The sequence below is a fragment of the Vigna angularis genome, chromosome 3 (assembly GCF_016808095.1).
Source record: "Vigna angularis cultivar LongXiaoDou No.4 chromosome 3, ASM1680809v1, whole genome shotgun sequence".
In the NCBI taxonomy this organism is placed as follows: Eukaryota; Viridiplantae; Streptophyta; class Magnoliopsida; order Fabales; family Fabaceae; genus Vigna; species Vigna angularis.
In genome coordinates, this window is record NC_068972.1 from 37,299,422 (window position 1) to 37,443,600 (window position 144,179).

The following is a 144,179-nucleotide window of genomic DNA, read 5'->3' on the forward strand; positions in this document are numbered from 1 at the left end:
TACTACAATAACTATAATAGTTTTTATAATACTCCGTAGAAAATGACATTAGTAAAAAAATTTAAAATCAATAAAAAAGAATATTCATATCTTCAACAAAAAAATTTGAAAAAAAAATTATTTAAATTCTAAAATTGTATTTGAGTGTCATTAATTTCTAAAGTCAGAAACAAAATCACAAGTTAAAAGAAAACTAAAGTTTTTTTAATCTTAAATTTATTTATTTTAATTTTTGTTTCAAATTTGACTTTTTAACTAAATTATATGGAAATAAATATTGTGCAATTTAAAATTTGAAATTTTATTACATTTTATTTTTAAAAGACATTTGTAAAAGTCAAAGAAATATATATATATATATATATATATATATATATATATATATATATATATATATATATATATATATATATATATATATATATATATATATATATATATATATATATACTCCTCTTTGTATGAGAATAATTCTTACGATAATATAACATATATGTAGGGATCAGAATAGGAAAAAAAAAGTTTAAGATCTTAAACAAAATCATAAAAAATAAAATAGAGATTTGTTTATTTGCATAGTGCAAGGCAAGATCTTCACTGAATCCATGCATGCATGCATGCTTAATGTTGATATTAATTATTTGGATTATATTTTGACCATGAAAGAAACCGTTGATCGAAGTTCACATGAAAATATGAATGAAACTATTGTTCTTACAATGTTGACAAAGACTTAACTCATGAACATTGTCAAATACTAGAATCATCAATCATATCTACACTTTTTATTCCACTCGTGATCAAATCAACTTACCTTTGTACTTGGCAATTGCAAGTCAACTGTATCTTAAACAATTAACTTTCCATATTATAATCTTGATAATTTCTTTTGGTGGGTGAGTTTGCTACTTTTAAAATGTTTATAGATCAAAACTATTTCAAACTTTCGTAAATAAATTACATTTTAAAAATATAATGTAAATTTACTATTTTATTTTTGTAAGTATAAGTATATAGTAATATGGAACAACTATAACATTTTATTTTAATAATAAGAAACTACAAAAATAACACATAATTAATATTCAAGAAATAAATCATTTATAATATAAATATATTAGTAGAGTCATTCAAAAGATAGGATTATAACAATATAACATTATACAACTCAAACCATTGTAGCGTGGTTCTAAAATAAAATTATTCATCAATATAGTCTAACCATTTATAACATCTCACACGATTGACTCATATATCCCAAAGTGAAACTCTAAACTTGTATTACATGCTCACACCAAAAAGGTCATCATTGAAAAAAAAAACAAATACAAGGAAAACCACAACACAAGAGAAGGTAAGCTAATTCACCAAAAGATGCATCATATATCAAATAAACATGTTGTAAAACATACAAAGTAATTTCAAACAATTGTTGTTTATCTCTAGTCGATGTGGGGCTTCTAACACACCTCCCTCACGGTGGACTTTAAGCCTAACTCAACTCCACAAAATTGGCTTGTAAGGTGAGGTTTGCACTCACTTATATATTATAAATTGACATTATCTCTAGTCGATGTGGGACTTTCAACAGTTGTAGAGACATAAACCACACAATTGAAGACTCTTCTATACTCAATATTTGGATTTATATACATTGACTTGGGCACAATAAATCTTGCACCTATCACAAAACCTCTTAATAGATTGAAGCAACAACTTTGGCTCCACTTGAGCTAACAAATCAATTGAATTCTACCAAACAAGGGGTCTCACTCCTAATCCTGTCATAAGACAAAGACTTATTGAATAATAAGTCAATTGTTTATTGTTACGTGGTTGTGAAAATAATTGAAGAGAGTTTTTCAATATTTGCACTTTTTCTCTTTAGACTTAGTTGTTTAGTTTATTAAGTCCTCTTGTAAATAATTATTATTATGGTTAGTTGGATGATTTAGAGGACGAAAAACCATAGTTGATTTCAAGTTCAATTACTTTTACTTTTGTTGTTTTTTAAATTAAGAAGTTGGTTTGTATGGTTAGGAATATATCTAAGAAACATATGAGTAATACTATCTTTGATTTTTTTTGTGCTAAAATTTTTTAATATTCATACTAGGGAGGGTAAATTTGTTTCATTTACGAATGTTATATGACAAATTCCGTTTGTTAATTGACTTAAGGTTAATATTCATGGTGCAATTAGGGATTGTCCTAGTTTAGCTACATGTATTGGTATTTTTAGAGGGAGTCAATGTGAATATATGCATAGTTTTTTAGCCTTTTTAAGGGTGTAAACTTTTATTTATCTAGAGTTTATGAGAGTCATTCATGTTTTGGAGTACGCTTGGAGGGAAGAATTTCGAAAGTTTTGGTTAGAGAGTGATTCTACTTTAATTTACCATAGTTTCTTAGATTACTAAGTGGTTCCTTATAGCCTTAGAGGAAAATAACGCTAGTGCTTTCATTTTTGTAAAGATATGTAATTCAAACTTTTTCATATTGTTTTGCTTATAAATTGACATGTATATCAATTTATAGACTTTGAAGTGTGATGTTAAAGTGATATAATGTTTTACCTTCAAATGTTTATTTAAATTAATTTATATATTTATTTTTTTATTATGAGTTTAGTATGATCCTATACGTGTTTTGTATTTAATTTTTTTTCTTTTTTTAGTAAATATTTATGTGATAACAAATTATTGATAAATTTTGGAGTGTGATGTCAAATTTCATATTAATATCTAATAAGAACTTATTTTGAATAATAAGTTAATTAAATAATATGTATTAAGTTATGAAATATGTATTCAATAATGTGAGTAATTTTGTGACAATAACTAAGCGTTTGAATGTTTTGTATTTTTTTTTTGTTACAAAACTTCACTTAATACAAGACGACAACTTGTATATTATTTATTTTTGACGAATTGTCTACCAATTAATTTCCACTAGAATATGATAGTTTGGTCATAATTTTTACGGCTCAACTAGTACTTTTTGTGAGTTTTAGTATTCAATTTTTTCGTAATTTACTATTGTATTTTGTGTATTTTTTTTCATAGTTTTTAACTTTTAATGTTACATGTCAGTATGGTTACGTATTAATATATAGGTAAAAAACTAAAAAAATAAAAATTATGTTATGATACGTGAAAAAAAAAACTTAATAAAACTCATGAAATAGTAAAAGTTGAATCATAAAATATATTTATATAAAGCAACAAAAATTGGCGTTACTAATTTGAGATTAGGAAACAATATTATTATTATTCATTCTATGTTTTGTTTTTCTTATTTGCTCCATAATGTATGGTGAATCGAGACAGCACCAAATGTAGGGTGTTACTCCCTACACCACCACACATTGCTTCTTGTATCATCACACTTTTTTTAAATTCCAAAATTATCCTTTATATCTTAAAATCTCCTATACCCCTCCTTTTTTCTTGAACGGACGTCGACATCCGTTGAAGAAAAAATTCTTCAACGGATGTGGGACATCCGCACATCCGTTTAGTTTTTTTTTTTTTAAATTTTTAGATTTTTTAAGTTTTTAAATTAATATATAAATATTATTTAATTTTTTTAAAAATTATTACTTAAATATTTATAAATTAATTTTATTTTATTTAATAAAATAATTATTATAATTTAATTTATATATTATTATTTTAAATAATAATTAAAATACTTTTAAAATTTTATTAAAATGGATACGGATGTTACATCCGTAAAATTTTTTTCTTTTTAAAGTTTTTAGTTTTTTATTATATTATATTTTAAATTAATATATAAATATTATTTAACTTTTTTAAAATTATTATTTAATTAATTATAAATTAATTTTATTTTATTTAATAAAATAATTATTATTAATTTAATTTATGTATTATTATTTAAATAATAAAATAGTTTTTAAAAATTTATTAAATTGGATGTGGGCAATTCATGAAGTTTTTTCTTTTTAAATTTTTAGTTTTTAATTTATTATATTTTAAATTAATATATAAATATTATTTAATTAATTTAAAATTATTACTTAATTATTTATAAATTAATTTTATTTTATTTAATAAAATAATTATTATTAATTTAATTTATATATTATTATTTACATAATAATCAAAATACTTTTAAAAATTTTTATTGAAACGGATGTGGCAATCCATTAATGGATCTCGCCACATCCGTTGAAGATTTTTTTTTTTTAAGTTTTTAGTTTTTTTAAGTTTTTAAATTAATATATAAATATTATTTAATTAATTTAAAATTATTACTTAATATTTTATGAATTAATTTTATTTTATTTAATAAAATAATTATTATTAATTTAATTTATATATTATTATTTAAATAATAATCAAAATACTTTTAAAATTTTTTATTAAAACGGATGTGGCAATCCGTTAACGGATCTCGCCACATCCGTTGAAGATTATTATTATTTTTTTAAATAAAAATAATAAATTAAAATATAAAATATGTGAATAGACGGATGTCAACATCCGTTGAAGGTGAAATGGATGTTGACATTCCTTTTAGAGAAAGGTAAAATTGGTATGGGGTGGTGTAAAGAGCATTCGGTGGTGGTGGAGGGAGTAACTGTCCCAAGTGTAACCGTCTGATCCAAATGCATCATTGTAAGTATGACTCGTGGAAGTTACTGTTAGCACCTCGTTGTGTGATAATCACACCTCCCATTATTTAACACAGCCTCTAAAAATTGCTGTTTCATCTTTTACCCTTTTAAGTTTCCAACCATTAAAAATGATAGGGTGTGGGAAAAATAGTAGAATGATTAAATATATTTTTAATTTCTAAATTTAGTTGCAAAATTATAATTTATTTTTATTTTAAATTTTGATATATTTTGGTTTTCAAACTTAAAAAATAGATTAAGATAATTAATTTGATCTAACAAGGTTAATTTTTTTTACATGTTAACAATATTTCCTAATAATATTTGAGTTCAAATATGTTAAATGGTATAAATAATTTAAATATCACTCTAAAATACTATTTAATATATTAAACAAATTTCACATAATTGAATTAAGATAAACTAATTTGTTCATTTTTAAAGTTTGAAAAAAAAATTATATCAAATTTTATGACAATGATGAATTCCAAGCATCCAAATGTATATATTAAAATCATATTTAATCCGTATTATTATAATACATATGTCCTTGTCCTAATTTAATGAAAAAATATATATTTTCATGAGTCACAATAATAAATATATATATATATATATATATATATATATATAGTTAAACTTATATTTTATATTATAAAATGATAATTCGGTGAATTAATATTATTACATAAAAATTGAATCAAATTATGTAATAATTCAGATCAATCCAAATTAATTCAATTAGATTGAATTAAATTTCATTTATGATAAGATGAAATCCGACTTCATCTAAACTAACATGTTTTATAAATTTGATGAGCTTAGTATGCATGATTCCAAACATAACCCAAAAGATACTTTTCATATCTTAAATTAATATAGATAAATTTGTTATTAATTGTCTTATTTGAAGTATAGAATTAATTTGAATAAAGATTATGTTATTTTTAATTAGGTTGATTTTTAAAAGTTAAAACTTAATAAAAAAATATTTTTTTTTCTAACTACACATCCTTCCCTTTCATGATGTAACTAGTACTCTTTTTACATCACAACCTACTCACACTTTCTCCTTAAATCAACTGCCACATTCTTCAAATAAGGTTTCATATTATTGTTTCTACTTTTTTTTTTTAAACGATTGAAGATTAATCTATATTATATTAGATATAAAACTAATTTATAGTACTTAATCTACAATTCTCATTTTTATTAAATGATTTTGTAAGATTAAATTAAAGTTAAATTTTACTATCATATTTTAATAATTTAAAATCTATTTCAACTAAACTCATCAGAAAATGTGGTTCATTTGTTGTTGGGTACAGCGTAAGTGTTTGTTACCAGCATGTTGTAAATTGTGAGACCACAAAATAAATCATGCATAGTTTATACTAATAACAATATTCATATTTCACAATTTTATTCTATTTTCAATTATATTTAAGAAAAAATTATCTTAATATTAAAAAAGAAAAAAAGCTTTCCAAGAACTCAACAAAGTTCTCTCATATTTTCAATGTCACAATATATTAATAAATTATTCATTATATTTTATGTAATCATTATTTTTACTTTAAATAAAAAGATACACACTATCTCTCAATAATGATGATATATAATGAGATACCCATATTTTATATATATATATATATATATATATATATATATATATATATATATATATATATATAATAGAAGATATACTTAAAATAATCACACAACCACTATTTCATAATATAGTTATAGATTTTTTATTTCCTTTTTTTATGATAATATTAAATCTATAATGTCTTCCTATCACTGTTTCCATTTAAATTATAAATTATAATAAATACAATACAGATATTCATACTTAAGTAAATATACAAAATAAAAATGAATATAAATATTAAACTTTAATTTAATGCTTTTGTATTCTTCGAGTAGACATATGGAAAATGATAATTACAAAATACCAATATTGTGGACCCCATATATCTTGAAACTGAGTCAAGAAAATCTGACACTACCAACCTGATTTCCTATAATACATTTGGTTTTTGGATATTTTTCGTTATATCGTACTCGTTTTTATTTAATATAAAACTTTCCCTCTACATTTAAATTTTTCACATAAAAAGTTATAAATTTTAACTTTCATTGATGTCAAACTTCTAAATTCACATTTAAATTTTTCATGCGTAAAAGTTAAATTTTAACCTATTAGAATACAGTAATAAAATAGAACTACTCTACTTGAAATGACTATCAATTAAACAAATGATAAATGTTAACAAATTAGAATTCTCTAATTTAAGAGTTTTTCTTCTATGTATTTATACTCTTATTCGAATCTAAGAAAAAGATGAAAACAACTAAGATAAGACACATTAGAATTGATCTTTTGCGACAAGTTTTTTAATTTGGAGTGATCAGTTTCTTTCTTCATGAAAGTTGAGTTTAAACTCTTTTCTTAGTTTTTTTCTGTTATTTGTTACATATCAGTCTTCTTTCACCATGCATGATTTTAGTCATTTATATGAGTCTATAATGATCGATGATCATAACAGTATGTTCTAATTGTTTTTATGTTGTTCTAGGTATAGATTGAGCATCTTATGAGCTTGAAGGGATTTGAGATTCCTTAAAGCAAGTTTACTCGTCTCTCAGGTTAGGAAAACTAATTACACAGTTTTTGTGTAATTGATATGTTGTAATTGTTAATCGTATGATTGTATTATAAATTGCCTACTTGACTGAGTTGTGTGATGAAATATGATAGCTTGAACTAAGATTAGGATTGTGTTTTGTGTGAATTGATTGAATGTTGAAACTTGAAAATGTTGTCTGATTTGTGTTGCAAATGAAATTGAGTTAGTGAATGTGACGTAATTTAAATTTTAGTATGTTTTGACATTTGTGATAGTTGTTAGACTGAGTTGTAGGGTTAGAATAGCATAAATCTGCAGAATTATGACTCAATGGGCGAAGCCAAAGTTAGAGAGTTATTGACATGATTGTAATTGGACGATAATATACTTACTAAGTAAAGTCAAAGTCGGAAAGCTACTGACTTGGTGATACTAAGCAAGAATATACTCACTGGGCGAAACCAAAGTCAAAAAGTTCACTGACTTGGCAATAGTTGGACGAGACAAGTCTCGTTGGGTGACTTTTATAAGAATTTAAGCTTGTGAGATCAGTGATAATCTCGTTGGTTAAGTTATGTGGTCATTGGATGAGTGTGTTTTCAGTCACTACTCGCTGAACAAAATTAACAGTCTAACTCTATTATATGTTCTAATCTTGTATACTTAATGTGTTATTTTGTAAATGTTAAAATGATGGTTAGTTTATGATGTTTACCTGAAAATGGTTGACAAATTTCTGGATAACTATGTATGGGTTTAATGATGTATGAAATTGTGATGATGATGAGTTTATTAATGATGATGAGTAGTATTGTACAGGTGTTTAGCATAATTCGATGGATCTCATGTCATTAGTGTAAGCATTGATGTGAGAGTCCAAACATTAAAAGTTATCTTATCGCTCTAATAACTATTCTTCGGTCTCAAGTATAATAAAATAGAAAATGTAGTGAGAATATAATAGAATATGTATAATATCTCTAAGTTGTTTTATAAAATCTCTATTGTAGAATAGCTTACATTATGGTTGCTTTTAGTGTTTTTTTTGTGTATTTATTTGTTATTTTTTTTTATGCACCCATTAATGTGGATAGATGAAAAGTATTGAAACATCTTTGATGGAATAAAGAGTTTCATTCCTTAAAATAAAGTAATTTTTCTTTACTTGCTTTAGATATATTTTACTATTATAATATTTTTATTTAATTATATTAATGCTATATAATTATATATTGAGACAATAATTTATAAAATTTTATTTTATCAGTTATAAACGTTAAAATTAAAATATTACTATATATATATATATTTTGGGTAAACCTTGGTATTTTTATATTTTAATATTATTCCTACAAAATTATATATACTTTTACAGATATGAGATTTAATTATAATAATAATAATATTTTAATTTTTCATATTTGAATCAAAAAAGTAGTTTGACTCACCAATCATGCATAATAATTTTGTTTTTAGCAGTCAATTAAATTACATTATGTAGTTATATTTTAATAGTTTTTTCCAAGTGCTTAAAATGTTAATACCATTCCATGTCAGTAAGTAACCTTTCTTTCATAATATTGTTTGCATTTACTTAACTAAATAAATCTGTTTGAAAAATATCTTGACCAAATCTTTTTTAATAGTTTTAAGAAAACCTAAAATATGCTAATGACTGTCTGACTTATACTTATGCTCACAATACTTTTGCTTCGTAAAATATTTTTATTTAAATTTTGATAAATTTATTAATTAATACAATACTTTAATATTGTTTTTTATCCAATTATGAATTTAATTTTTGATAAAGTTCTTATTTTTTAGAATGAGATAATAAGTATTTTCCTTCAACGTCCAGATTTTTCATAGCTTAAATTCAGCAAGGGGAGATAGGGATAATTGTCCATGGTCATATTTCACCTAATAAAATTCTTGGACACTTTCCATCCAGAATGAAAGAAAGATGTGAAAGAATTTTATGATGCAGGAAACAAAACCATTTGTCCATTAGCAGCTAGGAAGACAAAGCTATGAATGAGACATCCAGGGCTTGTTTTTAGTGGTTTACCTTTTGAGCTGGTGTGGGCCTCAAGTTGGGCTTCCACAAGAATAATAATAATTAATAATAGAGGCATAGGGCATCTTCATGTCATGAGGCTCAGAAATCCTGTATTTCATTTTTCATTTTCATTCTTTTGGTACTATCTTCCTTCCATGGAGACCAACCAACCTCCTACTCATACAAAAGATTGGTTGAGGTCTTCATTTAAATCCAAGTTATACATACAAGCAAAAATCTGTACAGTGTTTACAATAAAACAGCAGCAGATTACTATGATCCATCCTGTAATAAAATTTGTGGTGTGATGATAATTAGCATAGGAGTGTATCTAACCGTCAATCAAGAAAATATGCTGCTGCGTCATCTACTGATTCTGCGGCAAGAGCTGCTTCGGCTATTCTAATTAACATTGTGGCCTTGTAGGTGGCCAAATCTGCATTCTGAGCAAGAGATTGAGCCCTTCTGCGTTTGTGTATGGCTAATTCCATAGACATGTTTGCATTGGCTTTCGCTTCTTCAATCCTCAGCATTGCATTCTCTTCCATCGCATCTTGTTCAGCTGCAAATGCTGAAAACGAATACAACATCAGACAAACAATTACAACATTCATCCGTATACACAAGTAGACACCTGCGATTTAAAAACCCCGTCAACAAATAAAATCCAACATGACTTCAACAAAAGTCCAACACGACTTTAACAAAAGATTAATGAACAACTCATCGTTCTACCCTCACCAAAAAACATCCCAACCAAAACTAACAGTAGTCCATATTAGCAACGGAAGAAGCTTTATGAAATCAATGTAACGAGCAAGGGAAATGTTCAAAGCATTTGTGTTCAATAATCAGCCCCCAGACAAAATCATTGGACAAACAGCTCAAACACTAGTGTTTCTGTTGCATAAGATGAACAGCAAGAGTCTACTACAGAGACCAGAAAGGGTCATGGAAAATCCACTACTGGAAAATTCAATACTCTTGGCATTTTGTTGAAGAATTACCTTTCAAAACACTTGGTTGATTGCTTCTACCCAACTGACTGGGTTGTCTCTTAAACGACCTCCTTTTTCGTAGCAAGGGCTTAGGGATAAGTGGAGCTCTCTTTGATTGATGACCCTGACACAATTAAATTAACTAAGTCAACTACATAATGGGGTTGACCTACTGAAATTTAAAACAATGCCACTACCCAAGACATGCCCCAAACAAAGTACCAAACAAACATTAGGAAAAGAAAGAAGAACGCGTTAAAAGCTATAAGAAGAGATTATCAAGGCAACATAGGTATAAAAAATTCACATACAAAGACAAAATATCTCAAACAATTAGGAAAATCCCTGCTTATGCCACTGGTTATAAAAAGACAAAATATCTCAAACAAATAGGAAAATCCCTGCTCATGCCACTGGTTATAAAATCCACTGCATTTTCTGATTAACTAAGTTCATGTAATGTGCTGAGAAATACATAAGAATGTGGGATTAGATGCATAAATTTTTAGTACTAAGGAAACAGGTAGTGTGCATAGACAGCATTTAACATACACCATATAACTAGCAATCTACAATTAACATACCCTCAAATCATGATTGAAATTTTACCTGGAAAACCCTAATCAACAAAGATCGTTTTTGCTTCCGTTTTCTCATCCAATAGTTATATACAGCTTCTACCACTTCCTTGCTACCAAGGTTCTGACAACAACAAGTTGCAGATTTTTCATCAAACGGATCATCTGGATTGCAATAATAAACCTTCTCCAGAGTATCAATAATTAACTCAAAATTATCATCTGACACAGGATTTTGACACTCGGCGTTGAAATTTTTCAGCCACTCCTCGTCTTCAGAATCCATGTCATAATTTGCAGTTGTCCTAGCCATTGCTCTAGTTAACTCATCACCAAAGACAGATATGTATGTATCTGGTCTGTGAAAGGGGAAACTGTTACTTTCTGCATATGAAGAGACCTCACGCACACCTGGAACTGGTATAAATTTGGCAGCAGTAGAAGGGATATTACGATCGGAACACTTCTTATAAAGGTCTTTAAAGACATTCCAGTCTTGACGATTGGTAAACTCCAGTTTCCACCCATTGTCCAAAGAATACATGATTGCATGAGTGAATCGATTGGATGAGCAGGGCCGCATCACTTTTTCTGCTTTGAATGTACTTCTTGTTAATCCATCTTTCTTTACAGTGAGAAGCCATTCTTTTGAAGCAGACATCTCTAAAGTAACAATTGCTCCCTCTACCCTTTGGCATTGGTGTATCTCTGATACCAGTAAGTTTGCAGAACATGAAGATAAACCCAGTGTTTCTTTTGAATCGACTATAGCTGAACTAGCTTGTTTGAGGCTACTAGTGGTGCTACCATTCGCCAAACTTCTAAGTTTCTTGCTAGAGGTCACAACAGAAAACTGGCTATTACTTCTCCTACCACCTGTTAGCTCAGAAGCAACTGCTCCATTTCTCCGTAAACTCCCCATAGAAGGATTACGCGCTTTCCTTTTCCTTAGTGAACTTCTCCTCTTCTGAATGCCTCTAGAGTTCAGCATGTTCCTATACTGTCCATTTCGACCAGCTGCTCTGGTGGTGGACTTGACAGAAGAATGTAAGGATAAAACATCATTGTTTTCAATAACATCAGATGTAACAGTTCCAGTCTCAGACGGTTCCCTTTTGAAGGTATCACTAGAAATCTGCTTTTCATTCTGGTATTCCAATAAATCCTCGTCTGATTCAATATCATCAACATCACTATGCACATTTATTGGATTACATACAAGAAAAAATGACCTATGCATAGATCTAAAGAACATCGCAGAATGCAGATACTCAAAACAAGAAGGAACAGCAGAAAAGTCCACAGAAAACAGTGGTACAAACTTTGTGACCCCAAAGAATTGGCATATTCCAGAGTTAACAGCAGGAGGACCCTGAAAGATGAAAAGATGCAGAAACATTTTTACATCAGTGAGAAAAATAAGAACCGGAAACCAACAAGAAAACGAGGATTCATTTCTTATCACTTCAAAACACTCCATAAAATCACCTAGGAGCTTTTATTCAACTTTTTTATTAGTATCAGAAATTTCACTTGCCCCATCAAATCCACCAATTCAGTTTCCGACAATTTAGACCGTGAAATATTACCCACTCCTCTAAATAGTCCTTAAACAAATGAGAATATACAAGTAATCCCCCTAAAGGATAAATTAATTGCAATAGTTTAAGCAAAGTCTTGTGAACCAAATTGATGGTTTAATCCAGACAAATATAAAGAAGAACCGATTTTACCTTCACGAATTGCATCCCCTCCAAAGCAAAAACACCATTAACAGTCCCCGACATTAAAAAACCCGAAAGTTTCCTCATCGAAATCCGAACCCTCTTGGCATACCTCACAACCGAAGCCAACAGTCTCAAAAACAGAGCACTCTTCCCGGCAGTGCGACTCACAACAACCGAAAGCACACAAAGCGAAACCTCCACGCTCCTTTTAGAGCCTTCCTTCTTTAACCCCTTCCGCCTCCTCACATACACAATGCCAAATCTCCTATCAATAGTCTTGTCAGGTGCATCAACCACCGGTTCTTCGCGCCTCCCCTTCACAGTGCCACGTGGCGTCACGACAGTGTCAAGTTTCGTCACCTTGGACGGCGTCACCGCCCAATCGTCACCATCGTTGGATCGTTTAGTCTTCACCTCACCCGAATCCGGCCACAGCCGTCGCCCAGAGCGCAAAACTCGGGCCGAGTCGGCTCCTTTCATGCCGAACACTCTCGTCGTGCGGCGCATCCCAGCCGCCGGCATTTCCGTAAGGTAAACCTCGGTAAAAACCGAACCGAACTGGTTTTTTCTTCTGCCTTCAAGATGACAGTCTCACATGATATTTCCAGTACTACGGAAAAAGAAAAAACGCCATGGCTATACAAAATCGAACAAGGATCATGTCCGATTATAAATTAATCATAAAAAGAGGAAAAACCAAGAAAAGAGGATTATGGGAAAAAAAGAAAAAAAAAATAGAGAAATTTTAAAGGCGGATCTTTGAGACCGAGATCTGCGTACATGAGAAGAGAACAGAAGAAGATAACAGAGAGCGTCGCAGAGAAGAACAGAGAGAGTGAGGTTCACTGTTTCGGCTAGGGTTTATGATTAAAACCGCTGTGAGGGAAGGAAGAGAAAAAAAAAGGAAAGAGAGAGAGTTTTGACGAATGATGAGAGGCGTTAGATTGGAAGGATGGAGGGTGGAGATTGGTTTGGCTCACAGACCGATGCAGCTCCCTCCAAAGAGCATTTTCTTGTTTCACAAGACTGGAAGGAGAGAGAAAGAAGAGGGTGGATATTTTAAAGACACGTAAGAGTTGTCAGTGATGGTGAAATGACAGTTTACAAACACAAGGCCTCCAACTTTTTTTACATTTGTACCTCAAATTATAATTATTTCTAATATATTAAACTTTGTAAATTAATTAATACCATACAAATATTAAATTATTTACATCTAGTTTAATTTTTTATTAGTTTTAGATGTAAGTTAGTTGTTATCCTTTCAAAAGTATTTTTAAAATGTTTAAAATTAATTTCATTAATTTCTAGGTATTAAAAGTTGTAAACAACTATAAAAACTGAATTAGACACGGTTCATTTCCCATGGTTCACTTCTTGGCACTTCTTTCTATTACAGTGTACTGTCTTACACGTTTAAATCCAATAGTTTTGTTTAAAATTTAGATAGAAAATTAAAACTGAATTAAAAATAATAAGTTGTACTTAAATATAATATTATATATATATTTCAAGTTCATAATACTTTCTTTTTATAAAGTTATTTATTTATTTATATTGTTTAAGGGTGTTTTAAAAAATAATGAATTTGAATTTGTAATTGATTTATAAAAATAATGTAAAGTTGGAATTATGGATATGACAATTTTTGTAAAAAGTTATCGCAATTTTTATTTAAGAAATCATAAATTTTGAAAAACTGCTTTTATAGTACCAAATTTATTCAAACTGAATGGTAGGATATTGATTGAAATTTTAGATTAAAATGAATGAAAGTGGATCATGTTTAATACTTTATTTAGTTAGGATAATTATTTATTAGAAACTAGCTACATATATCCTCCATTACTTTTTCTATTTCTAGTTTAGTATAAGTCTTTCCTTTTCTCACTACTTCACCCAACATTTCTTTTTCCTTTTCTTTTTCCATTACTCCACATTTCCTCTACTGACCTATTTCATCGTTTTCTTCTCTCACCTATAAATGGTAAATGGGATTAACTTTATAAATTTTAATTCATAAAATTTCATTTTAATTCATTAGCTTTTACAAATTCAATCTAATTCATTCATTAATAACTTATTTATGAAGAGATATGTCATTGTGACATCCCAAAAATACAGTATAAACTATATAATAGAATAATTACATCTAATAATAATTCAGATCAGTCTTACACTAAGAAGAACGTACGGTTATGGCCGAACGGCCTAAAGATGAGCAGAAATTTAAACCTAACGCCTTAAGTAATTCAGACCGAACGGTTTACAAAAACCTATACCGAACGGTCAAACAAAAACAGAAGGAGAAGGTGATCGAACGACCACCTTACTATAACTAGACTACTGGCCGAACGTCCTACTCTTCGGTCTTAACTTCAATCTCCACTAGATTTTCTTCTTCTAACGCCTCTTCCAGCAGTTCGTCTCCTTCTGCTCACATCCACAACGGATGATCATTGCAATGACAAAGACGGACGTACAAAACAAGACATGACAGGAAACACAGAGTAAGCTTATGTAATTTAATTCATGTATAAACATACATTTCACTCAATCAAACACACAAGATATATTTCATCATACGTTTCATATAAATCATAATACTAGACTGACTGTCCGGACTGTATGAAATCTGTGTAGCTACAGGCGTTCCTGCACCCGGGTGATGTAGTAACTGGGATGCCCTCAACAGCTGCCACCCAAGGTTAGTCCTATCTGTCCAAAGTACCCCTAAGGACTAGAACCGCCAGCTTAGCATGCCCACAGTCATACTTTACCAATTCAATAATCATCCATGAGTCGTCCGCCCTGGAATGCTCGTTCAAATCCACAACATTCCATTCATCTCATATTTTCTTCATCTTTCAGTATCAATCTTCTCAAATTCATCTTTCATTACCAATCAGTTAAATTCCATCTTTGTTCAAGGATTCTTAAGGACACCCGATACCGAACGTTCAATCCTCACTCAAAACGAGGACAACACTTGGAACGAGACAAAGAAGTCTCCCGTTCCAGTATAGAATAAGACCGAGAGGGTTACTGTCAGGTTGAGAAAGAAACCGACTACAACTATATGTCACAAGAACGACTAGAACGAACGTTACTTACAAAATGAGTCAGTTGAATGAACTGACTCTCGTGAGCTCAAACCAAACACCTCAAAGAACATGTCAAGTACTAAGACTCTAGGCCAGAACCAATGAATGTAGACACGTCAAGACATTTAAAGAACCATACTTAGAAGAATTCACATAAAGAAACCTAATGTGAGTCAATGACCGAACACGGTAGAGGGAAAATTCTATTGAAGTTGGACGAACGCTATTTTCATCAAGATAAATCATACAAGAAACGAGTACGAGCGCTTGGTATAAAACCGAGCACTACTCATTACGAGCGCTTGGTGTGAGACCGAGCACTACTAAACTTATAATAGAAAGATTGATAAATATGATAAGATACTATTGGAATAGTGTTTAAGAATAACTAAAATATACAAATACATATATTTACAAAATTTAAGTTTATCACAGAATACTCAAATACAACTACGCTTGGCCGAACGCTCAAGCATAGTATTACCACACGAAGACGCTCGTCCTCAACTAGGGTTCTTTCCAAATGAAAGAATCCAATTTTAACCAAGGTTACTAGTATTACCGAACGGTCAATGACCGTTCAATGACGAACGTACATTATCATAGGGAAATTTCATATCCAGGACTCATTTATCTTCAACTCATTTCTCAATACATAATTTCATAACTTTATAAATTCATATCATAATAAATTTTCATGCTTCATACAATCCATATCATAGTAAATAATCATATTCCATATAAACAAGCATATCAGCATTCATACTTTATATACATTCAACCACTCAGCAACATGCATTCATTATCAACGAACGTACAAACGAACATACAATTAAATTAGATAAGCTTCCCTTACCTCTGAGCGTGAACGAACATCCTAGAGACAGAAGTACGGTTCGTCTGACTACAAATCCTTCTACTCTCAATGCTCAACAACTCTTTGAACTAAACCAAACAACAGAAAACCAACAATGGCTCAGACAAGATGACAGCATGAAACCAGAACTTGATTTGCATATACCAGAGAACGAACGGCTAAAGACAAGGAAACTTACCAGTTCAGAACTCGAAATTGTTCGGTTCAAAATGAAACTCAAGACGCCGAAATGCTTCTACGGTGCCTGAACGGTGATCGGAGAAGAGCAAAGGTAAGATTTCATACAGAGAAGGGAGAGCTTTTAGTGAGAAGGAGGAGAAAGGAGAAATATCAGAGTTTTGGAGAAGAAGATGCATGTAGAGAGTGTGACGTAAACTTTCAAAAACTCAGTTTTGTTTAAAACAGACGTCCGCTCCTCTACTGACACCTGCATTCCACTATCTGATTTCTGACTCCCCTCAGCTTAACACCTAGCGTCCGTTCAGAGGGTTTTTTTTTTGTGCGTTTTTAATGGTTCTGACAGTCATCCAATAAAAAAATTTAAAGTTATTTTTTAATTTGTATTTGAAAATTTTTTAAATTTTTAAAACAAATTTAGAAATATGTTTTATAAATTTTTAAAAAAGATCAATTTAAGAAATACATACTTAATAACTGTAAAAAATATTGTTTTTTAGATACAAATTATATATATATATATATATATATATATAACAAAAATATATTTTAATTACTTTTAATACATAAAAAAACTAAATCAACTTTTTAGAAAGATAGGAGTTGATATTGACTATAAGTGAAAAGATATTTTTTAAACATTATTTTGAAAATAGTGGAACTTTTTACTAAATAGAATTATTTGATTTAAATTTTAGATTGTAAATTTTAATTCATAATGTCATTAGTTATCATATTTAAATATATTATTATATATTTAAAGTTAATTAATACATTTTTATAAAAATAATAGATTTTGATTTATAATTGTTAAGATTGTTTTATGATCTGACACTAATTTATTTATAATTTATAAGTACTTATTAAAATAAAATAAATATATATATATATATATTATAATTTTCACCGTGATATAAATATAAGATAAAATTAAAATTATAAATGTAATAATAATTTATAAGATGCTTATTTATTTCAAAAATTCATAAAAGAATTGTAAAAAAAAATTACAATGATATAAAAGTATCTTTACAATAATAAAAAGGTTTAATCATTTTGGAGGTTCCTATTTATGCATATTCGTGTCAATTAGGTGTTCGTATTTTGAAAATGCTCAATTGAGTTCCTTTTTTGTAAAATTGAGTTAGTAATGCTCTTGTGTTTAATTGTTGTGGACAACGTTAATTTTCTTGCCTCGTGGCATGCTGAGGTATCATTTAATAACCACGTGACACGGTAAGAGGTCATGATGTAGATTTATTTGATTTTAAGTTTAAAAAAAGTTTAAAATAAAATAAGCTAGCAACCGCTCTCCCCTTTAACCCCGTCATCGTTCTCCTTCAAGAATTCCCTTCAACTTGCCCTCGGATTCCTCCCTGAGAAAGACAACATTTATATAAGATAGTGGACAAGGACCAATCCCAGAATGGGTGTATACAAACGCAACCAAACACGGTGAGTAACCAGATCTAACGGTTAATAACAATATACAAATGAAAAACCTTGCCGATCTGAACCGTAAATCATGTTATAGTGCTCATAGCAAGGGAGAAGAGAAGGTGTGTACCATGTAATTGGAAGAGAAGGGAGAACTGAGGATATAAGATGGTGTACTGTTGATTCCGATCTTGACCTTGCCTGATCCACGCAATTCATTAGAAAAGAAAAGGATAACGAAACAGAAAGAAGAAAAAGGTGAGAAACGGAAAAAAAGGTGAAAACGCAATTCATCAACAATGCTAGAACCTCATTCTTCGATACATCCTTCACACAATATCATCCAAAATCAATGAGTTTTAAGGGAAAATTATTGATTTTTAAAGTAATGAGATTCAAGGTATATTTGTTTGAACCCAAAAACATAATTTTTGAAATTAGGCAAAACCCAAGAATCAAAACCGAAACTTTTGAGCACCCATCTGCACATACCTCCATCATGGTATGGACCCATATACGACGATTGATTGCATTAACACCAGGGTAAATATGTTTGCATATTTAACACCCCTTTAACTCGTGGCGGCACACCGTTCATCTCGATATGCGCGAACTTCTCGAGTAAGCGGTCGAAGCCTGAGCCGAGGAGGAACTCCGACATGGTGGGCGAGAGCGGACATAGGCTAGTGCTATCACCGTCGTCTGAAAGAGCTCAAAGGTGTTGGAGCCTTCGTATTCGGCGGTGGAGTCATCACCGGGTCCCTGGAGAACGATGACGGGGTTAAAAGGGGAGCGGTTGCCAGCTTATTTTATTTTAGACTTTTTTAAAACTTAAAATCAAATAAATCCACATCATGACCTCTTATTGTGCCACGTGGTTATTAAATTATACTTCAGCATGCCACCAAGCAAGAAAGTTAATGTCGTCCACAACAATTAACGACAAAGGCATTATTGACTAAGTTTTACAAAAAAAATAACCCAATTGAACACTTTCAAAATACGAGGACCTAATTGACATGAATCTGCAGAAATAGAAACCTCCGAAATGATTAAACCATAATAAAAGTGTACAAAATATCATTCAAACCGAAGAGTGATTTGAAGTTTATAAATGAATGATTGACTTAAATATATTTTTAGTGTATAATTTCGTTTCTATTTTAATTGGATACATTGTGAGTATTAAACTTAAAAATAAGGGTTAAATATGTTTTTAGTCCCTAAACTATCAAGTGAATTTGTTTTTAGTCCCTCTTGCAAAGTAAGGTACATTTTAGTCCTCCTCCTTAAGGAAACCTTAATTTTTGGTCCTAAAAAACTAACACCGCTAAAAACCAGCTGAGCTGGCTGACGGTGTAATGCCACATAATTTTTTTTTTCTGACATCACTCCTGCCATGAGCCACCTCTGTCATTTCCCTCCCTGCTTCTACACCCACCCCGTGATTAATCACCTGCTTCAATTTTTATTCTATGTTATTTTTAAACCTTTTTTCTTAAAGCAAAAATATACATAATTCATCATAACCACACATCCTCTACACTTGGAAAAACCCAAACGATCTGCACGCTTCGTCGATTTCCTGCACAATCTGAGCTCTCTTTTCACAACCCAAATTGATTTTCCTTTTCACTACAGATCTCGTATCAAACTCAGATTCTAACTTTAGTCATCAAAATTGAGATTGAAATTTAGAAACCGTGAAATAGAGAGAAATTGAAATAAACAAAGACAGTGAACACACCAGATGCGTCCTTTCTTCTCTAATCTATCTTCAAATTTCAAACGGGTAAGTAAAACACCAAAATCTCTACCTTTTCCCAAATTTGTATTTTTATAGAATTAAGGATCGAGTATATATGAAATTTCCAATTAAAAATTAAAACACCCTTTTGATATTTTATTCAATTTTCCTCAGAGCAATGAGGAACATCTCACAGTAAAATGAATAAATGGAAAAAAACATAAGTACAGAATTAGCCAAAACATACATGATTAACTAACCCTAATGAGATCAACAGTTGAATGGCAATAACTGTCCATGACCAAAAGCGTGTAAGTTAAAACTCTGATTTTTTCCAAGCCTTTTTCTGGTTTCTCCTCTACAACCAGGTAGAACAAAAAACTTGGTAAACGAAAGTTTAGAGAGAGAAAGAGAGAGAGAGTAAAGCAGGAAAGGGAGGGCGTGGGGTTGACGACGAGGATTCTGATGTCCTTGGGTTTGACGCGGGTGTTGGCGAAGAGGTTATCAAGGGCGCCGAACATGACCTGCTCGGCCTCTTCCCTAGCGTGGTGTGGTGGGAGGAAGTCGCCGATAAGGGTGGAGTGGTGGATGAACTTTTGGAAGTGGACGATGAGGTGATTTGGAGGACGGTAGCAGGAGAAGTCGAGGAGGTAGATGGAGGTAGACGGCCTCTTCTCTATCATTTCCCTCACTGCTTCTACACCCATGAACACACGTGGCACACCGTCACCCAACTCAGCTGGTTTTTAACGGTGTTAGTTTTTGAGGACCAAAAATTAAGGTTTTCTTAAGGAGGAGGACTAAAATGTACCTTACTTTGAAAGAGGGACTAAAAACAAATTCGCTTGATAGTTTAGGGACTAAAAACATATTTAACCCTAAAAAAATATAATAATTTTAATTTAATGATATGAATTTTTTTAATTTATTAAATAATATTTTAGATTAATATTTGAATAATAACGTGTTTTATAGGTTTAAATAATTTATTTATCAATTTAAAATTTATTTTACATGTAAAAAAATTAACATAATTAAATTATAAGAATTATATTTATTTAATTTTAAAATTTAAAATTATATTTATTTAATTTTAGAATTTAAAATTAAATTATATCAAAAACAAAAGCAAGTTTTAATTTTAAATCAAAATTCATGAAAAAAATATATTTAATACATTAAAGTTTTATTGAATTTACGTGTAATAAAAGATTGAGTGAAAAAGAAACAAAGACCCCGTAAGTCTTTTTCTTTTTTCTCTTTCCACTATTTCACTTTACCTTCTCTCCTTTTCAACACCTCTCACTCCATACTCAGTGTACTCAACCTGTTAACCTGTTTCATTTTTACTTCTCTCACCTAATAATGATAAACTATAATAATTTATTAACCTGATAAATTTTGCATTATAATGTATTGGATTGAAAAAAATTCACTTATTCATCTCAATTCATTCATTTACAGCTTCTTTTCTTTATGTATAGAGATATCAAGTCAAATTATAAAATTAGTTTAAAAATAAAATTAATTTTTAAAATATATTTGAAAAATAAATAAAATTGCAAAACAAACAGTGTATCTAATTTTAACATTTAAAACATGTCATTTAAGAAAGTCATAATAAAAAAAAAATGGTTGAATTAATTTACACGTGTTAAGGATTAATAAATCATTTAAATGTATAGAAAATGGATCATTCTCATAATACTGAATAATTTTACACCAACACAAAGGAGATAGGTATTTTTTCTAATCAAGATTGATACGAAGGTTAACATAGTTAACACAAAATATTCACTTATTATAAATACTTTTAAGAATAATATATTAATTTAATATATCTTAAATTATTTTACAATTATCCAACATATATTAAAATTTGTTTGTTTTGGAATATAAGGTCGAGATCAACGGTCTAAAGTCTAATGAGTTATCTAAAGTTCGAAGGTTGTCATGAAGTCCAAGTTTTTGGTCTAATTACTCATCCAAACCACTAGAATATGTGCATAAGGCATCCTGATGTCAAAGCCAGCTTAATCTTGGTAATTTAAGAAAGCAATGACACAATAAATGCATAACAACTACCTCCTTACCTTAATCCTATGTTTAAATGTTTTGAAGTGGACTTTTGATTAACATTAGCCTAATCATGACCCAATTGTGAGTAATCACATTTTACCTCTAATTTAATCAACATTAAGGTTAATCATGCTAACTCATGGTTGACTGGTCTCCCTGGTGCCTCATTGGATGGTTTGAGTAATGGTTAACTATCCAGTTTGTGGTTGACCAGACGATTATATGTTACACAGACCCTCAAGCCCAAGTCTAAAATGATTCGCAAAGGGGTTTGAAGTTGGATAAATAGTTATCACCATCCATGTAGACCAGGTGCGTTATATTCATTAGGAAGACAATTGCCTTCGCAAGGGCCACGACCACGTTGGGGGAAAATTGGTTAGATCAGGTGGTTAAGATCTTTCAATCGTTCATTTAGGAAACATTTAGACTGTTTGGCATATTGGTCTAATACCTTTCAAAGTATTAAAAACTATGACTGTTGGGGGAAAGTGTGTCACGATTCGAATCTTGCGCTTATCAAATTTCGAAGAGTTAGATGTTCTGAGCTGTTGGATTTGGCTTGATCTAACAGGTAAGAGTGGCTGGCAGATGACGTCTACGAGGTTATAAATAGGGGCGAGCCTCCATCCTTCATTTTCAAATTTACTTTTGTTCTTTCTACTTCAGATCGATTGCTTTTCATATACAAGTAATAATGTCGATCGTCTAGTTATCTTTGTTTAAGGAGTCTTTGGGAGGGAGTGGTTGAGGGTATGTACACGATGCTTCTTCGTTGTCGATGTCATTATCAATCACTTCGCCTGTTTTAAGATCAACTAAGCGGGGTGAGGATTTGGTCAGTAGTGTCGCCATTATAGATACAAATAAGGCCACCAACTTTGATGACAATAAGGTTAGTGTTGTGTTGGACATCAACACAACCAACAAGGGGGATGAGTTGAACTTGTCGATTGTCCCTGACTATGATTTGGCATCTCGAGATGTAAATGAATATGTTACACGTTTTTGTTGGGGACAAAAGCTTATGGATTAGGTCGGGCAAACATACCTTGTAGAGGCTTACCAGAGCGCCAAGATGTTCAGCCTGATCGTTTGCAAGGGGAACGAACGATTATTTCATGGGAATGAGAGTTGTCCTATGGACTTCTTCTACATGTATGCTTGTCTCTCTCAAGATTTGCTTGTTTCTCTTCCCTTTGACGAATTTCAAATGGGCATATTGCGGAAACTAAACCTGACACTCACTTAACTTCACCTAAACAGCTAGGCTTGGGTGTAGGCCTTTAAATTGATATGCCCAACCCTGAACATCACTCTAACTCCCCCATCTTTTTACATTACATTTATGCCCACCCGAACGCCAAAGGGTTGGGCCTCCCTCATATCCGAGAATAGGAGGTGCCTATTTTGTTTATACGCACGTCCTTTAAGGGGTTCAAGACTGAATGTTTTAAAGGGGGAATAATAGAGACCGATCGGCCTAAGACTTTTTATGAGGCCGATCAGACCAAATTTTCTTTATATTAGACTCAAAGTCCTAGATAAATAATCTTGTGACACAAGTCCACAATGACTCCAAACGAAGTGGTCAAGGTGGAGAAGATCGATAAGCTCCTTTGGCACCTCCCCTCTCAAAGACTTGTCATATGACACAGGTTTGCAAACCTCTGTGATGATGTGTTTAGTAAGATGTCTTGTTTATCAATGGTTGATGACCAATCAACGTTAACTTAATAATTTTTTTCTTATTTTTTAGAAATAATGGCTTCCCAAAATCCAAAACAAAAAAATCGGTTCAAGAATATCTCTGCCCGGTAGGGGGCTTACGGTAGTGGGGCAGTTGACGCCAGATCTTCAGGCACTCCAACACTGAGTCGCCCTACTACTATGGAAGGGACTCAGCATTCGTCTACCAGTTGTCCTACATATGGACATCCACGCACGCAACCTCCACTCACTCGAGCAACTTATGTCTTTCAGCCAACACTAATTATTTTTGTCCACCTTGAACCGCAAGTGGGTTGGGAGGCAGAGAAAGGAGCAAGAAAGTCTCACCGTCAAGGTAAGAAGTCATTCTCTTCTCACAAGAAAAGTCATAAGGATAACAGCTCCTCAAGGACCTTGAGTGGGGGCATCTTTAGCACTAAGTTTCAACTTGGTTCTAAGGTAGTTTTAAAGTTGGTTGAGGCAAGAAGTAATTGTCTATGTGGTGGTGAAAGATCTTGTCCATCAGTCGTTAGTACGTGGCCTCACCATTCTTAAGGCTAAACGACATAACCTTATAGCAATAATTAATCTGCTCACTAATAAAGGTTGTGTTGTCCTTGTTTGGATGGTAAATGGGTATCTGATTATACCTATCTAAAGTACATATCCAAGAAACTAAGAATTTGATGACCTGACGTGTCATCCATTAATCCGTCATTACTGGAAGATGATAAGCATCCTTCGGGCAAACCTTGTTCAAGTTAGTGAAGTCATCCTATATTGACCGCTTGACTTTTAAATAATAACCACGTTCACCAACCACATAGTGTATGTAACCTCTTGAATGAAGTTGACTTCTTCTAGTTTCTTTACTTCGACCTCGATGTCCTTTTTCTTCTCCTTGCCCAGTTGGCGTTTCTTCTACACCACCAGGCGGGCTTCCTCGAATAGGACGAGCTTGTGGGACATCACATTAGGGTAAATGCCCAACATGTCCACAACAGTCCGTGTGAACAAGTCGTTGTTAGCTTTCAACACTCGTGCCACAACTTGTTCGTGATCTGGGCTTAGGTCGTTGCCCATGTTGATTTATATGCCTTCTTATTTTCCAGGCTTAATTATTTCATTTCGCCTTATGTCGTTATTCGGTCCTCCATATTGGTCTTGGGATCCAAGTCAACCATGGCCACTTCAGATCTTCTAGCCTTGCGTAGGGGAACGTACAACGTCACCTTAAGCCTTGTCACATAACATTCTCACACGATTTTCTGATTTGGGTGCATTGTGCAGATCGTTCCCCTATTGGATGGAAACTTCATCGTTAGGTGAGACGTGGAGACTATTACACCAAATTCATTCACGCTTTGTCACTTGATCAATACATTGTAAGAGGTGTTAGCCTTCACCAGGAGATACCTCACCTGAATCTCCTTGTTGTCTTAACTGGTCCCCAACCTTATCCTTAGGTGTACATAGCTACGGGTGTCCACCCTATCTCTCACAAAGTCAATAATCTTCTTATTGTACGACACAACGAGTTCTCAGAAATGTCCATCTTCAAGAAGGTATTCCAGTAGAGGATGTTGATCGAGTTCCTTTGGTCGATAAACACCTTGTTCACCCCATAATGGGCTATCTCAGTCGTGATGACTATAGGTCATCTTAATTAGGGCAAGGGTTTTGAAATCTTCATTTCTGAAGGTGATAAGCGACATGGACTTCGACTTCTTGTCCACAATATGGACCGTCTTTAAGGTTTAGATATGCCACTTGTACGTCGAGAATGAGGACAACCACACTTTATCTATAATTTGATCAACATTAAGATTAATTATACTAACTCATGATCAACCAATTTTACTAGTAACTCATTAAATAATTCAAGTAATAGTTCACAGTTCACTAACCATATATCACAAAATTTAAGATATGAAAAATATATGTTTAAATTTAAATTATTATTATTTTATGTCAATATAATAAAATTAAAAGATGAAACACCAATCTTAAACTTGGGTGGTTATCTCAACTTTGTTCTTCTATACTATCTTCCGCTTAACAATTTGCACAATAATCACAAGAAAGCACAAAAACAAAATTAAAAAAAAAAAGAAAAAAAGTCTACTTATAGATAACACAAAAGAAAAACATATTTCAAAGAGTATAATAACTCTTTTTATATAAAATAAAGATAACAAAATGTTATTGAGATAAACATCATCAATAAGTTTTCAAAAAGACATTTAATCTAATTAATCTTACACTACTAAAAACACTTTAATAAACCGTTTTATGAGCTCTTCCTACTTCCTAAGCCAATCATGATTTGAAAGTAAAAAAATTACAATATTATATAAAATATTTATTAAATTTCATAAGACTTTAACATAAAACACTTTTAAAATCCTGATCCAATACCCTTGTACAATATTTTATATGACAAATTAAGTGATGTTTATGTTATAACAGACAAAAAAAATTGTTTGAAAATTAAGATTAAGAATAATTCATAAATACTATTTTTTTAACTAATTAAAGTGAAAACATATATATATATATATATATATATAACTACAAAAGTGTGAATGCTCACAAAATTCACAGAAAAACAATACCTATCAGAAATTTAGAAAGCTTAATAATGTAGCAATCTTAGAACCAAAACATTGGTGATGAATCAGTGGTTCAAACCTTCCTACTCTTTCAATATTATTTGAGGATCAAAATCGATGATAGTTTATAACCTATCATCTCCCTTAACTCATGCATACATTGTTTATTACTAGAGAATCCAAAGAAATAATGTTGTATACACATTATTCTCTTTTAACCCACCATTAAGGATAAAGTCACAAACTTAACATTACAAAGTTTAGATTAATTAAAAAATGATATAATTATGTCACATTGAGCAGTAGGCTCAACCCCATATGGAGACCTAGGAAGGAATATTAATGGACTGACCTCTTAGTCAAAGAGACTAGAATATTCAATTAAGAATTGGGTGATATAGATTCATATAATGCACTAATAATACAATCTCAATTGACCTAGAGTGATAGCTTTAAACTATAGCTTTGAAATTATGATGGAGCCCTAGGGCATTTTATACTAACATGAAAATAAAAGAGGGAGAAAAAAATGCACTAATCTTTATTATTTCTGATTGAATCGTTTTAAATATCCCAGAATGTAAATATCCTAATGCCTGAGAATTAGTAAATAGAAAAGAAAACAACTAACAATGTTGAATTTGTTATATTAGACAGTATCCTCTTATTTTGGGACCAAATCATGGTCATTATTAGCAGCAAATCCTCATAAATAAGATCAAATAAATACTAAAGTTGGACTCTGATTCCAGCAAATTTACCTTATAACTCCAAAAGTGCTTCATCCAAGCAGTAATAAACATTTGATAAACAACGTTTCATGACAAATTAATTCAAATGATGCACAAACAAATCAGAACAATATAGAAAACATGTTCATTATGAAGTTAAAACATCCACAAGAAACGAGAAAAATACTTCAACTATACCCCACTTCCTCATGAATGTTTTCAAATCTTATTAACTGAAATCCTTAAGTCGCTTTTTGAGAACGTCCATTGATTTCTTCCTAGCACTTTGCTTTGCATTTTTATTAGCAAGGCTTCCAAAGATTCCATCTGGAGAATCCTTGAACTTATCAAGGATGGCAGCCACCTTCTTAATTTCAAGTGCATAATAGTTTTTCTCCCATATATCAGGATTCAGGAAGTTCTCTGGTTGACTACTTAGCAAAAGATTGACTAATTGACGTGCTTCTACCAAGCAGTTCTTAAAACTAACTTCATTGTACATTTCTCCCAAACCAGCAGAATAGAGCCTCTCCTCTGCAAAATTTTCTATGATCTGAAGATCATATTCAATATTTATAACTGCATTTACATTAAATCTTTTAACACTATCACTAGAGAAAGCTGCCACTATTGAATTTGAGATGTGCTCAAAAGCACCACTCCCAACTCTGTACACAGAATCCAAGGGTAGAATTTGTTGTGCTGGGGACATGAAAGAGTCAAGGTAAATGATCACTTCATGTATGTAGTCATTTCCATTCTCATTTGTCTCCTCGGGAGTCCAATTAACACTATCAGAAAGATTCATAAACTCGCTTATCTTTGTGTTCACCAGACTCTGTAGAGCAATGAAAGCTGCCTCCCTGGATGTCTTCAAGACCACCTTTGCAGTTAAAGTAGCTTGAGGCCTTCCAATTGATCGTACTGGGATGCCACACAGTTGGGCAGCATGTCGAAGGAAAAAATCACAGGCTCTTTCAAGAACAGTTATGTTTGCAGCAATCTGCATGAGTTGAGGTACAATGATATTGCCACTGTTGATTTTCTCAAGTAATGTTACATTTAGTACATCAATCAGGAACTTGTCTAAATACTTTTTCACAACTTCAAAGAAATTCACTTGTATGCCATAAGATAAGTAATCGACAGAGCCTTTGATGAATGATCTCACAATGCGACAAGTATCAGGTACCATGGAGGAGAATGGTGCAATGTATGGAAATTCTGGCATGATATCAGATGTTTGAAGATTAAATGACAGCACAATATTCTCATAGTCAGTTTCCTTTTTTATCTCCATTTGGTTATATGGATCATTACCAAAGACATCCACAGTTTGTAGCCGGCATTCTTCCAAAAGAAGCATGTGGTATTTGTCACAACTACTATCAAGAACATCAAGAAATGTGCTTATTTCATATCCATAATGTCTAAGAGTAGATCCAAACAGAGTGACATAATCCTTCACCAGGAGAAGATGGGGGGCAGATTCCATACAAGAAAACTGCTCCTCCAACAGTGAAGTCACTTTAGCCACAGCAGTCTGCCACATTGTTTCAGCCTGATCAGCTTCAAGGAGGCCCCCAGTCGTTCTAAGGACTCTATCCTCCACTATAAAGAATCCAGCAATTTGAGCAAAATATGTCTGGAATGATTCAACAAAAGGCTGTGCTGAAGTTATCTCAAGGTCTGCATTCAATTGTAACAACCTATTGGTATAGTAATATTCACGAAACTTGTTTAGGATACCCAGGCAATCATGAATATGATAAGAGCGATAAAGTGGTGTAAGATCAAACTGTAAAACTGAATCTTCTTCAACTTCTTCAGCATCTAAAGAATAACCTAGATCCCCTAGTCCTGAAATACTTTGCTCCTCAACCTTCCTCTGTTGTTCTAGCATTTCCTGATCCTTTTGACGAACTGTCACAGCTAGACCAATTGCTGTTTCCCCAATATTTTTAGCAGAACTCCTTATATCAACCATCCACTCATTAACTTGGATACACATTTTCTTCTCAATGTGCAACTTTATAACAGGAATTCTCTTCTCTATGACCTCTTTAAGAGTTTTTGCAGGAATATTCTGTGTGCAACTTTTCTCAATTAAATCCAAAGTTTTCAATGCAGAATAAAACTGACCTTCTGAAATATGGCTGTTACACTTTACACAAAGCTCCAGCACCTGTATACAGCTCTTCGACACTTCTATAGCTTCAGTGATATTTTTCCTAATAGAATACAACTCAAGAAGCCCTTCAAGCTTGGCAAGAAGGGTGCTGCCAACCTGCTGCAACTTAAAATTGTCACTTTGGAGCTCACTCTTCAGCTTCTCGGCATCAACTAACACACCACGAAGCTCGTCAACTGCAAGGATGAATTCATCATAGTGGGTCTTGCACATCTCCTCAATTTCTGCTTCCTTTTGCTTAACCACATATGTCAGTTGGTGAAGAAGCCCCTCAGGCCGCCCCATTTCAAAAGAGAGCCTCACAAGGGGACCAACATCATCTCCATTTGCAATCAAATTCGCCATAACCTTGTCCTCCCCTCCATTACCATTCTCAATAACACCTCTCCTCTTTGTTTTCACATCCATGATAACATGAATCCCTGGAATTTTGACAACACAATTCTCAATAGAAACCAAAGAAATACCAAGTTTATAACTATTCCAAATATTCACAACTTTTCCTACCACAAAACTCATATAACTTATCAAATATAAACAATCAATAACAATAGCAGTCAGTCACACACCACTGAGACCAGTAATTCACTCTGCAGGTTTACTTTGTACAAGTTGAGAAGAAAAAAAAGAAAACAATTAGGGTTTGTTTGATTCTCTTTCACATTTTAGTTTTAAAACTGTTTGCTAGAGTAATATTCCACACCACTCAGCCAGTAATCAATTTCTCATCCAAAATTTAGAAAGTTTTGAGAATTGTTTAAGAGTGAGATGTTTTCGTTTTGCTCAACCACTCACTCAATTTTCCACCCTCCCTATGCCTTGCACCATCCTCAGCCAGCTGTCTGAGCAACCTTGTGCAGTTGTGTTTCAAAAACTAAAAACAGTTTTGAAAATAAAAATAAACACACCCTAAATCAAGCTTGATAGAAAGCATAAACCAATTAATCCGGAGATCAACAAACAAACAAACAAATTATTTTACCTTTACAAAACATAAAACATAAAATCAAAGAAAATAGCAGACATCAGTAATTCACCAGAGCGCAGGTTACTATGCTTCCAATTATACTTCATAACAGTCAGTACAGAAGATACAAATGCCATAAACAAAATATCCAAAATAAACAAAACCCAGAAAAAAGCTAGAAGAACAGATTAACAACAGCACAAAGGGAACTTAAAGATAACATTTTTAGAAAGAAAAGACTTAAAGAAACATGATTTGTGAATAGATTTGAAGACCCAAATGAAAAATAAAAAATAAAAGATGTAAGGAAAGTAGAAAGAGAATCAAAGTAAGTAGGAAACGACCGTACCTGGTCAAGCTATGAAAAGGGTGCCTGTTAGCTTAGGAATGTGAAGCAAAAAATGGAAGTTAGAGAGTATTTTGTTTGTGTTGAAAAGGGGACGACAATTCCCAGGTAGCAGTGAAGCAGAGCCAGCGTGGTGACACCACTTCACCGCTTTGGCTACACTCGCCGTGAATCAAATTCGCCGGCACTTTTTTCTTTATGAAATAAAATGTCTTAAAATTATAAAAAAAAAGTACCAAAAAAGTTGACAGTAACAGGTAATTTTACGATATCACCCTTGTAAAAATCGTAAGCAAAACAATTTTGTCTCCACCTGTTTAATTTTGTGATTCAAATGGGTTGCTTAATTAGGATTAGGGTTATGGGATGTTGGCTTTTAAAGCTAAGGTCTATGATTTTAAAAAATTTGAAAATTATGGTATTTTATCATTATATTTAAAAACTAAAATTAATTTTATCTATATGACCTAAATTTAAACAAAAAAAAAAATAACCTTTTGAATTTAGGAATATCTTTTAATTTTCTTTTAAATAGTGAGCATGACGCCTGTTCTCTCAGCTCTACGAATACCATCTTTAATTTAATTTAATGTTGTTTGAAATTATTTGTTTTGATTGTATATTCTATAAAATCCGTAACTTTTTTTCTTCACAATTTTACTTCCTTAATTTTTAGTTATTATTAATCCTGATTTATTTAGGTAATTGTGACCCTTTAATTTTCAATCATCCGTAAATTTATTCAATTTTAATAGTACATTGAATGACTTTTAAATTAAATACTTATGATTAATGAACTAGATTGGTTCCAAAAATAATGAAAGACCAAAGTAAAGAAACTTGAACATTGGAAAAATATGAAGCAAAGTTCATACAATAAAAAGCAGGTAACAAACTTATTGTTGGCTAATTGTTTTCCCTTTAAGTTTACACAACTCAATTTGCATTATGTCTTGCAAATTAAACTTAAAGATGTAGTTTTCATGATCACCTATGGTGATTGTGATTTCCAATATATTCCAAATTAAATTATTTTTCTGGTACCTAAGGAAACAGTTGGGTCTGTTTTATTTTTGGTAAAAAAAAAATTCTTAATTTTTAGTTAAAATTAGAATTAATTTTTTTTTAAACTGTGATCTAATTTAATCTGATAACTTTAAAAATGTATGAATTTAATTCTTTTAACAAATTGTTAACTTTATTTATTGTTTTAAATTCATGATAACATTTAATTATTTACATAGTTTAATATAATGTTAATTGAGAAATATGATTAAAATGTAAAATAAATTTAACAAAAATTTAATTAAAAAAAATTAATACACTTTAAGAAATTTAATGAAAATTAGATCAAAATTTTGAAAATAGACTAATTTTAATTTTCATCAAAAATAAAAAAATAAAAATCATATTTAACTTTTTTTATCTTAAATATATTTTACTTTAACATTAGCAATAAATAAAATTCATTGTTTTCGTGGATAACAACACGTAATACAACTTTCCAAGATGCAAAACTTTGACCTGCAAGGTTGCCTTCAAGAAAAAGGGAAATGTTAATTTGTTTGGGAACTATGAACAGCAATGTCCATGAATCAGTGTGTTCCAACAATAATTATTAGTTTAAAAAATAGTTAATTTTAAAGAATATCAAATTAAAAATTAATTAAATTTAAAAAGTATCATTTAAAAAATAGTAAAATATTATTTTATAAAAAAAATTACTTATTAAAAATAAAGCAATTTTTTATATAATAACGTAGACAGTTTAAACTGTTTCTTACTTACAGATAAATATAAATTAATCTCCTCTATAACTGCCTACACATATGTAAAAGTTTGAGGGATTTTCTGTTTTAGTTTTTTTTTTTTTTTCATTTAACAAATTTGTTTTCTTTTAATACTCATTACTACTCATGCAGGATCGGTTCATATCTAAAAGTTTGCCGGTTGTCATGTTTTCTGTGTTTTTCACATGTTTATATTTTATATGTTTTTACAAATTTAATTTAATTTAATTTGAAATACGTTTATATTATTTTTTTAATTTTATTATATATTTTTTTAGGAATACTATAATGTGTAAGTTATATATAGTGTAGTTATTTTGTTAATACTAAATTTTAAAATATTTTAAAGTAATAAATTGATTTTATTAATCTAAGATATTACAGAAAGAAAAAAGAATTTATGAGGTGGTTAGGAGGTTAGGGAATGTTTGTAACCGTTAGCAGTTCTGTTAACTGTTAAAAAACAATAAGCGCAACCTTTTGAAATATTAAAAGATTAAGACAGTAAGAAGAGACCAAGAGAAAAACAAGTTCAAATTCTTAGTTATAACATCCTTGAAAAGTGTTTCATATGTGAAACTCAGGCCAAGAGTTATTGCAGATTATATATATCAGTAACATCACACAAAATATAACAGCTGATATGCAGAAAGCATGTAAAGTACCATTTGAAAACAGACCTACTTTCACACAGAAAACTAGAAGGACAAATGCCTTAGGCAGCAGTTTCAATAGCAGTTTCTGAAGTCTTGTTTTCAGGCTCAGCTGAGGCAACAGGTTCAGTTTCTGAAGGCTTGATTTCTGGGGCAACAGGTGCAGTTTCTGAAGGTTTGGTATCATTTTCAGCAGAGGCAACAGGTGCAGTTTCTGAAGGCTTGTTTTCAGCTGGTGCTTCATCCACCCAGAATGCAGTCTTCTTCCCAGTTTTGGAAACAGCTTGCAGAACTTCATCTGCTTGTACATTTCCCTTCACTGTCACCTTCTGCTCCTTCAGATCAATGTCAAATGACTCAACACCTATATAACATTGCAGAAATTTTGAAGGGTTAAAGGCCATTAACACAGCTAAAAGGAGGTCAATCTTGAGTGTTCACTGTTGTCCCCTTCGCTTGTTTCTGACTGTAAAGAAGAAGTAAAACCTCACATTTTCTCTTTATAAGAAATGAGTGAAAACGTGAACGTTAATTTTTCCTAGAAAAAGAAACACAATGTGAAGAGCTTAAATTAAGCTAAATGTGCACAAAGAAAAATTATTCCTCTCTTTTAGTCAAGTAACAAGACACTAGTAGCTTATTTCTATTAAAAAGAACCTTTGCAGACACGGCATATTATAATTCGAGGCAGCATATTTTCTTCTTCTTTAAACAAAAACCATAGAAGCAAGTTAACTATGAGACTTGTAGAACTTAATTATATAAACTTCAAGCCATAGTTTTCAATTTCCCATTCAATCAGAGGAAACTGCCACAACACTTATGGCTTGAGTAGGTGCTGATTTAGCAATATTAATGTGTCTCTTCGCCAGGAAAATGTTATATGTTTAGTTTAAATGTTATGCAATGTCAGAAATTACAAAGTTGATGCTTGTCATAGATGGCAATGACAATGTTAGCTATGAAATGTTCCAGGCTAAGAAATATCAGACCAGTATAGTAAAGGAACATTATCTTTTTATGGGAAAAATCAAAGTTTCATTGAATTGAATTGTGACCCATCAGAAAGAAACTTTCTTTTGAAGGTAAAGCATAATGGACATGGAATGGAACAAAACTTTTGCTTGTCATATCCATCTTACAATAATGTAAGTACCAAAAAGGGCTATTTCCATCACATTGAGTGTCACACGATAATTAGGAAAATAAAAAGCCTTTGAAACTCCATCAAACATGTCTCAAGCATCAATGTGATCATATTAGATATTAAAATACAGATAAGAAACTAATTCTCATGTACATGCAAAGAATATGAGTAAATTCAGAAAAACAATTGAAAATCCTAAAGTGGTTATTCACAATACCCACCAACAAAAGATCATGAATTTAAAGGGGAATGTTACACTAATACAACCAACCTAAGACTAACGTCTGAAATAACAGACCTAAAACTCCCAAATGAATAAAAGTAGAATTGTTAATCAACTAAGGATGGCTTTCATTGGATCTGGGTAGAAGCCACATCAAATTCAGACAACATTCTAATAACCTGTGCAAGATATTACTCATGGTGATGTCTCAGAGTCAATTGTGAACAGGAAAAGCACACAATCATATAATTACAGCCTAAAAGTGAAAGCCAAGAAGTTTAAGAAAGGAAGAACCAGAACTTCTGGTGCTTAACATTAAAAATGACATTACGCTCATTTGAAGTATTTTACAGAGGAAAGAAATGGAAAAGAACTTCTGAATTAAGAAAACAGCTGACAAACACTTAAAAACAAAATACTTATGGTAATTAGATTGTGAATCATGCAGGATACTTTGAATGAAAAATTGACAAGAGCACGCCCTTGCCATAAAAAATTGGCATGCAAGATATTACGTTGTTACAAATACTAGACCACTTTTATTTTGGATCAGATAGTAGCAAAAAAATTAGCAGGAATGAAAAATACCTTCCATTTTTCCCAAAACCCTATTCACTGCTCCAGCACACCCCTGACATGACATACCAACTTTGAGGACAACAGTCTGCAACCACAATGAGAAAATTTAGATTGGAAGAGTAGAGAAAAGAATAATTAGTCTCATCTTAACCACAACAATCATATATGAAAAAACAAACTCATAACTAAAATCAAATATGAACTTGAATCAATTTAAGAAAGGGAAAGAAATGGAACATGCAGAGGAATTGAGCATATAATGGCATCGAACACAAACGTAGGAACAAGAGATTAATATACTATAATTTGTGATGTGAAACAGAAAAGAATGATCCCTTTAACTGATGCTGTAAAAGTGAGATGCCAGTGACCTTATTACATCTGATCCGACGTAAAACTAGATTTTGAAGGTTCAGATATAATAATATAAACAACAGGAACTCGCAAAGTGGAGTCATATTCAAAACCAGTCAGAATCAACTAAAAGCCAGTCCTGTAGACTAAGCAAAAAACAAAATCACAGCTTTTAATCAGTTTATTTCACTAGACTTTTAATATAATGGGGCCAGAAACTAAGACTTTTAACAAACAAGAAAGGACCAACCATTGTTACTTTCTTACTATTAGATTTGAAGTTATATTTTAATCAGTTCGTTTGCAAGAAATAATGTTAGAATTTTATATCTAGCAATTATATTCTTTATTGGAGCAAATCATCGGGAAGAAAAATCATAAAAAGTGATAAGGACATCAGATATGTTAGATACAACCGTTGAGGACAAGTTCTGCAACTATTTGAAGAGAAATTGAAGATCCATGAAAACTAAATTAATATGAACAAAACAACGAAAACCACTTTCAACTTTAACCCTTCAGCACTGAAAGCATGTATCTGCAACTTGTCAGAAGGATTCTTATGAGCAGATGTTGAACCTTCTCTAAATTGAAACTCAAAATTGCAAACCCAATAAATTGCAATACTTATTAGGATTCTTGACCTGAAGGAAAAACAAAGCTTTGAAGTAAAATCGTATTTTTTTTAGAATTAAACTTCATGGGCAATCACATTTCAAACAAAAGATTCCACCTTTGCCTATATATAAAGCAATAAAATCACTTTTCCCACCCAATCCTTAAAGGTTGCTAAATTAGTAATCACTATAAACAAAAACAAAATGGTATCAACATAATCATGATCTCTCATCTCAAAACTCGTCAAGTTCAGCACAAACACCAAGAACAAAGAGCCATGCAAAGCAAAAATACGAAAAAAAGAAAAAAGACCCAGAATCACAATGATCAAGCACAAGAAAACTGAGAAAAGAGAAAAAGGACAAAAAATAAAAGAACAGGAAGTGGGTTGAGGACCTGAGAAGACATTGTTTTTCTATGCAAGAAAGTGAAGAACAGAGAAGGAATAATAATAGATTCAAAAACTGGGTGGTAATGGAATATAGAGGTTTGTGGAGAGTGGTGCCTTTATAGCCAAAAAACCAAATCCCCACGATGAGAGTGCGTGTAATGCAAGACATAACACTACCATCACGCATCAGAATTTGGTGGGCCATTGCAGTTTGCTACATGCATTACAAGAGTAATTACAAGTGTTTTAATCTTGTTTTTGGATAGTTTATTGTTTTTTTTATTAATATCTTTTAGTTGTTAAAAGAATATACGTTTCTAAAACAGAAAAGAACTTATTGTAATCACAGAAAACATTAAATTGTATATGTTTAATAGAAAAGTTTTATAAAACTCAACTTTCGAGTTTATAATTTTATATAAAGATGTTTTTTTTTCTTTTTTTTTTTGCAAAATATAATAGCTATAAATATATTACAAACATTTTTATTTATATTAAATGGTCATTAACCATTGTGCCAGAAACAGTTGTTCTAAAAGAGAGAATGAACTTACCAGTGAGAACTCCGACGCTGCCTGAATGATGATCGGAAGAAGAAAATGGTAAGATTTTGTAGAGAGAACAAGAAAATTGTAAAGAGAAGGAGGACAAAATAAAAACTTAGAAGGTTGAAGATGAAGGGTGCATGCAAAAAAAGTGGCACGAAGCTTGAAATTTTGCTTTAAATACTACCGTTACTAAACCGATCGGCCACTCAGTGTTGCACACCTGTCTTCCACTTGCGTTGCACACCTGTCTTCCACTTTTTGAATTCCAGAAACCTTCCATTTACACCTGTCTTCCACTACATAGATCCATTTTACGTTGCGTTCGGATGAGGCGATTTACTGTATAGGAGAATTTGCGAGGATGGATTTGCGTGGTAAACCGTGTTCGATTGGCGTGATTTAGTAAGACGGAAATGCATGTAAATGCAGCGATTTGCGATGATTTTCACTTTTTCAGCATCTCGCAGATGAGCAAAGATTTGCGCTGATTTGTAGTGAAAACTCGTATCTGCCCCTGTGCTTTTACAATAATTCAACGATAATTTAAAAAAGCGTGCATGAGATACGTACACATATCACGTGATTAGGTTTCATTTTTTTTACTCCTTTCAACCAAATGCATTGTGCCATCACAAGGGATAATATTGTGGCTTGGCATGTGAGGAGGTTCGACTGTGTGGAGGCACGCTTTTGCAGCATTGGATAGCAGCAAGATTCCCTGGTTGAGAGAACAATTCACTACAAATGAGAGATTCCTGTTTGAAATTTAAAAAGTTAGTATGACCAGTAACACCATTTATAAGAGGTCGTTGGTAGATAAGTTATTAATTGTGAGAGTGTGAGAGTGTCTATACTTAGCCCAGCTTTTGCGGCAGTGAGAGATCTTTATGTGTTGTTTGTGTGCTGAGAGTGTTTATCCGAGAGTGAGGTCCAGCAGGTGTGGAGAAGTTCAGGTGAGGAAATTTTTGCACTTCCGTAACAAATAAATTGATATCACTTCGTACTAAATTATATTACAAGCAAATACTACATTTTAAAATAATTTTTTTACTACATTATAACTTTTATAATTTTTCAGCATTAATTTTATAAAATATTCATAATTTTTTTCTCTTCATAAACATTTTTACAATTAAATATACAAAATAACATTTTATAATACTTTTATACCTAGGGGCATTTTGGTAATCTTTATTTTCTACCAATTAAACTAATTTCTAAAATCTATCACATCAATCAAATCCTACACTAATTATCACAAACTTTACTTCCAAATCCACTCTCAATTAACGACAAATCCACTTAAAAAACAACTAAAAAATTACCTTCAAATCCACTCAAATTCATTCAAATCATCTCCCCCAAATACATTCAAAAGAACACAAAAGGATCCTGACTTATATCATTATATCAATAGACTTGATGTTAAAACAAATAAAAAATAAACTCCTTAAAATTATTAACATAGTTATTCTAATTTATATAAAAAGAGAATTATGAATATCATTTGAATAAAAAAATTAATAAAGATGTTTATTCTCTGATACGATAGCAATGTTTTTGAGGCACAACTTTTGAGAGATAATGGTTTGATGAAAATACGAAAAACTATGGAAAAGAAAATGTTGTAGGCCTAATGGATAACGAAGGAAGTAACGTTAGATGCATAGGATTTGTTTGAAGAAGGTTGTCCATTAAGTAAAATTTTAGTGGTGCTAACAAAAATTGAATCCACAATCATAAAGCGAGAAAAAAGAGAGTTAATTCTAGATATTTGATTTCCAATCCTATATTTATTTAATGTCTATATTCTTTTATTAAATTTGTTATATTATTATTTTTATAGTTTTATACTTTATATAGATCAATTTAGAAAATACTCTTCTATAAGAACATAATTTGTTATATTAAAATATTGAAGAATGATCATGTTTTAAATTTATTGTAAATACGATATAATTTTTTTAAAATTAGGTCATAAAACATCAACTTTGACATCTCATTTATGTTGACATATAAAATTCATCAATCATTTATTATTATATAAAAATTTATAAATAAAATAAAAAATATAAGTCATGAGAGATGTCACGTCTCATTAAATACAGTGCTGAGTCACCAAGTTGTTTCCATAAATGCACCCACGCCACACGTTCAGTGCATTAAAAACCCACTCTGCACCTCATGCATGCACGCCACTTGTCAAAATGGAAGCTTCTGAAGTCAGTAGTGGGGTACAGGTGTCGACAGGAGGGACGTTCGTTAGTTTGAAAGTGGGATTTGAACAAAAGTGATTTTTCTGGAAAACGTCCCACTCTCCTGCGCGCACCTCCTCCCCTTCCAAACTCAGATTTTCCATTTCTCCTCCTTCTCTCTAGAACCCTTCTCCTTCTCTCTTCTGCAACTTACCATTCTCTTCTCCGATCACGTTTCAGAACCGTAGAAACGTTCCTTGCACCGTGAGCTCCATCTTGGACCGAACAACTTTCAATTCTGTAACCGGTAAGTTTTCCAACCTAGATGCTCGTTTCTGGATTTCCTGCAAACCCAGATTCAGCTGCATGCAAGGGTGTAAACTAAGTTCCTTCGTTTTCTTTTGGTTAATTTTAGTTGAAGAGTTTAAGAGAAAAGTTGAGAATAGAAAGCCACATTTGGACGAGTCAAGACCACTCACTCTTAGAACAATCACTACTGATCCGGGTAAGGGAAGCTTATTCAATTTAATTCGTATGATTGTATTGTATTGTATGAACGTGTTGTGTGTTGAATGAAGTATGATATGTATTAATTGATTTTTGTATATGAATATGATTATGATTTGATGCATGAGAAGTATGAAATGAACTATGATGTAAGTATTTGAAAGTATGAAAGTTATGCTGAAAAATGAGTAACTGGAATTGAATCTGAGAATATGAATTTCCTATAATATAATACGTTCGTCATCGAACGGTCTTTGACCGTTCGGTATTGTTATTAATCTCTCTTTGAAAAATGAGTTCTTTCATTTGGAAAGAATACTCGTTGAGAACGAACGCCCTCTTATATATTTGTTTTACGTTTGAGCATTCGGCCAAACGTAGACTTCATGAGTATTATGTGAGAAATTGAGAAGCTTGAAAATATATATTCTGACACTTAGTCAATTTGTTAAAAATATAACTTGGAACATCTCGTCTTATATAAATCCCAATTTCTAAGATTTAGAATCAGCTATGGGTCTCGTCCCAAAGCGTACGTTATAAGTAGCGCTCGGTCCTATACCGAACGCTCGTTCTTTCCGTAATTACCAACGAGCAGAAATAACGTTCGTCTTGAACTTTCATCGCGTTCGTCCAGAAACTTAAATAGCGTTCGTCCTAAATTTCAGTGAATTCACGTACCGCGTTTGGTCATTCACTGGCAGTCGGTTTACTCTAACTAAATTGTCCTTGGTACATTTAATACTCGTCTTTTGTATCTCCATCCAGTTGGATTTGACTCTGAATCTTGGTACTTAATTTATTCTAAGTATAAATCGAATCGTTCTAGAGTCAGTTCATATAACTGATTCAAATTGTAATGACGTTCGTCATGTAAAATGTGTCAGCTTTATTTTTTTTGAAAAGAGGACCTCTCGGTCACGCTTTTGACGTTCGTCCTCGTTATGAAGAGGATTGAACGCTCGTCCTTTTATGAAAGTGGAACAAAGAATGAAAATGTTATTAAGAGGAAAAATTATAATGTGCGAACAGTATGAGAGCTGAAATTATGATTGTGGATTTTGAACGAGCGTTCCAGGGAGGAACGACTCTTGAATGGAATTGAAATGGTAAAGTATGAATGTGGTAAGCTTAGATGGTAGTTCATCCTGATATTCCGTGAGTGCTCGTTCTCAAGTAGAGAGGAGTATGTCATGTGTGGGAATGGCAGGAGGTCTTAGTCCATAACTGTAACTTGGACAGAACGGACTAACCTCAGGTGGCGACTGATGAGTATTCCAGTTATCCCACCTGTGTGCACGAACGCCTTAGCTACACAGAATTCATACAGTCCGGACAGTCTGTCTTGTATCAGTAATTGGTTTGAGGGAATGAATTTATTTAAATACATGTTGTGATTTATTTGATTTGTTGATATGTTATGAAATGTTGATTTACTTGAATTAAATTCAATAAGCTTACCCTTCGTTCTCCATTGTGTTGTCTGTATCTGTATGTCCGTCTTGTTCTTGCAATGATCATCCGTGTGGATGTGAGCAGAGGGAGATGCATCTCTGGAAGAAACGCTTGAAGAAGGAATTCTGGCTGAAGAGAATTTAGTGGAGATTGAAGTGAAAGCCGAACAGTAGGACGTTCGGTTGTTTGAGTCTAGTTAGGATAGTGGGCCGTTTAGAAGCGAGTGCCCTTTTTGCTTTATATTGAATATTTGAACGTTCGGTATTTATTTTTGTAAACCATTCGTTTTTATTACTTAGTGAACGCTCGTAAAATTTTATGTATCTAGGTAAGGCCGTTCGGCCACCTGCGATCTTGATCTCTTAAACTGTAAGACTGTTTTGTTATATTAATACATGTGAATATTCTATTATATAGTTGATGACTGTATAATTTTGGGATGTTACAAGAGACCAGACAAAACTTGTTATACAAATTATACTTTACAAAATATAAACAAATTATACTTATTATAGAGCATAAATTTAAATAAATACATAAAAATTATCTACGAATCAAAAGCTAAATAAGTTATTTCATCCAATAATTATCAATATTAGTTAATTAATTGTTTTAAATAAATAAGTTAACTTTATAATTATATAAATAATAGTATACATTGCTTAATGATGTTATTTTTAAATGAGTTTGCTTGGCGGCCTTATAAATATTTGGTCACACTAAAAAATAATACAATAATAATGTAATTGAAAACCAATAATAAAAAATATGAATAAAATATTAGCAGATAATGACATTTTTATTATATTTTTTGTGACATTGTTGGGTTTATGATGCAATAAATAAAACCCAAAAAAAAATATTGATTATGATGACTGAGTTACTTTAACAAACAAACCACTCCTAACATAATTTATTTAAGTTTTGAATATGGTGAAAATAATTTTTAATTATATTAATTATGAGTATAATCTAAATCATAAAATCATTAGTTTAGATGATTTTATATTATCTATAAGTGTAAAATTGTAATATTTAGACATCATTCCCAAAGTATAAGTGTGTACCATTTAACATACATTAACAAACAACTTAAAACTATAATTTGTTACAAGTCTATCATATACTAAGTTATGTGAAGGATGCACTTAAAATCCTAAGCATTTCACAATTAATTACTATTAATACAAAAAATAATATTAAATGACATAAATTTGTGATATCTAACAAATATATATTTTACTTGAAACAAACTTTATTAGATGTATAAGATAAGTAATGAAGATTTATAGATTTATCTTTACTTTCACCTTTTAATTATGTCTAACATATGGTAGTACTTCATTATTATTTTGAGTTCCACTACAGTTTTATCTTTATAAAAGGGTCTTAGTGGAAGGAATGACGAGTATTTAAGTCGTACTTAATCTCGATTTCTAAGCAATTTGAAACTATTGAATAATATAAACATAAATCGTCAATGAATGTTTAAGGAGAATGAGGGAGGGTCATCTTCCATGAAAGGCTTAAGATAGGATGATTCATTTTAGAATTTCGTTATTAACCTCACGAACATTGTCAATTATCATACATTCAATGTATTGTTTGTTTTGAAAACTGAAATTTTATCATTTCCTTAAAAGATATTTTGAAAATAGGAGAAAAGTATTTAAACTCTATCAAACTTTGACTCCTAAAAGATGTGAGAATATTACGTGTAATATTATCTATTAAGTTTTAATTAACTAGAGCTTTTTAGTTGAATATATAAAGTTGTAAGAAGTGATTAGTGTAATCTAATTATTTTTTTTAGGTTTTTCAAAAAGTCTAATATTTAGTTTCTAATTTTAAATACTTTCTAAATCTAAACAAATATTATCGTATATTATTATTTCTTTAAATGATTATTCTTGACCAGTCAAAGGTTGATGAGGAGTGACATTAAAATCCATAATGTTAGATGAGTGAGTTGCAAGCACATCACAGCCAAAAGTAATCATAGTTGTTAACATCTCACATCTTTAATAGTCTTGTTTTCACAAACTTTCTTTTCATCTTTTCCTAAGAGTTGAATCTGACTCAATTTTTATTTTAAAAATATAACATGTTATTGAAGCAGACAACCAGACATAACTAGTGCTTAAAAATATAATACATGACAACACCTCTTTTATATGACAACAATTTTTTATTTTATATTATGTTAGTAGCTAAATTTCAATCCAAAAATTAACATTTATATAATTTATATGTGTGATCATAAATAATCTTTTAAAGAGAAAAAAAATTCTTATGGGATGTGTTTAATAGTATTAGTTAAGTTAGTTAAATTATTTATAGTCTTTCACTTATATTTAAATCTTATGAAAACAATTATTGGAAACGTTTGAGGATTCACGAGTTATTACAATTCCACCTTATTACGATCATTTACATTACATTTCGGTAAATTTCTCTCTCTCTCTCTCTCTCTTTTTCAATGTATTTGCTCAAATAATTTATTTTATTGCTTAATTTCATTTTCTTTTCCATCATTAGTTTCTTTTATTTTTCGTACTTTTTTATTATTTGCTTGTAAATGTAAATATATATTGTTCTATAAAATATTTTTATTTTTAACAATATCGGTAAAGTTCAAATTTATACAAAATCAACGTTTAAATATATGATGAATAATTTACCATAAAATGAGTTTTTGTTTTTTCTTTAAAAAAAAACTACTTCCCAAAATACTTATAAGATTATATTTGTATTGATGATTTAATTAAGTTTTAAATCTCTTAGAAATTTAAGTATTATTAATTGAGTCCTATTAATTTTTTTCTATTAAATACTCAAAACTTTATATTTTTTAATTACATTTCTGTCATTTAATTTTTTTATTATCTAAATAATTGTTATATTATCCTATCATTTTACTTTTTTTTTTAGGTATTAAAGAAGTATGATGTGGTGTGATTAATATAAAATTATATTTGTTTTTTTATTTAAATACATTTTAATTTTTTTGTAATTAAATTTTGTTCTAATTAAAATATTAAAATTGGCTATTAAATATTAAAATTTCCAAAGAAAAAAAGCATTAATTAAAATTTAAACGTAAGGAAAAGAATATTTTATTTTGGATGTAGTGGATGGAGCATAAAATAAAGCATTTGTGTAAGTTTGTTATTGAGTTGAATTCATTCCTTAAAGCAGAATTATGCCGTACAAGAAATGTGTTTGCAGTATCCAACACCAATGGATTGTACTTTTCTTTGCTTTCAAAAGCTGGGTTGTACTTGGCAATGGATTCCAAATGAAACAATGTAGTACAAAGTACCAATCCTTAGAACAGTACCAAGAAACAGAGAGAGAAAGTAGATGACCTAAAAATGTCCAATAACTAACCACTGCTTCCAACCAAATCAATTACCTTTCTTTCCACCAAATTATGTTTGAAATTCACAAATTATGTTTAGTGTGTGTGAAAGAGAGTAATTCTATTTAAATTAAACATGAGAATAATATTGGACTTATGATTAAACTGTACATAAATTCATTTGAAAACATATTAATATATATGTTTTTAGATTTTTAATTTGTGTATAAGTTAATTGTAGTTTACCAGATAAACCAATTTAATATTTCTTTTGCTTTTCCTTTTCTATAAATATAAATAAATATATAAACAGAATTTTTTACAAAACATTTTGACTCAACATTTGTATCATTTTCGTCTTAGTTCATTATTTATTTATTATTGTGTTAACACACTTTAAACCTAATGAGAAAATGACACGTGTACTATGTCAAAATGTTTTGAAAAAATTTGTATTAAGTAACATGAAAGATAATTCAAGTAAAAGTTTGTAATTTGGGTAAGAAGAGACCAAGACAACTCTCTCCTTTACAAGAAATATTGTTCAACTATTGTGTGGTCATTCCACAAGAATAATGATGGTGATATTGAGTCTATCAAGGAGGAGGTTCATTCGAGAAATACAATAGTAATGAGACCTAAATCTAACTATATAAAGAATTGACACTACTCTTTACTCAAAACTTTAAAGCAATGGATTAATGGATTTTCAATCTTAATGCTCTAGTTTCACATAATTATCCAAGATAGAACGTAGACTCACATTTGTGAAATTTCAATGGGTGATGCTTGGATTCTAAACTATTGCAACTATGTTATGACACTCAAGTAGTGGCATAGCCAATTATTAATAAAATGTGTTTTATGTACTGTAATTGTTGGAAGAGATCCAAGAGGCGTATCTCTTATGTACTCTGAGAATACTAAATCATGAAATGAGTATCTGAGAAGAAAGAGATATATAATAAAATATATTCTCTAGAGTTATCTTACTCAAGTCGTAATATTACTCAAATGAAGAAGATTTTATCAATTATGAAAAATAAGGTCAACAAAATGTTTAGTTGTGTGAATGATTATGTATCTTAGAAATTATTAATTAAAGAATTTGGAATATATGATGGATTTATGATACAGATATTAATGAAAATGATAAGATGAATAATTGATTTATATAATATATATATATACATATAATTAACATAATGAATGTTTATAATAAATACATACAGTACATAATTGAATGCTTGATAAAAAAACTTTAATATTAATTTTAATTTTTTAAAATATTGTTTAAGATAATTTTATATAAAATTAATTGTAAATTAGATCAAAACTGATAAATATATAAATTTAATATTTGCGTAGTCACGATTATTCATTTTATTTTAACTTTTTTATTTATTATTTAATGTTTGTTATCTAGTTTCAAATTGTGATACTTTAGTATGAATAATTTTCATCATAATTTGATTTAATTTAACATATCGTTTACCAATACATTTTATTTTTCATTTGCATTTACAGTAAAATACATACATAATAAGTTCAACTAAAAACATTAACCTTAATTTTTTTAATTAGGGAATAAAAGCTCCCTTTTAACCCATCCTACGATGGTGTAAGATTTCAACAATTATTTTCCTTTATTTTTTTTTTTTAAAAATAGCATTGTTCACGTAGAAATAAAAGACCAACTCTTTTGTATACGTAATAATTTCACCAAATTCTATTAATATATTCCGTTAGTTTAATTAATAGAAAGACTAAAATTAATCGTTTTAATAATTTAGAAAGACTAACTTTAAAAAAAATACATATTAAACTAAACATAAAACAAATAAAATGTAATCTAAAATTATATATAAATTTAGGTTGGTTCAGTTTACTAATGCTCAAATCAAATATCTCAATTGATGTTGAATCGTTTAGAGACCCTAATTTCATCTTTTACCTTCTAGTTGTAAGACTCAAATCCAATATCTCAATTAATGTCATTGGAACTGTAATTTTAAACTTTCCACTGATTCATATGAGATCATTGTGTTTATCCAATCCAGTGACCAACCAAGACCTTAGTTTCCACTTTAGAAAGGGTGATATAATACCACAAAAGGAGGGAACTGAGGGAAAAATGCGCCCATTACTGAATCTACTAGAAGGTTGAATTGAACACAAAACCTGAGAAATATTATTTCCACACACTTCAAGATTACCTAGTTAAACTCAGATTCTCGTTGTGTAGATACTACTGTGCTCGAAAACATACAATCAAGCTATTCAGGTCAATTGACCAAAACAACATCAAAATGGTGCAAACAAGTTTCAATGCGTCCTAAACTACCAAAACCACAAACAGCCTTCATGTTAAACTTTAGAACGCAGCATGTTATGGTTCTGTGATGAACACAGCATCTGACAAACTATATCACAGAACCCCGACGAGTTTGGTTTACATATTTTCTACACACGACCCTATCTGTAGAATACAAATAAAACAAAAAAGAGAAGAAAGAAAGAAACAAGGGAGCCTTAGAAGTAATAGAAAGCCTTAGAAGCCCCGTTTCAGAATTTATAGAACATTACAACATAAAAATGAATTTCATCTTTGTTCTTGAAGCTCGGCATCTTCTACTCTTTACAAATGATTGCATCTGGAAACACCTGGAGATATTACTTTCTGGACCTTTTTGGGTTACCTTTATTACGCCCTTCTGTACGATGTTTTCTCTTGGAAGAACCGCTGTGAGACACAGCATTAGGGGCAGACTGAGATGGCACATGATGCCCATGACCCACAGCAGGGAACCCAACAGCAGAGGTTCTGCAACATTAACATGAACAAAACCTTTAAAATGACATCCATTAACATAATCTGCATCAGTCATTTCATAATTCATTTCATAATTTATTAAATCAAAGAATCACTTCCAGTCTAGCAGCATGAATAAAAGTGAATCTTCTTGTTTGGTGAGTGGTAAGAATTTCCATGTTATAAATTTATTCTGATTTTGGCATAAGCAGAACATTTACGTTTTAGAAAAAGGAGGGATACTTTTGCTTGAAAAAGCCCAAAGACCGTTCAGTGATTTTTCAGTCTCTCATCTCATTTTTAGTAATATCTCTACATATACAATTTTTAATCTGTTTTAGTTCTCGCCATAGGGATTAAAAGAAATTAGAATGATGTTTAGGGGCTAAAGAAAGGAATTAAAACTTACATATCGCGAGACTAAAGGAATTAACTATAAAGACCTCATGAATAATTAAATATTTTAACATTTATATGACAGGATTAAACTAACCCTAATGACTTTTCAATTCAAACACAAACGGACTAAACATAGCACTACCTTACTTGGTACCAATAAAACACCTAAAGAAAATACGAAGGATCCGCCTCTCAAAATATTAAGACAACATAAAAGTTACAAGACTGACGAAAAAAATATAGTTTGCAGCTTAAAAAGGGCAGGCCTATTTATCCTTGGATGATTTAGATTCACAAATCAGCAAATTTGATGTAATGTTAGCATGGACTGTATATATGTTCACAAAAACTCTGGTCATCCAAGACATCGTTATATAACTTACCAATGCTTCGACGAAGCTAAAACACGAGCCGTTAGCATAAAATTCATTTATGAAAATCACGAGAGGAAGGCCATATCATGAAAGCAAAATAATCATGCAAAATTGCTATTGTCACCCAGATGAATGCCCAAAACAAAACAGCAATAGCAATAGAAGAATGGTAATTTGACTTGACATAGCAAGCCTTACCCAACAAGAGCACAGCAGACTCCTGCGAGGTCACGGAAACACCATATGCACCACGCGATTGCAAGCAAAGCCGCAAAGCATTGTTCTCAGCATAGCAGCACTGAAGCAAATGCCCCAGTCTTCTGCATTCCCCTTCTAAATACCTACTCTTCATCTCCAGGTCTTTCACATAAGCCTTCTTCCTCTCCCTCGATCTCACAGCAGCATCTCTATTCCTCAACTGCCTGAAAAACACACGTCGAACACAACTTTCAAGAACATAACAAACATCATAAAACACCCCATCAGTTTTTGTTTCCAGCGAAATCTAGTTGATTATGAACCAACAATCACGATACAACCATCAACGTCCAATTTCTCAAAACACAATTCCTTTCGCGCACATAAAATTCATAAATCCTTCGAATTTGACATTCATTATATTCCATCGATACAAAATTAGATAGCAAAGTGCAACATCCACCATAATCCAATCATGTAACCAACTACATCAAGCATAAGCTAATTTCAACTTACTAAAAAGTTAATTTCATGTTTTCCTTATGTATAAACTCATCCAATCCAAACACACCCTTTCATTATATTACAAACTGCCATACATGACTTTTTCAAATGACTAAAAAATTTACAATGTCCGCCAAAAAAAAAAGTCTCTTTTTACCTTTTTAACTTTTTGGAAGTGGGTTCATCGGAAACTGCATCACCGGTTCTGTCTTTTTCGGAGCCTTCCTCAGACTCTGCCTTGGAACGCTCACTTTCCGGTCCCTCATCGGGCTCCACTAGAATCTCCTCGAGAAGCCTGTAGAAGTCGGACTCAGACGACTCGGACAACGGCGTTTCGGTGGAGACGACGTCGTTTTCGGGGTGGCCCATTAGCATGTTCTCGATTTGGGACAAAACGGGATCGTTAGGGGAGGGATTGTCGCCGGCGACGCTAACAGGAGCGGTGTCATCCTGCAAAAAATCATGGGCGTCGAATTCAGGCACCTGGTCGAAGAACGAATCCCAATCAAATTGGGTGAGTAGGGTTTCTTCGGAAGTATCCATGGAAATTAAGAATTGAATTCCCAATGAGAGAAAAAAAAAATATTTATGGGGAACTTTTGTGTGTGCATTTGTAACTTGGCGACCAAGGAAGACAAGAACAGGAACCGCGTGGATTTATTGTGCCGTCACTCGACCAATAGAATCGCATATCGTGGCATGCCTTTTCCACGTGGCTCATGTGAACCATCAAGAGATGTTCTGTTTTTTATTTTTTACAGTTGCTTTTTTGGCTTTGTCATTTGAGGAAAGTGGGGGGAAACTTCATATTGGATTTTAAAATGAAAAAGTTTAGGATATGAAAAAGTCGGTAAAATTTAAAATGGGTTTTTAACAAAACGTGTAAAAAGAATTTAAAGTATCAAATATAGAATCCTAATTTATTTTATTATAACATTTATAAATTTGTAACACTCAAATTTTGAATTTATTTGGAGCATGTTTATATTTTGGCAGTAAAATATATTAAAGTGATATAATTAGTATAAATGTTGGCCTAATGAAATATATGTTATGAAAGACTAATTGTGTAGATATTATCAATAATATTTTTAATTTAATGAAGAATCAAATTAAACATATTAAAATTTTAAATGTAACAAAGGAAAAAATTTAAGGTATTCATACGAAGAAGATCACTTATTCATTACTAATATTTTCATCTTTATCGTTATTAATGACGAATTCAGATACTTCTTCATTCTATTTTCATTTTGAATTAAAAAATAGTTTATACAAATTAATATTTTATCACCCATTGCTAATCTTTTCACTCTTATTATGGTCAATGACTAATTCAAATACTTCCACATTCTATTTTCATCTTGAAATAAAAAAAAAGTTTATAAAATGTAATATTTTATTTAGATGTAATTTTGATTCCATATAAGAAACATATTTTGAAAATTTAAACTCAAAAATAGAATGATGAAATTAGAATCTATACCTATATTTTGAAAAGGCTCCATATATATATATATATATATTCTTTCAGTTTTACTATTTAAATAATGTTATTTTCATAACATTTCATTTTAATAGTGTAAAACTACTAAAATAAAAATGTATATACATAATAACATACAAGAAATCTGAGACTACTAGAGCAGAAGATTCTATCCTTGAAGACAAAACTCTCTATCTTGTTGCTTCTCTCTCAATCAACCGTTGAATCAACTAAAAAGATGTCTCCTTCCTAAGCTCACATCGGTTAAAGTGATCATTGTAAAAGAAAAAACAACACACACATACAAACATCAAAGCAAGGGTAAGCTAGTGATACAAAATGTTTTCATAATGCATAAAAAACATATTAAACATTTTACTTAATGATATATATCTCACACCAAATCAACCAAATACTTTATGCATGACAACCCTTTGACTTGACTATCCGGATTAGTATGAATATCAAGCTATGACAGTTCGTGCACTTGTTGTGGTGAAACAATTGGCTCAACCAAGCTATCACACAAGGTTAGTCTGTTATCACTCGTCTTAGGCCAAGGTAAAGCTCCTGGGCTAGGACCTCCTGTTATTCTCACAACATGACTCACCCCTCTTTACTTGAGAATGGATGACCATTAGAATGTCAAGATGAACTTCAAGACTGATATTCTCATATTCATAATTACAATACTTGAAACCACCACTAAGAAGTTCCTCCTTGGAACTCTCTTCCATACCTTTGAAACCATTGAGACCATTTAACGTTCACATAGTGTACCAATACATGAGACTACTAGTCATACATTAAAGAAATAGAAACACACATACAAGTCATTAGAAATCACACAATAACACAATTTCTTCATAGCAACTTGATACTCACACTTAGGCAAGGAAAACAACTCTGAAACCTTCACCAACAGCCCTTGAAGGGTCCAAAACCTTCAAAATGACCTAAAGAATGTCCAAAACTGATATCCAAAACCCTGAAAACCACCAAAAACTAGTACGACAGTAATCGATTGCCAAAAACTTTGAATAAAATACAACCCTCTGACTGGAATAGTCGATTATCAAGTAAGATAATCAATTATTCTTATTAGTTTTTGGCAACGACCTAATTTTTCTGGTTTTGGTGCATCTTAAACATATCCAAATGATCAATTTAGAAGTTTTAACACTAATATGAAATCATGCTTATAAATGAAAGTAAAGTATTACATTGCTCATTTGGATATAAATTATATGTACCAAACCAACTCAACAACTCAAAAGTGCCTAATCTCAATTTTATCTCTTGCAACACTCAATATCAGGACAAGTCTTAATACACTAGATAACATACCCAAATACCTCAGTTTCACTCGAGCTATCCTACTTTCAATTTCCAACACCTAAAACCTCTAAAATGGACTAGAAACTTAACTTATGAAGCCAATATCACTTCCATGACAAATTTTACTGATTTTAGTACCTAGACAAGTCCTAATAGGTATAATGACAGACCTCAAACCTTCTAAAACAATTTATACTCACTACTTCAAAATCTCACTACTCAAAATCCCTTTTTTACACCAAAACACTTGAAAACTTCAAATATAAACTCTCCCTTTGCTACATAACAGTTTTCCAACCAACTAGTATTCCTAACAAGTCCTAATTTACTTTATGACAACACCTAGACAATAACTTCCTCACGTTGGTCCCAAATTCTCAAACTCACATACAAACCCTCATTTTAGGCCTGAAACCAAAGAATTTTACCATTTCTCATCACAATCATTTTGAATTCGGTTTCAAACAACAACACAACTTCATCACACATATTCATAACAATATCAAACATCAAACTCACACAATTCCAAGTATACAAACATCATTCTAGCAAGTATCATTATCTCAACATCAAGAATATTATCACAATTACATTTAATTCATCACTATATATATATATTTATATATATATATATATACATACACACATATATACACACACACACATATATATATATATATATATACGCACACACACATATATATATATATATATACACACACACACACACTAATTTAACACCACAAACATCATCTAAAACAAAGTCTAGCTTCCTTTGCCTCACAATAAAGAGCCTAACTTAAAGAACCTTCCGCCGATTGCTTGAAACATAAGGAATCTTTAGACGAAACTACGAAACACCAAATTGGAAGCGGACAAAGTCCTTAAAACTCTATATCAGAGAGGAAAAATGAGTTGAAATTTACTTGCTCTATGATAAAAATTGATGGACAAAAATGTAGACTTCGTCGCCGTGATCATCTAGACACCTCTTGATAGTCAAATAAATGATTTATAAGTTAGAACTCCTAGAAAGAAAGTAAAAAACTTTAAAAAAATAATTTTTAGAAAAATGATATATTTTAATACAAATTTATAATAAAACCATTTAATATTAAAATAATTATATCTTCAGTTTTACTCATGACGGTTAATCTAATTTAATCATTTTATAAATTAAAATAATTATTTTACTATTTTATTCTTTTAATAATAAATTTTAAAATTTAAATAATTATTTATAATAAAAATTTTGATAATAAAAAATCATATAAATTATTTATTTTTATAATTATTTTATAATTTAATAATTTTCATTAAAAAAAGAAAAACACATAGAGCGATATTTAATAGTTTTTTTTTCACTATTACAATAATTTGTTCCATTTAATCTTATTTTTTAAATCCTTTTATTTCTATTTTTTAAAAGTCATTAATTATAATTCTTTTCATCAAATTAACGATGACACTATTCCTATAATGATGTGTGACACCTATTTTTGGTATTACATGCTAATTTTGTCAATCAGTAACTTGATGTTGTATTATTTATTATTTATCATACATGTTATTGTTACTTTTATTAATATTCTGTCATTATTACCGTTACTATACAATGACATTTCGAAAAAGTTATATTATTTTCCTTTCTAAAAAAATAAAACTAAATTAATTATGCTTGAACTTGTGAAATAAAATTGAAAAGATCATTATAATAATAAAATAAAAAAATTTATTAGACCGGTACACTAACATGCAAATTCTCTTTGAAAGAATTTTTTTAGATTAGTATATTATAAAAGTTGAAAATTAATGAATAATTGTTGAAAGAAAAAACTTGGATTAATATTGCAATAATTCCTTTAAAAAACAAACAAATAATAAACGACAGTCGAAGAATATTTGAAAAGTTTATTAATTTGAGAAACTACAAGTCCACTTTCCAGTGACCACAAAACAAGAGTCTGCACGTTGTTTCCATCACCACCATTCCTCAACTTTCTCACTCACTCATTTACTTCGTTCACTCGTTCTCGGCAAAATCCACCGCAAAATGTTCGCATCAGCTTCCTCCCAATTACTGTTTAGAGTTCAGTCACTGCACTCCACGGAGCCAATGGCGCACTCACTCACCCTCTCGCGCTTTCCCGCCACCATTTCCTCCTCCTTTCACCGCCACCACTACGCCGTTAAACCCCTAACTCTCCGCTCCGTTTCTCGCCGTTTTAAACCCGCACTCATCAGAGCCTGTGACCGATCGCAGCAGGTTCTCTCTTTCCATCGCCTGTGCTATCGGCTGAGAAATCATACATGAACAAAATTGTTAATTTGAACATGCATTAGTTCCCAAGTTTAGGGAAAAAAAATACGAATTCATTTTCTTTTCTTTTCTCAATGTAGTGAAAAAAGAATTTGTTTTTAGAATAAAGTTTATGTTGAACCCAATTGTTCTTGTGGAGTGGAGTAGCCTATGAGTGAGGTGGCTGACGCTTTGGAAAAGATTTTGGTATACTAAATGTGACCCTAAGTTGAATATTCTTTAGGCCAACATTTTCATTCACCATGTGTAATTTAATGTTGTTGGTGTGGTGTTGTAATGTTGAGTTTTTCTCAATTAATTTAATTTTGTAAATTCAGATCGGTGGCAATGGCAGTAAAGGGACGAAAGAATTGAGTTGGCTGGAACCAATTTTGAAATTTGCTAGGAGCAACGTTCTACCTTTAGGTGGCTCTCCTTTCTGTCATGTGCATTCAAGTTTCGTTGTTTTTTTTTTGATGATTTTGTTTATGGTTTACTTCATTTTGATTATGTTCTAATGGATAACAAATTTGGTTGTGTTTTTGAGGCAACGTGTAGCTCTGGTTAGTGCAGTGACATTAGGATTAACATATCCTAGTCTTGGTTGTGCTGCTGATAAATTTAATGTGTCAAAAGTTGGTCCATTTGGAATTTTTGTGATCTCAGGTTAGTTTTCGTGGATAGTCTTTTGCATCTATTTGTTATTTTTATTTTACAATACCCTTATCTCAAGGTGTTTTTATGGGTTATCGTATAGGATTGATGTTGCGTAGTGAAGAAATTGGTGCAGCTGTAGAAGCATGGCCTGTTGGACTCTTTGGGCTTGTATGAACATAACATTTTTATGAATGAATTTTACAGGCTGGTTCACCACAACCTGTTTCGACCGGTCATCCAATATTTGATTAAAATCTTATCCCATATTTGATTGGAGGGCCTTTTTCTGGGCTCACTTTTCCTAATTGGAATATAACTGATCATGCTGCAAATTTATTATGAAGTTGTATATAATATATAATATTGCAAATTTTGTAAGTTAATTTGTAGAATTTCTCTTATATTAACTTCTCCAAAATCTGATTTTTAACTTATGCATGGGATAATATCATCTTATTGGAGAAACTTATTTCATTTTTCCTTTTGTCTACTTCTCCTATAAGTGGTTTATATATGTGTGTATGTTTATACGAGACAAGATTTTTTGAACCTGTTGAAAACTATACTCAACATTATGTCCTTTTTCCTAGCAAGGAAAAAGAATGTAACATGGCTCAGTTTTCTATTTTCGTGGACAAGGATAAAAGTTTTAACTTGAAAAAGTAAATGTCATTTTGTTTGTACGATAGCATCAATTGAGCATATTGTTAGACGGGTTTGACTACATTGATCAATTGACACCATTGAACTCTATGAAAAATGAATGATCTCAACTTGTTCTAGTATGTCTGCATGTTTTAAAAACTAAATCTTTAAGGTTATTTTTTTATGTATTTTCCAATGTGTAATGTGTTTTGGTTCTTCTTTCAGGTGTCTATTTTATTTCTTACACCATACTTTTCCAGGATAATATTGCAAATTCAGCTCCAACCCCAGGAATTTGTTACAGGTTTAACATTTATTTTTATTCTACCTTAAGTATAATTCAGCCATTTCCAAGATACTTTTATAGTAGTTGTATTGTTTAAGCTAGGGTAACCACATTTGTATCTTGCTGACCTGAGATTTTGTCAAACCTTGAATAACTGCTAGTTAAATTTTGACTGCATTGTGTTACCTTATAGACTTCTTTTCGATACTTAAGAAACTCAAGTTTCTATGTTGAAGAACTACTTCATGTTTGCAGATATAATGTTTGGTAACTCAAATAATTCTGCATTATTGGAAAGATCGTGTTTTATGTGATATGCATTGATTCATTGAAACCTGTCTCTGCTTTAAGTTGATGATTAAATTTTAGGTGGTTTATTTTCCTTGAAGGGTGCTTCTTTGACCATTTGTTCAATGACTAGCTCTATTATTATTTTATCTAATTTCAGCACAATATATTGATATACTAATAGGCTTATGTCAGAACAAAAATGCGGACTTCTATAAAATATAGAACTTAGGCCTATGTCAGACTATAGTTTATGTAGGCATGCCCTTAGACTGTCAGTATAGACTTATTTACAGTGTATGTGATAACGAAACCAAAGTCTTGGCCAGATGTATTATGTAGGTAGAGTTTTGGTTCAACACTAGATATAATGCATCTAGTTAAATGACACCTTTCAAGGCATTGTATGGATGCAATCCACCCTTATTGTTGAAAGGGACAATCATTCCTTCAATAGTGGAAGAGGTCATCAGGTTGACTCAACAATGTGATGAGATGAATGATGACTTAAGGCAGGATCTTTTAAAAGCCTCGAATAGAATAAGAATATAATATAATAAGCATAGGAGAGGTGTGTATTATGTTGTGAAACATTAAGTTTTTCTTAAATTTTAACCCTAAAAGATGTGCTCATTGGCCGAAAGACCAAACAATTAGCTCATTCCTCATTTTTATGCCCCATATAGGTCAAATAACCCATAAGCTGGATTTAGCGGGGGATAGCAAGATCCACCCAGTTTTCATGGGTCCCCCTCAAGAAGGTAGTTAGTACACCACAATTTATTTGACCTCTAACCTTGGCCTTGGCAGATGACATAGAGCTCCAAGTTCAACCAGCAAAATGTGTTTAGATATCAAGTGGGGAGAATTAGATGATTTAGAAGGCAACATCTACTCTACAACAAGCCTTTCCTCATTCTCTCCCTATTCTTTGCCTAAGGAAATGGTGGATCTTTTGCTGGGGACAAGTGTTGTTAGTGTTAAAAAGAAGAGTTTAAGCCTAACTCAACCTCACAAAATTGGCTTGTGAGATGAGGTCTACACCCCATTTATATATTTTAATTTGATTTTATCTCTAGTTGGTGTTAGATCTCCAACACACTCTCTCATGTCAAAGATTGATCTCAAGCAGTAGAATAGATATTTGTGGGTGGTCTAATAGGAGTCCAATAGAGGAAGACATGATAGTCCCAACAAATTTTGCTAAGATAAACTTTCAAATAATATGCTTTGATAACATGATAGAAATGAAGGTTTAAGCCCACCTCAATTTCACAAAATCAGCTTATAAGATGAGATTCACACTTCACTTGTATATTAGTATTTGACTAATATCTAGTCAATGTGAGAATTTCAACTATTTGCAACATGGGGCCTACTAAAATGTACTATAGAAGGAATAAGAACATAATAGACCCAACCAACCCGGAAGTCAATTAGTTAGGAAACTACAGGGATAAGTCAGGAGTTAACAAGTATAAATAGCAATGTAATTATTGCAATACTCACTGTCCCTTCCTCCATGGCCTATTTTGTCACTAATTCTTTCCATAGTATCAAGAGTTTGATGAGAAAGTAGCTCAAATTTGTGCTTTCACTATAGAAACCACATGTTTTCTAGTTTTTTTTTCTCCTACCATCATTGTAGATATGATGTTTTGTGTTGCTATCACAGTTCATCCTATTTGTTGCTATCACTATTGTTCACTGTCGATGAGATTTTTGGTGAGCCTTTTTTGATGAGTTTTTTTTCCTGGTAGCGTTATTGTTTGCTTTTGGCATTTTTTGTAGAGAGTAGTATATTTTACCGCCAAAGTTTTTCGACAAGTATTGTTTACTGCTTATGTTTTTTGGTTAAGTACAACTTGTGGTGTTTTTCTAGTGAGTTTCTTATCAACTTGCGAAGGTGGTATGTAATTCCAGAACTTCTATTACGTAGATACCATAAATCATCTACTGAGATTAAACTATATGGAGACTAATACCTGAAACTATATGCTGCGACTTCATTGAAGTTGCCATGCTGGTGATTCTGAGAGCTCTTTGAGTGTTTTCCTTGTTGAAGATGAAAAACGTTTTTTGTAAAGAATATGCAAATGGATTTTTTACAAATGATAGAAAAAATTTGATTTTTAAATACTTATAATTTGGGAAACTGGCTTATGTACAACAATCAGAAAAAATAAAGAAAATGCTTGGGAACATAGTTGGATATATCTTGAATTTTGTCCAGTTGTTAAAGTTATGTTTCTGTTCCATATATTGAAAAGGCACCACTGGAAGGTGATATATTGAAGGAGCTACCTCTATTAGAGAAGGTGAATGCAACAAACCATCAAACGCCAAGCCTTGTTTTGAGCTTGACATATATCTAGACAATATAATAAGTCATACAAAACAAACTATATGTATTGCTTATCAAATGATCAATTTTTTGAACATTTGTTTAATTGGAAGATGGATGGACACATTGCTTACCAAATGATCAATTTTTTGAACATTTGTCTAATTTTTTTTTTTAGCCTTTTGGTTTCTTTATTTTCCAAATACTTTGTGATTGTGCTTTATAAAATGAATATGAAACTCTACCTTGTTTCTATTTGCTGATCAACACTTGCAGGTACATCACTCTTCCATTTTGGTATCATAAATTGCACATTTCCAACAATTGATTCTCAGTAATGTCTGTATTAGCTGTTGACGGTTGGCTTTCTTAGTCATCAATATTTTCAATTTGAGATATGAATTTCTGGGTCTCTACAGGGCTGGCTATATTTAGCTGTATGCCAACTACATTATCAAGTGGTGTCGCACTTACCCAGGTATGGTTATATTCTGTCTCCTTTCTTGCTGTCCTTTTGGCTTCTTTTCTTATACTTTTTATCTACTACCCGTAAACAAGTTGAATTTTGCTTGAGTTTTCTCACTTTGCTTCTGCAGCTTGCTGGGGGAAATTCTGCGCTTGCTCTTGCAATGACTGTAATATCCAACTTGTTAGGAATAATGATTGTGAGTCATGAAGAGTTACATATTTAACATTATCCTCAATTTAATCTCGTTTTTTCATTTTTTCTAAGTTTATTTCAGAATAATTATATGGCTGTATTGAAATTTAGGGATGGGTAACTCCTAAACTCTGTCTATTTGAATTTTTTAAGCAAAACATCTTTCTAAAATCTGAACAAACCCCTCCTGTTTTGTGAATATGCTGCATACAATTATACCCAAAATCTCTATTTTTGTATATAACTGGGAAAAATATCCTTATTATGGATTCTTTCTCATGATATAGACCCTCCTTTTATTTGTTAAAGATTGGATTTAACCTCTAGGTTAATACATTACAACCAAATCCCTCCATTATAGTAAACATTCGAAATTGCTGAACACTTTGACAAAAGTTTTAAAATAGCATTAAATAACATAAAAAATAGAGAAATACATTATCATTTCAGATTCAAATTAGAAAGATTATTTTAAATTTTTGTACTGAAAAATCTAATAAAAACATAATCACATGACTTATTAATAAGATTGAATAAAAATAATTCTTTTAGAATTGGATTTTTAAGAATTAAAACTGAAAAATGAAATTATTTTAATTTACTTTTTTATTAATATATCACTTGATTAAGTACCAATTTTTAATATGCAAATTCCTGATGACATTTTGTTGTATTTCCTTCATGCCATTCCATTATACACAATATATTCTGAAGGTCCTACAAGATTTTGTAAAGATATTATATGAATAGAGAGATGTGAAGATATCTTAACAAATTGAATACACTGAAGGAAATTGCATATTAAGCTAGAGTAACAAAATGTCATATTGAGAAGCATTGATTTTGATAATGGGGCCATCCTCCAGCCCTCCTCTATCTTAATCCTCTATTTTCTCACATTTAAAGTTTTGTTAGAATATTGGGATTCTTATACCCTTGGCCCACATATTATACTAGTAGTATTGGACGGGACTTGTACTGGTTGTATGAAATTAGCACTTAACATAAGTGGTAGAAAATATATATTTATACATGTGCTTATTAGGTATTTTTTGTATTAATGGGCTGGGTCTATCTTTCTTCTACCGATTTTTGTCAATATATATAGACAAAAGGCAGATTAACAACATGGAGTTTTTTTTTTTTTTTTTTCGTTTTCTCTTCTTGATTTTTTCTAACAATAACACTTAGCATTATGCATCAGCCTCATACATCACATCATCAACAATAATATTATTAATATTTTATCTCTTGTCGCTTTTCATCATATGAAGTCCATATTATTTCAGTATTTTTATTGTTACATCTACATTTTCTCCATCTAATTTAATTCTAGTTTTTGTTATATTTATGATAATATTTTATCTTTTAGATTCCACTTTCCATCACAAAATTTGTAGCTGCTGGAGTTGGAGTAACTCTACCTATCAAGCAGTTATTTAACAGTCTTGTTCTGACCATATTAATCCCCCTTATCTTGGGAAAGGTAATTGGGTTCCTTCATATACCTGATACTATAGATGCTGTTTGAATAATTCCAAGGTGATCTAATTCTGGACACCAAAAATGTATCTTCTCTGCGTGGGCTTACTTATGGGTTCTTTATGTTCAAAAGGCTGTGTAGTAAATATATTTGAATTTAGTTCTTTATGTACACCTTAGTGGCAGTATAATACATTTGTTTTGGCGTTTTCTATTTGGTCTTTGGAGCTGAATGCCCAAATTCTTATGTTACATCAGTTTCTTAAAAGTATTTTAATCTTCTTTGTTGCTTTGAATGGGCAGGTTCTACGTGAATCTTTTAAAGGTTTGTCCATCTGTTTATGCTTGTTCATGTAGCTTGTTTGTCACATGTTTTGATGGATAAAATAACTATTGTCATTATTAAATGAAATAATAACTGGCAATGAGAACGAAATTGTAATGCAGAGTTTCTTTGGAAGTCATAGTTGCAAAGTGGTATCTAATAGTTATAGGGAATATTTTATTAGATTATTTACTTGCATGTCATTTGTAATCATCTCCATACATTTGACTTTGCTTTATGTCAAGCAAAGGCTGGTCAACTTAATATTTTCAAAATGTTGTCTTACAGAAATCCACTATCATAAAATGTAAAGCCAAAACAAAGAGTAAAAAACAAACAAAAAACAAAATCAAAGTAGTAGCAATGGCTAATTCTTCAACAACTTTTAGATAAAGCCTGGTGCTTAAAAGGTTTTACAAAGTAAAGAAATGTGCCTAATCTTATCCTAAATTAAATATTAAGACGATGGAATCTTCCTCAAAAATTAGTGAGTGAGAAGAATTTTCAGGAGATACTCTTCATTAATATGCCAATGTCAATCTACTAGTTTACTCAAAACCCAATCCCTTAGTGAAAAGAGCCTAGATTTCCTTAATAGACTTCAATCCCTTGAAAATCCTAATAAGTAACTCCGCATTAAGAATTAAGATTTAAGACAACTAAAGGTCCAAGTTCTATTCCTAGACACAATTTCCTTTAGGTAGCTTATTCCAAGTCTAGGTTTATAAGATATTTTCCAATGTCAAACAAACCAAATATCAAGCTATGAGTGGCCAAAACATAACAAGCATTAGGTGCAGGACAAAACTACTAGTATTCAATGAAAGAGGCAATACATATATTCAAAACATCTTCATATTACATAAGAGTTTGGTGGTACATCTAACCCCAACAAGAATGAAGTTAGCTCTCCATTGTCATGGAGAGCTCAAGCTTACAATGGAAGAAATGGAAGAAAGTGGAGACCCAAGGAAGAAGAAAGGAGTGCTCCCACACACCAAAGCTAGCCTCCAAGCGCTCCAAGAGAGTATTTTTGTGTTAGCCGCCAAAAGATGATACTCCCTTCGCGTTTTAGCATTAAATAGGTCAAAAATGCCACATCAGCAAAAGTGACGCTCAACGCCTAAACAGAGGGGCGCCCAGGCTCCAACTTTGCGAATTGAATGGCGCTCAGTGTCCTGGATGGGGCGCCTAGGCGCGAGATTTGCGAAATAAGTGGCGCTCAGCGCCCAGAGATGGGGTGCCCAGGTGTGATTCTGAACTTCATGAGATCTTGCTTTTGATGTTCTTTGTGCTTTTCCTAGGTTTCAGCGTCTTGACTTGATTGAGGTTCTTCCAAAGCACAAAATTAGCCTACAAAACAAAGGGATTAATGATGATATCTACTAAGTGTAACCTAAACTACAATTATTTACAAAAGCAAGATAAAAGAGAGGATTAAGCAAGTTTCAAGTTAGAAAAGAGTTGATTTTACTAGGAAAATGAGGCTTAGATAAAGATAAGAATTAGTGTTATCAGCCCTTCGTAGGTGGCCCATTCCGAGGCTATGAGAACCAACTTTGATGTTCTCCAACTGAGGCAAGCTATGGATGGCTGCAATTAAAGTGACTTTCTGACAAAGTTATAATGATTTACCATGATAACTTCTTTACCATTCCATATATGCACGTACAGTTTACTTGTCTGTGTAACCTTTTCCAGGTGTAAGAGGGAAAGAATAATGAAAGAAAATGATTAAGGGAATGCTTGAATATGACAGATATAAGCTACATTGCAGCTTTGTTGAGTTTATTAATTTGATGAATTGTGTCAAGCAGAATTGGTGGGTCAGGTTTAGTTTCTTTGTTTTAATTTTAACTAGCGTCAGTTAGTTTCATGTTTCACTAAAGTGCGACTTGTAGTAACCCAAAGAGCAAATGAGAAATATTGTCTTTTAAGAGAAGTTGTCTTTGTGATTCTTGTGTTATAAGTATGCCTTTGTTGTCTGTCTGTCTTTTCTTTAGTGGATAAGAAGAAACATAGGAGAACTCTAGTAGGCATGCTTATTTGTGCTTCTTTTTATAATAAAAATTTTCTTTTATAAGTTAAATGACGTATTTGCAGAAATTTATAATAACTAAGCTTTTAAAAAAATAGAAATTAAAAAAGCTGTTTTAGTGCCTTTCTCTGAAGTCAAAACCCTATCTTATAATATTTTTTTCTTCTTATAATCACTTTCATATGCTCTATCTTAGTTTTATCCCTGGTTGCAATCATATCATAATTTTTTTTTCTTAAACAAGCAGGCCCTTAGTTGTTGCACATTTAAGGATATGTTATTCTCCCTTTGCATACTTTCTCCTTATTTTTTTTTTCACCATAACATTATCATATATTAAGAATTTTTTTATTTTTATATATACCTTACAGGTGTGGCTGACTTTGTCGACAAAAACCGCAAGCTTTTCTCATTGATCAGTGCGCTTTTCCTTAGCCTTGTAAGAACAATTCCTTTGTGGTGTTTCCCTGTTTCCTTTCTCTGAGTAGGTGGTTTTCCTTGCACCAAGTTGATGGAAAAGATTGCATATGTTTTGTCTTGTCTTTTGAACATGTTCAGAATATTAAGTTATAAGAATGAATGAAATGCATTATGCTGTTTCTTTTTATTGTTTATATTGTTGGACCAGAACAGTGGTGCACCTTATGTATTAGAATCAGCTCATTAAATTTTAACGTTAGCTTTAGAATGTCGTCATGGCTTCACATATCAATTGAGTTCTCTTCACTCCTTTGATAACATGTTTACATTTGTTGTGATGCATATATTCTTCCTTCCCTTCATCTTCTTCATCTTTGAAAACCAGTAGTCAGCAATCAACATTCCTTTTTATGGGAAAAAATATAATTTTTCCACTTTTCTAATTATATTCAATATGACCCAGACTAGGCGAGTTAATGACCACTGGACTATTGATTAATGACTAGTCCTTCTGGTAGTCTTGTCACAAAGTCAGCCATATATGATTCTACCGAGTTCAGTCCAAAAACGAGTTTGGTTCCGAGTTAACTCGAAAACCTTGACTAAGAACGTAAAGTCGAACGAGTTAACTCGCAAGTTTGACAACCATGGTCTTGTCCCCTTGTTTTTTCTCCCTGTGAATAAGAATAGTTTACTGGGAAAAACTGTTCTTTTGCTTCCCATTGAAGCCATTAAGTCAAGGGACATATTTTGTGCATTCAGGGCCAGAAAAATAATTGTGCTGATTAATCATTAATTACATTATGTTTGTGTTTGTGAAGTGTAATAATACCTGTAACTGAACAACTTTGATCAAAACTAAAATATTTCCAATTCTGCATCCAAATAACAAACGTTTGTCTTTGTTCATTACATTTTATTTTCATATGAATACTTTACATATACGGGCACTTATCCCACCAAACAAATCATGTATGAAGCTTTTGCCTAGAGATTTTTTTTTTTTCTGGAATTAATTTTTTTCTCTTGTATGAGATATTACATTTGGTTTGTTTTTTATTCATCAAGGTATTACAAGCCAATCATAGTCTAATAGAATATTGCCATGCAGGTACCTTGGATACAGGTGAGTAGGTCAAGGCCACTGCTGTTAAAGCTGAAGCCCGATGTTTTTCTCATAGCTATTGGACTGGGAACGTATGTATGGCACATGAGTTAGTTTACATTTGTGTGTTATCAAGACATAATTTGGAACCTGTTACCGGTAGTTTTCTATTTGCCAGTTTTTGTTTTGTAACATAAATATATAGTCAAAATTTAACATTTATTCGGTATTTCATTCTAAATACAAAGTTAAAATAAACAGTTTCTATGTCAAGAAGTTGTAGATATTTAGTATTGTATCCCTATGTGACAGGTTCTTTTAGCATTCACATACAACACTTTGTTTTGATTGCCCATATATCTTGATTCTGTTTTTAAGTCCGTATCTCATGGATAGCACCAGATCCATTGAATTGGAAAAAGCATATTTGTCATTAGAAAATTATATTATCGGTATCATGGTTTTACCTTTTAGAAAACATTGATTTAGTACCTAGGGAACAGATCATATATTGGCAACCTTTATTTACTTATGCATTATAGTCTTCTTCTGTTCATTTCAAGTCTTGTTCAACATAGAGATACTTCCTGGCACTCTCTTCGTATGAGCATCATTGTGCATTTAATAGGATTATTCACTATTAACATTTTCTTGGCATTGTGGTAACTAAAACTGTCCTTCATGATACATTGCAGACTTCTTCATCTGTCTTTATTGGTTTTCAATACCATTGCTGTCCGGAGTCTCTCAGTTATCTCTGGTGGTAGAAACTCAATTTTTTCTCGGGAAGAAAATGCTAGTGCACTCGTACTTGTCGCAAGCCAGGTAATAATAACTCCATCACTTTTTACTTTTTAAGATCTCCCATGCAAAGAGTATCAACTCGGAGGCACTTTCTCACAAGTTAGTATTCAAATAGTTATCATTTTGTTCTGCTCTCCAAACAAGTCTTCATTCCTTTTCAGAAAACATTACCAGTGATGGTAGCAGTGATAGAGCCACTTCAAGGTGCATTTGGAGAATCTGGATTACTTGTTCTTCCTTGTGTTGCAGCACACCTCAACCAGGTCACTTGATATTTTTATTTCTTTTTTCCAGTTTCTGATATCCCTTCCTCGTACTGATCTTTAAATCATTGTAGATTATTGTTGACTCTTTTATCGTCAACTTCTTGCGTTCCCGAGACAATTCCAACAATGTCAAGGTGGCTTAACTAGAGGAAATGGTCATCAAGCTGCACCTTCAGAAATATTGAGATAAAAGATGTTTACAAATTTGTTTGGTTTCATTTCCCATTGTACGACTCTCCAAAATATAATGTGTCCCTGTATGATTTTTATATTCTATTAGAAATATTATTTTTATTTCTAGTTAATTTATTATTAATTTTTATTTGTATTTTGAACTGAATCTATATTTTTTCTGTAATAAATAGAGATTCTATATGTATATTTAGCATAAAGAAATTAATTCCATATATACTTAAATTATATTAAACATATTTTATCATTGTTAATTCCTTAGATAAATAGTTCTGTACAATGTAAATTGTAGTCATTTCATATTCACTTGTTATTAAGGGTTCTTTAACCATAATTAGTTTTCCTTGTCGTCTATGCAGTTAATTCTACTGTTTTTGTATTAAGGTGATGTCCATATTTTTATTAACTTTCTTAGTGCATGAGAGATGCATAGAAAAATTGAATTATGTTTCGTTAATTTAGTTAACAAACTCCAACAAAATTATAGATGATTAAAATTGCAATAATTGTACAACGGAAGTGTAAAGCAGTATTTTTTTCCTCTGTAAAATTTTTCTTTTAATTTGAGGAAGTTAGATTTTTACCTCTTCATTATAGAACGTTTTCGCAAAACCCTTTGACCAAAATCCATCCAATAAACATTGTTTCTTATTAATTTTATTTTTCGAAACATAAATCAAACATAATTTCTTTCAACTTTAAATTTCAAGAAAATTAAAAATTTCCTTCCTCCCCTTTTATCTGTGAGATCCATTTTAATTTTGTTTCTATTTATTTAATGTTTTTAAAGATTAAAATAACATTAATTAGTTTAGATTATTTATGTAAGCTTTTTACTTATTTTTAATAAACTAAAAATTATGAATGTAATTCATAAAAAAGCATAAAGTTTAATACATAAAGAATTTGAGAAATTATTTATTATCTAAACAAATCTGACCCTCTTATGCATTATTTCTTTATTTTTTAGTATTTTAATAAGCATGTGATCAATATCCAGCCACGTTATCTGATATAACCTAACAACATTGAAAACAGAATGAATGTTATCTGGTAGAAACATTGAAAACATGATTCCGAATCATATAACACTTTATTAATGTCACCATAAATAAACAGTAAAAGCTCTCTCTTTAACTCTCCTTCTTTCTGGTTTGCTGCACTGAAAAATGCTGATAAAATTTGCAGCAGTGTTCTTCGTAACTCTTGTGGCCTTGGCATATCAGGCCATTCAGCCTCCGCCCCCAAGAACATGTGGTTCACCAAATGGGCCACCCATCACAGCTTCAAGGATTAAGCTCAGAGATGGAAGGCACTTAGCCTACAAGGAACATGGTGTGCCTCGAGAACTGGCCAAGAACAAGATTGTGTTCTTACATGGCTTTCGTTCCTCTCGACATGATGCTGTTATTGCAACAAACCATCCCAATGTATGTATATATATATATATGTTCATTATCTGCTATCAGAGTTAGATTTGTACAATCTTGGTTTTGTTGGAAATCCAAAGGGTTGCATTTGAATAATGGGAGAAGGGTTAAAGTTTCCTTTTATTATGACATTTGTGTTGTGTTCATCTGGGTTGATTATAGTGTGTTATAATGAATGATTATTAGGGACTTCTTGAGGAACTTGGAGTGTGTGTTGTGTCTTTTGATAGACCAGGGTATGGAGAAAGTGACCCACATCCAAATCGAACGATTAAAAGCTTGGCACTTGATGTTGAAGAGCTTGCAGATAAGTTAGAATTGGGAGATAAGTTCTATGTGGTCGGATTTTCCATGGGAGGACAAGCTGTATGGGGTTGCCTCAAGTTCATTCCTCATAGGTATCTAAGTACATCCTGTTTTCTTTTATCTTCTTTTAAGATTCTCTTTTAAATTTCTACTGCCAACTATTTTTCAAAATTTTCTTACCAATAGATTCTGTCATTGGCTGAAAAAGTTTTGACCAATCAGATGTCATAATAAAAGGAAACTCTTGTTATAACCAATTTATAACATCTTAGAACTCTTGTTTGTTGTTTGAAAGTTTTGTGCACACATGAACGTGTTTGGTATGGTTGTGAATGTAAGTACAGACTCGCTGGAGCAACACTGCTGACACCAGTGGTAAATTATTGGTGGCATAACCTTCCTTCCAACATCACCACAAAGTCCTTCTACGACCAACCCACACGAGATCAATGGGCTGTGCGAGTTGCTCACTACTTTCCATGGCTAACTTTCTGGTGGTTCACTCAGAAATGGTTTCCTTCATCAAGTGCTGTAAGTCCCACTCCTATTGTTCTCTCCCATCAAGATTTATCAATCCTTCCCAAAATCAACAGACAACATCTGGTACTTCTCCCATCCACCCTTCATCATCTTTTTTTTCTTTCTCAATATTTAATCATATTGGTTGATGATGATGATGATGCAGTCACAGGTGCAGCAACAAGGTGAAGCTGAATCAATTTGTCGTGACGCCAAAGTTGGGTTTGGGAGATGGGATTTTGATCCTCTTGATATTGATAACCCTTTTCCAGATAACACAGGCCATGTTCATCTATGGCAAGGTGATGACGATAAGCTCATCCCTGTTCCCCTCCAACGCTACATTGCTCAAAACATCCCTTGGATTCACTACCATGAAATCCATGGTTCTGGACACCTCTTTCCTTACCTCCATGAACTCACTGCCACCATCATCAAAACACAATTGCTCCATTGAAAATTAACTCAATCTTTTTTCTTTTGGAAGTTATTAGAAAAAAAAAATCATTCGAAAATTACTATATATTCCTAAATGTTTTTTTGATGATACTTTTGTTTTTCACATGTGAAAACTTCTGTCTTTTGGAATTTAGTTAAAATTACTGTTTGAATCTGTTGACAAAAGGTGTTCGGGATATAATTATTAACTATCCTTTTGCATTTACTAAATCAATCTATTACCTTTCAAGCTTTGCTACATCCAGAAAAACAAGAAAAAAGCACTAAAAACTAAGATCTTACACCCTACAAGTTCTTAGCTTTGCACCTTATGAAATTCTATAATAACAACTTGGTCATCCTGATCAAGCACACTCACATTACAAGAATTATAAAGAAGGAATGAAATCATCTGGAAAAGATTAAACACAACAATAAAAGAAATAATGAAAGATGATATGTATTAATGATTAAACACAACGACGATCTAGCCAAGAAAGATCCAAAAGTATTTTTCTTAGCTCAAACAAACATCCCTTTCAATTGCAAAAGTGTTCAATGGCTCTTTAGTCTTCTCCATGGTTTGCTTCTTATTGATTCTATCTTTATCAAAATCTTTCCTTTATTGATTCTATCTTTATCAAAATCTTTCCTTATCAAAAGTTTAACTTGATTAAGGAAGTCTTTTAATTCCTTTAGTTGCACAAAGTAACTCATCTATAAGTATGGTATATGTTTTTGGCATAGGATGTCAACAAATGGTTTCAACTTATGAGTTTTAGGTATATGAGTCTAAGTATACAAGAAATTGACATCATTTTTTAAGACAATGAGTTTATGAGTTTTTATCCTTATATGGTACTCCACTTTCTCATTTTTACTCAATATGAAACTTAAACTTACACTTAAATTTTTCACAACTATCTCGGTGTTGAAGTTTCATCTGTTCAATATTCTTCCTTTTGAGATTATTGAATTCCTTTCGAAGCTGTAATAGCAAAATTATTTCATTAACCTGATTCTCTTATATCTTCTTCTTGTTATTTATTGTTTATTGCATACCATGCAATCTTCTTAGAAAAATATCACTTTCATTCATGTTATATATCAAATATTCTTATATACCCGATGACAATGTTCATCCATCCTTATAAAACCTTAACTTTTCTTTACTTATAATTTGCTTGATGAAAATATTAACCTAAATATTCACTAACGTATAATCAAACATTAAGATCTTAACCAAATATTGATAATATCTTATTGATAATGTGATATATGTCAATTAAGTATTCATACATTTTATAAAAAAAACTTAATATTTTTATTGGTAAAATATATTTTAAGTGTACTTCAAATTTTAATTTATAATTTATAATTAATTAAAACTCTTATAATCTTTTCTTTGTAGTTAATTTATTTTTTCATTATATTTTTTTTTGTTTTCCAATAGTTGTTGTATATATATTTTAAATTCTATATTTATTATCAATTTTGTATTATATTTTATGCAAAGACCTAAAGATGATATTTTAGGATTCATAGTGATTTTATAACAATGAGACTAAATTCTTTTAATATTAAAAAATTTTAGTATAAATAATTTTGTTATAAATTGATCTTTATTATTTAAAAACTCAACATGTTTATATAAACCACCCTTCTTGAATATCTAATTAGATCATTAGAGTGATCCTCTTGACAAACTCTATCCATCTAAGCGATTAGTTTCTTAATTTGAGTGAATAGATTTTCTACTCTTTTCCTTATCAGGTTGTTCTTTTCTTTGCATGTGAGTTTTTCTTGTTTGGACGTAACTACAAAGTCTTCTATATGAGTCTTTGATGATCAATGATCATAATGATGTGGTATGATTATCCTTGTGATGCATCTATGTGTATATAGAGCATTATGCGGAGTTGACAACGTTGTAGTATCTAAAGCGGTTAGAACTGTTTTACTAGGTAAGGGGAGCTAATTTTTGATCTTATACACTTGTTTTCAACATATTTTTGTTTATAATATGAATTGGTACTGTTATGATTCAATCGACATGCTCGATAGCTTGTAGATGATTGAATTTAGTGTTTTAACTCAATTGTATGTTCATAAATGATTTAAAAGTTATGAGATGTCTATAACATGCATGGTTGAATATGGATTGAGGATGTAATTAGTATAATTTCACAATTTGGAGTTGGATTGAGTTGTTGAACATCAATTTGGTGTGTTTATGACTTGTATCAAATATGGAAATTCGTTATTGTATAGATGAAATTGTCATATTACATTTTTTTTTCATTTTTTGCATTATGCAGACTAGGTGGGTGAGGATGAGAATTGTTGGACGACGCTAGAGTGAGAAGCTCAAAGACTTGCTGGTCGTTGGGCATCATTTACCGCAACTAAGCAAAATATTTAAATGAAATACTAGGAGCTCTAAAGGTGCTCTCATTGGGGCCATACAAGGTTTGTTGGGTGATTAAATGTGAATTTTGTTCCAGTGCTAGAGTCACTAGGCAATACATCCAGTCATTGAGCGAAAGGTTATGCTAAGATTGCTCGCTAAGCGAATGTGTCTTCTCGTTGAGTGAGAATGCAAGTTATATTTTGGTTATGATTTTTTTATGAAAATCCTTAAGTTTATGATACAATTTTAATGATGCTATAAGTTAATAATGTAAGTGCTTGTGTCTTTTATCTGTTTGAGGTTAATGTGCACTAATTCCAAGGTGGAATAAACATGTGTTTCTTTGGGGCTATTCATTGAAGTAGAGATACAAAATGTTGACACTCTATTAATCATTCAAACTCACATGGAAGAGAATGGATTAGGTAATGAGAGTAGCAAGAATTTCTTGTCTGAAAACAATTTGGAGTTCTTAGGACAGGATAAAAGACTAACCTTTTGTGTGTGAAAGGGTGAAAACCTTTGATAGTGACTATGCAAAACAGTGTTAACCACTACAAGTGCAAGATTTTGAAAAAGTTTGACATCAATACATTTTATCCTAATAATTAAGTCTAGCTAAATGAAAATGTAAGTGTAAATATATCTTTTGAAGATGATGGACCCGTTGTTTCATAGGCTAGATATAGTAAAGTTTTTCTCATGTATAATTTTGGATAATAAAGATATTATAATATCATAGTAAGATTTGGAAATATATGTAATAATATATTTTAAATTTTAAATTGTAAATTATATTGAATATTAATTATGAAATGTCTTAATATAGTAATTTTTAACAATATGTGATGTTACAGATACTTTTATTCATATTTAAAATAAAATAGATATTAACATATTTAAAAAAAAAATGTAAATAGTAAATAAAAAATACTGTATAAAAATACCTATTGTAATATGAAAAATTAAAAAAAAAATCATTTTCTGTCAACATTAATTTTGAAAAATTTAGTTTATATTTGATTTAAATTGCGCAAAAGAAAAAGAAAATAATGATCATATTTATATATTACATGTAACATTAATATACACTACTTCTAAAAATATAAAGATATATTTTTGTGACTTAAAAAATATAATTCTTCATTAAGACCGTATAAACTAAATGATTTTCAATAATTAAAAAATTATAATATGAAAATAAATTAAAAATATCTAAATAAATTACAATTATTTTTAATAAAAAACATTAAAAAGAAATTATTGAATAAAAAAATACTATATAAAATTACTTACTTGAATTACATATACAAGAAAATATAATTACTTTAATTTAAAAAATATAATTTTAGTGTTTTATATTTTAATATGAAATTAAAATTTATAGTTTGATACTCTTGATTTTCAAACTTTAGAAATAAATTAATATAATATTTTTAATTCAATTACATTAAATTTTTTTAACTATCAAACTCGTTTTATATTAAACGTGATAAACAATTTAAATTTATGTTTTATATGTTAAATAATTTTAATATAATAAAATTAAAAACACTATATCAATTTATTTTTTAAAATTTAAAAACCAAAATATATTAAAATAATTCTCATATAAAATTAAAGGACTAAATATTATTTAATCCAGAAACAAGTTAGAACTCCATTGAAATTTAAATCAGACAAACATGTCTATAATGGCAAAGAAGGAAATAATATTAATAAAAATGAAAAATATATTTACATGAAAGTATATATATATATATATATATATATATATATATATATATATATATATATATATATATATATTTTGTAACATCCCAATATATAATGTAAATTATAATAAAGAGAATCAACATGCATGATAAAGTAGTACAGTTATCCATCTAAACTATAAAATGATCTCTTTACCGTCATCCAAAAACAACTATAAATTTAAAACTTTATATACAGCCTGAAAGCTATGCCAAAACTATACACAAGTCTATAAAGAACAAAAACCACTACTCAGCAGCAGCATCACCTCCATCCAATCCAATGCTTGTTCCAAGGAAACATCTTCTTCCGTTGCTCACATCCAAAGGATGGTCATCGCAGAAGAAGAACAGCAGAACATACAAAACATAAGCACACAACAGGGTAAGCTAGTTTAAACAAAGACTAATCATACCACAATCAATAAAATTCATACAAGTATATTATACCTTTACATCACTTAAACCCTTCACACATAACACACACTGACTCTGACTGTCCAAACTTAGAATGATTGTTGAGCTATGGCGGGTCATGCACTCGTGGTGGCTTCTACTGCTTTGCAAAGCCATTGCCAATGGGTTTCACCCTATCACACTCACGAGGTTAGTCCGTTATCACTTACCTTGGGCCATACTGGAAGCACCAAAGACTAGGACTTCCTGTTACTCCTCACGACATGGATCAATCCTCTCTACTTGAGAATGAAAGACCATTGGAGTTTCAGGATAACCCCCAAGACTGAACTCCTGCATCCATTCTAAACTTACTTGAATCTCAACTAGAGATTCCACTTTGAATCACAACATAGGGCACCACCATGTCTCCTCTCCTGAGGATCATGGAATTACGTCCATAAACCACACTTGAACTTTACCATTTTGATTACAACATACCACAATCACCACAGATATTACATGATACAACTTCAACTTACTCCATACAACACTTATTGATATATATCAAACAACATAAGAACACACAGGACTTGAACTAGAACGTACCTCTCGCACAGCGCACACCTTCGCATAGCGAGACCACAAGCTTCTCGCACAACGACCTAACTCGCCTTGCGAAAACCATAGACAGAGACCAACTACTCTGAATCTCTCGTATAGCGACTAAACTGGCTATGTGAATAAAATTGTAAAATGCAACAGACCCCAACCCCTCGCATAGCGACCCAATTCGCTACGCAAGTACCTCATCTAGAGACTTGACCCCCCAACCACTCGCAGAGCAAGACCCACTCGCTAATCGAATAAAATGAATAATAGTTCCAGACCCCAACCAGTCGCATAGCGATTAAACTCGCTATGTGGTTTGGCAAACAGAGAGCAACCCTCTCAAATCACTCGCATAGCGCATCCATCCGCTATGCGGGTACATTGGCAGAGAGCACCTCGCCAAGGGAACTCACTTTGCGAATCCATTCGCACCGCGAGTCTGCATAATCTGCAGAACGAAATTCTGCAGAATTACACAACTCAACTACTCCTTACCAATTCTACTCAACTTGGCCAACTTCTAACATTCCTAATTCGATGTATATACTAAATTAAACTTGACTAAAGGATTCTAAACATTCCTAACACCAATCTAAAGTGTTTATGCACCAATCTCTACTCTAAAACCTCCAATTCATCAACTTATAGACCCAAAATCAAATCTACCACTTGGAACCTATTTTTGACCATTGTGATGACTCAAACCAGTCCTATATGACTTATCTACACTATCCCAGCAGTCACCAACAACCCTTGCCCACTAATTCTCAAATTCACTACCTCACTTCCTCTAAAATACACTAAACCAGTCCAAACAGAGACCAACTACTCTGAATCTCTCGTATAGCAACTAAACTGGCTATGCGAATAAAATTGTAAAATGCAACAGACCCCAACCCCTCGCATAGCGACCCAATTCGCTACGCAAGTACCTCATCTAGAGACTTGACCCCCCAACCACTCGCAGAGCAAGACCCATTCGCTAATCGAATAAAATGAATAATAGTTCCAGACCCCAATCAGTCGCATAGCGCATCCATTCGCTATGCGGGTACATTGGCAGAGAGCACCTCGCCAAGGGAACTCGCTTTGCGAATCCATTCGCACCGCGAGTCTGCATAATCTGCAGAACGAAATTCTGCATAATTACACAACTCAACTACTCCTTACCAATTCTACTCAACTTGGCCAACTTCTAACATTCCTAATTCGATGTATATACTAAATTAAACTTGACTAAAGGATTCTAAACATTCCTAACACCAATCTAAAGTGTTTATGCACCAATCTCTACTCTAAAACCTCCAATTCATCAACTTATAGACCCAAAATCAAATCTACCACTTGGAACCTATTTTTGACCATTGTGATGACTCAAACTAGTCCTATATGACCTATCTACACTATCCCAGCAGTCACCAACAACCCTTGCCCACTAATTCTCAAATTCACTACCTCACTTCCTCTAAAATACACTAAACCAGTCCAAATCACTTTACTCTTTACTTCCTCATCACCACAACAGATCTCATACAACAACACATCTCAAATTTACACAATCACAGCACATAGATTCATCCAAACCAGTTCATCAACAACATCTCACAGTTTCATAGTATCATCCTTTCAACACATTCCATACACATTACTCTAGAACTACCAATTTCTTCTCAAACAGTCAAATACCATCAAATTCAACACATATACAGCTCATACAACAAATCAATACAGTGGCTAGCTCCCCTTACCTCAGAGATACACAGTCCCAATCACTGAAATGTTCTAGCAGTACCTTGCACAGCAAGGAATTTCAACAAAAACCTACAACTCACCAAAGGGTGATAGAGAACCACACTTAGAACTTAAATTGAGCTAGAAATGGAAGGGATAACTACTAATCACATGCAACCAGAATCGTTGCATGCTCACAGTTCAGCAAAGAACGGACAAAAAAAGGGAGACGACTTACCAGCTGAAGAAGAACGAGAAATTGATCGGTCCAAACTCAAGCCCTCAACGCCAGGATCGCCTAGGCACTTCCTGATCGTTGAACAAATAACTCAGCAAGAAGAAATTTTAGAGAGAACTCAGAGAACTTTGAGGAATAAAATTCTAGAGAGATGAAGTGTTCTTAGAATAATGAGAAGTGTTTATAAAATTTAGTTTTATATTATCAGATTATTTTAAAGTAAAATAATCGATCTCATTATTCTAATACACCAATCTGCTCTATAAGACTCTATTTTTCAGGTTTATATATATATATATATATATATATATATATATATATATATATATATATATATATATATATATATAAAAGTGTGAAAAATAATAATAAATTTTCCTGCAAATTAAAGTCTCTAGTCATTAAAAGTATTTTCTAACATATCCTTTAGTTAAAATCACATCCAAAATACTTGTATAAAAACATATTTACAAATAAACTTCAAATATATATTAATTTGTTTTTTCAGTTTTTTAAAATTAAATTAAACACAGTTCTATTGTAACGTTAGAAGTCTCTTTGCCGCCTTTATCCACTTTCAGTTTAATTTCAAATTAGCGAGAGCAGAGATCAGAGAAAAACCCCTTTCTTCTCCATTCTCCCTCTCTTTCCATGGCTCCTCACTTCGTCTTCCCTCGCACGCTGGAAGACCTGGAACAAGAAGGGCTCGAAGACGATAACAGTCTCCGCGTTCAGAACCCTGTCGATGTGGCTTCCTTCGTCTCCTCCAAACTCGAAGAGTTCGTCAAAGGTAAACCAATCTCACTCTTCCAACTCTTCTCCATCATTCTCAAATTTCAGCGTTTTCTTTCAGGTGTGTCGTTTGATCTCTCGGACAGGGAGATTCTGTGCATCGAGGAGCAGGACGTGTTCGACCGCGTCTACTCCTTGGTTCGCGCCTTCCCCATTCTTTCTCCTTCCTCCAAGCTCAGCCTCCTCGAAACTCTCCGCTCCAACCTCGCCGTCCTCCTCCCCAACGTCGATTCCCTCTCCAGAGCTTCCAACGACCACGTCCCCATGGCCTCGCACCGCAATGCTTTCAAAATATACTCCTTCTTCCTCCTCTCCATTCTTCTCGCTCTACACTCCAACACCTCCAAGGTTCGTTCCCTCTAATGTTTCAGATGCTCGATTTCGTTTCGCAGCAAGACGGACTAATGAATTATTGTTCCTTATCGGAAATTCCTCAATCGCGGAAATGACTCTTAGATTTAGAGTAAATTACGTCCGTCTCTCCTTCAGATGTAGGGTTTTCAAACAATTAAGGGGCTAATTGATGTATGTTTGAGAAGTCTTGAGGTGTTGTCTTTAAACAGCTAAGGGAGTTAGGGTAAGAATGGAAAACAGATGGAAATTGCATGCGAACTGAGAAAAACAGGGATGTCACTATAATTTACTCTTGAATATATATTTCATGGCTCAAAGTATGTATCCTTTAGGGACAACCTTGTATGTGTGTGTGTATGAAGGATTAGGGTGTGTTTTCGTAAATACTTGTAGAAGAGAAAAATAAGACTAAAATGAAATAAATTTTTTATAAACTAAAATTGGTCAATTTACAAGTTTAAAAATAAAGATGAGAGACTATATGATAGTTTTTCCAAGCATACCCTTGTTTGATTTTTTCCCAATTGTGCTGTATTGTTGTATCTGGTTTCAGGTTGTCGCTCCAAGTGCTAGGAAGAAACAAGCTGTGAATTCATGGAATTGGGAGGCACAGAGAGCTCGGATACTCAACCTCATTGCCAATTCGTTGGAGATAAACCTTGAATTGATTTTCAGTTCGCCGGACCTGGATGAAAACTACTTGTCTTTTATTACAAAGTGAGTAGTTTGTGTGTTTTTTCTCATTTTGTTAACCGTTGGGAATGCACAACCACTTGCTCTCTGGCAACGGGATTATCAAAGCCATCAAAATAATTTTTTAAAAGCAAGTGGGTGTATTAATATAAGCTGATCTTATTCTTAGAAGCAGTATTTTAACAAGCTTTCTGAACTGACGCTCTCTTGTTGTAGAAATGCTTTCTCTATGTTTGAGGATGCGTTGCTCTTAAAAGATTCCGATGTGAAAGAGGCCCTGTGCCGTATAATTGGAGCCTGCTCTACTAGGTATCATTACACCGCTCAGTCGTGTGCATCCATCGTGCACCTGGTTCACAAGTATGATTTTGTGGTCACGCACTTGGCTGATGCAGTTGCTGGTGCTGAGAAGAAGTATGGAGATGGAAGTCTCGCTGTGTCCCTTGTTAGGGAGATTGGAAGGACTAATCCCAAAGATTACCTGAAAGACACCGCTGGGGCTGAAAATGTGGGTCGTTTCCTGGTCGAGCTTGCTGACCGCTTGCCAAAGTTGATTTCGACTAACATTGGCATTCTTGTCCCTCACTTTGGTGGAGAGTCTTATAAGATCCGGAATGCACTCGTTGCGGTGCTGGGGAAGCTAATAGCCAAGGCATTTAAAGATGTTGATGTTGGCGAAGCAAGTTCAAAGTCCATTCGTTTGCGTACCAAGCAAGCTATGTTGGACATCTTGCTTGAGCGTTGTAGAGATGTTTCTGCCTATACCAGAAGTAGAGTTCTTCAGGTGTGGGCTGAGTTATGTGAGGAGCACTCTATTTCAATTGGCCTGTGGAATGAGGTTGCAGAAGTTGCTGCTGGAAGGTTGGAGGACAAGAGTGCAATGGTCAGAAAATCTGCTCTGAACCTGTTGATCATGATGTTGCAGCACAACCCTTTTGGTCCTCAGCTTCGAGTAGCCTCCTTTGAAGCAACCTTAGATCAGTACAAAATGAAGTTGAAAGAGCTTGAGCCTTCAGAAGGAGCAGAACCCTCCTCTGATGCTGATATTTTTAATGGTGATGGAGAAGTGGTAGAGTCAAATTGTGAAACTGTTGTGAAGGGGCAGCAACAAGACAGTTTAACTGATAGTTGCTTGTCCCAGTCGGAAGATGCAATCGCTTTGCAGAACAGTAGTGTGCCGGATGTTGGGAACTTGGAACAGACTAGGGCATTGATTGCATCTCTTGAGGCTGGATTGCGGTTCTCTAAATGCATAGGAGCCACAATGCCAACCCTTGTCCAATTGATGGCTTCATCTTCTGCCACTGACGTTGAGAACACAATTCTCTTATTGATGAGATGTAAGCAGTTTCAGATTGACAGCTCCGAGGAATGTCTCCGAAAGATGTTACCACTTGTAAGTCCTTGCTTCTTTTATTGTGCAATGTTGTGTCGCAATCACAGTCTCGTTGTGGTTGTTGAAATAAGGGGGAAAATCATAGGCAAATGCGATTGCAACTGCGGTTGCAGATCACAATCTCAAATATTGTGAAATAAGGATAGTTTTATTACTTTATTTCTTCAATGTGTTATGAGCCATGTACTTTTTTTATTGTATGAAACCCTTGATTTTTACAAAATTAATTCTTTATTTCTGTCATATGCTCTATTTGTAGATATTTTCTCAGGATAAAGCCATCTATGAAGCAGTGGAGAGCGCTTTCCATACAATATACATCAGGAAAAGTCCAACCGAGACTGCCAATAACCTTTTGAGTCTTGCCACTGATTCCAATATAGGAGATCTAGCAGCCCTTGAGTGCATCGTTGGCGCCCTAGTATCTAAGGGTGATATATCTTCCAGCACGGTATGTTTTCCTGTACCTTCTTGAGTAGTATGTTTGCTACATAAACTATTTGAATGCCTCCAGATTAGACTCCAGAACTATGTATTATTCCCCAAATATGGAATGAAGGCTTTCTTTTTCAGTTCATATATGTGTTCACAAATTTAAACATAATTTGGGACGATAATGAGTTTGACTTCATTTCAATGTTTGCATATTATTTGAAGATAACCACTGCTCTTAAATAAGTATAAATAAGTTTTGAAGTCGCAAGTAGGAGTGTATTGTAGTTTCTTTCTATTTCTCCCACCGGCAGGAATTATTGTTGCCTGTATACCAAATTTGGTTCTCACTATTGATTTGATTTCTTCATCTCGTCATTGCTACTATAGATATCGGCATTATGGGATTTCTTTTGCTTCAATATTGGTGGAACCACGGCCGAGCAGAGCCGTAGTGCTTTATCAGTCCTCTGCATGGTTGCACAGACGTCACCTGGTGTGCTTGGCTTACACTTACAGGACATAATAGATATTGGGTTCGGTCGTTGGTCCAAAGTTGATCCTTTGCTAGCAAGGACAGCTTGTCTTGCTATCCAAAGACTGTCTGAAGAGGACAAGAAAAAACTGTTGGCTAGTAGTAGTGTTCGAATATTTGGTATACTAGAAAGTTTAATAACTGGTTTTTGGCTTCCGGCAAATATTTGGTTTGCTGCTGCTGACAAAGCCATAGCTGCCATCTATGCCATTCACCCTACCCCAGAAACCATAGCTGTTGATATGATAAAAAAATCTCTCAGTTCTGTCTGTAATGATGGTGGTGTTAATGAGCAGAGTGATGTTGACACAGTTAGTGGCAGTGTGCCTCTCACAGTTGAAGTAGCAAAACTTAGCAGATGTTTATTTATAGTAAGTCATATTGCCATGAATCAACTGGTATATATAGAGTCCTGTGCCCGTAAAATTCAGAAGCAGAAACTTGCTAAAGAGAAAAAGGACAGTGAGAATCAGAACCTAGACTGTAATGACACAGTGTCAGCTGCTACACAGAAGGTGCAATCAATGTTTCTATCATACTTTCATGCCGTCCTTGATTGCTTCAACTATCAGTCATCAACTCATTTAAGTCTGGCTTGTTAATCTATTGCAGGATAATGATATAAATACAGAGTTAGGATTTACTGCCTCTGAGGATGCAGCACTTGATGCTTTGTTTGAAAAAGCAGAGAAAGAAATAATATCTAGTGGTTCAAATGAAAAGAATTTGATTGGTGTCTGTGCAACATTTTTGTCAAAGCTTTGTAGAAATTTTGGACTAATGCAGAAGGTGATTGCCTTAAGCTGTCTTTACATTTTCTAGTCATTATTTGGTAGCTTTTTTATATTCCACCAAATTAATGCCTATATATGGAAGCCAGCAGTTATGGTGGAAATGTGAAAATAGAATATAATTTAAAAATTATTTAATCCCGAGCCTTGAATAAAATTTTAAACATCATAAAGCAGATGCGTTGCTGACGAAACTTCCATTTATTCAGTATCCAGAATTACAGGCATCTGCAATGCTTGCTTTGTGTCGATTGATGATTATTGATGCAGATTTTTGGTGAGTCCCTTGTTAAATATTTACCTATTATCTCTCATACTTATTCCTGATTTTTTATGGAGTGAAAATAAAGTGAATTGTTTTCAGTGATGCAAATCTCCAACTCCTTTTTACGGTTGTGGAAAGCGCACATTCTGAAACTGTCCGTTCTAATTGCACAATTGCATTGGGAGATTTAGCAGTACGGTTTCCCAATCTTTTAGAACCATGGACAGAAAACATGTATTCCCGCCTAAAAGATCCCTGTATATCTGTTAGGAAGAATGCTGTATTGGTGCTTTCACATCTCATACTAAATGACATGATGAAGGTAAAAGTCACTCAAATTATTTCTTTTTTCAGTTTGTGCAGTGATTTAGATTAGACACTGATGCAATCATTTCTGGATCAGGTGAAAGGGTACATCAATGAAATGGCTGTAAGATTAGAAGATGAAGATGAGAGAATTTCAAACCTAGCTAAGCTATTTTTTATTGAACTTTCCAAGAAAGGTGTTGACTTGTATTATGATTTTGTCTTGTGTAGAAAAGTATCTACTATTATTTTCGATATTTGAATGTTTAAGGGTAGAAAGTTGTTTGATATTGTTTTCTGATTCTTCCAGGAAACAATCCAATATATAACTTACTTCCGGATATACTAAGCAAATTATCTCAGCAAAATCTGAGCAAAGATTCTTTTTGCAACATCATGCAATTTTTAATTACTTCCATAAAAAAGGTATGTGTTGTCATATGCTGAAATTGCTCTATATTTATTCTGATTGCTATGCTGACTTTGTTTTCATTAACTACTCCAGGATAGACAAATGGAAGCTCTTGTTGAAAAGCTATGCCATCGGTTTAGTGGTGTTACAGGTATATCTTCTTATTCGTTGAAATTTTTTAAATACTGAACACAACCAGTTCAGTAGTCTAATAGTTTCGCAAGTTTATGCCAAAAATTATCTAAATGAGTTCTTTATAGTGTATCCCTGACCCTGAGGGTATATTTTAATAAATAGTTATTACTTTTTTGCATCCAGAACCACTTCCTTTGGTCAGCTTGAAATTCTGATTACTCTTGTAGTTTGTCTGTTCTTTTAAACGATTACCGCTTGTTTGCTTTTACGTAGTGCGTTAATGATAAAAGCCAAGTGGAAACAAACTAAGCAGCAATTCTATCTTCTCTGCAAGGGGGATGCAATTTGACGTGATGGGATATCAAAAACCCACTAACATTGTGATTATCTTATAAATATTAATACGATTCAGACTATTCTGATAAAATGTTTTCCAATTTTATTTAGGATGCGCTAAACATTTCCTGATTTCACGTTTGATTAGCCAATGAGTTAGAACATGAGTTTTTTAAACTGCTCGCCCTTTCAATTTTATTCTTAATTGTGAAGGGTTTTGAATAAATTACAAAACCAAGAGAAGTTAGTTATCTGTAGTTTATTGCCGATTGTGATCGTGACTTTATTTCTCTGCAGATGTCCGACAATGGGAATATATATCATATTGTCTCTCTCAGTTATCGTTTACGGAAAAAGGGATGAAAAAACTCATAGATTTATTTAAGTCATATGAGCATGTCTTGTCAGAGGATTCTGTTATGGATCACTTCAGGAACATACTGAACAAGGTAAATATATTTTTGCTCGTGCTGTCATGCATACTTTATGTAAGAGTGGCTAAGGCTTTTTTGATATAATTTAATTGAGATCAGGGCAAGAAGTTTGCGAAGGTTGAACTTAAAGCTTGCATTGAAGAGTTTGAGGATAAACTCAATAAGTTTCACACGGATAGAAAGGAACAGGAAGTTACTGCTCGAAATGCCCAAATTCATCAAAGGAAGATTGACAGTATGGAGGGTTTTACTGTGAATTCTGAGGATTACTTGGAGTCTAATTCTGCTTCAGGTTAACTTTTAAATTAAAAAATGTCCTAGTGCTGTACTTTCTGTTGTTTTCCTTATGACGTCATATATTTATTGATGTACATTATGTGATAGTAATGAACTCTTCAAAGCCCATGAAGGCTCATTGTCAAATCTTGTCCTATTCCTACGCTGACATGATCAATCTTTACAGAATGAGGGTATGGAATGATGTATTAATAATATATTGCAAATGTCAATCCACTGACAAGTCGGCTAAAAGGATGAACATTTAAGCATTACTACGCCAAATGATTTTACTAGATAAACAATTGTCTGCTCTGGAAAAATTATGTTGTTTAAAAATTAACGTAGCTTCTTGGTTTGCATGAACTTCTCGTGAATGTTATGAGTATGATTTTTTTAATCGTGATTTTTTGTGCCAGATGAAACGGAAGGTGAAGTAATTGATGGTCGGGCGGAAGAGGCGACGTTGCCATCAAATGGGAAATCAGAATCTAAACATGTGCCAGAAGATCATTCTGGTGCTTCGAGTGAGTTGACAGAGTCGGATCAAGGGGATATTGAAATCCAATCTTCCCAGGTTAAGACGAGAGGTTAGTTTAAAAACAGCTTTTGCTAATCAGCTTGATTCTATTGTTATTGTTACAATTAACAAGAGGTTGCTGATTATAGGGGTTTGTCGGTCCAAAACTAGTAAAAGCAGTGTTAAAGATGAAAAAGGTGATGATATCTCTGTCACCAGAAGGAATACTCGGTCAAGGAGGTATATCTTATGCTTCTCTAGCTTGTATAACTTGAATTAAGTAAGAAAACAAAGAATTATTTTGTTGATATCAATCACATCAATTATATTTTTATCATCCCTGTTTAACCAAATCCTTTAAAAAAGGAAATAAAGATTTGCTGAAATGAATAGAAAAGTTCTATGGATATTTTTTTTCCTAATTACAATGGAATATTGGAAATATTTTTATCGTAATAACATGCTATTTACAACAATATATTTTTGTGATAAGATAACTGCTAGCATTTCTGATCTTGCATGTTGTTCATGTCCTGTAAATGGATTGAATTGGTTATTGACTCGGGACAGAGCATGAAGTGAAAATTTTGAAAACTCTACAGTTTAATGTTATGCTCATTTTTTGCTAATTTAGTTTTTAAAACCAAAAAAATGTTTGTGTGAATCCTGTTGATTATTTTTATTTAGCATAGTTATGCAAATAGATGCAGTGTTGATAGGATGTGGTGCGAATGTCACCTGTATGTTAATCGGTTGTCTTTGACCTCTATTGATCTACCTATTTATAGTAAAACTCCATAAAAGACCAGTTGAAATGTTTTTGCACGGCATCTAATTTGGTCGTTTCGCATTGTATTGTATAATTATTTACTTTAGTTGGTATGGTAAAACACATAACACTAATTGTGTTAAAATTGAATTCTAATATGAAATCTGAAACACAAATGTGACATCGACATCTAGCCTGTTTCTTCATTACTATTTCAGGCCACTTAGTCCTTTTGCTAGTATGTTGCCTTGTTGTTCCTTACTAACTTCAAGTTATTCGTTACCCATGTCTCTCCTTTTCCTCTATTCATAAAGAACTGGCAGTTACATATTTCATTCAAATCCATTCCGATTTTAGTTTTTCAATCGAGAGTTGCAGTTACTAACATCCATGATTTCTCAAGACAATGGACATCGATTTTTTTGCTTCCCTTATATACATATTAACAAAACATTCAGGAGGCACCGACATGTGATTGGATTGAGTAGCTCAGGTTCGGTTTCCTTAAGTAAGATTTCAGTAAATATGTGAATGATAAACGTCGTTGAGAGAGGACTCTTGTAAAGATGTTATAAATTGCACCAATGTCAATATTAGTGACAAAAACACTTCCGAGGCAAGCAACAAACCAGAAAAGTCGTTTTTCCTGAAAAGCCTTGGTAAAGATTGCATATTAGTGTTTTTTCACGATTTGCATAAGTGAGTCAAAGATGGTAACCTATTTGTTGACATTGATACCCATCAAATTTGAAGACCATTTTATAAGTTTTTCAAACTCGTCACCGCTGGCATAATTTTAGTGACTTTACTTCTTTATCTTCGTCATCTAATATAACCTTATTTCACGAGTTCAGCACATCTATAGATTTTGTTGGGAAACAGCGGTACTTGTTCCCTCCTCTGTGAACCCCAAAATGGACACTATGCGGAAGCGTAAATAATAAAAGCGTAGGGAAAGAGAAAATTAACACTGGAAATTTTAACGTGGAAAATCCTCTCGGAAAAAACCACGGGACCTAGTCCAGAAAATTATCTCCACTATGAAAGTAGGATTACAGTGTTTTCTCTCACTCTCTGAGGATCTCTCAATAAATATCTCACCCTCTCAGATGGTATACAAAACTCTCACTTTCCACTCACACTCACTATAACAGACTCTCTCTGTATAAATCTCTCACAACCATCTCTATTTTCTTCTTCCCCGTGGCTTTTCTTCTTCACGGTAGGTATTCTTCTTACTGGTTGTGTTGGTTTTTGCCTTACAACCACTTCTCCTTTTATAATTGAGTTTGTACACAAACAAACAAAAAACAAAAGGCTAGAAACATGGAACCATGTTTCCATGAAGTGGGAAAACATTGACCCTAGATTTAGGGTGTGGGTCCCATTCTTTGTTTTATTCCAACAAAACTCCCCCATAAAACAAAAATGGGTCTTCCATCCCTTCTTGACTTAATTTGAAGGTACCAAGATACCACCACCTTGGCAACAGTCTTCAACCTTCTTGGTTGGTATTGACTTAGTCATCATGTCAGACCAATTCAAGTCTGTATGGATTTTCTCTATCTTCAATTTCTTCTCATCCAGCGCTTCTCGTATCCAATGATACCGCACGTCGATGTGCTTCGAGCGTGAATGGAACATGGAGTTCTTGGTCAGATGAATGGTACTTTGATTATCACAATTCACCACATAATCATCTTGATCATGTCCTAATTCACTTAGGAAATTCTTCATCCATAGCATCTCTTTAGAGGCTTCAGTCATCGCTACATACTCTGCTTCAGCAGTTGACAATGTCACACATTTCTGTAGTTTTGACTGCCAAGAAACAACTCCCCCTGCAAAAGTAATCAGATAACCTGATGTTGACTTCCTTGAATCGACATCTCCAGCCATGTCAGAGTCGGAATATCCGATTAGCTTTAGATCTCCATTGCCAAAACACAAGCTTCTTTTGGCAGATCCTCTTAGATACCTTAGTATCCACTTAACAGCTTTCCAATGCTCTTTTCCTGGATTTGATAGGAATCTGCTCACAACTCCTACAGCATAGCCAATATCTGGCCTTGTACAAACCATTGCATACATAAGGCTACCCACGGCAGAAGAGTAGGGTACCTTGCTCATTTCTTCTTTTTCTTCTTCATTCTTTGGACATTGCGACTTGCTAAGTTTGAAATGTCCAACAATTGGAACACGAGCAGATTTGGCATTGTGCATGTTGAATCTTTTGAGAATCTTCTCAATGTAATCTTCTTGAGATACCCACAACATTCTTCTAGAACGATCTCTAGAGATTTTCATTCCAAGTATCTTCTTTACTGCACCCAAGTCTTTCATGGCAAAAGACTTGCTCAATGCCTTCTTGAGAGCAGCTATTTTAATTTTGTCCTTCCCTACAATCAACATATCATCAACATACAAGAGAAGTATGATGGACTCACCATTTTCATAATGCTTCACAAACACGCAGTGGTCTGCGGAGGTCTTCTTGAAATTATGTTGGATCATGAAGGAATCAAATTTCTTGTACCATTGTCTTGGAGCTTGCTTCAGACCATAGAGGCTTTTCTTCAGACGACATACCAAGTGTTCTTTGCCTGGTTCTTCAAAACCCTCTGGTTGCTTCATGTAAATTTCTTCCTCTAGGTCTCCATGTAAGAATGCTGTCTTGACGTCCAGTTGTTCAATCTCCAGGTCTAGTGTTGCTGCCAGACCGAGAATCGCTCTAATGGATGTCATCTTCACCACTGGAGAAAATATTTCGTCGAAGTCTATTCCTTTCTTCTGGTTGCACCCCTTCACGACAATTCGTGCTTTGTACCTTGGGCTTGGGTTGTTCTCTTTATTCTTGAGCTTGAACACCCATTTGTTCTGCAATGCTCTTCTTTCTTTTGGTAATTCTACCAAATCATAAGTCTGATTTTCCTTTAAGGATTGCATCTCCTCTTCCATGGCTTGCAACAATTTGCCTTTGTCTTTCATCTCCATTGCTTCTACAATGCTTTGAGGTTCACCTTCATCAGTAAAATTAACATATTCATCTGAAAAATACCTTCTTAACGGTTGTTTCTGCCTTGTTGATCGTCTCAATTGGGGTTCTTGCGGAGCATCCTCAATTGGTTGATCTTTTTCCGTCAGATTAGGTTGATCAGCTTCTTCAGCCATTTCATCAAGTTGTAACTCTGGTTCGGCTTGATGAGACTCTCCCCCTGAGTTGTTCATCACAATAGGGCTTTGATCACTTATCAGCTTAAGTGTTGGTTTCTCCACTTTCTTGATGTCTTGGATTGTCTGATCTTCAAAGAACACCACATCTCTGCTTCGAACAATCTTTCTGTTTGCAGGATCCCATAATCTGAAACCAAATTCATCTCTTGGAGAACCAAGGTATATGCACTCTTTCGCCTTAGCATCGAGCTTTGCTCTTTCATCTTTCGGAATGTGAACTGATGCCTTACATCCGAAGACTCTCAAGTTGCGATATGAGGCCTTTTTACCAAACCATACTTCTTCTGGTATCTTACCGTTTAATGGTCTTGATGGTGATAAGTTGATCAAGTGAGTTGTTGTTAACACGGCCTCCCCCCAGAATGACTTGGGAAGTTTTGCGTGAGACAACATGCTTCTGACCTTCTCGGCAATCGTTCTGTTGAATCTTTCAGCTACTCCATTCATCTGAGGTGTCTTGGGAGGTACTTTCTCATGTTTGATCCCATGAGTTTTGCAATAGTGCTCGAATGGACCTCTATACTCTCCACCATTATCGCTTCTCAAACATTTCAACTTTCTACCAGTTTCACGTTCAACTGAGGCGTGAAACTCCTTGAAGATTCGTAGAACTTCATCTTTTCTCTTCAATGGATAGACCCACAATTTTCTGGAGTGGTCATCAATGAAGGTAACAAAATATTGAGCACCACCAAGGGACTTTTCAGATGTTGAGCAAACATCTGAGTGTACAAGATCCAAAATTTGCTCTTTTCTTCTTCCATTTTCAGATCTACGGAAGGACACTCTACGCTGCTTACCTGCTAGGCAGTCTTCACATAATTCAAGTGGTTGTCCTTTTATACTTTGGAGATGATCAACATTCGTGAGCAACATTCGTCTCTCCTTTGTATATTTTTCCTTGCATGCAGTACAAGGAGCATTCCTTCTTGCCTCGAGCAACAATCATGCTTCCTTGGCTAAGTTTCCATTTTTCATCTCCAAACTGGTTGTTCATTCCAGCATCATCTAGCTTACCAACTGAGATAAGGTTTAGACGCATCTCTGGTACATGTCTTACCTCTTTTAGCACAAGTTTGTTTCCATTTTCTGTCGTCAAAGTCACTTCTCCTATGCCCACAATTTTGCTTGTGACATGATTTCCCATCTTCACTGTTCCAAAATCTCCTTTTTGATAGGATGAGAAGAATCCCTCATGAGGAGTAACATGGAAAGATGCTCCAGTATCTACTATCCAAGTGCAATCATCAAAAGCAATATTTAGATAGTTTACCTCAGTGATAAGGAACACATTATCATCATTTGATACCACCGCTGTTGTGGTCTTTTCCTCCAACTTCTTTTTGGGATCTACCATATCAGGGTGTACAGTTTCATTCTTTTGATCTCTCTTCAGGAATCTACATTCTGGCTTCTTGTGACCATCTTTTCCACAATAAAAGCATGTCAAACCTTTGGAACGAGACTTGAATCTTCCTCGTGACTTTTCACGTTTTCCTTTGCTTCTATTTTCACTCCTTCCTCTATTCTCAACAACATTGGTTTCTGAGTGACTACTTGATCCCCTTTCTTTCCTTTTGGATTCTTCATTCAGTAAACTGTTTGTGATGTTATCCAGACTGAGCTTTCCATCTGGTGCTGAGTTACTGAGAGTGACCACCAACGTGTCCCAGCTCTCAGGTAGAGAACTAAGGAGTAAAAGAGCCTGTAATTCATCATCAATTTTCATATCTGCTTTCATTAACTGGTTCACAATACCTTTGAAGGTGTTGAGATGCTCGATCATATTCTGGTCGTCAGAATACTCCAACTTTACGAGTCGTCTGACTAGGTGAGCTTTGTTCCTGGGAGTCTTCTTTTGAATCATTGATTCAAGCTTTGTCCATAACTCATACGCATTGGTATAAGTCGATACATGCTCAAAGAGACTTCTGTCGATGTATTTCCGAATCATAGCCACTGCTTTACGATTCAGAATCTCCCAGTCTTTTTCGGTCTTCCCTTCCGGAATTTCCAGATTTGTGATCGGCTCATACAAATCATTGCAGTATAGATGATCTTCCATCATCGGCTTCCAGTAGGAATAATTATCTGCAGTTAGCTTGAACATATCTCCTTCCATCTTGAGTTTTACAGGATTCTGACTTTTTAGAACCGGTAGCTCTGATACCACTGCTGCGAAACAGTGGTACTTGTTCCCTCCTCTGTGAACCCCAAAATGGGCACTATGCGGAAGCGTAAATAATGAAAGCGTAGGGAAAGAGAAAATTAACACTGGAAATTTTAACGTGGAAAATCCTCTCGGAAAAAACCACGGGACCTAGTCCAGAAAATTATCTCCACTATGAAAGTAGGATTACAGTGTTTTCTCTCACTCTCTGAGGATCTCTCAATAAATATCTCACCCTCTCGGATGGTATACAAAACTCTCACTTTCCACTCACACTCACTATAAGAGACTCTCTCTGTATAAATCTCTCACACAACCAACTCTATTTTCTTCTTCCCCGTGGCTTTTCTTCTTCACGGTAGGTATTCTTCTTACTGGTTGTATTGGTTTTTGCCTTACAACCACTTCTCCTTTTATAATTGAGTTTGTACACAAACAAACAAAAAACAAGAGGCTAGAAACATGGAACCATGTTTCCATGAAGTGGGAAAACATTGACCCTAGATTTAGGGTGTTGGTCCCATTCTTTGTTTTATTTCAACAGATTTATCTTAGTTCACGAGATATATAGTGAATTAATATAGCTTACCTGCACATTCTTGTTGGTCAACCATGTAGTTGAATGTATTTATGAAATTTTCCAGTTGTCTCATCTATATGATTTGGTGGAATAACCTTTTTATCAACTTAAGTGAACTCAGTGTACACGAGGCTCCTTTCATCTGCCACGAAAATGAGCTGAAGTTGCTCCGGTAATCTTAATAATTCTGGAGCTGGTGGTTTGAGTGGGCTCCTAACTTTGTCAATATTAGTAGAATAATGTACGTGTGAATAGCTTAATACACAAATAGTGCAAGTTTACTAAATTTTGAATATAACTCTAACTAAATGGCACAGTGAATCAGTTGTTTTATGGTATCGAGAGCAGAACGCTCAAATCTTGTTTATCCATTAACTTTGTCCCTGGCTGCAGGTAGAGATACTGAGGCACCTTTGGATGAGAAGATATACTTTTCAGTATTACGTGGGATTTGTAGTTATTGACAAATTGCTAACTTGATGTCAATGGAATCTGAAAGACCTACTCTGCGGCTGCCAATATATGACTGCATTTTCAAGGTTTGGATACATCATGCTTAACAGATTCTAGTAGATGCAACTATTGTTGCTATTGGCATATTTGTAGAATACCCAATAGAATGGCGTATTGTGTAATACTGTATTACGATATCAATTTAAAGTGTGGATTCTCCAGGGATTTTCTTCCTAAAATATATCATTTTAGGGAAGTGTAGTTTGTAAAACTGCAGATTTGTAACATATCAATTTATCCTAAGTCATGATGGGTTATATGCATTCCTGACCAGTTATATTATGATTAACAAAAAAAGTTCAAATTAGTAGCTACTTATTAGCTCCTTGATAAAAAAAATTATTCATTTTAATTATAAATGAGTCAATGAATTTTTTACTCAATTTTTTTCCCTTTTAAACATGAGTTATAGAAGCTCAATATTTTAATTTACTAATTTTATTATTATATTAACAATCATTACAAGGAACATGTTGACACTTAAAAGAACCGTTTTTTTTCGCCAAATCAAAATCTGTCTTTTCCCATTTATATATAAAATACTGCTTTACAGTACAAGCAAAATTATTTATCTGTTTAATTTGAGAACATAATTTTATATTTTATATTTTATATTTTATATTTGATTTAATATTCTTTCATATTTTAGAAAATAAATTTGTAAAATTGAATTTGTTTTTTTAAAATAAATTGAAAGTAAATACAATTCTTATTTACAAGATTTTAAAAGTTGAAGCATAATAATGCTTACAAGTGTTTATGAATGAATGCCTTCCTAATATTAAACTAATTGTATATATAATATTAAATTGGTATTTTATTCATAAAAGCTCACATTTTTTTCTAGGAGAAAAGTACTAACCCACTTGTAAATTGGTGAGTGTATAAGCATTTAATATAAAATGTTTAAAGAGCGTTGTATTTAATTAAATCTACCATCAATAAAATCTTCTCCTTCTGACTAGAAGTGGTCACGAACCATCACATTATATAAATATAAAGTCCCACCAATAAAAAATCTAACACCATACATGGGATATAATTGTTAAACTTAATTTAAGTGCTCAAGTAGTTACGTTACATAAAATTATGCCGTTTTCCTTTGCATATCCGGACAAATTTTGAACTTGATTAGCATATTAGACTATTCAGATTTTTTTTTTCTTTAAAAGGTCCATTTGTAATAAATTTGGGACCTTTAAAAAGTGAAAGGTGTCAAATATTTTGAGACATTGGTGACATGATAAATGCATTGGAATTAAAAGAAACTAATTAGGTAAAGGAAAACAATCACAAGGAAGATAGTCACCAAAAGCACCAACATCACAAAAAAAAAACAAAATCTAGGGTTTATATACCATGTTCTATAGAACTCAAGTGAATGAATTATGCAAATAAGGTATTTTTATAATACAATGTGTATTATAAAATTGCTTAGTCTAAACAAAAAGAGAAATTTCATTTTAGCCGTATTTTTTGTTTTCCAGAATTTTAGTAGAATTTTAAAATGGATAATTAACTCAAATTCCATCACTTCTCTGTTTGCTCATCATAGTTGAGCGCAGACATGCTGAGAACACTAGTTCTGAAGCGCACCGTCGCTCTCACTCGCCAACATTCGCACTCCGTGCTCCTCCGCCGATTTTCGGCGGCGCCGGAACCCGCCTCCTCCGCCGATGCAGAAACCCGCAAGTACGCGGGCTACGCGGCGCTGCTCCTCTTCTGCGGTGCCGCCACCTATTACAGCTTCCCCCTGCCGGACGATGCCAAGCACAAGAAGGCGCAGATCTTCCGGTACGCGCCGTTGCCGGAGGACCTGCACACGGTGTCGAACTGGAGCGGGACGCACGAGGTGCACACTCGCAACTTCTTCCAGCCGGAGAACGTGGAGCAGCTGGAGCGCGTGGTGAGGGAGGCGAACGAGAAGAGAGCCCGAATCCGTCCGGTCGGGTCGGGGCTGTCGCCGAACGGGATTGGGCTTTCGAGGGTCGGAATGGTGAACTTGGCGCTGATGGATGGGATATTGGAAGTGGACAAGCAGAGTAAGACTGTGAGGGTGCAGGCCGGGATCAGAGTGCAGCAGCTTGTGGATGGACTCAAGGACCACGGTCTTACCTTGCAGAATTTTGCTTCGATTAGGGAGCAACAAATTGGTGGCATCATTCAGGTTCTTCTTTTATTATGTTTAGCCACACTTCGGAGATCGGCTCTGACCAGTGATATGACCAAATTAGGAATATAAACTCAAATTGACTTATGCTTGAATTCAAATTGTAAGGCAGTATCATAGATAGGTTGTTGTTGGGCCTATCAAAGCAATTGCTATCATTAGCTTAAGGATGAAGTTCTGACATCAGCGTAATATGATTAAATTAAATACATCTGTTAGATCATTTTTATCTTACAATTAGTTTTAGAAAGTTGAGTTAGGACGAAAGTCAAATTGTGAGATGGTATCAGAACTTTATCCTATAAATTTCATACTCAGATATATAAAATGTTGGCAGTGAGGTGTATTAGAAACATCGATGCAGTAGTTTTATGGTCAAATTAACATACATAAATAGGAATAATCTTCACTTTATATGCCAATTTTGTTGAAGTGATTTAGATGCAAAACCATATTCCAAGATAACCAATATCAGATTTTCCTAAGAAAAATTATATGTGATTCTTAGGTATTTATCGTGCCATGTATTATGCAAGAAGTGATTAAAATGGGTATCAGAGTTTTCTTCCTGGTTGAATTTTTCTGTTTGGGGTCGTTTAATACTTGACCACCTTGTCATCTTTCATATAAAGTAAAAGGCTTTGCATTCATGTTCTAGGTTGGTGCACATGGCACCGGTGCAAAGTTGCCTCCTATTGATGAACAAGTGATTGCCATGAAATTGGTCACCCCTGCCAAAGGGACTATAGAAATATCGAAAGATAAAGATCCTGAGCTGTTTTATCTTGCTCGATGTGGTCTTGGAGGACTTGGAGTTGTGGCTGAAGTCACCCTTCAATGTGTTGATCGACAGGAGCTTGTGGAGCACACATTTGTCTCAACCATGAAGGAGATAAAGAGAAATCACAAGTAATTATTTTTGGTGTTTATTTTTTTTTTTCATTTGGTGCATCAATCAAGTAACAGATATGTTGAATTTTATCATTACCACGTTTGTTACACTATCTTTCTGTAACATGGAACTAAGATCTAAAAGTTACTTTACTCCCCAACAACTATAATAAAAATGACAATGAGAGAAAATCCCTCCTTGGTTTGTCCTCCATATATTACAGTGTCATCATATTAATTCTTTAAAGATTTTTGTCACTAAATTTGTCCCAGAAAAATTTAGAATGCTACACATAGTGGTGATATAAAAGGACAGATTTATAACTATTTGCAATCTTTGAAGGACTAGTTTAGTTGCACAAAATTCTCAGAATTATTGATGTGATGAAAGCTAATTTTGGATGACCAATGTAATGTTTATATTAATAAGAATAAAAGAGTGACTCGGTATTAAGGATCTGCCTCCAAAGATTTTGATTGTTAGCCCTTTTCTATCTTATGCAGGAAATTGTTGTCTGACAATAAGCATGTGAAGTACCTTTATATCCCTTACACCGACACTGTTGTGGTTGTGCGGTGCAATCCTGTTTCAAAGTGGAAAGGTCCTCCCAAGTTTAAACCACAGTATACTAAAGATGAAGCCATACAGCATGTGCGTGACCTTTACAGGGAGTCCCTCCAGAAATATGGGTACAATTACACCTTCACTGTTGATTGTAAGATTAATCAATTTATTTTGGTTTGTTAGATGTACTGGAGTAGCCATTGCAAGAAAGTGTTGCTGAGTCTTTTTCACCTAATAAAAGCCACTAGATGCTGTTACGTGACATTTCTTCTTTTTGTGTCTTGAATATGATTTAAATTTACATTCAGAGGTAGAAATAGAATATTGAAGGAATTACTAAAGATTTAGAACTGTTTCCATTTTGTAGGCCTGTGAATTTCCTACTAATTCGTGTAGTTTAGTAAGGCAGGGACTGATAAATGTTAATGTATTTTGCATATTGATCTGAGGTGTTGAAAAAGTGCTGTGATCTCATTGATATTCCTGTGATTTTGCTACCGTTTTAATCACTTTTTATATTAGTAGCTTGCTGCCAAACACTTCCGTTTTCATTTTATATTTCCCTTGTGAAATGTGCCATTCTTTAATTGGTGCCATACTATGAACTTTTCTATATCAAGATGTGCATAAGTTTTTGTTATTTTATACAGAGCAGGAGGATCTAGGGGTGAATCAGCAGAAGAACAAAAAATAGATGAACTTTCTTTCACAGAATTAAGAGATAAACTAATTGCCCTGGATCCTCTCAATAAAAAGCACATCATCAGCATTAATCAAGCTGAGGCCGAGTTCTGGCGGAAGTCAGAAGGTTACAGGGTTGGATGGAGTGATGAAATATTGGGCTTTGATTGTGGAGGCCAACAGTGGGTATCGGAGACATGTTTCCCAGCTGGAAAACTAGCTAATCCAAGCATGAAAGACCTTGAATACATTGAAGAGCTGAAGCAACTTATAGAGAATGAAGAGATACCTGCACCTGCTCCAATTGAGCAACGTTGGACAGCGAGCAGTAGGAGTCCCTTGAGTCCTGCTTCAAGCCCATCTGAGGATGATATATTTTCTTGGGTAATAAAACTCTTTCCTGGATAATTGTTTCATACAGATAGTTCCAAATTCTTTATTAAGCAAGGATGGGTGAACTTGTTTACTTGGTCATATGAAGTAAGCGTAGCTCCATGTTTATCACGATGATTCTACTTCCTTTTCTGTTCATATCTTGTATAATGAAACTTTTGGCGGTGTATTTGGGATTTTAATAATTTTAGCAACTTTTAGAGAAAAGATGAAATGAGGTTTTTTAATTGAAAAACTTCAGCAGCTTCTCTAGATATGCATTTTTTGTCTGGAGAAAGAGAATTTATTTTTTGAAAATATAATTTACTTGAGTTTAATTTTAGTCAACTGCCCACAGTAATGTCATTCATAATCTTTAATTTTAAGGTTTTGAATTTGTTAGATGCAAACTTCACCTTATTGAGTTAGTTTTATGAGATTGAGTTAGATTAAAATTTTACTTTCTTAAAATGATAACAAAGTCATTGAGATCCTATCCTAGTCAATCTTGTTGGGTCTTGTGTTATGTGTAATCAGGTTTTCTCTTGCTCTACACTCGAGATGCCTAGTTCTTGGCATAAGAGAGTGTGTTGAATATCCCACAATGACAAGAGATATAGTCAAATTATAATATATAGGATGATACAAACTTCACGTCACTAAATTTGTTTGGTGAAGTTGAGTTATGTTTAAATTTCACTTTCTTAATTAATTGTAATCTAACATAACTCATTGGCTCCTTCCATGAATTTCAATGTTGTTATGCTGTTCGAAAGATTGTATCGACTATTAATAGTTTTTATGTTGTTTCAGGTGGGTATAATCATGTACCTCCCTACCATGGATGCTCGGCAGAGGAAGGATATAACAGAAGAATTCTTTCATTACAGGCATCTGACTCAGGCGACATTATGGGATCGTTACTCTGCATTTGAACACTGGGCTAAGATTGAGGTAATCATCTAATTATCATAAATAATGAAAAATGGTCGAACATGGTATTTGGACATGATTACCCTAAATAATCTGATATTTGTTCTCAATCATTATCATTGAACCTAGGCTGAATGAAAGGGTTTAAACACTGAAGTTTACTTAATTTTTGTGCATATTATATCTAGGTTCCAAAGGATAAGAAGGAACTTGCAGCTCTCCAAGCAAGGCTAAGAAAGAGGTTTCCTGTGGATTCATACAATAAAGCAAGAAAGGACCTGGACCCCAATAGGATCCTTTCAAATAACATGTTGGAAAAGCTCTTCGCGCAATCACACACCATATAAATTCTGGGTTGGTTATTTGTCTAAATTGTCCATATTTTTCACGTCGATTACACATTCAACCTTGAGTTCTTGTCTGCAGTCACATACATGTTGGAACTTCGAGATGCAAAATATCTGGTGCACAATCTGGACTATTATGCATATTCAATTTTTCAGTTTATTGCCTGCCTGCCAGCCAGATGCATTGGACTCGGAAGCTTAAAGAATTGTGATGTATGTACATATAGAGGTGCTGAAAGAGGAAGCATAGAGAAAGGGTGCTGGGGGGAACTGGAGGAGAAAATATTTTGATATAGTTGTATGAATTGCTGCCTGATAAGCGTCAATCATGACCATCATACTTCATTTTTTTGCGTTCAATTGTTATTCCACAAGTTGTTTGAGATTTCTAAAACATTTTTCTTGTCATGATAAACATCGGATGCAAGACCTTTCGAAAGAAATAATGGGGATTACTCCAATTGGTATCTATATTTTTTTCCTCAAGATATTAGTACCTTGGGTATCAAACATATACCGTTTATTAACTTAGTGCTCTCAAACATATTTCTGTCACTCATCAAGTGTTATGGTATGTTTGAAAGGAGAAAGAGAACACAAAAACCAGAGGTTCTGTGCCAAGATTGAATTTTACTTTTTTGAGCTTCCTATATTTATTTCTACACCCAGTTGAAAGATCGGGTGAAGAAAGGGCTAAAGCCCAACAATCAACAAAAGAAGGGTTAAAAAGATGCTCAAACTGGAAGAGGATAAACCAGTGCACAAGATATAGAATAAAAAATATATTTGAAAATGGCAGAAAACAGATGAAAATGTTAGGTGTCATTGTTTATATTGACCAAAACTATTGGAACACAATATCATAAAGATCTTTCTTAAAATTTTAATAAAAAGTTCATGCTAGATGTTATAATATATCTTCATATCTCACTGATATCCGAAAATATAGCTAATATTTGTCATTATATAAAAAATATTATTAAAAAATGATTAAATAGTGTAAAAGAATCATTACACACCAAATTCATAAAAAAATACAAGACAAACTCCAAAACGAACTAAGTAAGATCTCTTTCTTAATTAAAACTTGTAATTTGTTAATAAACGATTTCAAGATAATCATGTTTGTCTAGATAAAAATTACAGCTTATACATGGGATATGTACTTGTTTATTATTATTAATCTTATTGAAATAAATAGATAGTTTGGGTATTATATTTTTGAAAGTAAAGTAAGTTGTTCAAATTTACGCAATATGTTAAACTTCACATATGTAACAAGGTAAAATTATTTATCGAAAAATTATTTTGAAATTTGAGCTGATTGACCCAAACAAAATTAGTTTTAGTATAAAAGAGTTTAAATATATTAAAAAAAATTTAAAATGGGAAAATTCATTATTTGGCCGAGATACTGTAATTATTGTTGCATTTACTTAGTAAATATTTGAATCTTTGTCCTATGAACTAAAAAATCGTATCTCTACTTCACTTGCTGGAGTTTATAAAATGATTTTAGTTATTAATACTAGTGCATATTTATGTATAAAAATTTAAATTTTCTTAAATTCTTCCTTCATTAATGTATCAGAAAATTAATTCTGTACTTCTATATCGAAGTCATATACACTAAACGTAGTGCATGGAAATTCTTCATTTAATAGTTGAATATGTAAATATTGGAGGTAGTATGAACAAGAGGGTTGCCTTAAAAAACGTAACGGTTTTTAATTAAATTCACTATTAATAATTTTAATCACTTGAAATATAAATTTTTTACTATTTATGTTATAAAATGCTTCATTTGTCAATACACATTTCTAATTTGAGTTATACCAACCAAAGTCTTAAAAGCATAAAATAATTTGCCTTACTTTTATTCTTGCCTTTACCGTATTTAAAAAGGTGAACTTTATTATATAACAGAAGCTAACTTTAAAGGGAAAAAAATAAAGAAGCTTTTTATGCATGAAAAAAGTATACGTTAAAAAGAGAAACTTATTGAATAAAAGTTTTATATTGTATAGTTCTTTCATTTAAAAACATTCATAAACCAACATTTATCTTATATTCTTAAAGCTTTAAAGTGCACCTTAAAAAATTATGGATTTGTAATTATGTTTTTTTTTCACCAATATTTATTTATTTTTATAAATTTTACTTCTCTTGTTTTTATTATCTTATCTTGAGTTATTTCTTTTTGTGCTCTTGTTAGTATCGTAAGTCTCAACATATTATTTTAAAATTTCTTGTAGTGTAGATAAATCCTTAAAAGTAATGTTCAACTTAAGATGCATTTTGCTTGTATTCTTAACCATATTTTACAGCAATTTAAAGATAACATGCATATCAATACCTTCCCCTACTCTTTTTCTATTATCTTAAAATTTTCTTTTATGTTTTTATTAGTTTTGTAAACCTCTAAAAGGATCAGTGCGGCATATGATAGGATATTTTTTTTAAAAAAAAAAAATACTCAATTACATCTCAAAACATATATAAGATAGTTCACTTAAAAAATAATGTCATAAATCACAACAAATATTTAAAGTGGGTTTTATATATATAAAGGGAGTGTAAAAATTTGTTGGATGATGTAAACAAAACTATAACCTAAATTTAAAATAATTAATTTTTAATGAATGTATTTAATGTGAAGGTGAATGAATTTTTAAAAGTGTAGATATGTAGGTTATAATTTTATCTTGAAAGTATGTGTGTGAAATAAGAAGAAAGATGTTTTTGTTTGGTTGTAGATGTTAGGTTCGAAAATGGTAGGTTTGTCCTTAGGAAGAAGTATTGAGATGTGAAATGGAGAAAGAAAGAATGAAAATGTTAATGTTAACCGTTTTGAGAGAGTGAAAAGGCTATTCTCAATAATGCTCTGTTTGGCTTAGCCTTTTTCCAAAATGTCACTTCAAACTTTCTCAAATCATTTCACATTCTCACTGCTGTAACTTGTAACTTCTTCTTACCACCAACCATCACTCACATCACAGATATTCAACAAAAATATTAAATATAAAATATTAAATATAAAATATTAAATAAAATGTATCAGAATTTTGCTTATTTGATGTTGATGGGGCTAGACAAGTTTTTAAATAACTTTGTAATTTGTGCTTCATTTTACTTCCTTTAACTAAATATTTAACTAATACTGTTGTTGTTCTTCTTTGTCAGCTCTGACTCATATAATGGCTACAAACCAAAACTATAAAAGAAAAATAAAACCATTCCAAAGAGAGATTCTTTGGGTAATCACAGACTTTACACCATCTCCATTACAAATTATTGAAAGTACAGTGGAATATAATTCAAAAAGCTTAAATTATTGATTTTTTTCCTGATATTTTAGTTAATGTGTATAAAAAGTGAAAAATTATTTAATATATATATATATAATATAACTTAACTAAATTTCAAGTCTTTATTAAATTTTTATAATTTCTTGAGTTTTCAAATTTTAAAATTTTTCATTCAAATAATTGTAATTAAGTTTTTCTGTTAATTATGTGATGTGACAATTATTTTATATTATCATCTCCTTAAATGTTGTCATATAATGGTAAAATATTATATGTTAACATTTTAAGATATTGAGAATGAAAAAAACTATCATGTGATATAGTTAATAAAAAAATATAATTACAAAACACAAGATCAGAACTCCAAAACTCAATTAAAAAATCTAGAAAAGAAGAATAAAAATCTTAATTAAAAAATAAACACTGAAATCCTCAATTCAGATCTCCAAAATCGTGAGATTAGAAACCCAATTAAAAAAGTCAGACCAAAGAAAAGGTAAAAGGAAACAGCGCTCCCCTGCTGTTTGGTATTATCTACCGTTAAAATTTATTAGTAATCACAACAATGCGTTAGTAAAATAAAATTGTTGTTTACATACTATAAAAGAATTATTCATAAATATTTAGCAATAAGTTTTATTCATTAATAAGAGAGTCCATTGGTAATTAACAATAACAAAAACTCTGTTGGTAAATATTTACCGGCAATTTTGGACAATTTCTTTTTTTTTTCAATTAAATTTATCAGTAAATAGAATGATTTGGTCTTTCTTTTAGTTTTCATTTCTTTTTTTCTTTTTTCTTTTTTCATTTTTTTTTCTGTTTTTCTTTTTTTCTCATTTTTATTCTCTTTTATTTTCATTCTCTTTTTCATTGTTATTGTTGTTATTGTCATTGTGTTTGTTCTCGCTCTCTCCTTATCTTTTCCTCTTTTTTTTCCTTTACTTTTTCTCATCTTCTTCTTCTTCTTTTTTCTCTTGTCTCTATTAAATTTATGATAAATATTTTACAAAAATCGAAATCATTTAACATAGAATTTATTAATAAAATTACTAATTAATTTTAAAAAATACAGTTACTTATGAATTTATCTACAAATTAATAATTTTGGTCGAACTATAAAAAAAAATTAAATATTAATAGATTTATGTATAACCGTATTTTACCGACATATAAAAAGATCTATAAAAAAATCAAATTTTACAATTATATGGTCAAAGCTAAAGTGCAAATTTTGACACGTAATTTACCACCATAATTTATCATAAAAGATATTGAATGATAATAAATTTTTTTAATAATTGACAAATTTTACGAATAAATTTATTATTCATCAATAAAAATCGTAAAATTCATCAATAAAATTTATTTATTGATGTATTTATTTTCTTTAGTAAAATTTGTCGATAAATATTATTTTATAGACATACTTTTTGATGTGAAATAAAACTTCATTGATAATATAATGTTTTGGTACAGTGAAAGTTAAGTTAAAAGAGAGACATAAATAGTATAAAAAAAATGTGTGAATAATCAAAATAGAAAGGTGAGTGAATGGTGACCCTGAAAAGGGACTAATGTTAAAAAATTTGCATAAATTATATATATAAAGTTTAAGATAATTTTCCGTATGAGTTGAGTTTTGTTATTGTGGTAAAGTGATATAGTTTGAAAATATAGAGTAAGATGATTAGAAATTAGGTAAGTGTAAGGGCAATAATTTAATGAAAGACTAAGAAAATTTGTGGGTATGTGAGGCAGGAAAATGAAATAGTCAAATCGTATTCCATTATGGATGATTTAAGCAAGTCAAAACTGGTTGACCAAATGAGAAATTGTGGTCCTCAAATCGAAAATGTGGGTATTTTTGTGAAAGAGATTGAGTAGTGGAATGTGATATTAATGAAAGAATTTGGTTAATGGGTCAATGTAAAAAGGTTATGAGTTGACTTTCCCTCTCCACCAAACTTTCATTCTCTTATGTGGATTTCCCATCGTTTCCCAATAACAACATAGTACATATCTACTCCTCTTCTACCAATGTTAATTTTTTTCATAACTTTAACGTTTGAGTTTATTCAGTTTGAGGAAGAAAAGACAATGGTTGTTGTTGTTAGTCATGGTCAAATGAACGCATCCAATTTGATTTGTCGATGAAAGGAGAAAGATTTTGGTTCTTCCATCTCAGTCAACTCGATTAGACATTGCCCAGTTTGAAAAGATGGCCAATTTGGCATCGACAAACAACACAAAACTGCCTCAACCTTACTTCTTCTTCCTTCAAATAATAATCATACCTACCTCTTTTTTTATGCACCTCCTCAACAACTCAAACATTACCTCAATTTTTTCATCACATTACATGGATTTCACTTACATCAAATTATACTTCAGTTTAAATAAATTTATTTAATTTCATTCATTTTTTAATTAGTCAAAACTTTTCTAACAAAACTTAATATTGATCTATTCAAATCAGGTTTGATTGGACCCATATGTTATAATAGGTCAAAATTTATAATTTGTTTGACCAATGTTACAAAATAGGATACATGGGTGGTCACTACAAAAATATTCATTAACAATGATTAATTTTAATGACAACAAATATGTTTAGAAACTAATTAAAACTTTAGTTTTTTAAATCGAGATCAATAACTTTATGGTCAAAACTTTAATAATTTGTGTTAATGACCAGAGACTAATTCATAATAGAAACTATTTTAGATATATTTTTAAAGATGAATTATAACTTTTTATTTATGATAGAAATTGTTTTAATTATTAATCATTTTTAGTTTATAAATTGGTATCTAAATTAGTAGTTATAGTGATTAATTATTTTTAGTCTTATTAATCAAAAAGTTTGTTATAGTGACTGAATTAGAATAAAATTATTTCAATAAATAAAAATATAAAATGTAATATTAAAAAAGCATAATATCATAATTTTTATTCTGTAAAAAAGTAAAACAGATTTATAGCTTCTATAATTTAAATGCATATAAAACTTTTTAAATAATTTTGTAAACTTAAATTGAAAAATCAATCACGTATAGATATTTATTCAGAATAAAAAAATTCTGTGCAAAATAAAAAAATATTAATATTTTGGGTTTTTTTATTTTTTTTAAACATTGTAGTTTATTATTATTTTTCTTTAAATTAATTTTTTAACGGTTTGATACCGGTTTTACTAATTCGGTATTGATTTTGTATCACTTAAAGAAATTTTAGGTCCAATCATATCAGTTTACTATAGTTTTTGATAAATTTGGTTTAATTTTAAATTTATTATTTGTTGTTACTTTATAACCCAGCTAGTCTGTTCATCTACATACGCGTGAGCTTTTAATTTTCTTTTAAATTATCTTGGCTTAATGTAATTGTTGGTCTCTATTTTTTTCATGAAACTCATTTTTTTAATGTTTAATATAGTTATTTATATCGTAATTTATGTTCAATTTGATCTTTTTTGCTGACGATATTTAAATCGTTAATAACATAGTATCTAGGTCAGCCATTAGTGAATGAGTTGTTAGTTTCTTTTATATACGTGGCAAATTAAAAGGAAATCTAGTATTTGAAAGTAATTTTGTTGGAGTCCACCTCCTCCGTCCACCTCCTTCCTTTCATCACGTAAGGAGATATTTTTCTCCTTTTTTTCTGTTGTGGGTTCGACTCATCAGGGAACCCTTCTTCCCTCTCTTCTTTCCTTGTTCTAGCTTGGGATTCTCGTAAGAAGGAAAGGCCAGGTTCGGTGGCTCCAGTGCGGTGTTTCCCTCATTTCAATAGGTGCCACTGCGACAGCGTCTCTACGGCGCGAAGACACATTCTCGTAGTGGTAGATTTTTCCCCTTTGAAGCAACCCGCGAAGGTGGACGCAATTTGGGTGCGAACAATGTCGCGGTGGCTGGCGTAGGTGATGCGTTGCGAGGGGTACCGATAACGACAATAGAGAGAATCGTGGTCCTAATCTTGTAATTTAGGGTTTCTAATATTGTTTTCTGATACATAAAATTTGGGTTCCTTTATGTTTTGGCGTTTCAGTTTAGGGTTTTGAATTGAAATTTGAAATTGGGTGTTGTTTTGAAAAGTCCTTGTGTTCTTGATATTATGGTTTGGGAATTTCATGTGTTCTTGATATTCATTTGCAGATTGTTGGTGCAATTTGGGGGTTTGAGTTTCGAATTTGACATTTGCGTTTTTGGGTTCTATTTCTCGCGATTTGGAGTTAGGGTTCCAACAAAACCACTCTCAAATACCATATTTCTTTTAATTTCTCACGTGTATAAAAAAAGCTAACAACACATTCATTGATGACTGACCTGGATATTGTGCCGTTAATGATTTAAACGTTGTCAGCAAAAAGGACTAAATTGAACATAAATTATGATATACGAGACTACATTGAACATTTGAAAATAATGAGTCTCACATCGAACAAAGTGAACAAAAATAGAAACCAACAATGATATTAAGCCATTTATCTTTTAATAATAATAAATTTAAAACATAATATATTAATATATTTTTGTATAAATAATTTTAATATTTGTAAGTTTGTTCAACAATTATCATGGTGATCTTGTGAGCTTAATCATCATGGTTATCTCATAAGCTTGGTCAACAGGTTTCTGTCAGTTCGGCTAGTCCATCAGTCTGGTCTATCTTAGCAATCATGTTAGTTCATCTTAGCCCACGTATCCCATCCATTCCATCAGTTTAGTCCTTCTGTCCATCTTATCCATCTCAACAAGCCCAACCAACTCGTCCATCCTAGTCGTCACATTAGTTTTTCTATCTAGTCCAACTTGAACATCCCGTCAGCCTAGTCAACACCTTTCTCCCGTCCATTCTGGTCATCTGTTAGTCCGATTCATCCTAACCATCTCGTCAGCCCGATTCATCTTAGTCACCTAGCCAACTTGTCCATCTTAGCTAGCCTGGTCCATCTCGACCATCAAGTCAACTTATTCATTTCGTCCAACTTGGCCATCTTGTTAGCCTGATCAACATGGTCATCTAGTCACCAGTACATCTCGTTTATCCTGTCACGTAGGTCCATCCTGTCAACTTTTCCATCTTGAACATCTCATTAGCTTGTTCATCATAGTCATCACATTGGCTTGTCCAATGTTCCTCTCGGTCATCCCGTAAACATAATCCATTTCATCAGGTTAGTATATCCCGACAATCCCGTCACCTCTTCCATCCTGGCCATCCCATCTATTCGTTTATCCTGGTCAGCCTAGTTATCCTGTTAACCTATCCATCTCATCCATCCTCCCAACTTAGTCTATCTTGGGCATCCCATCAGTTGGGTCTATCTAGGCCATCCTAATTATCCCGTTATCCCGTCCATTCCCATAAGCCTGACCATCTCGTCAATCTTGACAAGCTTGTCCATCTCAACCAGCCTCATCTATCCTGCTAGCTCGTCCATCCCATCCTACTCAGGGTCCATCTTGCTAGTGTTCAATTAAAATTTTAAAATATTGTCATAAAGCTCATCTCTACAATTTATATATGTAAATATCAGGCATCAAAACAAAAACCCTCAACAATAAGAAATAATTCACAAAATGAATCGAAACAAAAATATCCACAAAATGAATTGAAACAAAAATATCGACAAATGAATTGAATAAAAAAATACAGATAAGTCAAAACACACGCTCAATCAAACACCAAAAAGGATGTGACTAATATTTTCGTTCCCTTCATACAATAATTTCTTATCAACAAGCAAACAACAATTGTTGTTAAAGAATTTAGGTCATAAAGAAGCTTCACATATTTTTTGAATTTTGTAATTTCATAGACGCGACATGATCAGAGGCCATGGCCATGCTCATGCTCATAGATTTTAGAATCTAGTTTGTCTAGCCAACCAACGTAGCTTGCTCGTCCAACCTACCTAGTCAATTTTTTTTTTATATTATCCAAAATGAAATATTTTGATTTTTGACTTGTCATGGCTGGACTGTCGACTGATGCCAGACTTATGCATTCGGTCGAGGAATGAGATAATACTCACCTTAAGTAAAGTGAAATATTGTGTTGTAAGCACATTCTAATTTTCTTAATCATGTTTAGTTATACGAGAAAAAGATTGATATCAACCTATTTATTGTGGTGGTACACGTCAAACTGGTGAAGATAAAATGAAACAAGAAAAGAATAAAATGATGAAGAACTAAAATAAAATGTCAAATATTTGTTTTAATTTTTTAAACGAAATGAATGTTATTGTGTCAAATCGCGTTAAAGAATAAAATTGAAAATGGTATAAATTCAAATATAATAAAATTATTATTTTATAATTTTCTAGGATATTATTTTCCTAGTTAGATATAGTTTATTTTCAACTACAAGTTAATGTTCTCAAGGATTATGACTTTTGTCGTATTCATATTTTTGTCCTTGATAACATGTAGTGTTAGATTCTTATTGCTCATATGCGAATAAAAGTATTTTTGAGTCAATTAATTCATAATGTTAGTTTAATAAAATTTAGTCAAAGTTAAATAAAAATTTTAAATATTAATGAATTACTCATCTTAAATATTATTATTTTTTAAAAAATGTAAAAGGCAAGGCAAAAGGTGGTAAAATTATATGGTATGGAAGAATAGGAAAAGGTGTGAATGTGGGTTGGGAAGAGAGAAGGAAAGGAGGGAAAAGACAAGTCAAACGTCAAATCGAGGCTCTTCCAAATCATGAGACAGTCAGTGCCACTTGGATGTGCAGTCAATTCAAAGCATTTAATTTTACTAATTTTTTCTCTTTAGTAATTTTAATTTCCTTAATAAATATAATCTCATTTTATTTTTTCTCTTTAATAATTTTAATTTCCTTAATAAATATAATTTCGTTTTATTTATTTCACATACTTTATTTACTATTTTTATATGAATTTGATTATCGAATTTAACATTTATTTATTATTATTTTCACATAAATTGGTCAAATTCATTATTTAGATTTCAAAAGTGGCATTCTAATTTATTCTCTTAATTTTTTTCGGTTAAACTATTACACGTGTGACCATATTTCAAATAATAAGAAAGAGTTTTACTTATAGGTTTTCTTTTTCAATTTAAAGAAATATTTTAAACGAATATTTATGAATAAAAGTAATGATATTTTATGTAATAACATATATCTATAGTTTTCTTTTTTAAATATTCAATATATTATTAATTTAACGTAATATTTTATATATATATATATATATTAAATATTATATTTCTATTATTTCAAGACAGGTAATGTCATATTCACATCGTTAGTTTATTAGACTTTTTTTTAATATACTAAAAATATGATTTGTAATGTAAATATGAATAGAGTATCTATAATACCTAATACTTAAAATATATTATTATTTATCCTGTAACGTATAAATGTGAGCACAAATTATATTTATTAAATATATTTTAAATTTAAATTTATCATTACTAATTAATATATATATATATATATTATTTAATAAACATCACGTGGTGTGAAGTATATTAAATAAGAGGTTTGTTAACTTAATATCTAAAGTATACTAAATTTTAATTAAAAAAATATTTTCATATAATATGAATTTTATATTTTAAAGTTAAAGTATTTGAATAATTTTTAATTTTTTTTATTTTAAATTAAAATAAAATTTATTAAAATAAAAAATATTAAAATATTCATGTTTAAAGCATGTCTTTTTTATAAATGAAGATTTTTTTGTCAATAAAATTTGGTATACTTTTAAAGTTTATATAAATTAACAAACCCCAATAAATATAAATAATAAATTTTAGAAAATTTGTAACCATTATATATATATATAGTTTAAATAGATATTATTGAGAAATTTTATTAAATAAAATAAAGTTTATATCTAAGTATTATGATATGTTATTATATTTTGAATAAATAATTTATTTAGTATAATAAATTCTGATATATTTTATTAGTATAATACGAAAAAAAATTATATTTTTAGTAAAAAAAATTAATTCTTTTAATTGTGTTTGAATTATGTTGATATTTAAGGTAATTAAATATGTATTTACCTTTAGTAATTGTCACTTATATTTATTAAGAAGAAAATTAACGTTAATATGTAATAAAAAAATTTACCCGTAAATTTAAAATCATTAGTAATTTCTTCAAAGTTAATAATGTACTAGGGTACGTTTAACAATAACAAAATTACTGGAATTAAAGTTGTGGTACTAAAACAGTAATACTTTTCATTGTGTTAAAAAATTAAATAAACTAAATATATTTGTACCAATATTTTATAGTAGGTATTTATTTTTTATCTGAATTTACATTTTCAAAATTTATTTTTAAATAATATTATTTAAAGTTAAAAAATATTTGCAAATATTTGTGTATATAAAAATTTAAAAATATTTTTCTATGGATACCAAAAAGATAATGGAAACGCAAGTGTAGTATGTAGATACCCATAGCATGTCTTACTAAACTACTCACCCTTTTTTTTTTTTGAAGATTAAATATTCACACTAGGTTAAACAATTGAATGGCTAAAGTTCTAGCTAATAGATAAATCGTGCAAATGTTGTCTTCGTTCTTGAATTCTTAGGTAGATATTTATATATAGGGAAGATGAAAGTGACCTTTGTTAGAGCGGTGTATTCTTCTAGTTAGAGGACATATCAATGTTGGTAAATTAAACTAAACATTAATGTTTTTCACCAATTATTTAATAATGTGAACAAAGTGTTCATTCGAGAAGGAAGATGCCAATTTAACCTATGTTATAACTAGTACACCTTTTGATGAAGTAGGTATATTTAATAATGTCTAACTTTGTTAATATACACTTGTAAGCTCAGATCAGTCTACTTTTATATGTATATTTGATGTTTATTTTGTGAATTTGAATATTATATAAATATTTTTTTAACATCTTATTTTCAATTTTATAATAATAGTAATATAAATTTACTTTTCTATTTGTTCAATTGGTTCATTTTTATTTTTGTTGTTGTTATTGTTTAATTTAGTCTTTGTAATTTTTAGAACGATTTAATTTGGTATTTTTATTAAATTGACGTGAATGTTATGTTTTTAGATATTATGTGTGAATTCGTAAAATTTTATTTTTATTTTTATTTTATTTTTTTAACTTTTTTTATATATGTGTATATTTAATATGAGCCAAATTTGAAACTAATGAAAAAAATTATGATTTTTGAGTTGAAATGGATTTGTATTAAGTAAAATAAGTAGGTAATGTAGAATGATCAATTTAATATTTAGGATTGCAAGTCGGTTTAATCTATTGAAATATGGTCAAAAAATGTGGATTTGGTGGTGGTATTGCGAAATCTGAAATGAATTGGTTTGGCTAAAAATTGAGTTTATTTAAGTGTGAACAATTGTAACTAAATTGAATTTATTCCTTGGCATGCTATACTAAGTGTTGTGTTAGAAACTAAAATATACATTAATAATTTTATGGTTTAACATATATTGGTATGTGATTGAATATGTAATTCATAACTTGTGCAATAGGTCTCATTAGTATCAAGTAGAAAATGCTTTGAAAATAGTTTTTGAGTACAAATAACAGAAGGATACCAAATTGAGCAGTTGAACAAGTTAATATCATATTTTCATGAAACATTTGATGTGGCGTTGAACACCACAACTTAGAAATCCAAAGTCATTGGTAAACTTCGTGCCAAAGCGTTGAATAATGGTTTCTGCCGCTGATCGCACTCAAGTCAATGGCCTCCCATATCCTTGGCGATGAGCGCTGGTTTTCATCGCTTAACACTCTCAAGACAAAGAGTTTCAGGGATTGTTAGACATAACCGCCAAATTATGTCATTGAGTGCTCCTTTGACAATGGGTCTCTATGCACACTAATGTTGAGATGGCATGATACTGTGAGTGTCAGCTTGTTTTGTGTTATGATTCATGTTTTTCATCATCTGTGGTTAAGTGATTTTTTGACAATTAACTCACAAATCCTTATGTGTTCCTTAAGGTGGGATCTATCAATTTAAAGAGGTGTTGAAGAATAAAATTTCATTAATAGCACTTGGAACCTCAAAACTTTTGTTCACTAAAGAATAAGAAATGTTGCATAATGTAAAACTAAAAAGTAATGACCTTTTCAAAAAGAGTTCAAAGGATAAGTGCAAGTAAGATTAGCTACTTGTAGATGCTCTGCAAAATAAGAATTTATGAAAAAGAGTTTAACATCTCAAGATATTCAAAATATTCTCACAAAACTATTTACATTTAATATTCAAGTGAAAATTGTTCAATGGAAGAAATCATATTCGAAGAGTGGAGTTTAAATACCCTTTACAAATGGAAATAAAAGGAAACAACACATTCAAGTTTCTTTTCAAGTGCTTGAAAGTTTTCCTTTGATAAAGACACATAAAGAAAGTTACGACCATCACATATTCTTGAAAATGAAATAAAAGGAAACAACACATTTAAGTCCCTTTTCAAGTGTTTGGACGTTCGCCATTAAGAAAGACACATGAAAGTTATGACCATAAGATGTTCTCAAAAATGAATTATAAATGTATTTACAACCTTGAAACCTTCAAATGTGTTTGAAAGTGGCATATAAAGGTAATTAGACATATAAATGTACTTAATTACCTTAATAATATGTTAGTTAATATAATGCATGTGCCTTTTACTTTATTTCAATTTCAAATGTCCACTTTTTAATTTTCTAAAAGCTTCTAGAAAATTTAAGAATATTTTAATAATTTACAAATTTATTTGTTTCTTAATTTCTTCTTTAAGCACTTCTAATGTTTGTCCTTGTATTTTTCTTTATTTTCAAAATTATTTCATGCTCACATCAAATCTTCATGAGGATTTTGACACAATACACTGTACTCTTTTGAAATTGTATGATAAATTTGTTGTTGCTAGTACAAGAAAGAGATGTTCAAAGTGAAATGTTCTTTAGTCATAGCAAGTTGAGTGCAATATCGAATGATATTACTTAAAATGCTACCAACCTCAAGTACAATTTAGACACGTGGACAAAATATCTACATGTATTCCTCAATGATTTTATTCAAGATGCTTATAAAAGTAAATCCACACATAATCAACTAATGATTTCATATGAACTTAATGTGTTATGCTTATTGAATAACCTTCATTAAGTGAAATTTCTATACATCGTCTAATAAATGTAAAATAAAAGTATCTTCTTTGTAAACTTTTAACTTTTGTGAAATTCTCTTAGTAAGAAGTATTTATTTTTATATTCTTTCTTTGAGAGTTATCACTAGTGCAAAAAAGAAACTTCCATGAGATAAAATAATAACAGCTAAATAACAAACGTTGTCAAATGAATTGCGATGACATTTTTGAAATTCTGGCAAAGTTTTTAACAACAATTCCTAAACAACCATAGTTAAAAGGGGCGTAAACGACAACAATTGCTTTATACAACCGTCTTTAAAAGTGGCATAGTGGAGAAATGATGATGGTTCCCTATTATTACGTCATTAAAAATCCTACATCGACTTTTGATATTCCAATTTTTCTTTTCGCAACTACATGTGTTGTTTTTTTCTCTCGTTTTCATCTTCTTATCTCTCGTTCCTAACATTGTCTAGCCTCCTCAACATCCACATTATCACTGTCGCTCAGTCTAATGTCATATGCGATAGTCGCTTGTGTTGCCGTTTGGATTCGCATGCCCTACTACTACACATTGTAGGTTTACAACCACTATCACACGTTCTATTTGTGTCGCGATTCATTCATGTGCCTTGCCGCAACTACCATTAGCTCGCATCCACGCCGTACGAACAAAACCTCCCCACCCTGTGAAGCTTTGTCATACTTGAAGAAGCTCCACAACACCACATTGCACATTTGGTTCACTTGCAAGGCTCCATCGCACCATGCCACGAAACCTCTGCTACCTATAAAGATCTTCGCACCATGACGTGCATTGCTCAAAGCTCCTTCTCACTCCAATGCTATTGTCCCTCCAATTGTGGCATTTTGCAACGTCAAACCTTCGTAAATGACCTACATAAAATCTAGTTCATTCTTTGCGAATAGTCCACAAAAAACTGATGCAACCTTCACAAGCAAATCCTAAATTTTTAATGATAGTTATAATCTAGGATCGCCATCGTTTTTAAAATGTTTAAATAAGATTAAAATCATCGTGAATTATCCAAACTTTGAATTACGTCTAATATAACAATATTAATAATTTAAATGTCTTATTTAACTATTGTTAAAGTGTTTTCCACAATATTGTATCTTGAAAAATAAATTTTTCTATGATATAGTTATAAAATACTAGAGTTATCAAAACGGGTAACCCGACCCAACCCAACCCGACCCACCATAAGTTGGCTACTTAGTGAGTCAACCCAACCCGACTCATTTATTAACCAGCCGAAAAAATTTGAACCCGACCCAACCCATCACGGGTTGGTGGGTTAAACGGGTTGGCTCATTGGCTCACTTAACTTTTTTTCACCCTATTCTTTTAAGATTCTTATAACATGTTACTTTGATCGATCAAATTGAAACAATAATAATTGGACCAATTGATATAAAAGAAAATGAAACAAAAGAACTCTATTGTTATATATTCTAAGCTATCAAGCATAAAATTTTGCCAATTTAGTTTAATGAGACATAAACAACCGTTTGACCAAGAAACTAGATATTGCCGTTAACAAAGATATATAGCAGAGAGGAACTTTTGGATAGACAACAGAACAACGCAACACGAAAAACTCTACTGCGAAGTAAAGGTGGTGCGTTTTGAATAATTAATTTAAGTAATTTGATTTCAATAAAAAAAATAAGATTTGAATAATTAATTTAATTAATTTGATTTCAATACAAAAAATAGGTGGGTTGGTGAGCCAACCCGGCTCACCACGGGTTCAACTTGGATGAGTCAGGTTCTTAGCGAGCCGAGTCAAAATTGGCTCACATCAAAATTTTCACATTTTTTTTCAACCCAACTCGTTTCAAACCCGTAGTGAACCAAATTGACTCACGGATTTTAACCCATTTTGACGGCACTATATAAAATACCTGTAAAAACGAAAAGTGACTTCATTTCAAAACATGCTTGCCATAATTATCTTATTGTCATAATTATCTTATTAAAAAAAGTAAAATGTGCTAATCAATGTGTCCTTGTATACTCCAATTGCAAAAAAAAAGATTAAAATAATTGTGTAATTAATTTGGTTAACAAAACTTTTTAAAATTTGTTATGTTATTATTATTTAAAAATAAAAATTTGATCTTGAAATAATTTATATATTACATGTCTATGACTTTTTAGAAGCGTGATTTTCACCTTTTCAGTAGGTTCAAAATTAGATTAGTCTCAAGCTTTTACTTATTTTGTTGGTTTACATAATCAATTGATCTATTAATATTAAAAATAAAGTAAGCAATTCCTAAAGTGGGTTGACCGATTATAAATCAAGCTGGATAATTAAGAAAGTATATAAAGACTATAAATATTTGTCCCGAGACCATGTTTTTCTTTTCTTTCTACGCACCTGTTTGCTCTTTTGCCGTTATCTTACAAGTTTGAGCTTGGTTTTGGTGCTGTAAGATGCGTAAGCATATATTTGATAACCCTGAATACATTTATATAGTCAATAGGAGATGAAATGTTTTTTTTTTTAATTATCAAACTGAAGTAGTCAAAGATATGCTTTGTCGAGTTTTCTTTCTTAAACAGTGATAATTTATTTTCATTATTTTTAATCATTTAACCAGTATTGATAGTTTTTTTTCCCTATCACTTCATGTTAAGTATATCTTTTCCTCTTTAAGTCAAAATTGTTATTTTATATATAAATATGTAGCTCTCTAAGTATTGAGACATTTCGAATCCCTAAGTAACACTGTATGCAACTTGTGTAGTCCGTGTACGTATTTCCTTTAAGATGTACGTATACGGAACACGTAATAATACACATTAATTTATGTTTATTCATAGTACACATTCATGCACACAAGGAGGTAGCTAGATAGGCATATTATTAGATTAAAAAAAAAAGAAAGAAAGGAATTTAAATTTTGAATATTTATAGTTAAATTGAGAAGTGCTTTTTAAAACCCCAGCCGCCCATAACAGCCACCCAAATTGCTCTCTCTCTAAAAGGGAAATATCTATGAAAAATAGAGACACTCAACACAGGAGCAGAGAATCCCATAAAAACAACATCAACAACAACTGCAACAGTAGCATCATCGACCTCAACAAAAACAACACCAACATCAAACAAAACACCCCAACACCCTCACTCTCTTCTCTACTATTTCATCTCAATCACTCCTTCCCCTAACCCCTTTTCTCTCAGAAGTTCTTTTCATAGCCATAGATCATAGATAGGGACCAACCCTAAACTGTTGAAACACTACTCACTCACGCTGCTTACTGATAACACACTTACACGCGCACAGTACCATCAACACCATCATCATCATCATCATCATCACCACCATCGCCATGTCCCTCGAAGACTCCCTAAGATCTCTCTCTCTCGACTACCTCAACCTTCTCATCAATGGCCAAGCCTTCAGCGACGTCACTTTCCAAGTCGAGGGTCGTCTCGTCCACGCCCACCGCTGCATCTTGGCCGCGCGCAGCCTCTTCTTCCGCAAATTCTTCTGCGGCCCCGACCCTCCACCCGGCCTCGACCCCGCCGCCGCTTCGCGAGCCGGCGCCGCCTCCGCTGCGCGTCCCCCCGGCGTGATCCCGGTGAACTCGGTTGGGTACGAGGTTTTCCTGCTGCTGCTGCAGTTCCTGTACAGTGGACAAGTCTCCATCGTGCCGCAGAAGCACGAGGCCAGACCCAATTGCGGCGAGCGAGGGTGCTGGCACACGCATTGCACCTCCGCCGTTGATCTCGCCCTCGACACCCTCGCCGCCGCCAGATACTTCGGCGTTGAACAACTTGCATTGCTCACTCAGGTTTATTCATTTCTCTCACTCTCTCCCATCTCTGCTCCTGCGATTTAGGACATGTTTCACCCTAAACACTTCTATAGAGATAAAATAAAGCTTGTTTACCTCAGAAAAAATTTCTGTATAAACATTTTAGAAAAAAAAAATTATCTATAAATTAAAGTTTTTTCTTTCTTATTATTGCTTCTTTCCATAAACATGCTCATGTTTCCTTCCTTCTTTGATACCAGTCTTATGTTTTTCTCTTTCTGGGTTTTGGGAATTCGGACAGTTACTGCGTCTGCTCTTTGGAAACTGGGAAGGGGTGTTTTGTTATATTTTATTCGATTATTTGATTTTTCTGCTTTATTTTATTTTATTCACACTAATTTTAACATTCCCTTTCGATGATTCTACAAGACTGTTACCTTATGATGAATGATTGATGGAGAGAGTGAAGTTTTTTGAGTCAGATTTGTGCTTTTTATTTTTATATGATCTCATGATAGCATCCCTCTCTGAAATGTGACGACTTCAGCTTTGAGTTCCACTGCATAGCTATCGATTATTCTCGTGCTTGCTTGTTCCTGTGACTGTGTTTCTTCGAAGGTTAATTCATTGCATGGTGTTTTTTGTTTGGGTTTTGTTTGAGGATGCGAAAATATTTTGGGAAAACTAAGGTAAAAACATGGGTTTATGTATGGTTATATTTACGAGTTGATGTCTTGACACTCTTGATTTCATGTAGTATATTTGAGAAACATTCTTGACCCTTTATGATGCATTTCCCAAATCAAGATAATAAATAAATATACATCAATCTTGTCTTCCCCATAGCGAGCACTCCAAATCATTTCCTTTCCTCATTTGGGTGAAAAGAGAACAAGCTAATTAAAACTTAAAAGAATTTGCTGCTCCTACATTACTTTAGCAAAATATCTATTATTAGATTTTCTCTTCCCTCTATTTTTTCATTTTGCAGCAAAAACAATCTTAAAATTTCCAAAACTCTTCATAGAAAACTCACCAACCCGCTGTTTTCTCTGATAAACTGGCAGTTTGCATGGCATTATAAATAGATTGAGTTTCCTGATCCTTTTCTGCCTGAAACATTACTTGTTCGAATGCATATTTTCTTACTTTAAGAACCAACTTACATAATGTTTCAACAAGTTAAACCTCTTTCTAAACCAAAAATAAATTATATGATTTCCTCATTTTCTTTGACACTCGTTTCTTCAGTTTTTCACTGCCAACCATTTTAAGGGCAAATTTAATAATCAGATAAAGTTTACATATAATTTAATAAATATTTTTCATATTGTTATGTAATTAAAGCTATAACTTCAAGGATAATTTGTATGATAAAACTTAACATTAATTATATGCTTGATTTAGAGGAAAGATAAAGGACGAAATAAGTTGAGAAAACAAAAAATAGATAGAAAAAATAAAGATTAAATTAAATAAGAGAAGGCATCCAGCCATTTTTCTCCTCCTCTTCTTCCTGAGAGACAAACAACAAAAAGTAATTATTTCTCATCCTCTCCACTCTACCAAACATTGGTTAATGTTAGCATAATATATTTTCTGAAATTCTAAATAAACACTTTTAGATTAAAAGATAGCAAGAAAATTTTAAATTGATCTATTCAGAAGTAGGAATTAACTTATTCACAAAGTTAATGTGTTGAAATGAAATTCATCGTACAATTTCTCTATTATTTCTTTTAAACTTAAATAGGCTAATTTCAACGGGTAGGGTAGTTAATTTTATTTAATTTTTCTTGTTTCTCTCCTCTAAAAATGGTTAAGGAAATAAACTTTTGCATTACCATAATAATAGGAGAGTAGAATTTTTGTTAAAAAACTTTTGAAAAATAAAGAGTTAAATTTTGCATTTGAACTATGGTATAAAAACTCTTACTTTGAACTCGTTGATGGACAGAAACAACTTGCGAGCATGGTGGAGAAAGCTTCAATCGACGATGTGATGAAAGTGTTGATAGCATCTCGAAAGCAGGAAATGCAGCAGCTGTGGAGCACGTGCTCCCACCTGGTGGCAAAGTCAGGACTTCCGCCGGAGGTGCTGGCCAAGCACCTCCCCATCGACGTGGTGGCCAAGATCGAGGAGCTCCGCCTCAAATCCTCCCTCGCGCGCCGCTCCATGCTGCCGCTCCGCCACCCGCACCCCGACCTCGGGGCCGCCGACATGGAGGATCAGAAAATCCGGCGGATGCGGCGCGCGCTCGACTCCTCCGACGTGGAACTCGTTAAACTCATGGTGATGGGGGAGGGCCTGAACCTGGACGAGGCGCTGGCGTTGCACTACGCCGTGGAGAGTTGCAGCAGGGAGGTGGTGAAGGCGCTGCTGGAGCTGGGCGCGGCGGACGTGAATTTCCCGGCCGGGCCGGCCGGGAAGACTCCTCTTCACGTGGCGGCGGAGATGGTATCCCCAGAGATGGTGGCGGTGTTGCTGGATCACCACGCTGACCCGAACGTGCGAACCGTGGATGGCGTGACCCCGTTGGACATCCTGAGAACCCTAACCTCGGACTTCCTCTTCAAAGGGGCGGTCCCCGGACTGACCCACATTGAACCCAACAAGCTGAGGCTCTGCTTGGAGCTGGTGCAATCTGCAGCTCTCGTTTTGTCTCGTGAAGAAGGGAACAACCACAACAACAACGCTAACAACAGCAGCAACGACAACACTAACAACCCCAACACTTCTGCTTCTGCAACTGCTATCTATCCACCAATGAGTGAAGCGCACACCAGCAGCAATTTGGACTCGAGACTGGTGTATCTGAACCTCGGCGCCACGCCACAAATAGGTGACGATGATAGCAGCAGCCAGAGGGAAGCCATGAACCGTCATGGCTCGCAAGGTGGTGGATGTGACCCATCAATGTACCATCACTCTCATGACTTCTAGTTCTAGCTCTAGACCACTATTACTGTTATTATATATAGATATAATATGTTTGAGCTAGAGTAGCTGGTTATATAGCTGTCTGGCTAGTGGCTACCTTGAATTTTCAATTTAAAATGGAAATATAATTGAATTTAATTTCAACTGCAATGAAGAAGAGACTGTGGACACTGTAGATTGGGTTTTTGTTTTCTGATAAACACGATCCACACTCTAAAAACTAATCTGAGAGATATGACTTTGTTTCTGGGGTTGTCAGTTGAAATAGTCATAGTGTTGATTACTCATATCACTATATGGTTGTTTAATTCTGTTTTTGGGTCTCTGGCCTATGTTGGGTGTTTGTCTGTGTTTCTTTTTGTAGGCTTTTCAAATGGTAGCAATGTGAAGTGCGGTTTCATGGGAGATGAGGATAAGCGACAAGGAGAATCTAATCACTGTAATTTTATTTTATTTTGCTGTAAAACCAAAGGGTGCATGGAGGAGACGCAGGTCAATCTTTTCAATCCCACTTCACCTGTCAACTCTTTGTTGTTTTTCATATACACTCACTGATGATGATGATGATGATGCTTAGCTAATATCACGGCCAATGCTTGTGTTCTTTTAATTTGGCTTTTCTTATTCCAATTCTTGTCCCACCTCACCCCACTTTCTCCTAACCCAAATTATTTATTTCTTTACCTTCCTTTATTTTCTGCTTCAACCTCTCATCATAGCAACTAGGATTATTTTTCCTTTTTCTTTATTTTCCAATTTAAGGTTTATCTGCTTATGGTGTAGGTCAGCTTTATATCAGAGTTAAGAGATTAATCATATGAGCAGTGGCATATTTTCTTCTGATATTTAGGCTTATGGAAGAATTCATTTGTTAGTATAATTAGTATTGGGATTTATTGTTTTTCTTTTGAGAAAAAAGGTGTGGCTGTGGACAAATGGATTGGTTGTCTTGCATGAATGCTACAATGAGTGTGACCACACATGTCAAGTTAAAATATTGGCACTATCTCCTTCCATGTAATCCTCTTTTTGTCCCCTTGCCTTTTGTAGGCTCTTGGAGATAAAATAAATACTTTACAGCTAAAAGCAATTACATTAATAGTAATATCTTTTATCATTGCTAATTTTTGTCTAAGTTCATAATTAGTAGTGGGTCAGGGAACATTCTTGAATTTTACTCCATAATTAATTTTCTGCATGTAAATAGATAAGCTATAAGCATCCCGAGTTGAGTACGTGTTCTTCTGAAAACATTTACAAACCCAAATTATCAGGTAATTAATACATGAAAAATTGTGCAGCAGATGCATATCTAAAACTAAAGTTACTTTTCTTTTTGGGTCATCTATGAACTCAAATAATATACTTTTTGTATTTGTATACATATACTTATAATTATACCACCCTATCTGCCATAAATATGCAACTGTCCAGTGGTTCTATTTATTAGAAAAAAGATTTGATACACTTGAACAGTTCAACCATCACTTCTATTACTGTTCCAATATAAACATGTATGCATCTATTCGTGATAAATGCTTAGACCAAATTACTTTGGTAAGGTCATAGAATAATTTATTTATCAAACATATACTAGTCTTGACTATGCATAAACTGTGTCAGTATTTATATTTTGCATTTATCAGTTTGTATATTTTCTCCAACTCTCTAATGCAGTGACATTTTTCTCTATGGTAGCTCTAGTTTCATTCAGCCAATAAATTTTTACTGATGAGTGGGGGAACTTTGATGATAATCAGTGTTTATAGATGTTTTTTTGAATTGGATAAAGCTATTAGTTTAAAGAGTTGGGAGCAAACAGTATAAACTGTACTTGTACAGAGTTTGGCAGAGATCTAGGACAGAAAAGTACATGACTTTAACTAAAACTAGGGCATTAATGGATCACTGATATTAGCAGTTTGGACTGTATAGAAAAAGCAGAGAAGTGACTACTCATTAGTATGCCTGAGATTTTGGTAATCATGATTCACCTGCTAGTTTGCTTGTGTTTTTTAATGTCAAAAGGTGAATAAATTAACCCTTTTGCATCTTCTCAGCAGCAGAAGGAAAGAGATTCTGGGATGGAAAACCTTGACATGTATACACTGAACAAGAAAACATAAGGCTAATACGATAACATTTGAATTAAACAATAATAAGGTTTTCTTTCTGTTCATCTTCCCGTACAATCTTTTCCCTATCTGAAATCTCAGTCTTCTCTTTATTGTGATGGTCAAAACCACACCGTGCAGCAGTTCCACACCTATCAGAACTGTTGTCACATGCTTTTCTTTTATCTGTTAGGACCTTTGAACCCAACTCCAATACCAAGTTCATGTCCTGCAAAGTCAAGTTTGAGATTGGAATAAGAGTTTCCAGAACAACAGTGACAGCGAAATCTACAGTGAGATTCAGACCATGAAGCCATGAAGAGATGCTTACTATTAATAGGTGGCAGGGTGGGGTGGTTGGTAATGGAAGCTTTCGAAGAAAGGAAAGGTAAGGAGGTTGTGATCAGGGTGGGAATGGGTGCTTTTTATCATGGTAGGGTTATAAGGTATAAGATGATAAATCAAATTAAACTAAATTATTTTTAAAAACTAAATCAAAATCTATTACAATTTATTGGATTGAATAATAGTCTTTTTTAAACTAAAATATTTCTTAATAATAATAATAATAATTTAAGTAATTTAATTTAGTTAATTTGTTATGATAAAACTCAGTTTAATTCTTTTAAGTTGTTATTATTATATGATTTAGTGCAATTTTGCTGAATTGTTTTCTAGTTAGATTTAATTTTAAATAATTCAAATTCATGATTTTTTTTTTCATTTTTATTTATTGAGATTATTGTGACAAGGTGGTTCATACATAGGTGAGTGAGAGAATGTTTATTGAAACGTGAGGTAACTTATTAAATGTTTTAAGTATATATTTAACTGATTTATAAACTGATAAAATTTAGAGATTGTACTTGAACTTTTTAATTGAAATAAAGTTTTATCTGATTAAAACAACAAATGAATATTTATTCAAGTCAACATCTATTACACTAACATCAATGAGAGGTCATTAATTTTCTCTTTTACTTTTTTATATAAATGTTTTAACTTTTCTCTTCATATCCTTTTTTATTTATACAAGAATAAAAGTTCTTACTTTACTTTTAGAGGAAGTCATTCTCCCATTAAGAGTTATTCTGATCTTCAATGTAACTTTCTTATCTAGTAACCTTTTTCTCTAATAAGAAAATCACATGTTAGCATGCTTTGACGCGACATCTTATTATTTTTTATCATAATTATATTAATCTTAATTTAGTTTTTTTTTAATTTACTTTTTTTAACGTTATTTAAATAGTTAACAATATAGTAAATAACATGACACAATTTATCTGATGTGGAGGGGAACTTCCTTTTCTTTAACATCTATATCTTCACGGAAATTTTCATTATTTTTCTTTCTCAAACCAACCCTCCATCTTTCATCATTTCACTCTACACTCATACTACCCTTTTATTGTCAAATAGAAAAATCAAAGAACCCACTGAAATTGATCTCTATGTTTCCTTGTCACCACATATTCAAGATTTCATATGAAAACAAAGAGGGAGCAGGGGATGTGCATAGGATGGCAAAAAAGTCTCATCCGCATAAAATCTGCGATGAATAATTGATATTCGTAAATATTTATTATCTCTAGGTTATGAAAAGTAGGTATTTTAATACTCATTTATAAATGGATTGGGTGTAAATATTAATACTATCCGACACACGGATATCCGTTAACCGTAAAAAATAAAAATAATATTTTATTTTATATTTTATTTTATTTAATTAAATTTAAAATAAAATTAATTTATATTTTATTACATTAAATTTAATTAAAATTAAGTTTTAACTTATATTTTATTTTATTTATATTAAATTTTACATATTTTTTTGTAATTTTGTTTAAATTTATTTGAAAATGTATAAAATATATATTTTTTAATATTTGCAGGTACCCGTGGGTTTTAAAATATCCGTAGATTTTTTAAAATGGGTACTTGCATTGCTAGTGGGTGGATTGCGGATGGATTTTTCATTTTGTGGGTTGGATTGCGAGTAAACATTATCCGTACTCAATCCGACTCGTCATCCCAAGATGTGTGTGGGCAGCAAAATCGGTGGTTCGTTTGCAAAAATTTCAATGATGCCGATAATATTTCCAGTCAAAGGTGTCCTTGGTCGCAAGCATAGAAGAGATTCAGAGTGCTTCTCCTTGCACCTCACCCATCTCACCCTACACCTCCTTATTCTTTCATATTTCCAACTGTGCCCCTATAATCTTTTGACTGATTTTTTTATTTGACCCATTCAACAATTAAAAAAAGGCACTAACCCCTTCCTCCTCTGCCTCTCTTTCCCAAACCCTACACCCCCTTTCTCCTTCCTTCCTCCTCTATCACTCTTTGTTGCATTTCATATTCCCAAACCCTACACCCCCTTTTTTTTCTCCTCTCTTCTTGCAGAGTAATCCTCCCCTCCTCCCTCATTTTACTTGTTGCAGTCTCGCACTTAATTCTCACAGACATGTTCTCGTTTGGTGGCTATGTCGTGGGAGCTCTTGCAATGGTGGTTGTGTGGTTGAAGACCTTGTCGTACTTGGAAGTGCGGTTGAGAGGCTGTCGGAGTTAGAGATGCGGTTCATGGTAGTCACACTTGGGAGTGCGGTTGACGCTCGCTACACTTGGAATTGCGGTTGATGTTCACCGTAGTTGGAATTGCAGTTTAGGGTTTTTTTTCTTGCTCCTAGGCGTGGCTCCGTGGCCTCCTCCGCTTACATCCACATCTGTCGCGGCTTCGATTGCCAGAAGGTCCTGCAGGTGCCGCTTCTAGTCGACAACATCTTCGTGGTGCTGGTCTCTGCCTTGGGAATCATGGGGTCGTTGTACCATGTCAACACGACGCTCTACGCCTACCTCTTCATCACGTTCGCGCTCATCGTGGGCCTCGCCATCAACGGTGGCCACAACAACGACTTCCTCATTTTGTTTTTTCAGTTTGGTTGTTGTAAGTCACTAGCATATTGTGGGTTCATAATGAAGAATGGTACGTTCTGGGAAGTGCCAAAAAAGGGTCCAGCAGTGAATAATTTTGTGTGCACCACTTGGAACAACAGAGAAGATTGGTTGAAACATCATTAAACTTTTTCATAATCTAATAAATGAAGGCAAAAATGTATATTGGGAGGTGCAGGCTGAGATGGGTGAGGTGCAGGGAGGAACAATCAGAGATTCAAGCCTCGTGGAGGAAAAAGAAGAAAGCATTGGGAGAACCGAAAGTCATTGGTGGCAACGTTAGTCAAAGCTGCAAAGGTGAGAAGAAGAAAATGGAGTGACAATGCTGGTGAGACCTCTAGTGGTGGTCAATGTCACCGTCGGTGACCTTAGCTAGGTGAAGTAGCCGTGAATGAGGGAAGTTCTTATATAGCCTCATGGAACACTATTTTCCTCTATTTTGATTTAAAACTAAAAATTCATATCACATAATAAATAAACGATACATGTAAGATAAAACAGACCACGTGAGACAAATTGTGTCATTCTTTTCACTATGTTTTAACTATTTAAATAGTGTTACCAAAAAAGATTAAATTAATTAAAATTGACAAAAGTTGGACTTAATTGATAAAAATTGACGAAAATTGGACTTAATTGAATAAGAAAAGAATATAACGAAATTGAAGAACTATTAGATAAATTAGGTCACCTTGTTCACTATATTGTTAACAAACATTGTTAATATTTAAGTTATCATGAAGCATAAAATCATTGAAAGTATATTTGAAACACTTAACACATCTTGTAAATTAAGTAATTATAATTTATATTAAATTAAAAAACAACTTAAAACCTAGTGATGGAATAACATTATTTAGTCGAATGTCTTTAAAAGTCGATGCTAGTGAATTAATGTCTATAATTTTAGAGTTTGATTCATTTGCATAACAAATTTGACACTATTAATTAATTAAGGTCAGATTTTACAAGTTCGTGTCAACCAAAAATTGACACTAAATGTTTATTTTCTTGTAGATTTTAATAAGGCTAAATTGAATTTATATCACAATTACATCAAAAGTAAGAAGGTGAATAATGAGTATACTTATTTCAAGTGTTACGCATCGTAAAAAAAAAAGACAAATTTTACCAAGATCTAAGAAATATTATAGTACAACACGAATACTTTTGAAATGTAAAAAAATTTCATTATAAGAAAAAGTAAAATTAGCTTCCTAGTATTAGTATCAACCACGTTTTTTTAATATTATACTTAATTTAGTTGACTCTAACACATCACAAAAGGTTAATTTAAAAAAAAATAGTTAAAAATAGTAAAATTATTTTTAATTCTTTTAATAAATAAATATTTGTGTTAGTGTGAATTTATCTTACATTAATAAAGTTCGTTGAATGTTAAACTCTGACCGACTTTGTAGTCGACCTTAATCCGATGAAAACTATTAATTTTTTTTAAGAAAAAGTTTAAAAAATAAAATTATTTTTAATCACTTTAATAAGTATTTATTTAGTGTAGAATTAGAGTTGACTTAGTTTATGGTAATATAGTTCGCTTAATGATGTATGCTAGTTAACTTTATTGATTTTAATACAACACAAAAGATTTAAATTTTAGTATTTATATATTTATTGATGTTAGTTTGAACTACGCCGACACTAATTTATATGTTGTGAATCTATGAAATAAAAGGTAAACAATGTAATGCTCAATTTTTTACACTAAAAATATTTTTATTAACCATAATGAAAATCATGGTAAGTGATATATGAATATAAAGTTTATTTATACGTTATATAATTTTCTTAATGCGTAAAAAGAGCTAAAAAGACGAGTTATCAATAAAACATTTACAATAATGCTTGCTATAGTAGTCAATTCCCATTACGATGCATGAACTGCTAGGTTTTATAATATATGTATCTACACTAGCCCTTAGAATTAATGCATGCAATTGTACTGGATATGTGTTCTGTGTCTTGTCTATTCAGTAAAAAGAAAAAGGAAAAAAGCATTTAATAATTGTTAAAACTATATAATTATTTAACTAGCTTTTCAGTACAGAAAAATGATTGTGGTTTCGATTTATTACTATAGGTAGAGATAATACAGAAGTGGACATGGTACGAAATGACCTAATTACATAGCTCTCTTACATAGGCATTTTCCACATCTTTGGTCTGTTATTTACAACTTGTCTTTGGTTGGTCACCCAAAGTAGTAACACTAGTTGAAGCCATTTAATAAAAATATCTTACTTTTTTTCTGCTCTCCAAAGCAAAATATGTGGTTTTCCACTCTCAATTATTCTCCTTAAAAAATGTTTTGTAATTTGAATAGGGCATGATCTATGTAAGTGCAAGTATGGCATGGTCCATTCCATGTTATGGTATTAGCTTCCACAACGTTAGTGCTGTCCATTACTTCTTTTACTTTTCCTTCACAAAGATATGCATGCAAACAATTGTACATACATATATAATCGGATTCTCGACAACATACTATTAAAGAAATTGTCTGTTGGTAAATGAAATACGATGTTTAGATATGTAAAACACAAACTCCACACAAAAAAAAAGTATAAATATATTTTTAATTGTTAAACTTTAATTTAAAATTGAAGTTAGTCTATATCTCAAATTTTTATATAATTTGATTATTGAATTTTAAAAATGAATAGTTTTTTTTTTTAATTTAACTGCCTTACAAATTTTGTTGACATACACACTATTTGATATATTCCATTATAAAACTTAATCTAAAATATTATTTAACACTAAAAATAATTAAAATTATTGAATTAAAAGAATTTTATTTATTTATTTTTAAGTTTAGAGATCAAAATACATTAAAGTTTAAAATATAAATAAATTTTAATTTTATATATCAAAATTTAGAGATTAAAAACATATTTAATCTAATTTTTTTCATACATGTTGGCAAACTACTGCCATCTACATTTTTTTCATTAAATTTAGAATTAATTAAAATAATAATATTTACGTCAATTGAAATTATAGCTGTAAAAAATGACATTTATACATCAAATTGTATGTAGTTTCATACACATTAAAATAAAAAATATGTATGAAAATAATTAAAAGTATACATAATAAAAAATTGTTATATTATTGACAAAATTTTATCAAAGAAGATTAATTATTAATAAAATATAATTTATTGATAAATTTTATTTATATATTTTAAAATTTTAATTACCAATAAATATATATGTCAGTAAAAATAGCTAAACCTACAAAAATATTTATCAATAAATTTTATTGATAAAATAAGTGTTAAAAGTTTTTGCTTTACATTTTAATTAAGTTATGATAAAATTCATTATTAAGTCATCAATAATTTTAGTTTATCATCAAACTTTTGCAAATCAATAAATCTATTCTTTTGTTATAACAATATGAAATATAATAATACTCATTATTAGGAAGAAATAGTTAAAATATATAAATTCTTATCAAGCGCGACCATTGTGAGGTAAGTGTAATATTTTTAAGAAACCGAATTTCTACATATGAAGATTGATCACCAAAATTTTAAAGGAGATGAGTCCAATGGTATGCTTGGACTTTGTGTAAATTCTCTTATTCATATTTGTACTTACACTAGTGCAATCAAGGTGTTTCGAGTATAAGGTTTGGGGACGTCTTACGCTCAAAAAACTCTCTGTTGTGCTGAAGACAGGGCAGACTTTGATGACCGGACGGACATTGAAGATTGGACGGGCCACGTAAATACTTCAAGCACTCCAAGCTGTGGAAGACCGGACAATTATCTGTTTGTTGAGGAATGGACGTGCTGGCGAAGACCGAATGGGCTCTCTCTTCTTCTTCGTATCCCAGTTGTAGTATTTGTTCTCCCTTCTCGTTCACCAAGTCGGGCGGGCACCTGTCAAAGGCACTCCAACGCTCAAGTCAGTAAAATGACTGAGCGGTTATTATAGCAAGTAGAGCATGTATTATGCAATCTGGTGGGAAGTCATACCTGAGACCTTTATTTATACTGGTTGTAATGGGCTTTTACCTTTCGTGGGCCTGATGACGGCCCAATCATACCTTAATCTTCATTAGGGGCTTTAATGAGCTATTATCATTTGTAATCTAATCATGCGATCTGTTCGGCCAGGATGGTTGGTTAGCATGGGTGGTCGGCCAGGGTAATTGGCCTGGTGTTGGCCTAAGAAGAACCGTTCGGTCTTAGGAATAGTCATTCGGTCTCGACCATATGGTCGGCCAGAATGATTGGCCTGGTGTTGGCCTAAGAAGAATCGTTCGGTCTTAGGAATAGTCGTTCGGTCTGGACCATGTGGTCGGCCAGAATGATTGGCCTGGTGGTCGGCCTAAGGACCGTTCGACCTATGGGGTAGGGAGGACTATACGGCCTAAGGACCGTTCGGCATGTGGGGTAGGGAGGACCGTACAGTACACAAGGGAAATGGCAACAGTTATTTTTGCTTATAGGCACCAGTTCTGCAACCGAGACATATACAGGTGAGGTAAAAAGGGATAAGCTTAATACCTCGGTTCTGAACCGAGTCAAAAAGGGATCGGTTTTTGCCTCGGTTCCTTCTGAACCGAGGCAGTATCTCAGACTGAAATGCCTCGGCTGGGACATTAACCGAGGCAGTAGAGTATTTTTTATTTTATTTTTTTAACTGATCGATTTCGCCAGCTTTTCCGCCTCTCGCGAGACCGATCAGTTGTGACATGCGTCCTCCTTTTCCGCCTCTCGCGAGACCTTTGTCGTGCCACCTTTACCAGACCACCACCCAACAACTGTGTCACCTTTACCAGACCACCACAGGCCACCACAGGCCACCACGCGAGGTCTTCTTCTCCAACTGGCGTAACCATCAACAACCCTCACGGACCAAAATAGCTCGAACGAATCCCCAAAAAGAAATTCCCCAAACTCAAAACCCTAGAGAGCGGCAGTGGTGCACCTAGCAGTGGCGACGACGACAGTGGTGCAACCTAAAGAGCAATGCAGGCAGCCTAAAAGGAAATGGAGGTGGATGCTTCGTTCACGAAATGCAAGCAACGAGATGGAAGCACCGGCGAAGGCAGCAGTAGCGACACCAATGACGTGACAACAACGGAGGTGGCAGCAATGAACGCTAGTGGCGACGAACCACGGTAACGTGATATGAGCGAGTTCTCGCGAGGGAGGAGCGAAGGAGGTGGTCCGATAGCGGCCACGGAGGCGGGGCGAGAACGACGAAAGAGGTGTGACGAACGCGCAGGGGGAGGCGCGAGTAGTGGGCAGTGGTGGAGAATAATGTTTACTTAGAGGAAGAAGAAAGATCGCGTGAAGAAAACTGTTTGCGAAAGTGGAGGTGTAGTGCCAGAAATGCTCTACTACCTCGGCAATTCGGTCAACTGATGCGTAATAGTTTCAGTGAATGACATTTTTAAAAATAATTTAAACCTATATGCCTCGATTAGGCGCTCAACCAAAGTCGTTCGGTCAACTATTGCCTCGATTATGCAAAAAAGCGAGGTTGTTCGGTCTCTTCAGTCTGTACGTGACAGTGGCAGCAAAGGGATTTTGCAAGGATGATAGGACTAAATACCTCGGTTAGGCGCCCAACCGAGGTCGTTCGATCAACTACTGTCTCGGTTCTGCAAACAAGCGAGGTCGTTCGGTCTGTTCAGTCTATACGTTAGTGGCAGAGAGGTCGTTCGGTCTCTTCAGTCACAGTGGCAGCAGAGGGATTTGTAGGGATGACAAGACTAAATTCCTCGGTTAGGCGCCCAACTGAGGCCGTTCGGTCAACTACTGCCTCGGTTCTGCAACAAACGAGGCCGTTCGGTCCGTTCAGTATGTACGTTAGTGGCAGAGAGGCAGTTCGGTCTGTTCAGTCTATACGTTAGTGGCAGGGATGACAGGACTAAAGGCCTCGGTTCTACAAACAAGTGAGGTCGTTCAGTCTGTACAGGACTAAATGTTTCGGTTAGGCACTCAACCGAAGCCATTCGGTCAACTATTGCTTCGGTTCTTCAAAAAGATGAGGTCGTTCGGTCTCTTAGACAAGACTAAATGCCTCGGTTAGGTGTTCACCGAGACCGTTCAATAAACTATTGCTTCGGTCACTCAAAAAATCGAGGTCGTTCTGTCTTTAGGTATCGCTTCGTTAATAACCGAGGTCGTTCGGTCTATAGACTTCGGTTTTTCTGAAATCGAAGCGTGATGTGCAAGTTAAAATACGCTTTTTTTACTAGTATTATATATATATATAGATATATATATATGCTTAAACATTAAAAAATATAAATATTCTGCAGACAAATCTTTCCTTGTCTTCTTTAACAATACAGCGATTAATCATTAAAAATTCAAACTCAAATTTCCCAAATTATCATATTTTCCAACTTATAAGAGCCGCCTTCATATTTATGGTAAGAAGATATACTATTTTAGAATAAATAAATGAATCACTGGTAATATTAAGAATCCAGAAATTCGTAAGTGATAGTGCATGCAATTATTCACATGAGTTGCTGAACATGAGGAACTGAATATCTTCCTATCTTCTTTTTCAATGTTAACATAACAAAAATGTTGAAGTTTCTTCTTCCCACCTCAATCTCTTATTGGATGTTACAATAATGCTACAACAACGTTATACAGTGCTTTTTGTGTTCATTATTTAGTTACTGATTTTTTAGTAAGCACGTTTGACTCCAACCATAATAACCACTTTCAAGACTATAGACTTATTCCATATTCCTCTCATTGGAAGTTTGATCAAATATAATCTTTTAGCAAATTTTTCATACATGAAAATTCAATATCAGTTATTATAAAAAACTTGACTCTCTTTTTTCACATAGTTTATTTCCTAATCTGTCCATTAAGTGCGATTTATTTATTTATTTGAAACAAGTACATGTGAGACATGTGGATGCATGTTTATTTTTAAAAATATTTTTTACTATAAAATATAAGCTTTTATGTTTTCAAAAGTTTGTAAAAATAAGAACATATATAATATAAGAAATAAAATAAGTGATAGAAGATGAAAATATTAGATTATTGATAGTTAGAAAGGAAAGAGAGAAAAAGGGTTGATGTAGTTTTTGATGTAATTGAATTAATGTGTGGTTTTGAAGGAAGGATCCAATAATTTCATTGACAATTCACTGCGACGATCTGGTTCTGAAACTGAGTCAGTCACGTGCACGCGTGGCTCGGTGAGAGAGAGACAAAGAGACACACTCACGCATGAACAAAAATGATAGCAGTGAACAGGGAAAGTAGAGATTGGCTAATAGTGAGACCACTGGTACTGTTAAATTAGGTCAAATGAATCAAAAGGAGAACCTACCATGATAACATAATTCAAATCAAATAAATCTATACATTTCATTTCTTCCATGTTGTGTTTGTTTCGGTGAATGTTCTGTTTATTATGATAGCGTTTGTTTAAGTTGATTTAATAGCTAAAGAAAGTTGAAGTAGAGATGAGGAAGAAAACCAACTTATAAAACGTGAAAATACTAATATTCTAAGATGATAAAATGTGTCCTGAGAATCAGAGAATCGAAAGTTGAAGGTGCACGGAAATCGATTTATGTCTCTCATAACCGATTCTCACGTCACATGGGTTAATTTTGAAAAAAATTGAATGCAGGAGAATCGATTAGGAAGAATAAATTATCTCTGCAGGCCAAGGCTCCAACACAACTTCTGCAACTAGATATGCACCCCAACTCAACATGCTAAATAAGTAGACACAAACATTGTTTAATAATAATAATATAATTTCATCAATTTTAATTTAATATAATTTCATTAATTTTAATATTTTATATTAAACAATAATTTACATTTCATTTTAATATAATTAACACTATTTTATTTTAAATTATTTTTCTGACTAAAAACAAAATGTTAATATTTTATTTTTATTAATTAAAACATTTTTTTAATATATCAAACTTAGCTATATCGTTTATTAACTTTCATCTTAAATTTTTTATTTCTCATTATTTTTTCTTTAGTTCAACTAATCTCACTCTCAGCTTTTAAAATTCATTAAGTTATATATGTATATATATATATATATATATATATATATATATATATATATATATATATATATATATATATATATGAAAATGGAATAACAGATTAATATTATTTAAAAAAATTATGATTATTTATTAATTTAGACGAAAAAATAATTTTTATGATAATAATTCTAAGATATAAAATATAATTAAATTGATAAAACAATTTACGCAGTAAAAATTTTATTAATATTGAATTTTATGTCTCAAATTAATATCAAAACACTAAACAATATATCATTAATTTTAAGAATTCACACCACTATTTAATAAGTTTTAATGTTTTAAAGACAAGTCTAAACTTATTAATAAAAGTCTTTGTCATGTCATACATCTTTTTATTAAAAAGTTTTTAATGTTTAGAATGACCAATTGATGAATTTTATGTCTAGATGCTTTATGTCTAGATGCACAATCAATGATTATGTCCATTAATCATATATTTACAAATGTTCACTCAATAAATTATCATGTACTAAAAAATGAGAATAGAACACAAAAAAAACTAAAAAATAAATATATTAAATAACATAAATAATAATTAACTCCGTAAATAAAAGAGTTAGTTACTCTTATATATTTTAAAATCTAAAAAATGAATAATAATAAATAATTTTAACATCCAGACGTGTCTCCACCAAATAATCTATTTTTAAATATGTAAGACCTTTTATTCATAGATTTTCATGAAAACTAGATCTAAATTTGTACTTAATTTTGTGCTTAAAATAACTAACTTTATTAATAACTAATTTTAATTATTAATAACTAATTTTGATGACATAATATTAAGTGATTCTCACTTATCTACAAAATTATAAACAAAATATTTTTTTTTTTAAACTATTAAATAAAACCTTTAACTATCTAAAAATATAATAATCAAAATACTAATAAATGATAATCTTTTTCTAAATTTATATATAAAATCTTAATAATCTAAACAATAATAATAAAAGTATCAATAAAAAATTTCTAAAACTAATAAATTCTTAATTATTTAAAAAATAATAATAAAAATATCAATAAAATATAAAAAAACAAAAGCATAATAATATCAATTATCAAATAGTCAAATTACACTAATCCTACCATATTATCACTCCTAATCTAATTTGATGACTTAAATTTAAGAGAGTAAAAAAAGCTCGAGAAACTGTAACGATGTTACATGCTCATTTCCTTTAAAATGGTCTACAAAGAGAGGTAAAAAAAAATTACATTTCTCAAACTTTGGAAACTGAAAAATTAAATTAAAAAATATCCAAAGCTAACCAAAAAATTAGTTTAGCCTTATATTTAAAAAAAATCGTAATTTTCTAATTTGATCGTATCATGTCTAAACAATAGTAGGGATAATTAAGAATTAAAAGAGTAAAATATTGAAAGAAAATGAAAGATTAAAAGTATATATTATGTAGAATATTGAGAAAGTGAAATGATGAAGAAAGAGGGAAAGAGGGAGCAGAGATCACATGGAGAGTAACATGAAGCTGACATTACATGACACCTTCATAATTGTCTTCTCTTCTGTTCTTATCTCAATCACTCTCTTCATGCACTGCATTTCTCTACTATTCATCGCTAAATGCCAAAAAAATACCACATTTCTTACTAATCACTTTATAATTTTTTTTAATTTTTTCGACCTTACTTAAAGTTGGATTAAAAAAATTGTTTGCTGTTTAAATACATATTTTTATTTCTAATTCTTAAAAACGGCTTTAAAAGATAAAACGGTAATAGAAATTTCAGCTTTCAAAGTTCACAATGCACAACATATAATCACTTGAGTAAATATTTTGATTTAGGAAGTTTAGGGTAAATTTCACAATTATATAATTATGAAGTATTATAGATCATATAATTATGAAATCTGAGAAGTTATATAATAAATTTTATATTTATAAAAAAATAATTCATTTCATTGTTCTCCAATTGTTTTGTTAGAATAATTCAAACAGTAATTCATATTAGTTCGCTCTTTCTCGAGTTTTAAAAACAAAATCATTAGAAAAATTTCATATCAATATATTATTAATAAATAATGTAACACACTAAAATTAATGCCACCTTCTATCCATAACATTTTTAAACAATGAATTTCTTTTTCTTTCTGTTATGTATTGATAATATTTTTTTACTTTTGACTCAAATGTATACTTTGATTTTCAAAAACATTATATATATATATATATATATATATATATATATATATATATATATATATATATATATATATATATAAAAGATGATGTCACTAGTGCAAAAAAGACATTTAACGTCACCCTTTAGACGTCTAACCCTCGAATATCCAACGTAAAAAATGACCGGTGACATTTTTCGTAAATAAAACAACTATTTAGAGGTCGGTTATGGAAGGGTCCGACATCTAAATACTCATATACGTTGGCTCCCCCGAATAGACGCCAAAACTAAACGAAAAAGTTAAAAAATATAATTTTTTATTCTATTTGGACATCTGTTATGGAGGGAACCGACTTCTGAAGCACTTTAGACGTATATTAATTGGGGGAACCGACGTCTAAACCCTAAACCCAGAAATTTAAAAAGTTACTTTTTGACTCCATTTAGACGTCTGATCCCGCCACTCCGACTTCTGAAGCACTTTAGACGTCTGTTAATTGGGGAACCGACGTCTAAACCCTAAATCCATAAATTTAAAAAGTCACTTTTTGACTCCATTTAGACGTCTGATCCCGCCACTCCGACTTCTGAAGCACTTTAGACGTCTGTTAATTGGGGGAACCGACGTCTAAACCCTAAATCCAGAAATTTAAAAAGTCACTTTTTGACTCTGTTTAGACGTCTGATCCCACCACTCTGACTTCTGAAGCACTTTAGACGTCTGTTAATTGGGGAACTGACGTCTAAACCTTAAATCCAGAAATTTAAAAAGTCACTTTTTGACTCCGTTTAGACGTCTGATCCCGCCACTCTGACTTTTGAAGCACTTTAGACGTCTGTTAATTGGGGGAACCGACGTCTAAATTTTGGCATTAAAACACCGTGAACGCGAGACAGCCGTTACGCGCACTTATTGTTCATCATCTTCGTCGCGTTTTCTCTCTACGGGTTACGCTTTTCAGGTTCGTTTTCTCACTTTTGCACCGTTTTAAATTAATTTTACTTTTTACTCCAATTACATCACTCTTTGATGCATTATCTTTCATTTGAACCGATTAAAATGCGTTTTCGTTGGGTTTTGGTGCAGTTATTCTCGTGTCTTTAGGCGGCGTTCTATGGCGGCGATTTCTTGCGTTTTGTACTCCTCCAATTCCCTCCACTACGTTTTTAAAATCATCCAATAAAAAAAATGTACAATACATTCTCTTCAACTAAAATATAAAGTTGTAAACTCGAATCACCATGAGTCAGGAGCAACCTCAGAGACGTCTAGCCTGTATGGATCAGACGTCTATATAGACATTGGACCTATATAGGTCCGACGTCTATAGAGACGTCTGACCTAAAGGGTCCGACGTCTCATTAACATCACCCATATAGACGTCGGACAGAGATCAGACGTTAAAAGCTCAAAATAACAGACGTCTAAAGTCCTTTTTGCACTAGTGTGTATATACACACACATTAATTTTAACAATAAAAGTAAAAAATGTTGTTATATACTTAGAAATAAAATAGATTATAATTTTATAATTAACTTATTAACAACATAAAAATGACAATAACATATTTTGACTTTCTTGTATAACCTGAATTCCATTTTGAATATATATTTATTTTCAGTACTCCTTATTATTCTACAAAGATGAAGATCAGTACCATTCTATATTAAAAAGATTGTAGCTCTATCATTCTTTTATACATCAAAGTAATAGTTTATAATAGACATTATTTTCATAGTCAACATATATACAATCTTTACCTTATTAAAGAATCCATATACTTCAAAAATTGGTTATGTTATTTTATTTTAAATATATAATAAAATAGATAAGTTTTTTTTTCTGCTATTTTATGAATATTATTATCTTGTATTACCAACTTTAGTTTACTAGTATCTAAGATGGAACCTACATTGACTATGTTTGATGAGTGATGTTTATTTCTATATTCCTAACATTATTCTTTAAGCATATTATGATATATATTTTCAACAAATTTAAAATGTTGAAGAGATTTAAGCTCAAGAAGACCTACTCCCTATCTAATAAAGTGAAAAAAAAATGACAAAGTTGGTAAAATGCATTATATAAAACTTAATGTTGCATCATAATATATATATTTTTTCATGAAGATTTAGGACAAAGACTTGTAAACCCTTGGACGACGTCTTTCCAAAAACTAAATACTTTGAAAAGTAGTCTTTGAAACACACACATCATATAGAAGTCTTTTATATTAAAGAAAAACATTCAAAATTTCTTGGTGATATTATAGAAAAAAATAATACTTGAATTATTGATTAGAGAAGTAATGAAAATAGTATTTTGCTATAAATTAAATGCTTTGAAGAAAAAAAAAACAAGACATTCTACAATGTCAACCTATATTTTTTGTCTTCTTATTTCAAAGTTCGAAAAAACGAATGAAAAAGAATACATAAATTATTGATTAGAGAATCTATTGAGATAATACCTTAATGTAATAAGACCCGTAAAAGCTGTGGAAAAAATATTTTTACCCTTCTAGAATTAATGAAATTTAGTGGGTTAATTAGTAATTAACATATCATCAAAGTAATAATTTGTAGAATTTTTTCATTGATTTTTATTTTATTTTATTTATGTGTATAACATCAATTTCTCCAGCTTAAAAGTACGTTAAAAGGCATATTAGAAAAATAAATTATTAGAACTCCTCTATGAACACTTCTAGAAAAGAATAAATAAGAAACCCATAATTATATTGACTTAACTTTAAAATACATTATACTAACTTCTTCAAAATATAATCTTTATTTGGTACATGATTTTAATTTATAACAGAAACTGGTTTAATTTTCATTTCTGATAGTAATTAATGCAATCATAGTGTATTAATATAACGTTGACACAGATATTTAAGTAACTAAGTACACTTTGGATAATTTTTCTTCTTTCAAGATACTAATACAATTTACCGTAGACAGCTCTTCCTACACCTCCATCGCATAAACTTTTTCCCATTTTTTTTTATATTTTATACAATTCGAAACTTGTTTTTTTATTTTTAAATTGTATAATTCAAAAATTAAAAGTAATTTTCAGATTACTGAAAGTTGAAAATTAAAACTTTCAGAATTTCAAAAGCCAAAAACTTCTTAATTGTACAATTTGAAAATTATTTTAAAAAATATTTCTAAATTTTGTAATTTAAAAAAAAATAAAGTATATAATTTAAAAATTAGAAAATAACTTTCGAATCATATAATTAAAAAAGATAAAATGAAAAAAAAATGAAGAAATGCATAAGTGTAAGAATTGGGTGGATCATAACATGGGCCCAGTGGGACATGCCACGAACATAAAATAGAGGCTGAGATATATAAGTGAAAGGGATTTCTTTTAGCATCTTCATATCTTATTCCTACATTCTTACATGTGAAAACTTTAAATTATTCTTCAATTAATAGCATTTCAGATTGTATAATACAGAAATGAATCTCAAATTATGCAATTTCAAATTTAAAAGTGTATTTTAGATTCAACAATTTGAAAACGTATTATTTTACAATCATTCAAAAACACGTATTTTAGAATTCAAAAGCATATTCTGATTTGATTTACACAAGTTTGAAACGTTTTTCAATTATACAGTCTGAAATATATTTCTAAATTGTGAAATATAGAAATATTTTCTTAACACTGATTCAAAAATATAGAAATATAGTCTTAAAAATACATTTCAATTTCCATAACCTGAGAATCCAGAAATGCATAAAGATTACGTAATTTAAAATTTATTTTCAAATTACATTATCTCAAAATATATTATCGATTATTATAATTTAAAAAACATAATAAAAAATTTCAAAAAGTTATTCTAAATTATCTAACCTATAATGGATTTTTGAACTATGTATTTGAAAATGTAAAAACAATCTAAAATGTATTTTCCTAAAAATATACATTTTAATTTGCACAATTTAATTTTGAAAACATATATTTCAAATAGGGATGACATTTCAATTTCGAAAATATATATTTCAAATAGAGATGACAATGTAGGATGGAATTAGGTTAAACTTGCTCATTTTTAACTCAATCTATGATAAAAACAACCACAGGTAGACGTTATGCCATAACATGTTCAATGTTTATGGTGAATGAACTCACTCAAATTGTGACTTTAGTTTAACTAGATTAAAACTCTCACATATCATAACAACGAAATCGTTCGATTGTAAAGACAGCCTAAGTTTCTCATAATTAAAAGCTAAAAAAAAAATTACAATGAAATGAAATAAATGTTACATGCAACTAAAATAAAAGATGAATCTGATATGATAACTCTTCTTCGTGCTTCATTTTACAATAAAGGGGTATGGATAGAGTAGTAGTTGCCAATTACAATTTCTTAACATTCTTCAAAACCCTACTAATGTAAGAGCCAATGCATCACCAAAATAATAAATAAATAAAATAATTAGGCCATAAAACAACCTAAGATGAATATGTTGTGTTTATTTCTGATATTGAAGCACAGATAATAGAATAGACAACATAAATTAGATTAACAAGTATAAGGAAAACAACTACTTTCTATTCATAATTGCTAAGCTGAAAGCAAAAACATATACAAAATGAGTGCTCTCTAGACATCTACACATATGGTCGTGGGAACATTGGAGCAGTGAGCAAATAAACATTACAAATTACCCGTATGCTTTATAAGAACCTTTTCTGTGGGAAAACACTTCTAAATAAAGTCATTTAGTCGATTGCCCAAAACTTTTTTCTACAAATTAGAACAGTTTCCATTTTCTTTTCTTTGTTCTCTAACAATTTTGATTCCACATCCCACAGGAATTTTGGGCCTACCTCTTGGATTCTTGAGGTAATGTCTTCTTCATCCCTAATGATAACAAATCCCTGCATATAATAAATAGCACTGAGTAATTAGAAATAAAAGTAAATGAAAGTATGGACATAAATTAATTTATTCTAGTGTAGTGATGTATCAGTTGATCACGAGCCTTATCCTATCGGACTTAGATCGATTTGGGCTAACGCTAACCTTGTCATGATTGGACTCAATTAACTTAGACCCAATTGACTCAGCTGAACCTTAGTTTGTGACAACTCAACTCGATCCGAGTTTGAACCAACTAAACTTGGCTTGGGCCCAGAATGAGGCGGCTTGACTTGAGCCCAAGGTAACTCAACTTGACTTAGGCCCAAGTCAACCTGGTCTTGTTCGAGCTAGGAGTGACTTGGTCTTAATCGAACTAAGATTGACCTATACCTAGCCCAACTCAGCTGAACATCAGTCGGTCACAACTAGGATCAACATGGACATGCTCAGACTTGACTGAGTGGGCTCGTACAAGCTTGGTTCAACAACTCATCTCAACCTAGACCCAAGTCGACTAAATTCTACTTGGGCCTTGGCCGACTCAACCTGACCTAGGCTTGGATTAACTTAGCTTGAATATGACTTAAGCCATTGGGTCTCATAACTGGAAATGACCTAAACGTACCTTGATTTTGGATTTTCAAAATCTAAAAAATTATCCAACCTATATCTAACCCAAATCCAATTTAAATGAATTGGACATAAAATCCAAAAATATGGATTTGGATTTGAGTAAATCCATTTAAATAGACTTAAAGTAATATGGATTGGATATGACAATTTGGATATTTTGCTCACACTTAGTAACAATGAGTTGTGAGTAGAGAGAAAGTACCACACTAATTTTTTTCAATTAAAAATTTGAAGTTGTAAAGAGGATTTGGGTGTCAATATCTCTGTTCCCTAAAGTATTACTATATCAAGTAGCTTATTATACTTAATGTGGAACTACTAACACTTAAAAACACATTTTGTACACTAGTATATGTACTAAAATCAGATTTGACCAAAACTAATGCATTGCATGAATTTTTAATTTGGTCTCATACATGCATACAACCATGAAAGATGACAGTTAATAAATGTGATTACCAGTGGCCGTATAAGACGATCCATCTCCAGCATGATGTCCGCCAACAAACAACCTTCCCCTTTTGTTTTGTAGTGGGAGAAGAGATAATTGGCATGCAAAAGATCATATGTCCGAGGGTAACTTGAAAATGGTTCACACCTAATGTTTCAGAATCCATGTTAGCTGCAGTCAACTAATAATGACTAAACACAGGTGTTAACATAGCATTTGCTATTTGGGATATCAATAGCAAAGTCTTACCAATCATGAAAAGTTCCGATCAATCCTCGGTCATAAATTCCAGATAAGGTGTTCTTCATGCTTGCAGGAACTACATTCATTACCCAAACAGGAAAGCTATTTAGTGCAACAGCAAATCCACCACAATAGGCATTCATATCCATCACATTGCGAATTTCTGTCTCCTTGACATTCATCAGTCTCCAGTAATGACCAATTTGTTCTTGCCAGAAGAGAGTATCTGAAGTAAATTCATTCTGATTTATACCTGTTGTTCAAAAGGTTCAAGGGATATCAGACTGAAAGAGGCTATTGAGTGCATCATAGCAATGCTGTTTTAACATATAATTTCCATTTCAATGGCAAAAGAATATTGATCCTTTTATTTCAAGCATATTAACTATTAACAATCCCATTCAAATACAGTGCACACAGACCAGGGGTTTTCCGTCTACATTATTATGTTGTTAATATTTACATTGATGATTACAAGAATACTTTCATTTATAGATAATTTGGGAAAATGCTCAACTACATGTCTGTTTGATAATATAATAATAAATTTATTCCCGAAAAAGTAACATGCACTCCTTCTTAGGTTGATCCTACACCTCAAATATATTTTTCTTTTTCTTTTCTTTTTATCATCGATGCAAGTTAATTATGTTCCCATGAATTTGAAGTTTCAGAACAGAACTATTCCCAGCTTGCAAAAAAACTAACATTAAAATAGTATAACCGATCAAGTTTTCATGATGCACCAAAAATGATGTTAGTAAAGCTAATTTCTGTTATGCTGCAGACTGTGCCTTTCTAAGACTGGGTATTGTCTAATAGCCATTTGGAAATGCGTTTTTGATGATAATAAATCATATGCATCAAGAAGCATGAACACTGAAACCATGAAATTAGCAGGACCTTCATATAAGGTCATTTGATTAAAATTCTCTGGCCAAAATATCTATGCCCTCAAAGGGCACATGCATGTGTGTAAGAGAGAGAGACAGAGACATGGACAGGCAGACAAACAAGGAATCACTAGTAGAAAGGTTAGGAAAGTATAATTTAAGATTAAGGAAGATGTTAAATATGGAAACCAGAAAGTAGAGTCTTGCACATGTACAAAAGAGAGTGGACAGACCTATCATGTTAAGGTTGTTAGAAAACACTGAATGGCGCTCATGACTTGGAGGAAGCTTGTAAGAATCTGTTTTAGAATTTCTCACTTGTACACAATTCTTAAGCTGGATATTCCATGAAGGTTTGGAATCATCAGCAGGGTCACAGATGTTTATAAGCTTTTGCTCTGCATTGTGCAAAAGGCAAGACTCGTTATTTTCTTTAATCCATATTGCAGTCTGGACTTTTCGAGCAATAAGTCTCCAACACATTGCTGTAGTCAAATTCATCAATTTATCCCAAATGACAGGATAATCTTTATCTGTTTTATAAGCCGGGGGAGCTGAATAAACAAAGTACCCATTAAAGCGAAGAAGACGGTTCAACTCATTGAGTAAAATCCCATCTGCAGAAGATTCACACAAAAAAAAATGTCAGTCAGAATAACACGCACCTCATGAATCATTGGATAAATGAGCTCACACATCAAACATTAATTGCACTCAGTTTCCACAGGAATTATTGTTTAGGAAATATCACTCACTCTGTCAATGAAATAGTTCCCATCTCACCTAGTCTATGAAGAGACTATGATGCAAATGTTTCACAAAACGTAACTATTGTACAATTATTGTGCAGTTCATCCTTTTGACTTCAGAAATTCCATCCTATCTCCCTCTATTTCTCTTCCTCTAAATTGGACAAAGTCCATTCAAATAACACTAACCTCACCAACTTACGTAGTTTTAAGAAGTATTAAATGGATAAATTTGACAAGGACTTGGGTATTACAGATGTCAAAGTCCTACATAATAGTAAAAGATATTTGGCTAAAGGGTAGTGGTTGATAGGGAATTGGATATTATAGAGTACTTAAGTCCCACATAAATAGTATAGGATGCTCAATGGAGTATTTAAATGTTTAGTTTCACCTTATTGAAAACTAGCTTTTAAGGGGTGGGTTCCCCAAGTGCTTGGGCACTTATAACTATTGTATTAGTTAACCACTTTAAATTCATAACAAAAAGTATTGGATAGGTCTAATAGGGCAAGTTTTCAGCACCTTCAATAAAAGTGAGGACAATGTCAATGATTATGATAGATTTAGGCACCCCATCACACCTAAGTTCTTATCATAGAACTTCCTCTAGAATCAACATCCAGACCACTTGTCTCAGCCCCTTCATAGTTAGCTCTTTATTGAGACACTTGCAGCAAACTCCAATACCAATTTATAAGAACATTGGGTAAGTCTTTTAATAGTCTATGCATATAGATGTTTGAAAACAATTTAAATGGGATGTTTGACGTGAAAAGCCACATCTTGACAGAAGTTGGTAGTTGATTATTCATTTTTTTATTGGACTTGGAAAACTGCATTCTTAAATTGTTTCCAGACACACTAAATGGATTCACACATTTTCAGAATCAACTAAATACAAAATCCCACTTTCCGTATGTTATTGAAGGAACCAACTTTTTTAATCGTGTAGGACTGTACTTTCCTTATTTTATGATGAATCCACTCTGTAGAACGGGGAGCAAACCTACCGAGAATGATAATCTCATTCTAGCCTCTCACTTATTGATACATGCAAATCCTTTACCCACTGAAAAATTGAAACGTCTTTATACATACACCTCACTCCATCTATGCTATTGGCAAGATGCAGATCATGTAGAAGGATTGGGAATAAGGCTATAGAACTCACATTGGAGTATAGGGAACAACACATTGCATATACTTTCATTTATTGTATCATCTGCAGAATTAAAGGTAAAATCATAAATAACAAAAGCAAATTACCATTTTCATGAAAGTCTATTCTGCACCGTGAACAGTGAATCATTTCAAATGACTCACTAGGATATGGTAATTGTTTTGTGGACATGGCAGCGATCATTGCACCAATCCCTCGTTCTAATGCAAATTGAATTTGATTTTCATGACCATCCTTGGGGGCAAAGGACATTGTTCGTATATCCAATGGAAGAAGATATGCTGAAAAACTAGCCACACCGCAGCCCACATCCAGAACTTGAACTACCCCAGCTGAACGCAGATCACCAGTCTCATTGGTAATCATATGTCCTAGCCTGCATTCATAAAAATTAAATGTATAACAACCATGTCACGCACTTTTCAGCTAGAAAATTTTCCACTGGAGCACCAACTTCAGTGAATAAGTTCCAGAAAAAGGTGGCAAAAATTATCATCAGAAAACTGTTGAAATACTCACCGTATACAACCACTCAAGTTCATTTATTTTGGAGCATCAAGTAACATAATTAAACCATAGGTAGTGAAGATTACTAAAATTTAATATAAATATTAGAATTGTTAGGGATGACTTGATTATGCTAGAGATATGATATGATTACACTAAATAGGGAGATATGATGTGATTTGCTAGGGAAATACTTTGTTCCTTATTGTTGCATCTCTTATTCACTCTCTATAGATAAGAATAGTCGTGTGTACACAGGACACAATATACTCCTTCTTGGTTTCTCTCCTCCCAACACAGGGTACCGTCATACCATCCTCTGTAACTTGTTGTCAGTAATTCTTTCAACTAAAATAAAAAATATTATCTTACAACTGATAAGGCCCAATCCTCTGAATCTGAAGTTGTTAGTGAAGAGACCGAGGGACACAACAGACAGACTAAAGTTCCAAGGACGAGGCTCAAAAGGAGTGTTGTGAGTCCTAGCTGGACGAGAGATTCGGTAATTTAGAAATGATGTATCAATATTTAGTGGAGGACATGTAACATCCCAAAATCTTGAGGTAGAGAATAATACAGATTAACCATGATTAGTGGCTCCATGACTAATTAGTTAACCCTGAGCAAAGAAATCCATCTGCAAAATTTATCTTTCTATTGGCTACAGTTAAGTCCTTAATGGCAAAACCATTATTAGCATAAAAGTAGAGAATTTTAATTAGCCAAATTTGGTACTAAATAGTTTGAAATAAATTAAGAAATGCTGAGTCATAACTAAGTGGTAGTGCCCTAATTAGGCTAATTAAAAATTGGTCAAACCCTAACCTAATCTCTCCCCAAAGATCAAATAACCTAGGAAAAACATGATAAGACAAATGACCTAGGAGGCATATGATTGAATTAAAATATCATTTTATAAGCTGATTTTATAAGGTTAAATTAGACCTAAATCCATTTTCTAAGATAATATTAAAATCTATCTTAACGAGATTTGTTGGACTTATCATATTACCTACTATTAGACTGCTGAATCATCCATAGATATTTAGTCTCAAGTTTAATGTGCCTAATTCTAAGTATGAAAAGGCATGTTGGAGACCTCACATTGTCTAGGATATAACCATATGATATAACCAAAATACAGTAATGACTTTATGCAAACTTCACTTAACAAACCATTTTTTTGTAGGATTGATTTAAGTCTAACAAGTCTACAGCTTCATTAACACCAAATGAACCACAAGTTCTAACAAGTCTACAGCTTGAAAATATGTTGCAATTTGCATATCATAGACTAATTTGTGGTATCATCTGAAATATAAGATCATAAGCCCGAAAGTTTTTTCTTGAAAGCATTAGTCATTCCATTGACTCCTATGACAACATTCCAGAAGTGATCACATCCTCGTTGGGACATTCAATCCAGGAATTAAAGTCCACTACTACAAAATTATAATGTCATTTCTTTCACAAGTCTCAGAATTTCAGCCTAGAAGAAATTTGTTTATCAGAATTCACAACCACAAGGACAGAAGTTAATGGTTATTCGTGATAGATCATCTTCTGAACTTCAAAGGGTTAAAAATGAGAATTCTTTGTAGATTACAGCACTAGATTCATCAGTAACAAAATGAGATACATATGGACGTTGAGAATTTTTTTTTATTATAGATTAATACATCATATTTTACTTGTTCTCTCCACATACTCAATATAAGAAGGTCAAATATTTCATAGTATTAAGATAAATTTGAAATTTATCAAATTACAATAGATGTATCGTTATGTACTCTTCACAGTCATCCTCGATCTGATTTAAAAAAATTACTCACACGGATTTGCTATAGTGGAAGAAAAATAAAATCATCACAACAGTCGCCCATGTAACCACAAAATCATCATAATAACATTCCTACAATCAGCATGATGGTTCTTAGAGAAAGAACATAAGGAACTTAAATAAGTCAGTGGCAGCTACCTCTCTATGTACTCAGAGGCCCCATGCTTGAAATGGGTACCACCGCCAGG

At 32.2% G+C, this 144,179-nt stretch overlaps 10 protein-coding genes and 1 long non-coding RNA gene across 13 annotated transcripts in view; 5 read left to right on the forward strand and 6 right to left on the reverse strand.

Moving 5' to 3' along the window:
• Positions 1-9,424: 9,424 nt before the first annotated feature.
• On the reverse strand, positions 9,425-13,676 carry LOC108326333 (uncharacterized). 2 transcript variants are annotated; one of them, XM_052874277.1, is made up of 5 exons: positions 13,418-13,676; positions 12,644-13,247; positions 10,942-12,282; positions 10,342-10,456; positions 9,425-9,905 (listed from the first exon to the last, which is right to left on the reverse strand). In XM_052874277.1, the coding sequence occupies exons 2-5, from the start codon at positions 13,157-13,159 to the stop codon at positions 9,673-9,675; spliced, it is 2,205 nt and encodes a 734-aa protein (XP_052730237.1). In that variant the 5' UTR covers positions 13,160-13,247; positions 13,418-13,676; the 3' UTR covers positions 9,425-9,672. The 2 variants fall into 2 exon arrangements, with proteins under 2 accessions (XP_052730237.1, XP_017415269.1); XM_017559780.2 differs by having other exon boundaries at positions 12,644-13,676.
• A 13,506-nt stretch (positions 13,677-27,182) lies between these two features.
• LOC108326557 (exocyst complex component SEC15A) lies at positions 27,183-30,823 on the reverse strand. Its single transcript, XM_017560120.2, has 2 exons — positions 30,619-30,823; positions 27,183-29,724 (listed from the first exon to the last, which is right to left on the reverse strand). The coding sequence occupies exon 2, from the start codon at positions 29,708-29,710 to the stop codon at positions 27,341-27,343; it is 2,370 nt and encodes a 789-aa protein (XP_017415609.1). The 5' UTR covers positions 29,711-29,724; positions 30,619-30,823; the 3' UTR covers positions 27,183-27,340.
• Positions 30,824-32,928: 2,105 nt separating this feature from the next.
• Positions 32,929-36,528, reverse strand: LOC108324086 (copper transport protein ATX1). The gene is made up of 3 exons (XM_017556903.2): positions 36,376-36,528; positions 35,017-35,092; positions 32,929-33,422 (listed from the first exon to the last, which is right to left on the reverse strand). The coding sequence occupies exons 1-3, from the start codon at positions 36,385-36,387 to the stop codon at positions 33,121-33,123; spliced, it is 390 nt and encodes a 129-aa protein (XP_017412392.1). The 5' UTR covers positions 36,388-36,528; the 3' UTR covers positions 32,929-33,120.
• A 10,251-nt stretch (positions 36,529-46,779) lies between these two features.
• LOC108324213 (bZIP transcription factor 50) lies at positions 46,780-49,328 on the reverse strand. The gene is made up of 3 exons (XM_017557077.2): positions 48,881-49,328; positions 48,220-48,443; positions 46,780-47,260 (listed from the first exon to the last, which is right to left on the reverse strand). Exons 1-3 carry the CDS (start codon positions 49,264-49,266, stop codon positions 47,019-47,021), a joined length of 852 nt encoding a protein of 283 aa, XP_017412566.1. The 5' UTR covers positions 49,267-49,328; the 3' UTR covers positions 46,780-47,018.
• A 4,154-nt stretch (positions 49,329-53,482) lies between these two features.
• LOC108326547 (probable sodium/metabolite cotransporter BASS4, chloroplastic) lies at positions 53,483-65,546 on the forward strand. The gene is made up of 14 exons (XM_017560110.2): positions 53,483-53,813; positions 54,185-54,272; positions 54,405-54,512; positions 54,604-54,671; positions 55,374-55,452; positions 58,486-58,544; positions 58,663-58,731; positions 60,100-60,213; positions 60,513-60,534; positions 62,944-63,011; positions 64,104-64,189; positions 64,793-64,922; positions 65,063-65,164; positions 65,239-65,546. The coding sequence occupies exons 1-14, from the start codon at positions 53,601-53,603 to the stop codon at positions 65,308-65,310; spliced, it is 1,278 nt and encodes a 425-aa protein (XP_017415599.1). The 5' UTR covers positions 53,483-53,600; the 3' UTR covers positions 65,311-65,546.
• Positions 65,547-66,423: 877 nt separating this feature from the next.
• LOC108325477 (uncharacterized) lies at positions 66,424-68,243 on the forward strand. Its single transcript, XM_017558557.2, has 4 exons — positions 66,424-66,789; positions 66,976-67,187; positions 67,440-67,698; positions 67,781-68,243. The coding sequence occupies exons 1-4, from the start codon at positions 66,529-66,531 to the stop codon at positions 68,069-68,071; spliced, it is 1,023 nt and encodes a 340-aa protein (XP_017414046.1). The 5' UTR covers positions 66,424-66,528; the 3' UTR covers positions 68,072-68,243.
• A 7,533-nt stretch (positions 68,244-75,776) lies between these two features.
• Positions 75,777-90,398, forward strand: LOC108326358 (condensin-1 complex subunit CAP-D2). Its single transcript, XM_017559823.2, has 17 exons — positions 75,777-75,983; positions 76,047-76,333; positions 76,893-77,056; positions 77,249-78,428; positions 78,688-78,879; positions 79,251-79,910; positions 80,008-80,184; positions 80,396-80,463; positions 80,551-80,773; positions 80,855-80,954; positions 81,068-81,183; positions 81,263-81,320; positions 81,938-82,089; positions 82,174-82,366; positions 82,770-82,940; positions 83,020-83,110; positions 90,017-90,398. The coding sequence occupies exons 1-17, from the start codon at positions 75,845-75,847 to the stop codon at positions 90,018-90,020; spliced, it is 3,975 nt and encodes a 1,324-aa protein (XP_017415312.1). The 5' UTR covers positions 75,777-75,844; the 3' UTR covers positions 90,021-90,398.
• A 1,104-nt stretch (positions 90,399-91,502) lies between these two features.
• On the forward strand, positions 91,503-96,581 carry LOC108326445 (L-galactono-1,4-lactone dehydrogenase, mitochondrial). Its single transcript, XM_017559956.2, has 8 exons — positions 91,503-91,535; positions 91,692-92,303; positions 92,965-93,215; positions 93,702-93,887; positions 94,413-94,827; positions 95,629-95,769; positions 95,937-96,102; positions 96,175-96,581. The coding sequence occupies exons 1-7, from the start codon at positions 91,518-91,520 to the stop codon at positions 96,093-96,095; spliced, it is 1,782 nt and encodes a 593-aa protein (XP_017415445.2). The 5' UTR covers positions 91,503-91,517; the 3' UTR covers positions 96,096-96,102; positions 96,175-96,581.
• Positions 96,582-113,533: 16,952 nt separating this feature from the next.
• Positions 113,534-117,901, forward strand: LOC108324278 (BTB/POZ domain and ankyrin repeat-containing protein NOOT2). Of its 2 annotated transcripts, XM_017557186.2 has the most exons (3): positions 113,534-114,386; positions 116,308-117,269; positions 117,656-117,901. In XM_017557186.2, exons 1-3 carry the CDS (start codon positions 113,922-113,924, stop codon positions 117,669-117,671), a joined length of 1,443 nt encoding a protein of 480 aa, XP_017412675.1. In that variant the 5' UTR covers positions 113,534-113,921; the 3' UTR covers positions 117,672-117,901. The 2 variants fall into 2 exon arrangements, with proteins under 2 accessions (XP_017412675.1, XP_017412674.1); XM_017557185.2 differs by lacking the exon at positions 117,656-117,901 and having other exon boundaries at positions 116,308-117,462.
• On the reverse strand, positions 115,101-116,412 carry LOC128195990 (uncharacterized). The gene is made up of 2 exons (XR_008248018.1): positions 116,287-116,412; positions 115,101-115,866 (listed from the first exon to the last, which is right to left on the reverse strand). It is a non-coding gene; the product is annotated as an uncharacterized LOC128195990 (long non-coding RNA).
• Positions 117,902-137,158: 19,257 nt separating the features above from the next.
• LOC108324169 (probable methyltransferase PMT6) overlaps positions 137,159-144,179 on the reverse strand; it is an 8,270-nt gene continuing 1,249 nt past the window's right edge. Inside the window, exons 2-7 of the mRNA XM_017557027.2 lie at positions 144,130-144,179; positions 141,731-142,020; positions 139,946-140,329; positions 138,826-139,072; positions 138,585-138,723; positions 137,159-137,509 (exon numbers count right to left, since the gene is read on the reverse strand). The exon at positions 144,130-144,179 is cut by the window's right edge and continues 365 nt beyond it. Coding sequence (XP_017412516.1) covers positions 137,351-137,509; positions 138,585-138,723; positions 138,826-139,072; positions 139,946-140,329; positions 141,731-142,020; positions 144,130-144,179 — 1,269 coding nt within the window. The 3' untranslated portion in view covers positions 137,159-137,350. The remainder of the gene's footprint in view (positions 137,510-138,584; positions 138,724-138,825; positions 139,073-139,945; positions 140,330-141,730; positions 142,021-144,129) is intronic.

Excerpts from the sequence above, each read along its gene's own strand:
- LOC108326333 (XM_052874277.1), bottom strand. The coding sequence starts at position 13,159 with ATGCCGGCGGCTGGGATGCGCCGCACGACGAGAGTGTTCGGCATGAAA. Across the intron at positions 12,283-12,643 it reads AGGGGATGCAATTCGTGAAG|GGTCCTCCTGCTGTTAACTC; the intron begins GTAAAATCGGTT and ends TTCATCTTTCAG. Across the intron at positions 9,906-10,341 it reads TCAACCAAGTGTTTTGAAAG|CATTTGCAGCTGAACAAGAT; the intron begins GTAATTCTTCAA and ends ATTCGTTTTCAG.
- LOC108326557 (XM_017560120.2), bottom strand. The coding sequence starts at position 29,710 with ATGGATGTGAAAACAAAGAGGAGAGGTGTTATTGAGAATGGTAATGGA.
- LOC108324086 (XM_017556903.2), bottom strand. Across the intron at positions 33,423-35,016 it reads GGTTTTGGGAAAAATGGAAG|GTGTTGAGTCATTTGACATT; the intron begins GTATTTTTCATT and ends AATGTTATATAG.
- LOC108324213 (XM_017557077.2), bottom strand. The coding sequence starts at position 49,266 with ATGGATACTTCCGAAGAAACCCTACTCACCCAATTTGATTGGGATTCG. Across the intron at positions 48,444-48,880 it reads ACTTCCAAAAAGTTAAAAAG|GCAGTTGAGGAATAGAGATG; the intron begins GTAAAAAGAGAC and ends TGTGTTTTTCAG. Across the intron at positions 47,261-48,219 it reads GTCTGCTGTGCTCTTGTTGG|AACCTCTGCTGTTGGGTTCC; the intron begins GTAAGGCTTGCT and ends TTAATGTTGCAG.
- LOC108326547 (XM_017560110.2), top strand. The coding sequence starts at position 53,601 with ATGTTCGCATCAGCTTCCTCCCAATTACTGTTTAGAGTTCAGTCACTG. Across the intron at positions 55,453-58,485 it reads ACCCCAGGAATTTGTTACAG|GGCTGGCTATATTTAGCTGT; the intron begins GTTTAACATTTA and ends GGGTCTCTACAG. Across the intron at positions 58,732-60,099 it reads ACTTGTTAGGAATAATGATT|ATTCCACTTTCCATCACAAA; the intron begins GTGAGTCATGAA and ends TTTATCTTTTAG.
- LOC108325477 (XM_017558557.2), top strand. The coding sequence starts at position 66,529 with ATGCTGATAAAATTTGCAGCAGTGTTCTTCGTAACTCTTGTGGCCTTG. Across the intron at positions 66,790-66,975 it reads TTGCAACAAACCATCCCAAT|GGACTTCTTGAGGAACTTGG; the intron begins GTATGTATATAT and ends AATGATTATTAG. Across the intron at positions 67,188-67,439 it reads CTCAAGTTCATTCCTCATAG|ACTCGCTGGAGCAACACTGC; the intron begins GTATCTAAGTAC and ends ATGTAAGTACAG.
- LOC108326358 (XM_017559823.2), top strand. The coding sequence starts at position 75,845 with ATGGCTCCTCACTTCGTCTTCCCTCGCACGCTGGAAGACCTGGAACAA. Across the intron at positions 76,334-76,892 it reads TACACTCCAACACCTCCAAG|GTTGTCGCTCCAAGTGCTAG; the intron begins GTTCGTTCCCTC and ends ATCTGGTTTCAG. Across the intron at positions 80,185-80,395 it reads ATTTTGGACTAATGCAGAAG|TATCCAGAATTACAGGCATC; the intron begins GTGATTGCCTTA and ends CCATTTATTCAG.
- LOC108326445 (XM_017559956.2), top strand. Across the intron at positions 92,304-92,964 it reads AAATTGGTGGCATCATTCAG|GTTGGTGCACATGGCACCGG; the intron begins GTTCTTCTTTTA and ends TTCATGTTCTAG. Across the intron at positions 93,888-94,412 it reads GAGTCCCTCCAGAAATATGG|AGCAGGAGGATCTAGGGGTG; the intron begins GTACAATTACAC and ends TATTTTATACAG.
- LOC108324278 (XM_017557185.2), top strand. The coding sequence starts at position 113,922 with ATGTCCCTCGAAGACTCCCTAAGATCTCTCTCTCTCGACTACCTCAAC. Across the intron at positions 114,387-116,307 it reads AACTTGCATTGCTCACTCAG|AAACAACTTGCGAGCATGGT; the intron begins GTTTATTCATTT and ends GTTGATGGACAG.